Genomic DNA, 137,175 nt, shown 5'->3' with positions numbered 1-137,175 from the left:
TAATGAAACAGTGAGGACAGGGAGATTCATAGGGATACCAAGATGCTTGTTTATAAAGCTGTTGTCGTCCGAACCCTGCTATATGCCCTCGAAACATGGATCAACCACAAGCATCACTCAACTCCTGGAACTATTCAATCAGCATTGCCTCTGAAAAATCCTGAAAATCTGCAGGTTAACAAATAGCAGTGTTCTGGAAGAAGCAAAGACCACCAGCATTGAAGTGATGCTCCTCCACCATCAACTCTGCTGGACTGGCCACGTTGTCTGAATGCCTGATCACCGTCTTCCAAAACAGTTACTGTAGTCCCAACTCAAGAACGGAAAATGGAAGGTTGGCGGACAGGAGAAGAGATTTAAAGATGGGCTTAAAGCTAACCTTAAAAACTGGCATATACATTGAGAACTGGGAAGGCCTGGTCCTTGAGCATTCTAACTGAAGGTCAGTTGAGACCAGTAGTTCTGTGAAATTCAAAGAGGCACAAATGGAGGACGAAAGGGAGAAACGTACCAAGAGAAAGGCCAACCCCGACCAGGACCACTTTCCACCTGGAAACCAATGCCCTCACTGTGGAAGAACATGTGGATCAAGAATAGGGCTCTACGGTCCACCCACGTACCCAACGCCAAGACACAACACTTAAAAGACCATCATACTCAGACAACAAGGGATCACCTAAATAAGTAAATATGAAAGCTGGAACTCAAAGAAAGCCAATAGGAAGAAAATCATCCCATTTTGTAGAATGTTTCTAAAGGTAAAGTTTCTTGACCCCTTGACCGTAAGTCTACATGTGTCCGACTCTAGGGTGTGGTACTCATCTTCATTTCTAAGCCAGCGTTGGTCGTAGATACCTTCAAGGTCATGTGGCAAGCATGACTGCGTGGAGTATATACTATAAATGGGTAAAAACACCCCAAAAATGGGTCATAGATCAAATCAGGCCTGATTTTGTCTTATAATCCAACATTACTAAACTGAAATGCTTTGGCTCATATCATGAGAGGAGAAGGCAAAAATGCAGGAAAGCTTTCCTTGTTTTTGTTGTATATAAGGGGCAAAAATAAGGTTCCTATAGGTCAGGCATGGGCAAACTTTGGCCCTCCAGGTGTTTTGGACTTCCTCCCACAATTCCAAACAGCCAGTAAATATGCTAAAGTCACTCCACTGGCTGCCAATTAATTTCTGGGCAAAGTACAAGGTGATTGTTTTGACCTTTAAAGCCCTACATGGTTTAGGTCCAGGTTACCTAAAGGATCGCCTTCTCGCATACAATCTGCCGCACACACTTTGGTCTTCCGGGGGACATCTGCTCCAACCAACCAGAACCTAACTGGCAACCACCATTGAGAGGACCTTTTCATCGGCTGCTCCAAGGCTGTGGAATGACCTGCCAGTAAGAGCTCCGACAGCTAAATGAGCTGTTGGAATTTAAAATCCATGTAAAGACCTGTCTCTTATGGCAGACCTACTCAGTCAGTCATCAAACATAAACTTTAATGCATGTCTTTTGTTTAATCTCAGTTTTGTCTGTTTTAATGTGTATTTCATACAGATATGTTTTGGAATGTAACTTTTATGGAGGTACGTTTTAGTGTGTGTATTTGCAGTGTTTTGCTGTGTTTTTTTTTGTAACTTGCCTCAAGCCATGAGGAAAGGAGAGTAAAAAATAAAATTATTAATATTAATATTATTAATTATTTGAGTCACAAATGCTAGATAGTTTATTTTCTGTTATATAATTTCATGTAGAATATGAACATGTGTTCATTTAGTGTATAGCCAGTTTTGTCGCTAAAGATTCAGACTGAGTAAAAAAAGTCTAAAAAAGAGACATGACCTGTAAAAGCCTACTTTAAAATATTGCCATAATTTCAATCAATATGATTTTAGGCTACATAACTGTGTCTGCCATCTTATATACATTCAGTATCTATCTAAGGTAAAGGTAAAGGTTTTCCCCTGACATTAAGTCTAGTCATATCTGACTCTGGGGGTTGGTACACATTTCCATATCTAAGCTGAAGAGTCGACGTTCGTAGACACCTCCAAGGTCATGTGGCCAGCATGACTAGCATGGAGCACAGTTAACTTCCCACTGGAACAGTACCTATTTATCTACTCACATTTGCATGTTTTCAAACTTCTAGGTTGGCAGGACCTGGGGCTAACAGTGGGAGCTCACCCCACTTCCTGGATTTGAATCACCGACCTTCCGGTCAGGAAGTTCAGCAGCTAAGCAGTTTAGCCTGCTGCGCTACTGGTGGCTCCCAGTATCTATGTAGTAAGGTGGAAATATATTGCTGCTATTGTTAGATAGGTGAAGCTATCAGTTATTTCTGCTGACAAAAGTAATCCTTACTGAAGCCAAAACATTCCAGTGATTGCAGTGAGACTCTGCATATTGCACTGGAATTGTATTGTTGCCTTCTCCCTATGAGATTGGTACATAGCAGTGATGGGGGAATAGCATAGATATTTGCCAATATCAGGAGCCAAAACTGGAAACCAATACTTCAGGAACATTTTTCTCTTAACAGAAATTGGTTATGTTGCCACCACTTACACCATTTTATGCCTGTGGTTATTTTTCATGAACCTCTCCTATTACTATTTCTTACATTGCTGTGGAGCTAAGAATTAATTCTTAGTCTTGGGTATCTACCTATATAATAAATTGCCCTTGTCAGAGAACTGTTGTATCAAGACAGTTCTAACCTAGAAGTGCAAACTGTGCAACAATTGCCCACATGTCAGTCAGTTATCCTGGTTTCATTGCATACCTACTGCAGGAGAGACAACATGCAGTGTTGTGACCCTGTCATGTCAATCTGATTTATTCCATAGGGAGCTCAGATATTTTGGGACTTAACATTCCTTTTCTGTAGCATTGTGAACATTTTCCTGTGTTTCCTCCATAGCTCAACAGATTAAGGTAGGTAAAGCTTTTGTTGAATGCCATATAGGTAATCATTAATAACTAGGATGATTTGAGCTTGGGAAGTCTGAGTTCAGAGCTCAGTCCAACAGAAGGCTCATCCACATTGTTTCTAGACCACTGTCCATTTAATATGAATTACAGTAATTCATATAATATGGATGTGATGATAAAATAATTGGGTTGCTGTGAATTTTCCGGGCTGTAAGGCCATGTTCCAGAAGTATTCTCTCCTGACGTTTCGCCCACATCTATGGCAGGCATCCTCAGAGGTTGTGAGGTCTGTTGGAAACTAGGAAAGTGGAGTTCATTTATATATCTGTGGAAAGTCCAGGTTGGGAGAAAAAACTCCAGACATGAAACAATCAGGGACAGCTAACACCTCCCAATAAAAGATTCCTTCAGGCAGGAAGCAGCCAGGCTTTGAATCTGCAAGGCCATTAGAAGCTAATCAAGGTGATCAATTGCAACATTCACACCTGCCTCAAACAGACAAGAGTTCTTTCTCCCAACCTGGAGTTTCCACAGATATATAAACCCCACTTTCCTAGTTTCCAACAGACCTCACAACCTCTGAGGATGCCTGCCATAGATGTGGGTTAAACGTCAAGAGAGACTGTTTCTTGAACATGGCCATACAGCCCAGAAAACTCACAGCAACCCATAGATTCCAGCCATGAAAGCCTTCGACGACAGATAAACGAATTGCCATTGCATTTTTATATGTGTTTGAGAAAGCATTACTCAGAAAGACCTGTGTATGCCAATGAAAGCCTTTTCAAATTATTTGTTTGCACTTGGGAATGCGATAAGGAGTGTTAGATTAATCCTGTCTTCTTTGGCTGCATCCCACATACACACCCAAATCAACTAGACACCCACAGAACATTTAGGTTTTAATGACAGTTTCCATTGAGTCCAGTGGGATTAAGGAGGAAAGCTTTCACCTGAGGAAAGGAAGGAATGGCATTCTCCCTTTCTCGTGTTTTAACTTTCTTTAATTCTTCCTACATCACCTCCATCAAGGCATTAGGGAGTGTTAAATTCCCTGACCCCAGTGTTTATGTTAAAACAAACAAGGATTAATTTCTGCACTAGGTAGGAGTCAAAGAACTACGGCTGGTTTTTGGCCCACAAGCTGCTGATTCACCCTTGGTCCATATGGAAATTGTCAAGACTTTTACGGCTTCAGAAAAAATGAGCAAATACACTAGGCAAAGATGTCATATTAAGTTAAGACAACTCTCTCTGTACATGACAACTTACCGGGTATGTTATCTGAGGTCAGCATCAATGGTTCTCTGAATCTGAAGGGATAAGTTAACCATGACATGTTTTCAAAAATGCAAGAGGCATTCTGGATTTCAAGACCATTGTGGACATCAATCCCACATGGAGGCATCTGTGTTTGGAACGTAACCTTCACTGCACTTCTCTCTGGTATATGTTTTGACATGTGGGAGCCACTAAATTCCTCCACTGTCCTCAGATGAGATTTAGATTCTTAATGATCATCTGAACAACATGAGACAGGTTGGAATTATTTCCTCTTTCTAAAAAGCTATAGTTGGCCTTGTGACCATTGACATAGTTGTGGCATTTTGGTAGTCTTTGTTTCCCCGAGTTTTTAAACCAGTGTCCTTAAAAGCAGTTGTATGTGTGGATTTTTAACAACATCTGGGTATTTTAAAAAATATTAACTTCCTCCACAGTTTTTTAATTATTTTGTTCCTCCGTTTTTCCCTTTCAATTTGCTAAAAACCTAGAAATGTAATTAGAGAGAGGCTGGGCTGTGAGAAAGCTGCCAGCATTTCTACATCATGATTAAATATATCAGCCATTCCTTTAGCGAGAAAAGGATGAGAGAGAAAAAACACCAAACAGGATTCTCATAATTATCTCCCCGTTATCCAGGAAAGAATCAGTAACACGTACAGATAGACTTATTGAAAATGCAGCACTAATTAAAAACTCATATAAGCTCCTGACGATCAAGGCAATACAAAAACGGCAGTTATTTAATTATTTCCTCTATTTGCTAATCTTTGTTTTAGCAAAACAAACAAAAACTATTCTAAACAAAACCCCACCATTTGTTCACTGGAGGGACTTAATGGGACTTTTATCTATGCAACAGTCAAAACAGACAATGGAAGCTCAATTTGATTCACCTCTCCTTATGCCACTGGGAAATCTTCACAACTGATTTTTCTGAAGGTAATCTAAAAGGGAATGTTTTGATGTGTTGAAAGGCAGAGCTGAACTACATTCAGAAAGCTTTTTCATTTTAAAACTGTATTTCAGTATATTTCCCCCCAAGTAGTTAATTTCTAAAAAGAGGTGCAAACTGCTCGGCATGTGCCCAGAGGCACTCACATCTCCTTTATTACTTCAGAGGCTACAGAATTGATAGTTTAGTGAGCCCCTTCTCAGATCAGCACCTGTTTTGCCCTATTTCCAGACCAGATTTAACATGGGAGATGCTTGTAAAAGTCTCAACTTTTTATTTTATTTTGCAGCCAATTAGAAGGCAGACCTACTTGCCATTTTCTCTGCCTTGGGCCACCTCAAAAACTTTCAGCCCAAAGCCTTTTTGTTGTCGAAGGCTTTCATGGCCGGGATCACAGGGTTGTTGTATGTCTTTCGGGCTGTGTGGCCATGTTCCAGAAGTATTCTCTCCTGACGTTTCGCCCACATCTATGGCAGGCATCCTCAGAGGTTGTGAGGTGACACAACCTCTGAGGATGCCTGACATGGATGTGGGCGAAACGTCAGGAGAGAATACTTCTGGAACATGGCCACACAGCCCGAAAGACATACAACAACCCTGCAAAGCCTTTTTACCTACAGTTCCTTTGATCCCAGTGTTCTTCCTGGCTCCTTGTTAGTTACAACTACATCTCCATAATACTGCTCTCTGACCTGGTCTTTTCAAGGCCAAGACAGGCTTGGAATCAGGAGATTTGTGATGGACTTTCCACATTTTTCTTATGATGTGCCATGTATATTTCAGTTCTTGAGGCACAAAGAAGTGTCACATGGAAATTTAAACAAACAAAAAAAAAGATGGCATGAGATGGAAGGGAAGGTAGATGGAAGCTAACCTCCCCAGTGCTACCGCTCTGATTCACTCATTACAACTTGGCCTGTTTCTATTGGTACAAACAATGGTACAAACAACAGTTTTTACAGTTTAAAGCAAGAACCAGCAATATGTCTCTCTCAAGGTAAATTTGGACTGCACTTCTGCCTGTCACCTACAGCACTGCCCCAATCACCCCAAATTGACAAGGACAGTCCCAGCTAATCCTTCCTTGTCTCATTTTATCGGTTGCTTTCAAAATGTCTCAGTTTCCATCTCCTCTCTCCAATTTACCATTTTGCCCTTGCCCTACCTCCATTGGTACCAACTGAGTTCAAAATGCAAAAAAAAAAAAAAAACCAAAAAAACCAGTTTGTACTTAATTCATTCAGCAAAAAGTATGGGACACAATGTTGCCCTTTCTAAAAGGCTGGGGGGAAATCACACTATTACTGCCTTTCAGCTTGTGTGTTCTTCCTCATTTAATAAGTTTGGCTATGTGACCCAGGGACCTTCCACACTGCCATATAACCCAGAATATCAAGGCATAAAATCCCACAATATCTGCTATGAACTGGGTTATCTGAGTCCACATTGCTACATATTGCAGTTCAAAGCAGAAAATGTGGGATTTTATTCAGCTGTGTGGAAAGGGTCCCCGTTTTCATAGGCGAAATGTTGCAGGGCATGATGTAACCACTATAACAAAGGTAAAGGTTTTCCCCAAACATTAAGTCTAATCGTGTCCGACTCTGGAGGTTGGTGCTCATCTCCATTTCTAAGCTGAAGAGCCGGTGTTGTCCTTAGACACCTCCAAGGTCATGTGGCTGGCATGACTGCATAGAGCACTGTTACCTTCCCACTGGAGCAGTACCTATTGATCTACTTGCATTTGCATGTTTTCGAACTGCTAGGTTGGCAGAAGCTGGGACTAACAGTGGGAGCTCACCCCACTCACCGGATTCGAACCACTGACCTTTCAGTCAGCAAGTTCAGTAGCCCAGCAGTTCAACCCACTGCGCCACCAGGGGTTCCTGTAACCAGTATAGATAGTTGTAATTCATGGCAGGAGTTGTAGACCAGCAACATCTTATGAGCCACATGCCCCCGACTGCATTACACAGACAATGCTAGAGCCAATAAGAATTGAATATCTTGTTTAATTTGACCATTGCTGAAATGGTAGATGCATTTCATGGCTGTAGTACTTTAGACTGTAGAGGAGAGCACATGCCATGGAATTAATACTCTTATATAGACACAAGTATAAAGGAAGGAGCAGCCTAAACTCTAACTCTGCTCTCTGATGTCTGATTTACTTTGTGATGGGACTGTTTTTACATGGAAGAACATTCATGAGACCATGTAGGTGACAGATTATAGTCATCATCCTCGCAATGCTTTGAGCCCTATGGGCACTTCACCCATCCCTGCAATGGTTGTTAAGTAGGATTCCCCTGAATCAGCACAGCAGTTCTCAGGAGAGTCAGAAGATCATTTTTGGAAGTAACTCAAATATGAAATTGTCTGGCTCAAGAGTATTGTATTGGAGGTTGAGTTCATTGTCCAAAGTAGCTTTTTTGGCTAAAAATTCCAGAACCCTGCATTGGCCATGCTGATTGGGATTTGTGTGCCAAGAAATTTTTTAACAAAAACTCTTTCTAGGCCTTTCTCAGATAATGCCCTGTTCAGTGGGAAGGCAAGACTAGATGGTAGCAAACTAGGAATTGTTTCTCAAAAGCATAGGATTTTTAGTGGCCAGCTTCAGGGCTCCATCTGATTTGCTTCCTAGGATCAATTAGTCCCGGCTCGGTTCAGCCCTTTACTCTGTCTTGGATCAATTAAATGCCAACTAAGCCACAGGCATTGATGAAAGAGCTGTGAGATCACCAGTAAATGTTACTAAACTAACAGGCTGTGTATTTCCAGCTGTGGCATTTCTATGCAACACATTTGGGAGCATTGTAGATGCTGAGGTTCAAAAGTTTTAGCTTCATTTCTTGTGGAGCAGAGGTGGAGGAGGAGGGCTGCTCATGTTAAATCAACCACTGGGCTGTTCATTCCCCCCTCTCTTTTTAAAAATCACCTTTAAATATGATCTGGGGATTTTAATTGCATGCTGTCTCTATGAGGCTTTTATATACACCTGTTCGGGGGGAAAAAATATCAAAGGTAATGTCTTAGAGAGAAGGAAATTATACTTTAAAATGCGCCATTGTGAGGAATCGACTCCCTCATGTCTTTGAGTCCGTTCTTTGTTTCTCATTAGGAACATCATCGTCTTCTCTCTTCCCCAGCAAGCCTGTCTCTTGTTTTCAGTAGCTGGTTGCCTTGAAGATGCTTTTGATCCTGTATTCATTAAAACTTGATCCTGCTGCTTCCCAACAGCCTTAATGGTGTGTGAAATGATTTTCCCCTTCTCGTAGACACTGCTAATTTAGCAGGCATTCACAAAACTGGGGAGCAAACACATCCCACCCACCCCCAAATCAGAAAGTGCCCCCACAAAAAAGATTGTCAGAAGCCTCTCAGACCAGCTCTCCCACCATAGAAGATAAATTAAACTCCAGTGTTATCTTAGCAATCTGCTTTCCCCAAAGAAGTAGGGAATTGACTTGGAGCAGTCTAAAAGCTTTTGTTGGTGTGCTCCCCCAGCCCTGTTTTGTCCCCATCTGCCGGTAGGCAGAGAAAAGGGGGATAATTGGCCAAAAGGCATGGTGGCTGAAGAAATAAGTGATCTATCTAGTGTGAAAAGAGGCAATGTAGAGGGAACCCAAAACTAGTGCTGCAAACAAAGACAAGGAGTATGCCTTCATGGAAGGAGAGAGAATGAATGGAACCAAACATTGTGCGCTGGAGACAGCTGTTAGTTTGCTGATGCCAAGAAAAAAGGCAGAAAACAAACATGGTCATAAAACAAGCATTTTTAAAAGCTACAGCTTACATGGAATAATGTTTGCTTCCATTCATTGTCTCTCCTTCCATGAAGGCATACTTTTTCCTTGTCTTTGTTTGCAGCGCTTGAGAAACAGCAAGTCGCTTCTGGTGTGAGAGAAGTGGCCGTCTACAAGGACATTGCCCAGGGATGCCCAAATGTTTTTCATGTTTTACCATCCTTGTGGGAGGTTTCTCTCATGTTCCCACATGGAGCTGGAGCTGACAGAGGGAGCTTGTTCATGCTCTCCCCAGGTTGGATTCAAATTGTCAACCTTCAGGTCAGCAACCCAACCTGCCAGCACAAGGGTTTAACTCATTGCGCCACCAGGGACTCCTTAGTTGGTATGGCTGAATTTCACCTACATTATTCATTAAAATGGAATAAAATTCATTCTTCAACAGGGGGAGGGTTCCTTCAAACCTTCGAGAAATATTGCCTGCCACTTCCATGTCTACTGTGTATTGGAAACATTAGAAATGCAGTTCAGCAGTATTTGAAAATCTGCCCAATTGTTTGGATATAATGTCTTCTACAAATTGAGTGACTCAGTAACAGCACAGTGTTACTCTTTTGGTTTTTCTGTATGTGCATGTTATACACCCTTGCAGCATAGCAGCTGGCTGCTTGCAACTCTCCAATATTTCACAAATGAAAACCAAGACGTGGCAAAGCAACACCAGAGTGCGGTCAAGATGGCAAATATTAAAGCAGTCTTTAATGTGGGCTGCCTTAGCAGAAAAATCAACTTTTCATGCTCAGCTAAATAGAGGGGAAATTAAAAAGGACACCTTTATGAAAACGTGGTTCACATGTTTCAACTGCACTAAGGATCATCTCATCTAAAGCTATGGAATAACAGACTGAACTTTTGAGTAACTTTGCTATATAGGTGGTGACTGATTGTGTATGTTATAAATGGGGACAGAGTGGAGGTTAATTACAAAAAAAAATTAAATAAGATGGCAAATATTGACAATAAGAACACATAAACTGGAGGAGGCTGCTGCACTGTGATTTTGCAGGCCTACTGAGAAGGGCAAAAAATTCCCTCCCTCCTGATGAACGCAAATGGCTTTTGTACCTTGGACTTGGTTTGCAGACACTGAAGTAAGTTGACGAGAAAGGGAGATGGAGGAAGAAAAAATTGAGTTTATTTCATGAAAAAGACAAACCAGCAATTTATGCATCCTCGTCTGCCTCCTCCGCAGGATAAACTTGTCCCCTGCTATTGATGGGGAAAATCCATCAATAGGTGTACATTGCACCATGTTCCCATCATCTACCGTGTTTCCCCAAAAACAAGACAGTGTTTTATATTAATTTTTGCTCCCAAAGATGTGCTAGGTCTTATTTTCAGGGGATGTCTTATTTTTCTATGTTGAACAAAAATGAACATTTATTATATACTGTACAGTAGTTGTCATCACAAACCAACATAACCAGACAAACTATGAATTTCTTGTTACTACCATTATTTCCATGTACAACTGGTATGTACATTTACCAATCCTGCATGCTCTGGTGTTCTGTTGGCAGGTGCTAGGCATGCTTCCAAACAAAAACTTTACTAGGTCTTACTTTTGGGGGAGGCCTTATATTTAGCAATTCAGCAAAACTTCTAGGTCTTATTTTTCGGGGATGTCTTATTTTCGGGGAAACAGGGTACCTGGTGCAATGGTACTGTTCCGCTTCTGGGCTAGTAATGAAGGGACATCACAGGACAGGGTTCTTTCCACTATTCCGAGGCAGTAATTTTTAACTTTTCTCTTATATATGATTTTTAAAAAGATTGTATTGTAAAAAATATTTTAGAAATTATGGAGCAGTGGAAGTGAGGTTCTGAGGTTATGCAGAACAAGGATTACAGAACTATGAGTCAACATATCAGTTCACTTGTGCAAATTGCACAATAAGTGATAGCAAGGGTGCTCATAGTGGTATGTAACTGCTATTGGTGATTGTTTAACTGCATTGGAATAAAGACCTCATGCGATAAAGACATTTTTAAAGCAACTGATAAAAGTAGAATGACAGTGTTAATCAGGACTGCTCTTGCCTAATTGTGACAGTTGTAATTGTGGTCTCCCAACTACAGCCTTTGTTGGATATGGATAATTCCCACACAGTATCCTGTGCATTGATAACTTCCCAATTGAACTGCTCTAATGTGTTGTACATGCGGCTAGTCTTGAAGATGACTCTGAAACTGCAACTAATGCAACGACTAATGCAACACGCAGCAGCTAGACTAATGGCAGCATCAGACAGAAATCATGTAAAAACTAAAATTTCAAGAAATTGCACTGGCAACAAATACAATTTCAGACAATTTTCTCAGTTCAGCACAAATCTCCCCCACCAGCACTACCACACATACATAAGGCCAAGGTGTTCAACCTTATAGAACTGTAACATTGCTGCCCCAGAACCAAAGTTGCCAGAGCTTTCCCCCAAACCTCAGAGGAAAGGCCCAGCTTTCAGTATTGAGAGCTGCTATTGCAATTTGTATCACTATGTTTCTCCACTCAAAGCACACTCACTACCCTGCCCTTAGCACCCAAAATTGGAGTGTGCCTTTCGTACAGAAAATCACAAGCAGGAAAGGAGCTCATTAATGGATTTTTTTCCAACTGCAAAAAATAATAGCCTTTCTAGCCATTTCCCATGGGACAACAGCTGCAGAGTGACAACATCATGTGGAAAGTTGCCGCCAGTGGTGCTATTTCTATGATGTAGTTCTGCTTTACTTGTCTCTTGCAATAAGGCCCCAAGGAATTACAGAAACCTCCCGAAGAGTGTTTGAAAATTGGAAGTGAGTTAAGCTTCATAAAATGTAACATAGTGCAGCCGTAATAGCTGACCTGGCCCTTAGATCTGGTGACCCAGTTTGAGTGAAGCAGTGTGGGGTTTATCAACTGCTCAGCCCCACTGTCCACACATAAGTATTCTTTGTGTATCTATCTTAGTGGCACACTGAGTGCTCAGTACATTTGCAAGCTAGACACATGGAAGAAATTGCACAACCAGTCGCTGAGTCCTCCACAGAACAGAACATTGAAATGGCAGAACATGGGTGTTGTGAGGATGACACACACAAACTGCAGCACTTTTGTGGGGCTAAGTTCCTTTTGGTTCAAAGAGCGGCGAGAAGGAAGAAAGGAGGGACTTCAGATTGTGCCTGGTCTGGTTCCTCCCCTGTGACTTTGCTGCCCTGGGAGATCATCGGGAGCACATGACTCTGACGGCGTCACCCGCAAGTTCACTAGAACACACAAGCCCCCTCATCACAACAAATCGCTTCCAACTCTTCGCGATCTCATGGATCAGCCCACGCCAAAGCTTCGTGTCAGTCATCGCCACCCCTAGCCTCTTCAAGGTGAAGTCAGTCAATTCAAAGATAAAATCCATCCATTTTGCTCTTGGTCGGCCCTTTTTTCTTTTTCCTTCCATTTTTCCCAGCATCATTATCTTCTCCAAGGTATCCTGCCTTCTCATTATGTTGCCTTTAATATACTTCCCTCCAGTGAACAGTTGGACTTTCTTTCCTGGAGGATGGACTGGTTGGATGTTCTCGCAGTCCAAGGTCCTCTCAGAATTTTCCTTCAACACCACAGTTCAAAATAGTCCATCTTCCTTCACTCAGCCTTCCTTATGATCCAGCTCTCACATTCAAAGGTTACTACGGGGAATCTAAAAATGTGGTTTTGGGACCAAGCCTAAATTTGAACAGTACAATAAGAAACTGAATTAATACAATGACAAATGGAACGGCCCTCGAGTATGACTTGGATTGCATGATTTTAACTGATGTTTTTAATGTTGATATTTTAATAGCTTGGTTTTAATGTGTTGTTTATTTACTGATATGTATATGTATATGTGTGGCATCAAATCGTTGCCTTTGTAAGGCCTCTCTGAGTCCCCTTTAGAGTGAGAAGGGCAGGGTACAAGTTTGGTAAATAGTACAGTAAAGTCTCACTTATACAACATTTGCTTATCCAACGTTCTGGATTATCCAATGCAGTTTGCCTCCCGCCCCAATCTTCGGCTGTTTCTCTAGGCAGCAAAGATTGAACTTTTTATGGATTTAATTTCCAACAATGTTGCTACATTAAGTTCATTTTATACAATTTTATCTTTATTTGTAGTCAATTTATTAGTAGCCAATGTTTTTTGAGTCAATGTTTTCAATATATTGCAATATTTTGGTGCTAAATTCATAAATACAGTAATTACTACATAACATTACCATGTATTGAACTGCTTTTTCTGTCGATTTGGTGTAAAACATTATGTTTTTGGTGCTTAATTTGTAAAATCATAGCGTAATTTGACGTTTAATAGGCTTTTCCTTAATCCCTCCTTATTATCCAACATTTTTGCTTATCCAACGTTCTGCCGGCCCATTTTTGTTGGATAAGCAAAACTCTACTGTAAAAAATAAAGTAATTAAACATTTGACAGTTTTTGGGATATACTGTAAGGTTTAGACATGGTCCTCTAACCATGCAAACAAGGAAATTGTACTTTTCTCTCTCCTATGTCAGCTAGGAAAGCTCAATTTTTTTCAGGCTTCTAATATTCACTGTGAGATCATGCCAGCCCTGCTTTGCTTAGCACTCACTCTGTGTCTCTTTTTCTTCTCTGTCCAATTTTATTTATTAAGAAAACTGAGTTGCACTGGGGACCAGCCAAGATAGAAAGGGATGAAAGGGAGAAGAGATGCACTGCCAAGTTCTTCCCCCTGTGGATGGCTCATCTTGGTCAGCTAAGAGATAAAGCTTCATCTTTCTCAGCAGATGTATCAAGCAGCCCTTTCCTAGAGGGCCAGCAGATGCCGAAGCATCATAATCTGCTGTTTGGTTCTGTATCCACGTGAATAGCTCACTCCTCTCTCTGGAACAACCAAAAACTGTCAAAGATCCTCAAGAGGAATTCCAGCTGGGTTAATTTCAGAAGCAAAGTAATAATAAGAAAAAAGGAAAAGGAGCAAACAAACACACACAGAAGGCATTTGAATACAGCACTGACCCACAAAAGCAACAACTTGGATTTCAGAGGACCAAAACTATGTGTAAGGACAGGCACACATATGAGGGTGGAGGTATTTGAGTAACAATTCCATCACTGAAGTGTCTCAGGACTCTAGAGAGCTTCTAGGGTTAGTGTGGGACTGTTTATCATATTTTCCCCATTGGCTTAAACTGTGGACCAGCTCCTGGTTGCTTGCAAAGTACTACTTTTGAGTAGCTCTGTTCTAGAGAATTGGTGTGATGGGAGCAAGTGTGAAAAGCTTTTGTTGTGCCCTTCAGTACTGATATACATCTGCATCCAAAGCTTTGAACGGTTGCTCTTTGCACTACCATTTCCAGAATGTCAACTTGATGGCTGGTAACCATATGGACTGAAATATGATGGAAACTGTTGACTAAATTGATATTTCCAAGGTTGCTTGCAATCCCCAGGCATTCTGTTCTGGGAGACAGATCACGAGAAAATGTGGCCCAGTGGCAAGGCAATAACCAGCAGTGCTGCTTGGTTAATTGGAACAGGTAGTACAGGATACCATCAGGGTAGCAATTTTGTTAAATGCCATTTCCTGTCTGGGAGCTATTCAGTGGTGGAGTTAGGCAACATTAAATGCTGGACACATTGGTCATATACCATAGGGAAAGAAACTTTCATATCTCAACATGGATTATGTTACATTCACTTCAAAACGTGTAAGTCATATCTGTGCACCTTCCTGCTCATTCTGCTGAGTGGGACGTCTCTTCCATCTCTGGATCTCTCGTTGCATTTGGAATGGAAAATCTAGCCCCAATGGCACCACTGGAGCTATCAAAATTGTGCTAACTAGAGCTCATGAACTTTGATCAGGCTACTTGGGGAGTTTTGTGGTGTTGAACTCCAAGAAAGTAAGTTTTCTGACCACTGCTATTTAAAAATCATGTAAATGCAGTGCAAAAATGTTGTGAATCACAGCCCAAGGGCATTTTGACACCAGCTCAGTGGGTAAAGTATGCCTTTTAAATTACAGATGATTGTTGATATTTTGTCTCTCCCTTTCCTGTTGAATAAAATGAGTCTTCCATATCCACAGATTCTACCATCCATATTTTCAACATTAAAAAAACTGAAAAAGCAAAGAGTGATTTTGCCATTTTCTATAAGGGACTTCCATTTACTACACCACTGTATATAACGGGAGAGCATCCATAGATTTGGGTATCCAGGAAGGTCCTGGAAACAAACCCTAATGGATTCGTAGGGCCCACTGTACTGTAAACAGTTCAATACTATGCTGTAGCTTAAATGAGTGTAGATACAACATATTTTTAAAAATGGTAAATATGTTTGAAAATACCCATTTTTAATTTCTCAGTTTTAAAAGTACAAAAATATGTCATAATATATATATATTTAAAAACAGCTATTAAAATATTTAAGAAGAGCAGTCTTCAAAATTCAGAGTCTCTTGCTTTCTTGGTCAAGTCTATGGAGCATTTCATTTTAGTCTTGTTATGCTGGAGCCAAGCAGACAAGCTGAGTTCTTGTTTAGTATTGGGTCAGAAGTGCTATTTCCCAGTAGAAATTCCTATGCCTTGAGAAGCGAGAACATTATGAAAAAAATGTAAAAGAAACGACAAGAAATTCTAATAAAAAGGGCATTGGGATGTAAGCATAAATGCTCCTGAGGAGGAAAATACCTCTCTTTTGTTTATTGAATAGCAAAGGTCTTATACAGTACTGTAATAACAGCTTTTGAGTGTTATGAAATTGATCTGTTGGGACTGAAACCTCCCAACTAGACCTTGTAAAGTTATTTTTAAAAATGAATTCATTGTGTAACTTGGTAATTTATTACCATTACTTCTCATATTTGTAAATTTTTCTGTTGCCTGCTCTGCTACTCATTTCTTTTTGTCCTTTTTAGAATAAAAGGTTTTTAAAGGTCCCAAATTTGAAAATAAATCCTTTCAAAAGCACTCTCCTATAAGAAAATCAAATACATTACACATTACAGGTTGAGTACCATTATCCAAAATGTTTAAGACCAGAAGTGCTTTGGATTTTTTTCCAGATTTTAGAATACATTTGTATATATGTACATAATGTGATGGGAGCCAAGTCAAATCATAAAATTCATTAAGGTTTCATATAAATTTCAGTTTGCATACATTGGACCACTAGAAAGCAAAGTTATCTCTATCTCAGCCACCAATGTGGATCATGCCTGATTTTGAAATTCTGATCAAAGGATGATTAACCTGTATTTATAGAAAAAACATGCCGCCACCAATTTTTTTCAAAAGACGCTTATTAATAATAATAATAACTTTATTTTTATACCCCGCCTCTATCTCCCCGAAGGGGACTCAGGGCGGCTTACATGGGGCCAAGCCCGAATAAAAACAGTAGCAGTATAAAACACAGCAATAGACAACAACTTGCACAATAAAAAAAATAAAAAAATAAAAATAAAACATTAGCCAATAAAAAACAAGAACTAATAAAAACATGGATTAAAACTGAGAGATTGTAAAAGTAGACTGGGTAAAGTGCACCATATAAATATTGTAGACACAAGGTGACTGATAAAGTTCTGCAAATTCTGGAAGTGCAAATTGGGATGGGAATAGACCCTGTGTCTATATCGAGTTGACAAAGGTAAAAGGTGCAAACCAGTACAAGAATGGTCACAGATACAGATTGCTTCTGGATGAGCAATCTTTATCTAAAGGCTTGAGTAAAGAGCCAGGTTTTCAAGCTCTTTCTGAATGCTACCAGGGTGGGGGCTTGCCTGATTTCCCTGGGGAGCGAGTTCCAGAGCCGGGGGGCCACCACGGAGAAGGCCCTCTCTCTCGTCCCCACCAACCGTGCTTGTGACGGAGGTGGGAGCGAGAGGAGGCCCTCCCCCGACGAACGAAGAGATCGTGCAGGTTCGAAGGGGGAGAGGCGATCCCTAAGGTAGGAGGGTCCCAAACCGTTCAGGGCTTTGTAGGTGATCACGTGCACCTTGAATTGGGTCCGGAAGGTGAACGGCAGCCAGTGGAGCTCCTTAAGCAGGAGGGTTGACCGCTCCCTATAATTTGCTCCAGTTAGAAGCAAGGCTGCCGAACGTTGAACTAGTTGGAGTTTCCGGGCCGTCTTCAAGGGCAGCCCCACGTAGAGTGCATTGCAATAGTCCAGTCGAGAGGTAACTAAGGCATGGACCACCGTGGCCAGATCAGACTTCACGAGGTAAGGTCGCAGTTGGCGCACAAGTTTTAATTGTGCAAAGGCCCTCCCGGCCACGGCCGACACCTGAGCATCAAGCGTCAGTGCTGAGTCCAGGAGGACCCCCAAACTGCGGACCTGCGCCTTCAGGGGGAGTGCGACCCCGTCAAGCACAGGTAGCCACCCAATACCCCGATCGGACATACGACTGACCTGGAGGACCTCTGTCTTGTCGGGATTAAGCTTCAGCTTATTCGCCCTCATCCAGCCCATCACAGCTGCCAAGCACTGGTTCAGTATCTGGGGGGCTTCCTTGGAGTTCGGTGGAAAGGAGTAGTAGAGTTGAGTGTCATCTGCGTAGAGATGGCACCGAACTCCAAAACTCCGGATGACCTCTCCCAGCGGTTTCATGTAGATGTTAAAAAGCATGGGGGACAGAATGGAACCTTGCGGGACCCCACAGGTCAAAGGCCAGGGGTCTGAGCAGGTGTCCCCCAGCTTCACCAACTGGGAACGGCCCTCCAGGAAGGACTGAAGCCACGACAGAGCCATGCCCCCAAGGCCCATCCCGGAGAGCCGTCCCAGAAGGATACCATGGTCGATGGTATCGAAAGCCGCTGAGATGTCCAAGAGAACCAGCAGGGTCACACTCCCCCTGTCCAGCTCCCTGCGGAGGTCATCCACCAAGGCGACCAAAGCCGTCTCAGTACTGTGCCCAGGTCTAAAGCCAGACTGCGATGGGTCCAGAAAATCGGTGTCATCCAGGAAACCCTGGAGCTGCGAGGCAACCACCCGCTCCAGGACCTTGCCCAAGAAAGGGAGGTTCGAGATTGGTCTGTAGTTGTTTAGAATGGCCGAATCAAGGGAGGCCTTCTTCAATATAGGCCTCACTATGGCCTGTTTGAGGACAGATGGAAATTTGCCTTGATCCAAAGAGGCATTAATTATCATCACAAACCACTCTACCAACCCTCCTCTGGCCGATTTAATTAGCCACGAGGGGCAAGGGTCTGCAGAGCAAGTGGTCGCTCTCACCGCCCCAAGGATCCTGTCCACGTCATCCGGGCGAACAAGCTGAAACGAATCCCACAGGTTCGAACAGACAGGTGCCTCAGTTACCTCTTTTGGCATTGCAACAAAACTAGCATCCAAGTCGAAGCGAGTCTGAGCGACTTTGTCTGCAAAGTGGTATTATTCCCATATTTCCCCATGTAACCAACCAGCAGCTTCTAAGTATTGCTTCTGATAGCAAAATGTGTAATGCACACTGAAGCCAAGGCTCATTGATACATTCCCTCAACTATGGAGATATTTCTGAACAATATTCCCTTGAGCAATAACCCAGTTACAACTACTGAATAGATTTGTGTGGAGATGGAAACCTGGCCTGTGTTGGATATTATAATATTTAGGTATCAAATCACAAGCTAATCCAAGTAATAGCTTTCTGAGTTGCAAAGTAGTTTGGTCTTATGCTACAATTTCTTGGGTTGCAAAGCATAGCCTAGTATCCACCAATAGTTTCAAATACTCTTTATCTTGATTTACTAATTAGCAATAATAGCAAAAGAAACAACTGGAAGTTCCTCACTCCATTATTAGAAGGGCGGAGGAGAGTAAATCAGTTAGAGACTGCAGGAATAATGGTGAATAAACACCTTCCTTAAGAATTTAGTTAATTTCAATAGTGGGAACCAGATAGAATGGCCAGCATAAATGTTTGGTCTTCACCCTTTGCGCCTGACCTCTTCTCTGATGGGATTTTTATGTCTTTTCTCAAGAGAAACTAATCCAAAATCTTGTGTTTATTAAGGGGAAGAAAAGAAAAACCTTTCTTTTGTGTATTTGATTTACAGGAATCTTAGTAACAGGGAAACCTCTGTTTAACTTTTTCTGTATTATTGTCCTTTAAAAAACCAACCCCTCACTGTGGAGAGAGGGGGGGAAAGGATAGACCAGAGCCATCAGGAAAGATTACCATAAAAGTCAGTTGAAGACTGGAGCAAAATTGAAAAAGCTAGGGAGCGGAGGGGGAAGAGTGAGTTTTGAACAGCCACTGAGGGAAGGGAGATCAAGGTCCCATCTGGAAGGGCGAGAGGCCAAAGGCGCAGAGCAGATGGAGGCTGGTAGCGACAGCTGGTGGAGACGCGCTTTCATGTGTAAAGTTTGCTCCACAGAGACTTCAGCATCCTGGCTCTGAAGGCAGCTTTACATTCACAGTCCCTGTTCCTGTTCACCGCAGTAAGGAAGCAGGCCGAGTGGAAGCATCGAAGCGGGCCTAGTGCACTCTTTAGAGTTGCTATTTAATTAAAACAGGGCTCTTTTAAAAAAAAAAAAAAAGATGCTGCAACACATGTCTGTATTGGCCTCAGTTGAAGGAAGGATGGATGGCAGGCTGGAGTTTTTAAGAATTTTTAAAAAAATAGAAACTGGGTTTTTTTCCCCCAACAATGTAGTTCAGTGAAGCTGGTCTCTGGCTTGTTGATCCCATGACCCAAAAGAATAGACACTGTAAAGCCAAAGCTTGGAGGAGTTATTATTTAGGACTATTGCAGTCCTTCATCTTAACTATTCAGTCATTGTTACCACCCAAAACACTCCCAATCTTGTATATTTGTGAAACTAAACATATCAAGGCTTGATAGTACTGGAGCGGCGGGGGGGGGGGGGGGCGGTGACCATCAATGATTACCAGTGTACATCTAGGAAAAAGTCCTTCCTGAAATTCTGGAGGTCCATTGGCTAGATATAAAAATGATAGAAGACAGCTTTCAGTGTTCTAACTGTCCAAATGCTATAACAACAGTATTCAAATACACCACACAGAAGAGTGTATTTGAGTACTGTTGTTCAAAGACTACAAATATCCTCACGACACTTTCAGGGTGTCTGGTTGTTACTCCAGTTCACACAAAAAATAAAACTTGACTGGAACACAGTGTGGTACTTGCTTCTTCCAGGTGACTACCTCGGCTGCTGCTACTCCATTATCTGAATACTTAAGAAAATAATGCAGATGCTTTTACACTGAGTACAGAAACTGCACTCTCCCTTCCAGTTCTCCTTTTTAAAAATGTGGCCCTATTGTATTTGGATACCAAAGAGCTCAAGCACCACATAAGAGTTCCTGCGATCATAAAAATGGCTGCTGGCCATTCCAGGCTATCGTTAGTGCAGCCAATTCTATGATCCAGGAGGCAAGCAGACAGGAGGGGGGAAAAAAGAAGTGGCAGTTTGCAATGTCCAGGCTGATCTAAAGAGTGTTCATGGCAATAAGGATCAATATATGCAATTTGGATTCCCACTTACTTCATTATTTGTAAATCTGTGACTTGTCTTGGCACGTTTCTCGCTGGATTCATGAGAACTGGAATGATGACTATCTTGTGATAAATGGAGAATATCACGGTTCTGCCCAGCTCACTTCCTCTTGCCAAATGCATCGGCTTATTTTTGTGTATATCAGGTTGGTACAAAATTCTGATTGGTTTCAAACTGCCATATCTTTTGCCTGAAGCTTGGAGATGTTCCTGCTTTAGACTACAGCCACACAATACACCAGCCTCTCAAGACACAGACCCATCTGGCTGAGACGTTCTGGGAGTTGTAGTTGCTGAGGGGAAAGTAATTTTCTTTCTAAAATCTTGGAATCTTTCTGAATGATCTACAATTCTACACATATCTACAAAAGGTCTTAAGAAAAGAAACTAATTCACCTCCTTTTTCTCCCTCCCCACACCAGTCTTCACCATCTGAAGCTTGGTCAGGAAATGCCTGTAAAGAGGAGTCACAGAGGCACTTCAGAATAGACATATACAGGATAGTGCTGTAAACTGGCTTTTCAATAAAATCATTTAAACCCAATGGTGCACATACAAGCTCTACTACTACAGTGCAAACTCAGAATGCCTCTTGGTAGAGGAAGATTACATGGTGCTTATTAATGACTGCACCTTAAAAGAAAATGAGGTGAAAACACAGGTCTCTTTCTTTCTCGTCCTTTTATTTGAAATGGAACATTCCTCCCATAGTGTTAAGGATTTCTCCTTCAGGCCCTCTGTCAGCACCAGCTTTGAATCCTGGTGAAAAAGAGGGGCAACAGGTGGGGAAAACATTCTCCTTGATTAGAATTAAAAGAAAACTCTCCATTTAAAAAATCCAAAATTTTTGGAATAAAAACAAAACATTCCTCGGAACTCACATAAAAACCATCCCTTTTCCCCCAGCACACATCCTGAGTCCATTTTGGTAGCAGGTGCTGGGGAGCAAGACAATAAGTTAACAGTTTGTTATGCTTGAGGTTATGAAGAGAACCACCCAAAGCTCTCTCAGTGTGATGTTTTCTTGGATGCTTTCCCAAATTTGGCATCCAGTCCAAGTCCTGCAGAGAAACAAAAAGAAAGCACTGGTTTAAAAGGATATGCCCACAGGATATTCTAGGTGATAAGCAAATTACTCCATCCTTGGGAAAGTTTCTCTTCTCAGATGGGAAGCTTCTGTAAGCAGGGCAAACCATCCTAGCCTGAGAAGAAATGGCAACAATATGGCCCATGCCAAGCAGTTCAACCACTTTTCAGATTCGCCCCTGTCTCCCTTCTCTTTGTCCTGCAGCCATTTTTGGGGATGGGGTTCCTCTACCACTACCACAATTAAAAATACAAAGAATTTGTGTAAATCAGCATTGCTCTCAGGGCTGCCAAGGATGCATATACCAACTTCTTTTTGTGGGTGGAACTATTTGTCATCTGTACTATTAATCATCCCTCAAGTGTTTTAAAGAAGTCTGTGTAAATACGTCTGTGCTTGAGGTTTGTGTATTTGTGTACCTACATACATCTAAATACAACTTTTGGGTTCATTCATATCAGAGTAGCTGAGGATGCATTTTGTTTTAAGATTATTTCCGTTGTTTTTTCTCTTTCTGTATGTATGCACAGGCCTCAAAGGGGTGTAAAGGCAAAGGTTTCCCCTGACGTTAAGTCCAGTCGTGACCGACTCTGGGGGTTGGTGCTCATCTCCATTTCTAAGCCGAAGAGCCAGCGTTGTCCGTAGACACCTCCAAGGTCATGTGGCTGGCATGACTGCATGGAGCACCGTTACCTTCCCGCTGGAGCGATACCTATTGATCTACTCACATTGGCATGTTTTCGAACTGCTAGGTTGGCAGAAGCTGGAGCTAATAGCGGGCGCTCACTCCGCTCCTGGGATTTGAACTTGCGACCTTTTGGTCTGCAAATTCAGCAGCTCAGTGCTTTAACACACTTCGCCACCGGGGCTCCCTCAAAAGGGTGTACATATATTTAAATATATACACCGTTTGAGATTAGTAAACCACAGACTTAGTTTTTGCTCTCCTCTCCCTTACTGCGGTGGTCTGGGAAGCTGGGGTGATTGACAGCCCTCTATTCTCCCATTCAGATATTCATTCATTCAGCTATTTATAGCCTGCATTTCTATACTCATGTATCTTCAAAATGGCTTAGCATATCACATGTAATAATACAAAAATCCAGTACAATAAATCAAAAGCAAGCAATGACAGTTCTGTGGTCTGATCTTTAAATATGTTCCCCAAGACAGTTTTCAAAGCTCACCTATAAGAAGGGAATGAAAAGCTAAATGTATCTGTCTAAGGATGCTATTCTGAATTGAGATGCCAGAACAAAATTAATAACTGCCCTCCATTCCTTAACCACTGTCTATTTGTTGGTAGGGAGATAGTGAGAAGAACCTCAAGAGTAAAAGATACTCTCAAGAGAGTTCACGTGGAAGATAGAGGTTGCTGAGATACTGTGGCCTCCAGCCACATATGGTTTTGACAACTTTGAATGAGCCCTGATTTGTGGCAATGGATTATTCTTCATCAATTACCCAATTATATGGGTTTTAAGGACAACCTTCCATCTTCAAAAAGAGGGCGAGTGCTGCAAATCAGATTTACCAGGAAAGGCCAAAGCCAATGGTGGGGTCCCATAACCTACCACTCCCAAATACACAAACAATCAATCCCATACATACTAGTGGCTCTCCTTACTCTAACAAATTAGCTAGGCAGCTTGCCTCTCTTGCAAATGTTTGTCCATGCCTCTTGCAATCCAAAGGATAAATCCCAGAGATGGGAAAGATAACAAAGCTGGTGGTAAGCTTTGCACAACAGCTGAGCTCCAATGCGCATCCACAAGGTACAATAGAGGGAACATTAAGACAACACTTGATCTAGTATCTTCTGAGGTCAGCTGTCAAAATATAGCTGGAAATATGAAGGGAAGCTAAATCCAGTCTATTTTGGTGGGAAAGGCAGCAGTGCCATGGAATCATGTATTTGGGAGTTATCCCTCTAAGAGCAACTGAATTTTGACTGCATGTATTGTCATTTCAACTATTTATTTCAAGAGTAGAGCAGTGCTTCTCAACCTGTGGGTCCCCAGATGTTTTGGCCTTCAACTCCCAGAAATTCTAACAGCTGGTAAACTGGCTGGGATTTCTGGGAGTTGTAGGCCAAAACACTTGGGGACCCACAGGTTGAGAACCATTAGAGTAGAGGATCTAAAAATTTCACATGAAGGAATTAACTAGCCTCATTTACAACAACAGACTTCAGTCTTTGCTGGACTGCTTTCAGCTAGGAAGTGAGGCTAGCACCCCTTATTGAGTAAATGTTGGTGGGAATGGTGCTAAACTTCTAAATCTTACCAAGAAATACTAGTATGGTGCCCACCCACTGCAGGCTAGAGATAGGATTGGCAAAAAGGATGACTGAAGCCAAGATGGTGAAGAACTTGCGGGTGGTAGTGACAATTGAGCAGGTCAAGGGCCCAAAGTACACCACAGTCATGAAGATGAAACTCTGCAACAAAATAAAGAGAAAAATATGTGTTGCTAAAACAGCAGAAATAAATCCTCTCCAGCTAACCCATTTGTTATAGGGTGTACCCTTTACATTGGCCAGTTTTCACCTGACCAAACAATGTGATATGCAGTCCTTACTTACCTCCATAATACCCAAATATCTAATACAGACAGCTCTAAAGAGAAAGTATCTGTCTCTTCCTCCTGTACTCAAATAGTTAGGCAAAGCTTCCTTTTAAGAAGCAACTTTCTCCATGCCCCTTTATGGTGTGCAATAAAGAGAGTAGGGGTGGGGAAATATCTTTAGGAATTTGCATTGAAGTAGTTCAAGAAAATACACAGCTGTATTCACATCTTGATTCCCAAATCAATATGCAAGCTTTGTTTCTGTAATTTTTACCATTTGAATTTTGCTTAAAAACAACAAACTTTGGTTAAAGATGGTTTACGCACTTAACTACAAATCCAACATTTGATATCACACAAAGCTCACCTTTCCCAGCCCGTCCATCCACTCACAGAGAGAAGAAAGAAAAAAGGGGGAAGCAGTCAACATGCTCTTACATGGCTTCACTTTATCTCATTATTTAAGCCAGAATTTCTGGCTTACATAAAGAATCAAATGCAGTAAATACACAGGGGAGCTTTCAGTAAGAAATCTAAAGGAAATCACCCATATTTTATGCTATGCTAGACAGGAGCACCCTGAAAAGAGCTGAGATGCCTGCTTCTCTGGAATGGTCTCAAATCATCTGAGCATCAGGAAACTTGAAATAATATATTTATAAATTCCACACATTCTCAAAAAGAGAACAAGACTGACATACTGATATTTGCCTGAAGACAAAGCAGAAAATGTAATTCACTCACCTGGCCAAGGGCACTTGTTAGGCCAAAGAGAAGGATGTTGTAGATTATGCTGGGGTAACGCTCAGTGAAACTCAAGAATTCCCAAATCTCTCCTGTAAACAAGATACCTGTAGGGTGGAGAAAAGGATTAAGAACAAAGCAATTCCTCATTTCTCTGCATTTTGGTTCAGAAGGAAGATTCACAAATTTGGGAGCAGATGGAGAGTAGGCAATAATGTGATACTCTATGATAGAGCAATTTATGGTTACTTGGCAGACGATACCTTGTGATATGACCGCCTGCCCAGCCCCTTATATCAACAGGAGCAGTCCTTCTTTCAGTCCTACCAACTTCACAGGTACAATTGGTGGGAATACACAGTAACATGACAGCAGCCCTTTCCTGGATATGGACAATACAGAACTACTCAGTTCTAATTCCCACAGACATAACTCCAGCCGACAAGAAAAAGAAAGGCTCTACAGATGTTGTGGATCTCTATTTAATCAGTATTTTGATAATGGCTAGAGCAGGGGTCCCCAAACTTTTAAAACTGGGGTGTTCGTGATGCCTCAGACCGTTGGAGGGCTGGACTATAGTTGGCTAGGTGGCCACCGAGCAATAATAATAGTAATAGTAGTAGTTAGGCTTGCTCAAATAATTCGATTTCCCCGTTACCCGTTATTAATTCGTTACTTTCGTTACTTTTGAAGCAATATACGACCTTGATTGTCCACACGTCTGGATATCGCGGTTTCGAACTGCGACAGGCCGTTTTTTCTTATGTCGTCGTTTTTTTTCGTTGGGAAAAAAAGCTTTTGCAAATCACCCAAACTTGTTTAAGTGCACTGGGGCAACCTAGCGTGTTGTTTGCACCTTGTGGCCAATCAGAGAGCACGTTTAACCCGGGGGAGGGGCTGGTAGTACGTCCTGAATGAAAAGACGGTGCACGGGAGCCTCGTGGCTCATTTCGGGATCTGCAGAGAGAGGGTGGGTTGGGAGCGAGATTCCAGGCACAGGCAGGCAAGATTGCTGCGTCACAGCTTCCTTGGCTGAGCTAGAGCTAGGCTACAGATTAGAAGACCGGGAGAAAAGGTTGGGTGGGTGAGGTGGGGTGGGGTGGGGTTGGAAACTGTTGGGTGTTTTTTTTTTTTTCCAAAGGGCCTGTGGGCTTTTTTCCTCACAAGATTGGCGTTTGCCATTTTCCCACCCGGCCTGCAATTTTTCTGCTGCGCCATTTTGCCTGTTGCGGGCGGGGTGGGCTTTCGTTTAGATTAGGATACTTTTCTTTTTTCAACGCTAATAGCAAAGTCTGGCAAAAGGGTTTTGTGAAATAAGGGAGCCTGATTTTGCCTCCTTTCCTTCTAGGCTGCTCAAGCAGGGGTTTTTGTCTGTGCCAGGGCCGCTGTGAATCAAAAGCCAAGTTTGGCAAAAGGGTTGCACGTCCCATCGTCCTTTGTAGAACTACACCTCCTTTTTGGGAAATAAGGGAGCCTGATTTTGCCTCCTTTCCTTCTAGGCTGCTCAAGCAGGGCTTTTTGTCTGTGCCAGGGCTGCTGCCCTCTAACTCCCCCCCCCTTGGGCTGTTTTTGGGCAACTGCGCATGCGCGTCCGCCATTAACGAATTAATTTTGAAAATAACGAATTTTCGTTAATTTCGAAAAAAAATTGGGGCAAAATTCGGAAATGACTTCAGAAACGAATCGCCACCCCCCTCTACTTTTGAAACGAGTTTAGAATCAAATTTTTCGTGGATCGCTCAAGCCTAGTAGTAGTAGTAGTAATAATAGTAGTAGTAGTAGTAGTAGTAATAATAGTAGTAGTAGTAGTAATAATAATAATAATAATAATTAGCCCAACCCCTTTCTTCTTCTGTGGACCAAAAGCACAAGCAAAGCACCCCTGACAGATGGCCCCCCAGCCTCAATGTTAATAATAATAATAATAATAATAATAATAATGATAATAATACTAATAATAAGGGTTGGAAGAGACCCCTTGGGCCATTTAGCCCAACCCCCTTCTGCCTTTGTGCCGTGGGGACTGGATAAATGGCTTCGATGGGCTGGCCGCATGTGGCCTGCAGGCCGTAGTTTGGGGACCCCTGGGCTAGAGTATTATTTAACTATCGGACAGGACTTGAATGACCATTAGAAATCTAATCACAATGCTGGATAATAGGGACTGGCTGGTTTAATCGGTTTTTATATTTATAATGTTTTTAGAGGGCAAATAGCTTTTAAACTGTTATTTATTAATGTTTATAATACTTTGTCATTTTAGTTGTATGAAGTGATATTTGTTTATTGCTGTTTACTGTTTATATTATTTACTTTATTTGAAGGCTGGTGTAAGCCGCCCACAGTCCCTGCGGGGAGAGGGAGCAGAGTACAAATAAAGCTTATTATTATCATTATTATTGTTATTATTAGTACCCATCATCCTCTGTCAGTCTGGATAGTGCTGAAGAATGTCAACATTTTATCAACAGGAGGAGATCCACAGACTTCCCATTCATGAATCATGGAGTTATGAAAACATGCCATGCTGGATCAGGCCAAAATCCACTATCGTCACTGGACCTGACACTATCTGCTAGATAACAACATCCAGCAGATCTCTTTGGCACAGCAGGTCCAATCCAAATTTTAAAATACTGACTAGTAAGAATCCTAGAGTGACAGAAAATGCTGCAAAGTGTGTTAGAACACAAGAATGGGAGGTAAAGAATTCAATGGAGCTAGAACTGATGCAAAAATACTGTTAATTGATTCCCTAGAACTCCTCACCAGGATATGTGAAAACTGAAGTATAGCAGTACGGATCCTGTTAAACAACTCTATACTCTTATTTCAGAGCTTTTTGATCATTCACACTTTACCACAGCATGGACCCTTTCCCACTATTTCACTAGTGGAAAATATGTTCCTATCTATGTACAAAGGTTGGTAGCATCTCTTGACTCACAGGCACCTTTTGCTAATCATTAAGGGAAGATTCAATTTCATGGCATTTTAAGCTAGATTTTCTATCTTTTTTTCTGACAGCTGCCCACACCATGAACTCCCACATCTATAAACAGGCAAATTAAGAACTGGGTGGTCCCATATTAAATAGGGAACACACAAAGGGAGACACAGCTGGCTTTCAGTTTTTACCCATCTTGGCAGTAAGCTCCCTAAGCTGAGCTATCCAGAGCAACCTCTGACATGTTCCTTGCTCTTGCATTCTCTCATGTAAAGTTTCGAAAGAACAAGCTGATCAAGTGCACCAGCCACTTTCACTGTTTCAGACACATGTAGTCCAACACTTTCATTGTCTCTCTTTATATGGTGTACTTCTTTTTAAAATGCCATCAAGGGAACAATTGTTCGTCGAATTATTTTGGCTGCTAGGGACTTGTCCTTTTCATTCATTATCTAACCCCTTCTACCAAGAAAGCCTCTCTAAGCTTGGGGGAGAGGGAGAGCACATAAATATGAATTAAAAGAGCTTAATATTTCAAAGGTGAGTGGAATGGAAACAGCAACTGGGCTGCTGGAACAAGGGAGACACCAAATGGTGAAATACACTGTTACTGCCAAACTGGAGTCCAGGCAAAAACCCAAACCACAGACAGAAAAGGCTTTTTTTTGAAAGGGGAGTCTATTTACAGGTGACAGTACTAGCTGCAAGAGTACCCCTTCATGGCCATTTGAAGAACTGCATAGCAGGTCCAATCCAGAAGCGACAGGAGATGCTAGGAAGAAAATTATTTGGGGACTGGGGAGGCTGCCAGAGAGTAAATGAGGGAAAGTGAATAAATTAGTATTAGGCTTCCAATGAAGTGAAGATCAAGAGAAGTCTTGTTTGTGCTCAGTTTTAAAATGGTTTGCTGTCAAACAATATAGTAAAATACTATATAGATGTAAAAATCAAATTTCTGAAAAAGAAGATTCCAGACTAGTTTTCAACTATATTGTAACTGTTTTCAACTGGGTTGCAATGCTAGTCTGTGGCAGCAAAAAGAGAGTTCTACAGCACCATAATAACTAGTATTATAGACTGACTTTTCATGGACTACATGAAATGTATTGTAACAAATAAACACACACAAGTGGGACTACAAACAATGAAGTTGGGGGGAAATTAAATGCAAAAAGTTCTGACAGATACAATGGCCAAAGTTACCAGGGAAGTTGTCACAGAAAATACTTTCTGTATTTAGTTTCCTATATTTAGTTTAGGGAGTGAGTCAATGAATGCTTGTCCCAAGCTTGGTTCCTTTTTTGATTCTGCATACAAAGCAGTCTATGCATAGCCTTCTGCAGCCACTCCCATGATATACGAGGGTTATCCAGAAAATACATTACGTTTTGGAATTAAAAATGGACAAAGTATAGGAGAAAACATTTACCATATGCTGTTGAAAGCCACACCCAAATACCACATCTCATGTAGTCGCCATTCAAATCTAGGTACTTACCATAACGATGAAGGAGCTTTGCAAGTCCTTCCCCACTAAATTCTGCCACTTGCTTCCTCAACCACTAGTTTCCAAAAATGGGGGCATGGCTGACGACGCTGCGCAGCTGCGGAAAGGGGTGACCGGCTGGTTGAGGACAAGCAGCAGAACTGAGTGGGGAAGGAGTTGCAAAGCTCCTTCATCGCTATGGTAAGTGCCTAGATTTGAATGGCGACTACGTGAGATGTGGTATTTAGGTGTGGCTTTCAACTGCATATGTAAATGTTTTCTCCTATACTTTGTTCATTTTTAATTCCAAAACATAATGTACTTTCTGGATAACCCTTGTAATTTGGATTAGTGCCACTGAGTAAAACCAGGCTGTCCTGGTCCACATCATCCATGCCGCTTGAATCATTGCACCCTAAGAAGGTCCTTACCAGCTCCCAGGAACAAGGTCGACCATACATTAACATTGAGCATCATATGATTGGCTCCTGTCTGATAGTGCGCTCTCATGTGGTCTTGAGATACTCCAGTCAGCCCATCCAGAGTCAGAGATAGCAGCTGAAGCAAGGAGGAAGGGGAAGTGGATAAAAACAAGACAGGCACATGCATTGCTGAAAATGATACACTGGCTTACTGCTTAGGAAGGAGATATATAAGGCAATAGTTTACAAAACCATACAGGAACAAGCAGAAATTGCCAACATTCCACAAATCACATGAAATGTACCTTTCAGTTTACAAGGGAGGCAATATGGAGTTTTTAAGGACAGTTACTAAAAAAGATGTAATGATTTCAGTCCTACACACAACTGCTCAAACATTTCCTGTTACTTCCAGCCAGGGTAAATACACCCCCCCCAAAAACTTCTTTACAAAATTTAGATTTAATATTGTATTACGCTCCCTCTCAACTTACGGCAAGGGTTTTCTTAGGCAAGGAATGATCAGATGTGGTTTTGCCAGTTCCTTCTTCTGAAATACAGTCTGTTCTTATTTGTTTTATGTCTGCATATTCTACAAGGCAGGTTGCTGTTTTCCACAGAAGTATGAACTGAGGCAGAGAGACTAATGACTGATCTATGTTGAGGTTTCCATCAAGTGGAACAGTCTTTCCATTTACATCAATCAGGTTCTCAATGTGGAGTATTTCCACCATCACTTGAAGACCTAGCTGTCTATCAGTCATTTTGCTGGGCACTCAAAACCTATCTGTACCCTTAATTTTTACAAAATGATGTTCTGGATTTTAATGTATTTTACTGTGTGGGTATTTTAAACACTTGTCTTCATTGTGAACTGCTTTTTAAAATCTATCTATACGTACTGGGAATAAAGGCATAGATGTAACTCTATTGGATCCCAGATTATCTTTGAGAACAAATAAAAGCATGAGGGAGATTTGAATCTCTTATTTTTTTTAGTACATTTCTGTTCCACCCTTTGGAACAGGGGAAGGGGGTATTCATAGGACAGCTTAAAGCAACTGAGGTGGTGACTACATGTCAATAGGTTTACCTCACCAAAATGACTGGACAGTCACATCAACAAAGAAAAGGAATTTGGTTCTACATTTGGTTGTCAGCCTGTCATCACCATAATCCTTGCTTTATAGTCTAAACAGCTTTTTGGACCCTGTCTTCAGTTTTGTTTTTGTTTTTTAAAAACTTTGGACCCAAAATAAATGCTGTTATTCAAGATCCTTTGCCTCATGCTGTATGAAGCAGATTCAGGAATGCTGGCAGAAGGGTGGAGTGAGGTAAAGCTTTGCACCAACCCTTTCAAATGAAACTGGAAGTGGCCCTTTATTTCTTTTTACAAATATTCATTGACTATAGACAAATAATAAACTAAAAGTAGTCAGAAGAGTACTTCATTTTTTAAAAAACAGCTTCCAGTTTCTTCTCTTCCTCTTAACAGTTAATTTTTTGCAGAAGTTGTTTCAGTGGGAAAACACACTCTACGCAAGTGTAATTCCATTCTTCAGGGTGTGGAATATGTTTTCAGTTTGAGGGATCTTGAGAGCTGCAAAGATACCTTGGGGCTTGCATGATTCTTATCCCTGACACAGCTGCAGTGTGAACTTGATCTGATGTGCTTATTCAGAATTCGCTGTGGATATGACAAAACCCCTTAACATGCATACGTGTATCTTATCTCACGTAGTTTTTTGAGTAATATACTAGCATTAAAACCAAATGCTAAAAGGCTCTGATCAACCACAGGCTCTCCTGCCAAGGTAGATATCTCATGCCTTTTTTTTGCCTAACAAAATATTTTTTAGGGCAACAGGAAATGGGTGGATGGTTGAGACCATTCTTCTTTCTCCCTGTTTCCGCCATCCCCTTCTTTACACAGTCTTCCTTATCAGGCTGCAAAGAAGATATAAATCAGTCTTGCCATAGGTATGAAGGAAGGGTGTTTCAAATCAGAAATTAGCCTCAGGCTGCAGATTGCCCAACATGAGAAAGCGCCACGTTGCAGTCAGGACACCACTGTAGCAAACAAACCACCACCCTTACTCTTCCAGGAAGACCTACCTCTCCTTTCCTATATTACTAACACAACATTTGTTGCCAACAAAAGACTTCAAGGCAGTTCAAGGCTTACCAGCAGGAGCTCCCCATAGCCAAAGATATGATCATCCCCAAGATCTCCTCCTTTTTTTGGCTTGTACATGAAGAGGGCTACCCCTGTGACAATCAGTAAGACACACATGTATTTGGACAGTGGGTACTTCTTCCTCAACACCGTCACCCCCAGGAGCATGACTAGAAAAAGAACAAGAAATGGTGAGGAAAAACACGGCTCCCCAGTCACACTAAACTAATCCTAACCAATAGAGATTGATTTCATCATGCATTCTTACAATGAAACAAGGATATAATTTCCCCCAGAGGAGGATACATGAGTCAGTGTTATGAACAAGAAGAATTTGGAGAACATATGTCTGGGCATCGCATGTGTATCTGACCAGCATAATGCAATAATGATGCAAACATCAGGCAGTAGATTTGGGCTGGTTTTCAACCTCTCACCATTGCCTTCTATGTTTTAAAATCTGAATAGACTTTTAGCATTAGGGTCCTTTCCTATAACACTTTTTCTCAATCAAAACCCCATATTGAACAGAATAAGATTTTTTTTAAAAGGCCTTGGGGACATTTTTATAACGAGGTGCCCTCAAAATGTTGGTTTTCTTGTCTATTTGTAATCCAGAAGACTCCTATTGTTTATAAACATCCATATGACCTGAAGATTAATAAAACAAAAAACGACACACAAACCACAAAGGAAGACAAACCAGGTTCTTCCCATGACCTGAAGTAGGTTTTCAGTGGCTACATGATTTCACTCTTGTAGTTCTAATTCAATCCCCATTTAATTCTGTAAACCATGCAGTCAACAACACTTGGTCTCCTCAAAAATGAAAATTTTGTTTTTCTTTTGAAAAACATTATGAAGGCCTATCAAACTGTAATCCTTCATTTCAGTAAGTTATATGCAACTCACCCAAGCAGTTCCCTGAGAAAGCACACATGATTCTGGTGAAGGACTCAAGGGTTACTTACCTGGGATGGGTTTACAGGACTTTCCAAGAACCTAAAACAAAGAAAAGGAGAGATTTGGCTGAACACATATTTTCTTTTCTTTTCCAATTTCTAGTTAGGTTCTACATCCATTTTAAGCTTTTATTTCTTTTCTATTTACTACACTTCCTCCTTTGTTCACTTCCTTCCTTGTCATGCTTGTTCTTCTCTAGCACATCCCTTTCCTTTCTTCGGTCTTTACTATTCTACCACATATTTATACATTTTTTTTGCTATATCTTAGTCCAATAGTTAGTGAACTCTATCAAGCTAAATTACTGTCTTTACTAGCTTTCCCTCTGCCCACCAAGTCTTTCAGATATGTCAAAAGACACGCTTGGTTGATTTATACATCCCCACAAGTCACTCATTTATCAAATTCTTGCCTTGCATTCCTCACAGAGCTTAATTTCCTACTCTCAGCCCTCTGCCTATTACCAGCTCAGATCAAAGTTTATCTTTCCATGGGGTCACAACCCCCACTTCAGAGTCATGGCTAGAGCCAAAAGCTACCTGGGCCTGGCTCATTCTGACATATGAAGCACAGGGAAGATCCATTTGTATCACTGCACAACAAGTTCAGGAATACTGCAGGAAGTGCAGTACTCTCACCTCTGCCATTTCAAATTACATATTGCAGAAAATGGGTGAAAATAGGGAACAGTGTAGGTGCTTTCAGGGAAGTTCTAGGCAACAAGACAAGTAGATGTTAGGTAAATGTTGAAGTGGGTAGACATAAAATCTGCCAGTATCTGTTTAATGAAGGCGCACTGAGGAATCTTATCCTACGTTTCCCCCCAAAAGAAAGAGGTTTTCTTTACATTAATCCAGTGATAGTTTTAGAATTTCAGCAAAGGGAATGGAGCCTCCTAACTTGGAAGCCATGTGACATATGTCTTAGGCTGCATTTGATCATCTTGGACAATCTTTGCAAAGTGGAATTAGAAGTACTGTTGAGACTTCTCTAGCCAACTTGGGGGTCCTGATGACTATCCAGTTTTCTCCAGCAGTTTGGAGGAACTCTTACTTCTCTGTTTCCAGTCCAACAGTCAGTCATTTATGAATTATTAGGTTAAAAATGCATATCCACCTGAATCTGATACAGAAATAAAATCTCCAAATTTTGATATATTCTCTGCACTATCCTTAGTACTTAAAACACAGTCTGCAGGGAAGCATGAAGGTGCCAGAAAGGGGAAAATGTCTCTGAGACATCCCATCCTCCAAATCTCTGCTCTTATGCAACTAATCCATCATCCCATCCTGGAGATTTGTGGTTCTTCACCTGAGTTGGATAGTTGACAAACTGCAGAGCTGAGTTGCTGGAGACCATGGCTCCCAGGTAGGAGAGGGAACAAGCGCCATAAAGCCAGTTCTGGGTCCGGTCCACCTTGACAGTATCAAAAAACTGGATCACTGATTGGGAAGAAAATGTGCAAGAAACAGGTGTGTTGACAACAAAGCATTTCTTGATAGAACAGCTACATGAAGATCTTACTTCAACATGCAAAACAAAAAAGGCCAATACCAATGCTCCCTAATCAGGTGCCATTCAAATGCACTGGACTACAACTTCAGTCATCACCACCCAGCCAGCAAGCCTTGCTAGGGATGGTAAGTTTCATAGTTCAACATATCTGGAAGACTTCCAAGTTTGAAACGCCAGGGCAAAGTGACCTCTCTCCAAAACCATTTAAGTTCAAAGTGAAAGGAAACGTGGCAGGTGGATTACATGCACCTTGTTTTGTGTAGCTTGTACATTTTGTGCCACTTGTAAATCTAAAAACTGGGAGCAAAACTAAAAGCCACCCTACATCCGTAGCTGGCAAATGTTCTCAGTCAAGTGAAACTTTTCCCATGCAAATTCTCTCCCACTATTTTTCTTTAAATGAAAAGTAGCACCAATAACTTATATGTGTGTTGTTGTTAGCAACTGTGGGAATAAGTGAGTAGAAGAAAAGGCAACGCCCCCCCCCTCTCTCTGTTAGTCCTTTTTATTATCAAATTATGCATACACACATAATTGTTTATCCGTCCCTAGAACATTTGAATATAGTCCCCAATCTGACTCTTTAAAAAACAGGCTTCTGTTGGAAACGGTGTTTAAGGAGAAAAAGCTGAAGCCCCAGCCCACTTACAGGTATGGTGGTATAACTAACTTCCTCTACCATGGGTAAGGTGGATACAAAGGGAAGATGAGCTTTCTGCATTCTTCCTCACCTTTCTCAAGTTTGTGTACATGAGCTTGTCAAAGCAATATAAAACACAGGAACATGGTACTTTCCCCAGCAGCACAGTCAGGGAGGAATGAGAAGAAAAATATGCAGTATTCATCCTCTGCATGTTCTTCTGACACACACACACATACAGTATTCCCTCACTAATTCGTGGTTCACTTTTCACGGATTTGCTGTTTCGCGGTTATTTAATAAACATTAAAATAAAAGTATAAATCTTAAAATAATATTATAAATCCCTCTTTCTACTTCCTTCCTAAGGAGAAGCCTAAGGAAGGGAGAGAAAAGGAGGCTGAAACAGCTTTGTTTTCTCCTCATAAGGTAGCAGTGAGAGTGTGCATGCGTATGCTTGAGAGGTGAGGAGGGGACAGAGACACTACTTGCAAACAACACAAATATAGCATCCCTACTTCGCGGATTTTCACTTTTCATGGGTGGTCCTGGAATGTAACCCCTGCAATAAGTGAGGGAACACTGTATACACACATCTAAGAAGGCCCAAAGAAAACAGTGTTGGTGCAGAGAATGCACTAAGACAGTAGTTCTCAACCTGTGGGTCCCCAGGTGTTTTGGGCTACAACTCCCAGAAATCCCAGCTAGTTTACCCATTTTCCCCCATTTTTCTGACTATATGTAATAGATAAAGAAGGGTGACTACTTCTAAGCACTTGTTGGAGACATCTCTTTCTAAAAGCATCTTCCCTCCATGCATATGAGCTTCTCCTCTTTTCAAAGTAGTTTTGAATGGATGAGGGATGGGACAAAGCAAAGGAGAGGCGAACACAGTCCTCTTTCCCTCCGCCCCTAACTGCTCTTGACTTAAAATCTTGGGAAGCAAAAGAAAAGGCACATAAGGAACAGAATTATTGCCCTTGTTCATCCATACCCCCCTGTTCAGAGCAAGCAGTTGAGGTTTGTGTGGACTGACAAGAATAAGAGACTAAAAAAGCAAGACTTAATTTTCTCTGTGGATCCGCTATGAAAGAACATAGGATGTTTTTCAAAAACTTAAGAGAAATTTCACCATAGGTCCCAAAGGCATGGAAACAGATGGACATGAACCAAACAGTCTTCTTATTTCTTTGGAAATACTTACATATCCTAGCAAATATGGCATTGATCACACACTGAACAAAGACCAAAGATAAAGCGAATCTGAATTTCTCCTGCTTTGCTCCTTCCCCATATTTGCCTCTTGTTCTGCAGAAAAGCAAATTGAAGACGAGAGTTAGTTGGAAAGAATGATATATCCATTGATATAACTGTAACTTGTGCATATCTCCGGAATGGTTCTTTACAAGTGGCTTTCATAGATGGCCTAAAGAGAACATTTGCTTCTTTTCCTGATGAACTGATCAAAGGGTAAGCAGGATCCGCTTGATAGAGTCATACGAATACAAGAAGGATCAATTAATCAAAACTACAAAAAAAAAAAACCCAGCAGGCAACACTCCAGTGATTTCGGCCATGAAAGCCTTCAACAAATACACTGCTCTATATATTCGGTAGATCAGGCCTTTACTAACATTTCACATTAGGGGCATACATGATGCATGCATCATTTTGCATCATAGTAATTCAGTTTTACTAGCAAACCAACTTTGGTAAGAATGTACGCACCAAATCTATTTTTCATTGAATTGATTTATTAAACTATTTTTTTCCTATTTTATATCAATGTTGAATGAGTTTTATTGTTTGGAAAATGCCATCCACCGAGAGTATGCTGCGAAGCCTACTACCAGGCCAGATCAAAGAATTATTCAATGTGCTGGCTTTAGCCTATAAAGCCCTAAATGGTTCCAGCCCACCTTACCTTCTATGAACCATCTCAGAGTTTAAGATAGTCTGGGGCCCTGCTCTCGGTCCTGCCTCCTTTGCAGATACGACTGGCGGGGACGAGAAACAGGGCCTTCTCAGTGGTGGCTCCTCAGCTGTGGAACTCCCCAGTGACATTAGATCAGCCCCTCCCTCCTGACCCGTAAGAGAGTGAAACCGTGGCTTTGGGATCAAGCCTTAGGAGAACATTCGTAGTGCAATAGATGGATATGGAATTATGTGCAATGACTAATGGAATGGCCCAGATTACAACTGCGGATAGCATGGTAAATGTAATGCTTTTAAATGTCTTAATGCCTTTTAAATTCTATTTAAAATGTCTATTTTAATTGTACACTAGCTTGGGTACCTGGCAATGCCCGGGTTATTTGAAAAGGGCCTTGTTTGTTTTTGGATGTGAGGTCATATCAGTTTGGTCATATGTTACGCTATGTCTTAGAAAAATACTCAGTCTTTGCTTTTGTTTTTTATGAATGCTCCTATTAGAAAATACATAAGAATGTGAACGAACTACAATTCCCCAAAATCATGGGACAACACTCCCAAAAATCCCACAGTATTCACAGTTGGCCATGTTGGGTCTGTGTACCAAGTTTGGTCCAGATCCGTCATCTGCTGGTTTCAGTGTTATCTGTATACTGATGAACTACAACTCCCAGAATTCCAGGGCAATCACCCTCAAACCCTGCCAATATGTAAAGTTGGCCATGTTGGGTCTGTGTGCCAAGTTAGGGGAGGACCTGATCTTGGTCCCGCCAGTCTCACAGGTGCAGCTGGCAAGGACGAGAGACAGGCCCTTTTCAGTGGTGGCCCCCCGCCTATGGAATACCTTCCCAAATGAAATCAGGCAGGCTCCCTCTCTCCTTTCCTTCCGAAAAAGACTTAAGACTTGGCTGTGGGGACCAGGCTTTCAAACAATAATGGCAACACTATCTGGAACATATGCTTCAGGATATAATTGACAGACCTGGTTTGTACTTGAAATGCGCCTAAATGTATATTTATATGTGTTTTATGAATGTTTCAAATGTAAACTAATTTTTAAACTAAATGTGAATGTTACTATGATTGTTACATATGTTTTAGACTCTAAGCCGCCCTGAGTCCCCTGTTGGGTGAGAAGGGCAGGGTAGAAATACTGTAATAAATAAATAAATAGTTCCAGGTCCATCGTTGGTGCGGTTCAGAGGGCTCCTAGATTGTAGGTGAACTATACACCCAGTCCATACAACTCCTATAAAACATGTTGAATTCTCCCCAACCTCTCTCTCTAGTATGTTCAGTTGCTGGGCAATTCCCCTGTTTGCTTTGCGCCATAAGAAAGGATAGGAAAGAGTTAAGGGAGAGGCAGTAGGCAGGGACATGCAAATGAAGAGAGAAAGGAACACTGGGATGTGCTCACTGTAACCTGCAATGTTCTGGGAGGGCGTGACTTGGTGGCTCCTTTGCACTGGGAACTATAGCCTGTTTTGGAGGCTGGAGGCTGTCTGTGTGAGCGGACACCTGTGCTACATACACACATACAGATTTTCACTTTTATTGTATGTATAGAAGATAGAAGATAGATAGATAGATAGAAGATAGATGTATAGATATAGATAGATAAGATATAAATAGATATATTATTCTAAGAAATCACGTAGTTGCCTATATGTAAAGCTGCCTTGTTTCTACTTCGGGTTGAGAAAGGTGGGGTATAAATGGGGTAAATAAATAAATAAAAAGCAACCAAACTGTGGGTGGATTAGGGATACATCTACACCAGGCATGGGCAAACTTCGACCCTCCAGGTATTCTGGACTTCAACTCCCACAATTGGCTGTTAGGAATTTTGGGAGTTGGAGTCCAAAACACCTAGAGGGCTGAAGTTTGCCCATGCGGGATCAACACTGTGGAATTAACGCAGTTTGACACCACTTGAACTGCCAGGACTGAATGCTATGGCCTCACGGGAGTGGTCGTTTGACAAGGCCTTTCGCTTCCACTGCCAAGAAGCGCTGGGGCCTCACCAAACTACAAATCCTACGATTCCACAGCATGGAGCCAAGACAGCTCCAGTGGTACCAAGCTGAATGCACGAAGGAGGAAAGGCCGCGTTCGCTCTCGGGGCGACTCACATTGTCTCCTGCAGGACGCCGTACCAGAAGTAGCAGACGAAGACCCCCAGGCAGCAGACCGGCAGGCGGAGCCGCTCAGGAAGCAGAGCCCCGCCTCCACCTCCGGAGCCCCCGCTCACCCCCATCCCGGGCGCTGTCTCGGGCCCCGGAAGCCTCAGCGGAGACAGCTCCACGCAGACATCTCGCAGCGGTGCCGCCGGCGGCGGAAACGGGGGCCTCATAGAAGCGAATGCGACGACACCCACGAAGGACCCATACCTGTTGCAGCCTAAGGGGCGACTAACGTACTGCCTGATCCGTTTGTGCTCCACTGAAATCACACAACTATGTTCCAAAGCATGCATGGGCAAACTTCACCCCTCCTGGTGTTTTGGACTCCAACTCCCACAATTCCTAACAGCTAGTGGCTGTTAGGAATTGTGGGAGTTGGAGTCCAAAACACCAGGAGGGGCGGTTTGCCCATGCCTGGTCTAAAGGGTTCCCGCTTTCCCCCTCCTTTTGCCTGATATGCTTTTGTCATTGGTCTTTTTGACCAATATAGCTCACATCGAGGAATACTTTTTTTTTCCAGGCACTGCGGTAGACAGCATGTCGGGGACCTAAAAGGACTGAGGCGGCAGGCTTTTTGCGTAGGCAAATATGGATGAGGCGGGTCTTTTGTCCGTGTCAGATTATTATTGGTGGTTATCAGAAGAGGGCGGGGTTACGGATAGAGTTAGCAACCGTTGTTAGGGAAGCTGGAAGCTTCTTTAAGAAGAGGGTGAGAATATCAAGGCAGAGAATCCCACAATATCTGCTTTGCATTGGGTTACGAGTCCACACAGCCATATAATTAAGTTCAATGTGGATCTTACACAGCTGTGTGGAAGGGGTCCCAGAACATCAAGACAGAAAATCCGACAATATCTGCTTTGAACCGAGTTATCCGAGTCCACACTACCATATAATCCAGTTCAAAGCAGATGTGGAATTTTATTCAGTTGTGTGGAAGGGACCTAGGGGCTGCCATAGAACTCAGAATATCAACGCAGAAAATTCCACAATACCTGTTTTGAACTGGATTATCAGAGTCCACACTACCATATAATCCAGGTCAATGTGGATTTTATACAGCTGTGTGAAAAGGGCCTAAACTGCCTAGAAGCAGAGCACTGGGACCAGTCATCTACTTTCTTGGTTATCACTGGCCATATTAGAGACGAGGAGGATGTCCAGGGGCTGTAGTCTGAAAATTAATTTAAATTTTAAATTAAAATAAGTATTAAATTGAGTATAAAACAAAACATTAAAATGTATAAAATATAAAAATACATAAAATGTAAAAATATAAAATAATTATATATAAAATACAGAAATATATATATATATATATATATATATATATATAATAAAATATATGAACAATAATAATAATACAAAATTGAAGGAAACGCTGATAAGGAGAAGACCTGGCTATGGCTCACGAATGGGACACTGAAGGAGGAGACAGAAGGCCTGATCCTTGCAGCCCAGGAGCAAGCCATCAGAACAAATGCAATGAAGGCCAAGATCGAAAAATCAGCTGATGACCCAAAATGCAGACTGTGCAAGGAAACCAACGAAACCATTGATCATATCCTCAGCTGCTGTAAGAAAATTGCACAGACAGACTACAAACAGAGGCACAACTCTGTGGCCCAAATGATTCATTGGAACTTATGCCTCAAATACCACCTTCCAGCAGCAAAGAACTGGTGGGATCACAAACCTGCAAAAGTATTGGAAAATGAGCACGCAAAGATACTGTCGGACTTCCGAATCCAGATTGACAAAGTTCTGGAACACAACACACCATACTGGGCATACTGGGTGCCGTGCCAAAAGACCTCAGCCGGCATTTGGAAACAATAGACATTGACAAAATTGCGATCTGCCAACTGCAAAAGGCCACCCTACTGGGATCTGCACGAATCATCCGAAAATACATCACACAGTCCTAGACACTTTGGAAGTGTTCAACTTGTGATTTTATGATACGAAATCCAGCATATCTATCTTGTTTGCTGTGTCATACAACAATAATACACTTCATTTATATTCCGCCCTCTCCCCTAGGGGACTCAGAGCGGATTATAGCAATTGCATAGGCAAAAATTCAATGCCTTTACAGACAAATACAATTTTAATCATGTCAGAAACAACTTGAGAAATACTGCAAGTCACTTCTGGTGTGAGAGAATTGGCTGTCTGCAGAGACGTTGCCCAGGGGACGCCCAGATGTGATAGCTGGGAGGCTTCTCTCATGTCTCCGCATACAATGAGACATACAAAGGCAAAGGCTTCTTCTTTCATTTCCGGTTTCTGGCGGTGGTGCTCAACTCTGGCTCCGGGGAGGTGCTTTTTCTCCATTTCAGGCTGAGGAACTTGCACTGTTACCATCTGGTCATGTGGCCGGCAAGATTGCTTGGAGTCTCTTTGCCTTTTCCCACTGAATTGGTACCTATTTATCTACCCACATTTGCATGTTTTCAAACTGCTAGGTTGGCAGGAACTAGGGCTTGCCAAATGGGAGCTCACCCCATCTAGCTGAGTCAAACTGTCAGCCTTCAGGTCAGCAGTTCGGCCAATCTTCAGGTTAGCAGTTCAGTGGCACAAGGGTTTTGTATATTTTAGATATACATAAATAGAAAATAAAATATATCAATTTTAAAAATAATGTAAAATACAATAATATAAAATTAGTATATAAAAGAAATATAAATAATAAAATATATAATATACATAATATAAAATAAAAGTAAATGAATAATACTCGTGGCCAATGTCCCATCACGAAAGCACACACTGTATTGCTGTGGCAAACTACTGTGCTTTCCAAGTCCCATAAATTTCATTGTGTTTTCTTAGGTGAGGAAGACTCAAAATCTTGTTTTGCCACTTTTTTCCTCCTACAGCACATGGTATTCATGAGCCTTAGAAGTGGGTAAGAAATTTATTATTATTATTATTATTATTATTATTATTATTATTATTATTATTATTATTATTATTATTGCTGTTTTTTAATATCCCATTTTTATCTCCACAGGCCCTACACATTTGCTTGGTAGTGGCATGATTTAAGGGTCTTAAGGCTCTACCTTTAGGGCTTTCGTCCACAGTATTTCCCCAGAGTGTGTATATAAATCAAGCATGGATAAATATGAAAGAGAAGAACTTTAGTTTTAAATCAGTGTGATCACACATGGAAGATACCTAATTGTCTGTGGGATACAGTGCAGAGCCAGTATGGGGTAAGGGCTTGACCATTGACAACCTTAAAAAATTTTTTAATTCCCTGTTCAGCCACAGAAACCTACAGTGTGACTTTGGGTGAGTCATCCACTCTCACCCCAGAAAAGCTACTGACTTGATGGCACAGAAGAAAATAGTTAAAAGGGTTCTTTTAAAAACATCTCTTAGTGAGCTGTCTTGATCAAGACAAATGCTAAAATCTTTATTGGGGCATTAAGACAATATGTATTTGGCTTGTGCTCATTTGTATGCCCTTCCTGGCAGAATAATAAAGACAGTGGCCTAAATGTGTACTGTATTTTTGTCTTTGAGAAGGGTATGAAACTGAGCAACTTGCACATCAAAGGTTACCTTGCCGGAACTTCCCAGTTCTGCTTATTATTTGCTAAGTACTGCAGAACCACAAAATGAAAGCGATTTGGAAAGTCCTGAGTATTAATGTAGAATTTATATACCAAAGAAGTATATTTAAACTTTTTAATTGTCGTTATCTTTGTTTCAAACTGGGCTCTAAATGGCTTAAACAAACGCTTCATTACCCGATCCCTGAGTATGTTTTCTGCACCTCTAGATTTAACATGTTATCTGTTTAGCTCTGCAATCTTTTTTTTACCAGTCCCTGGTATCATTAGTATTGACATCAGAGAAGACAGGACTGTACTTTGTTGAAGGAGAAAGCCATAGTCTCTCAATGTCATTTTTTTACAGTTAACATATACTTTTTTGGCTGGAATGTAATGTAGGCTGAAATATACTACTGCATACCCTCAAACATTAAGATAAGCCATGGTTTGTTGCATCAATTGCACAGCAAATGCTCCCCAAAACATCTGACTTCCCTCAGCTCTGATGTTAATTAGGTAACAGGTAATGCAGGTAAGTCAAAAAACAAAGTACAGTTGCAGATCTGAACATCATGAAAAGCCATAGTTTAAATAAGGCAATTCATATGCCAATTGAAATATCATGGCTTTGGGTTGTGACTAGTTGATGTGCTATAGCTTACAAACTGAAATGACATGCACTTCACAAGCCAAATTTCATGAAAGTATACCATTGTTTATTGTGAATGTTGAGATATGATGATTAGTTCATTAAGGTAAGGTAAGGTTTTCCCCTGACGTTAAGTCCAGTTGTGACCGACTCTGGGGGTTGGTGCTCATCTCCATTTCTAAGCCAAAGAGCCGGCGTTGTCTATAGACACCTCCAGGGTCATGTGGCTGGCATGACTGCATGGAGCACTGTTATCTTCCTGCCGGAGCGGTACCTATTGATCTACTCACATTTGCATGTTTTCAAACTGCTAGGTTGGCAGGAGCTGGGGCTAACAGTGGGCGCTCATTCCGCTCCCGGGATTTGAACCTGGGACCTTTTGGTCTGCAAGTTCAGCAGCTCAGCGCTTTAACACACTGTGCTACCAGGGGCCCCTAGTTAGTTCATTACTGGACCACCAATTAATAGACCAACAATTAAGAGTAGTGAAAGCTTCAACTGGTACAATAGTTAGAATGCCAAGTGTGTCCAGCATTCCCTCCAACCCAAATAATCGCTTTGACAAACTTCTAAATAAAAAGTCTTGAATGCTCAACATTTTTATATTTTTAATTGGCTTAAACACCAAGATCTGCCAAAAATATCTCAACTCAAGAAAAAGTAATGAACCTCTGAGGCTAACATTATTCCTTTGTGATACTTACATTAAAATTTACGAAACGTCAAAAAGTAGCTGCAAAAATACTGCTTTCCAAAGAAAATAGAATTTCTATCTTGGGTTGAAGAAAACTTTCCAATACAATAAAAAGCTTAACAAGACCAAGAAAAATCATTTTTGTTTCCAATACATTTTGCAATCAAGGCAACACCAGCTTTAAGGCCTTTCAGTTGGAGAGGGAGTGAACACGAAATGTAAGTGTAAGTGTAAGCGCAAGATCTATGTTGAAGTGAAAGTGGGATCTTTGGAGTGTTTTGTGCGTTAAAAGTGGGGTTAAAGCTGAGTAGATTCCCCAAACTCAATGGCTAGAGTAGTAGTAGTGTAAGATACAGCTGAACTGGCCAAATTATAATCATCTTAAAAAGGCAACGTATACCACTTACATAAACAGTTGCACTTTAGTAGAAAAGCTCAGGCCTTACTCCAATTTGGGATTCAGTGTCCCTTTGCAGAAGACACTTACAATAAATGTCCTCTGCAAGTTCCTTGTTCCTCACTTACAAAAGTTGAGAATCTGAAGACATCTGTCACAAAAAGGCACACTGTAGTTGAATTTCTGCTTGTTCAACTATCTGTTACAACTTGATCATCTTAACTAAAAATGCTTCAAGCACTTAGGATCTAAATCTAGGTGACTGTGTTCCAGTGACAACAGTCTCGCAGACTGTAAGGGCAGCATATAAAAAGAGGGTCTTACACACAAATTGTAGACTTGGTACCCCTGGAAACTGATTGCCTTGCTCTACTCCTGCCCTGCAGTCATCTGTCAAATTAGTGTACACTAGCTCTGACTATATGTAAACTCTTTCATATCCCCTATCCTGTGGGAAGCATGAGAGGCACTCTTAAGATCTTTCTTTCTTAAAAAAATCTATAAATGAATTCTTGCCTCAGCAAGCAAGCAAAGAAACACAAAGCTTGGTGGCGAATAGTGCATGTATCCCCGTAGAGAAGCGTAAGTGCTCTTTGGACACTGCAATAGCAGAAGGACAACTGACACAAACTCATTGGGAAAAGAAGTGCTTTCAGAATGGCGAGTCCAAGGAAAAGCCGACTGTGGCTGCAAGAGAACGTAGTGGCAATCTACACTTCTAAGGCTGTCACTGAGAGCACCTGTAACCTGTGGGTGCTCAATTTCTCAGCTTCAAGGCACTCTTCTCCGCAAGTCATGGAGGGACCACATATTTGCCTTGGCTCTGCCCCATTCCTCTGAATTTCAGGCAACCAGAGAGCTGTGGAAGAGGACGGTCTCTTCGGCTTGATGCCGCTTCCAGGACTCCAAGCCCAGCGGAGGTGATGGAGGATTTTCATTGAAATTGTCTCCTCTTGAGTCTTTCTGCAAACTAAGGACCGGGACTGTGGAAGTCGGCTGGCATGTAGAGAATGTACCTGCTGGCAGGGGACTAGAAGTGGAGAAGTCTCTGAAGAGGAAGTCTACACTGGGAATAAGAGGTTTCACGAGGCTGAATTGGCAAAAGGCAGAGCCAGTTGGGTTGAAGTGGACTTTGTTTTTATCAGGACAAGAGGGCTGGAAAGGCTGGTCTGGACTTAGTGGCCTACAGGAAGAAATCACAATGAAAAAGAGTTAGGAATACAAGGATTATTACCACCGAGGGCTTCAGATCTTTGGGTTGTTGTGAGAAACATGTATGGCCATGTTCCAGAAGCATTCTCTCCTGAGATCTTTGACTATTTGATTGTGGTATGACCTGCTGCACTGGAATATTAGTAGAGCTTGTAAAAGTTTGATTTTTGGCTACGGTTCCCAGAATCTCTCAGCTATAATGGCCAGTGGTTTTTTCAAAAGCTGGAAATGAGTGGATACATAAGTCCTTTTTTAGATACTACATGTAAGGGGAGATGTGTTAATGTGGAGAGGGGCCACAAAAAGGAAGATATAAGCATTTTATGCAACAAATATTTCTAAGGTAGGAACCTTATTTTTTATTTGTGGTATTTATATTCCACCTTTCTCAACCCCAAAGGGGACTCAGGATGGTTCACAGTGTATGAAGCGTTACAACAGTTATATACAAATTCATAACCCTTTTCTGTGAAGGGTTCAATTAATGTACACTAGGTTGTCGCTGGGCTGATTTAAGTGCACAAAAATCATGCAATCATGATGTCTATGGATCTAGTAACAATCTTTTAGCCTGGATAATACCAGTATCAGTTTTTGTACATAAAATCTGCACCTGTCTGCAGGCAACAAAGTCAGGTGGCAGAAAGTGTTCATCTCAGGCCCTGTTCTGAAACAGACAGGTGATGTTCAGCAGTCTCATCTGGCTTTCACAACTAGACAAATTTGAGTTTCACAAGGGAATCAGATCTGGTCTTTCTTTACTGTGTCAAGCATATTGGTAATATTTATTATTAAGAGGAATTCTCCTTTGGTATGTCAAATTTAATGCTTGAAAGACCCAAGTTCACATTTTCATGGAACCATAAAACTGACTAGATGACCCTGGATCAGTTAAATCTCTCACTCAATCTGATTTCACAGAGTTGATAAAGGGGTTTAAATTACCATGAATTCCTTGAAGAGATGGGATAAACATGTTGCAACAAAATACTTTAGGAATAGTACCTTTTTATAATAATATCAATCTCCTTTTGTAGGAGGAAGCATTGTAAAAAATCAATTTCAGCATTTAGGCTTGCTGTAGCATGACAGAAGCTAAGTGTCCTACTTACACCACTTCCTCAAAGGCACGGACTTTTTCACAACCCTCTGGAGGTTCTCGCTTGAAGACATAGGTATGATTTGGACGAGGAGAGAGAGCAAAGGCAAGAACTGGAGAAGTACTGCTGTTCTCTAGCCCAAAGGAAAAACACAGGAAGACATATTCAATATGAGACACTAACCAAATACAGAAGTGAAGAGAAACTTATATACAATGAAGTACCAATATCAGACACTGTCAAGATTTATGGAATTTAGACAGCAGCATAATCTATAAATCAATCTAACACATCCTTTGTGGAAATGTATTAGCCAAGAAATAATCCGATGAATTCTTTACAAGTCACTGATTTGGTTACCCAAGAGCCTCATTACAGCCCAAGGGCAGATGGTTTTATCTGAAGTTCAACTTGCACAGTGATAATCTCCAATAGTGCTTCACAGCCCTCAAGCAATAAAAATCTCACAACTTTGATGAGTTTTAGATCAGAATTATAGTCAGTGAATCATTGTCTAGAGTAAAAATAGTTCACATTGCATTAGAAATTACTGATTTCTTTGCAGACTCTGATCTCTACTTCCTGTATCAGATTTACCACCTCACTACATATTCGTAATGCTTCCTTTCCTTTTCAAAGCCAGTAATGGGCGCTTACAGTGATGTCAACCTTACAAACCCTCCCTTTCTTTCCTTTCTATCCCTGGCTCCACAGGGTAGTTCAGAACACTGCAATTTTTTTCTTGCCCTAACTGCCATAAAACCTACCTTGATCCACCTAGAAGACAGATGGAGCAGCATAAATGCACAGGATTTTTACACTATATAGGCACATCAGAGCCTGGATTTTCAGAGTTATCTCCAAGTGGTCTAATATCGAGAAACTTGAATGTATACATTCATAGGACCCCGCATTTCAGAATAAATACCAGTAATTATTTAGAACAGGGGTGCAAAGTCCATGGCCCTCCAAGTATTATTGAACTGCAACACTAAACATTCCCCACTATGAACTACGTTGGGGCTAGGACTTCTGGTATTTGCAGCCCAACAATAATTGTATGGTTCAGCAATTCCAACTTCTCATTTAGGTGTGAAATCATATACAAGAGACATCAAACTCCAAAGAAGCATGATCAGATCTTGTAAACAGGCCAAGAAAGTACTTTACAACCTTAATTGAAACATAGATATAATGCACCACACCACTTTCCCATTCCTAGCCTCCATGCATGATTCTTTTCTCTTTTAATTTGTTGATGGTTATTAAATTTGAGGAAACCAAGGAAGGATAAATGATTCACGGAAAGACTAAGATAGAGTGGACTAGTTTATTTTAGTTTATATTTACAGTAATCTCTTACTTATCCAACATAAACAGGCCAGCAGAATGTTGGATAAGCGAATATGTTGGATAATAAGGAGAGATTAAGGAAAAGCCTATTAAACATCAAATTAGGTTATGATTTTACAAATTAAGCACCAAAACATAATGTTATACAACAAATTTGACAGAAAAAGTAGTTCATTACACAGTAATGCTATGTAGTAATTACTGTATTTATGAATTTAGCACCAAAATATCACAATGCATTGAAAACATTGACTACAAAAATGCATTGGATAATCCAGAACGTTGGATAAGCGAGTGTTGGATGAGTGAGACTCTACTGTACTTGATTTCATACCTCATATGAAAGTCAGTAAGATACATCAGGTGTGCTGTGTTCTGATGTTTGCTTTCAGTCACACTCTGTACTGTTTTAAGTGCAACTTAAAGAGTTTCTGAAAATACAACTTACACTGTCCAGACCCCAGACTACTACTCATGCTGCCAAAGATCAAAGGCAATCTGGAGCAACAAAGCCTTGAAAGCTAGTGGTGACCCAACAGGGTATACCTTTTGCCTTTGCCTCCAGTAATGGCTTCTCTATCACACCAGGGGAATGCTCCTCAGCTGCTGTTCGAGCAGGAGTATGTGGGGATCGCCTGTGTGTGGATGAAGGGGACGGAGAAAGAGAAAGGCTGCTGCAGCTGCTACTGCTGTGCTCCACTGGTAGCAGCAATGAGTCTCTAGTGGCTCCTTGGAGTGGGACTGGGGCTCTGTGGCCATCGGGGACGTCCAGAATCTAGAAGAAAAGAAGACATCTCTTAAGGATGAAGAGGCAAGCAGGAGTGCTCAGACCAAAGGAGAGAACGGGATAAAAATGATTACTGGTTTCTGCACTTTTGCTAGAAAGGCTTTCACAAGAGCTCACAAGACAGTCCCTATTCATAAGCCTATATCCGAAAACAGCATACGACATAACGTAAAGAAGAATTAGAACAAGCACACTTACCAGTTCTTATGCAGTCAATCAATACTGAACAGCTGGAATGGAAAACATTTAGAGAAAAGAAAACTAAATATGGATGGCATTTTAACAAAAACGAATAGTGTCATTCCACTTTCAAGCACTCTCTTTGGCAGCCGGAACAAATGGGTGAAAATTACAGCATGTAGAGAAAAAGGAAAGCACAATAAAAAGGAAAACAACAAGTTCCTCAGATAGAAATGCCCACTATATGGAGTTAGGAAAAGATGACAGCATGTTGTTTTGCCTTTTTGAGTATGCATAAACTTCTAGTTTGACAGAACAAAAGCAAATGAAATGTATTCTGAACTGAGAATGTATGATGTAGTCATATGACATGACATCAGTCAGATTTTTGTTAAGAGTCTGAACTTTTCAAGACATTGCATTTCAATGAGTGCAAAGTGAGAAGAGATCACACTATATTTATATTGGTAGTGCAAAGATGGTTTGAATAGCAAAGGTAGCATTTCAGATTAGGCACTATTTTGGCCTCCCTCAGGATGTCTTGCTCTTGTCAGCCATAACTCACTCTGAGAAGCTCCTCATCTCCCTGTTCCTTGACAAACACTTCTTCCAATTCTTGATTGATAGCATCAGAGCTGTTGTGCAAACACGGGCTGACCGATACAGTGGCCAAGGCTGGAAAGGATGCTGGTGGCAAAGCCTGCAAACAAGAACATGCAATATCTTGGTAAAGAAGTGACTGATAGCTCTGTGCAAATAAAAAAAAATCCCTCAACAGTAACCAGGACTTAGTGTGCCAGTCCCAGCCCAAGACCTGTTATCAACACGTAAGGGTACCTTGAGAAGTTTATTGGTCTGCCCAGCCTAGGACTCTCTGCCACTGGCCGTTCAACTTGGAATCTATAGAATTCAGACCCTACAAGATTTAGGGAGTCTGTCTAGTACTGTGGTCCACACAGGCAGGATAATTCCTTGCCTCCCCCTGATAACATAGACACAAATCTATATATATAAAAGGGTGATGGAATCGCGGCACCGAGCAAAACCACAAAAGTAAAGGCCCCCCAACCTCGAAATTTGACAACACAACCCATCATCCACGCCTTCTGGTTGAAACAACAAAAAATCACGTCACGCACCTCCACATGGACAGAACCCACAACGCACCATCGGGGGCCATGCCGGGAGGGAGGTAAAGAGAAATCTCATGGCAAGAGGAAAGGCAGGCAATGGGAAAAAGCTGTCCCCTGGGTCCTAGCGCTGTAATGTTTAAAGACTGTAATGTTTAAAGGAAACTGTAATTATCAAGGCTTAAATGTGGACTAAAGTCAAAACATATCAAGTAGTCTCCACTATTTAAACAATTTCTGAAGACTCCAATTGGATTTGGCAACCCTTACAGTTTCCTTTAAACATTACAGTCTGGAAGATACTACTGTGAATTACAACAGTTGACTGTACTTATTATTTTCATTATTGTTGTTAACTCTCAGGTAATAATGTTTGCACATGATGCTCTAAATAACATAGTGCATTTTATGTTTTGAATCTTCATAGTATTTGCTTATCTTTTTCACATAGAAAGAAGATAGCTCTATACTCAGAGAGGCCTGACTATTTCTGTGGCCCTTACATGTCACATCTCTTTTTATGTTTTGAACCTTTAGAGTGTTTGCTTATCTCTTCGACAAACTCCTGACAGATGGCCAGCCAATATCTCCACAATCTCCACAATAAAAATAATAATACAATCCTACAGTCACAGAGATAGGAGAGACCCCTAAAGGCCATCCAGTCCAACCCCTTCCTGCCATGGAGAACACAATCCAAACATTCCCAACAGATGGCCATACAGCCTCTTGATAATAATAATACTAATAACAATATCACGGAATCCTCATGTTTCCAGACAGCCATAAGAATCATCCAGTACAACCTCCTTCTACCATGCAAGACCACACAATCCAAACACTCCTGACAGATGGCCATACAGCCTCTTGATAATAATAATACTAATAACAATATCACGGAATCCTCATGTTTCCAGACAGCCATAAGAATCATCCAGTACAACCTCCTTCTACCATGCAAGACCACACAATCCAAACACTCCTGACAGATGGCCATCCACCCACTATAGAATAATAATGATGATGATAATAAAGATAATAATCATGATGATAACAGCAACAACAATAATAATAATAATCATAGAACTATACCATCCAGTAATTTGGAGACACCCCTAACGGCCATCCACCCCAACCCTTTCTACTATGCACCAAGACACAATCTAACCATTCACAACACTTGGACAACGTATGCATACTATACAATTCTACACAGCGACAAAGACCCCCTTCTACTCTCACCACTTTCACATTCCACAAACAACCAAATACATACTAAACATAAAGACAACCATACAACAGACATTCAATACCACCACTAACTCAAATTTCTCACCAACACCACCAAACAACGGCACAGCAACGCGTGGCCGGGCACAGCTAGTACACTATAAAAACAGTAAAAGGTCTCTTCTAAGGCCTGTTAACTAGGAGATAAACCAGTGAAAAAATCTGGAACCATCTACACAGTGATTACGTAGTTTTAAAATTGGCCTCTGAGCTGTCTCTGTAACAGCTATCAAGAATTGAAAAGGCCTGAGGGATATGATGCACATGGAACATGTACGTTTGGTTCAAAGCACAGCCCTGCCATTGTTTCTAAGAGCAGGAAGGGCACAGATGGCACTTTGAATAAGCCCCATTCTCGTGATCTCCATGTTACCACCAATATGGCAAAGTGATAGAAAAATTGTCAAATTCCTTGCGAAGTCATACAGTGGTGGAGAGAATGGTTCCGAGTTCTCTACTGCCCTAATTGGGACACCATGGTTGAATACGTTAAGCCCATATTTCCAGGGATAACATATAACCTTAGGTTATAACCACCTTTTTGGATAAGAGTAAGAGAAAAGGAAGATTTCCATTATACCTTGGCCAATGAAAGCACCGTATGATCCCCCTGCACTGGGGAGCTCTGGTCTTTCTCTTTGCTGTGGTAAGCACCCAGCTTTGTTCGCTGGAGCTGCTGCTTCAGTTTAGCAATCTAGGAAATAAGAAGTTGAAAGAGTTTAGTATTCTTAATGTAACAGCTAGCTACTCTTCATAATTTTGCCTTCCGGTTTGCAAGGGTACATATCTTTTTGACTAACTGTAAAATTATATGATTACAAAGCTGTAAAATAAAGGTATCCAGTGGCAGCTTCAACATTGCTCTGATATGGGGCAGTTGAAGCAGTCTGATTCTGACCCTGTGCATTTCCTCCTATTGCTGGAACCATAAGTGACAGTTTAGTTCAAGTATCAGTCCTCTCTCCTACCGTCAAATATCTTTGCAAGCACTATTATTTGTCTTATATCGCCTACCTGTATTTTATAATGTGTTTTATGAATACTGATGTAAGTTAATAATAATTTTAACCGATTTATATTGCACTGTATAATTTTTATATATGCGTTTTATTGTAAGCCGCCCTGAGTCCCCTGTTGGGTGAGAAGGGCGGGATATAAATGTTGTAATAAATAATAAATAAATAAATATATCATTTGCTTCCAGCAAGCTATTCTTGCTACAGACACACACACATGAAATGAAGTTGTCTGCTCTGTCTGTTCAACTGAAAAAATAATTCAACTAGTACAGCTTTTTAATGAGTTGTCCATACACTAAACTACTTCATCCATCCACTAAAATGGATTGGCAGGTGACAATGTGCAGTTCATGGGCTTCACCAGTCCACGTTTCTCCACTCCAGTATATGAACAGCAGACAAGGAGTAGTGAATCAGGCTCCTTACTAATAAAATGGTTGGCCAGTTTGTATTTTATCGTGGATCTGGCATTTCTTGGATAATCACAATGCAAGCATTATGGCAACATGTCTTTTTGGCAGTTTCATTTTATTTGCAGATTGTGCAACTGAAGACTGATTTCATTGGAGTTGCCAAGCAGATCTCTCACCTCTCTGCGATGATCTACACTACTCCATGAGGCAGAACGCTTATGGACTGTAGCTCTCCCCATCCCTGTGTCATGCCAGGATACAGGAGTCTGCAAAGAGATAAAAAAGTTCCTTGATTACTGACCATTTCATGACTCTCACAATCTTAAAAAAGGATAGTACCAACATGGCAGCTTTAACCTTCAAGAGTTATTCTGAAAACAAACAACTTTAAATATCAACACATTGTCTTTTAACAGATTCTATTTTAATAGAGGCTGTTTTGTTGTGACTGCGCCTTCGGGGATTATGGTTGATGGTGATGGAATTCGAAGAGGAAGAAAAAACCCTCGTGATGAGGGTTCACTGGAGGAGTTGCGCAGGAAGCGACTTAGAGAGCTATATGGGGGATCTTCTGAGGAAGATTCAGATGGGGAGATGGATGCTGAGGAACAGGTGGTGGCTGGGGAAGCGGGCACTGAATGGGCACAGCCACCGGAGATGTCTGGGGATTTGAGGTCTATGGATACTTCTGAACCTGGGGTTTCTGCAGGAGCTGATCCCAATTGGGATGCTTGGAGAAGGGAGGATGGTTCTTTAAATGTTCATGGGGCTAAGTGTGGGCAGGATGATTGGGACTCCGACGAATTGCTAGGTACTCCAGATCCACGAGCTCTAGCTGTGTGGAGTTCAGACTCTGAGTAGATTTGGGACACCTGGTGTTTGGGTGTGAGTGTTTGGTCACCCAGGAGGAAGGGGAATAAAATGGGAATGTTTGGCCACTGCACTTTGCGTGTGGCAAGGTGTTGCTGAGGCGCCATTGGGATCTCTGTGCTTTCGTGAAGACTGGACTTGGACTGTGATTCGGATCTGCTGATACCATCTTTGTGCCTTTTCGTGGACCTGGTTTGGATGACTGCACCCTCTTCGGACTCTGGATTGGAATTTGACCTGGCTTCTGTCTTCGCCCTCTGACTGACTACTTCTCCCGGCTTCTGACTACTGGTTTGTCTTTTGGAATTTCTGCTGCCTCCTGACCTGACCTTGGATTCTTCTGACGACGGCTATTCATCATCCCTTTGAGGCTCTCGGCTTATCTGCACCGTGGAAGCAGTTTTACTGCTTTCCTAGTTTGTTTATTTTCCAGCAATTAACTCTATTTGTTTTCCAAAGCTGAATTGAAGCGTTATTTGGTTTTTTATTGAATGCCAGCATGGGAAATTAGCGTGGCTCGTTTTTGAGTTATTATTGTCCAATCTACTCTCGAAACACTGATAAGTGAAGTGTTTCAAGGATATTTCCTGTGTTTATGTTATTTTTTGGCTTATCTTCGGAATAAACTCTGTTTTGTAACTGGCGTCTGACTCTTGACAGTTTCATCCAATTTATATACCTGGTAATTTATTTTATTTATGTAAATTTATTATTGTTTTCATGTTGATGTATTTTATTTTATGTATTATGTATTTTATGTATGGCATCTTTGTGTGCTATTTTGTACGCCGCCCCAAGTTTCTATAGGAGATGGTGGTGGGGTATAAATAAAGTATTATTATTATTATTATTATTATTATTATTATTATTATTATTATTATTATTATAATTATCCATCTGTGAATGGAAATTCCCCCAAGGGATTGTCAGGGAAGATCTGTAATGAAGATCTACTGACATGCTTACACATTTTCAATTTTGAGGGGGATGGGGAAGAAGAGATAACTGAAATCCAGATTCACACTAACTGTTCCCATGTGTGTCGTCGAAGGCTTTCATGGCCGGAATAACCAGCTGCATGGCTATGTTCCAGAAGCATTCTCTCTTGATGTGGGCAAAACATCAGGAGAGAATGCTTCTGGAACATGGCCATACCGTCCGGAAACCTCACAGCAACCTCACTGTTCACATGTGTGTTCCCTACATAAGAATAATTCTAGTTTTCTCAAAGAAGGAAAGCCTTTTCTTAGAGGTTTGCTACTGTGCAAGTAGACTTCACCCATACTTAAACTACCTAAGTCTAGATCAGGGGTCCTCAAACTACGGCTCGCCAAGGGAATTTATCCAGGCCCTGTCACCATTCCTAGGCTGCCACCATTCCTTCCTTTCACACTGCCACCATTTCTTTCCTTTCTGCTGCCCCTGCCACACACAACTATGGAAGGGAAGGAAGGCATGAGGGAAGGATGGAAGGAGGAAGGGAGGAAGGGAAAGAGAAAAGAAAGGAAGAAAGGGAATGAAAGGGAAGGGAAGATTTTAGCCAAGCCACACATTCTCAGACTCAGATAAATACAAAGGCAAATCCCATTTGAATAAATCTCGACAAAAAACCTGTGATAGTGTGAAACGTCTTGAAGGCACACAACAACAACAACTATCCTAATTAACGTGACTATCTCATCAGCTAAAAGCAGACCTATGTTTCCCATTGAAATATGGTAAGTTTAAGTTGGTTAAAATGTACTTCATTTTAAAGATTGCATTATTTCATATTTTTGCATTACAAACAAGATATGTACAATGTGCACAGGAATTCTTTCAATTTTTTTCAAATTACAGTCTGTCCCCAAACAGTCTGAGGGACTGCGAACTGACCCATGGCTTAAAAAGTTTGGCCTAGAGCTTCAACATAGTACTTTTGGAACTCCCTCACTCCCAAATTACCAAGACAACATAACCCAATCTAATCTCCGCAATCTACAACAAGCTTTTCTTTAAGATGAAACAAACCAAAGATGCCTGGTTGACAGTCTATGTGGATGAGTTCCTAAAACATAGTGTACTTCCCTCTCTCCAGGCAGCCTTCAAGATCAGCTCCAGTTGGACAAGATGTGGTATGGACAAAGCTATTAAGTGACAAAGTTTAGGCCTCCACTAGATAAACTGCCAAGGCAATGTTAAGTAGCTTTCCAAGCAGCCAGAGTGGCCTCTTTGGAGAAGCTTTAGGAAAATGGAAGTCTCGCTGCTCTTTAAAAACAGCCCTCCTGGAGAATGTTCCCATAATAAAGAGTACAGAGCCCTTGAATAATCACTTAGCAACTGGCAAAACTTTGCACGTGCTGGAAGCTGAGCTGCCTGGAGAAGCTCTTCAGACATCCTGCTCAATGAAGAATGCCAAAGGCCCTTGCCTTTCCATGCCAAAAGAAGAAAGGGTTGCTAAATGTGTTGGGTTAATTCTCGGTGAAGAATTATCACCTTAATGTTTAATAAATGCTTTGGAGGCAGGAGGAAAAACCCAGAATAGTGTCATTTGAAGGTAGCTCCTTAGAATTTGAGGGGGAAATGCCTTCCAACTATGGAGCTTTGGTCCTGGGGGTAATGAAACTTATGCCAGAATGGAAGTATCATACAGCACCAATGTTTCATGTTATTTGCAAGAGAAATCCCCTAACCACAATGCCCAAAAAACTGCCTTCAGCCTGGATTGTGAAGAGCTTGCGGTTGCATACCTCACCCCTAATAGGAAAACCCCATCACAGTGTAATGAAAAACTAAGTTAAGTTTGCAGTTCTTTCTACTGCTTGAAGGGAAAATCAGTTATTGTTATATCTCTGCAAACTCCATAGAAAACATCAGTACATGAAACTCTACTGCAGCAAATCTCTTAGATGAACTTGGCTCAATTAGAATATATATGTCTAGATTTAAAGGACACAAGATTTCAATCTTTAAGGCATATTCAAGCTATGCTTAGAATTTCTTTATAGCGTATCAGGTACTATGTCCTCAAGAACAAGCCTCCAGTAGAGTGGTGGGCAGTTTACAATAACACGTTTCTGATAGTGTTCCAACAGCTTCCTCCAAACAGGAAAGGAGAGAAACATAGCATCATAGAATCTTACATTTGGAAAGGACAGAAACATAGCATCATAGAATCTTACATTTGGAAAGGACCACAAGGGACATGCAGGAATACACAACTAAAGCAAGATGCCCATCCAGTTTCTGTTTAAGATGAACATCCAGTTTCTGTTTAAGGACCTCCAAAGAGATCTTTAACCACCCTCCAAGACAATCTATTCCACTGCCAGAAAAGTTCTTCGTAATATTTTGGTGGAACCTTAATATGAATAAAATCAGAAAAGAGAAGAAAATTATTTGAGAAACAGCTACATTTGAAATCACAAGATCAGGCAAAGTGTAGGGAAGTTGTGCCTGAAATCTCTTTCAAGGTTGTAATAAAAAATAATCTTGTGTTGTTCACACACAAGAAAGTGAATCAAGGTGTCCACAAAACAAAAGTTATTGAGATGGGTCTGCTGACATTTACCTTGCTATTGCACAAAGAGGGAAATACTTTAGCAAGTCAGGGAAATTGCTGGATTTCCAGCTATTCGTGATGCCTTCCGAATTGAGTCTATGGCCTGTGCATATTATAATCTATTTCAGACTTTTGCAATCTCAAAAGCAGTAATTCCCATGTTGACTGGGCAAAATGGGAACTGCAGTCACACATTTCCATAGGTAACTTGGTTGGGAGGACTGGTCTAAGTCAATTATTATCCTAGGGACAAAACAGCAGCATGAATGTGATGCCACTGTACAAAAACTTGACAGAGTGGCTAGAAAATGTTTTCTCAAAGTCTAGGGAAACCTGAATATGATTTAAAATATGTATTAGTAAAGCCAGCTTTGCACAGACTGGAATAGTCCTTAATATGATATCCAAAACCAATAATGCAGATTATTTCTACCTATTAAGGTAAACATTAGGCTGATGGCACTTCCAATTATGGGCCTACAGTGGCGGACCGCCTATAGTCCCCTGGACAACTTTCTCATGGCTTCGCACTGTATCAACAGGAAACCTGTCACCAATGATTGGTGAAACCTGCCACCTAGAAACTGAAGGTAGCAGTCAAGCCCCAAATACACCATCATGTTTAAGTTGATATAATGCCTTAACAAACCCCAATAATGTCAAGGTACGTAGTCACAGGATAGTTTGAGGATTATGTCAGAGCCACAAAATCTCATGATGGCTCTGACAGACAAGATACATACTCTCATTTTAGATAAATGTGTAATTATTTTAGAGAAACAGAAAAAGACACACTCATTCAGTCACATGAGTCACCACATATAGTCTGAAATAATAGAACCTAGGTGCAGATTTGGCACCACAGTGTAAGTTGACCAAAGTCTGAATGTGATGAGAAGTACTTTTGGTGATGGCACCATAGCTCTAAAATTCTATCCCCAGGGAAGCTTGCCCAGTGACTACATTATGGCTACAGACTGCCAAGTAATACATATTTGTTTTTCCAATCTTTCATGCCCTCAGCCTGGTTGTGCTGGGTGAATAACATGCTGATATTGTACATTTTAGCAGTGCTGTTAACTTTTTATGGTGGTTACAGGGATTTGGAGCATTTCAAGCTAAAACTGGTCAGGGCACTTCTCTTCATCCAAAGTCACAGAAGAAACAGTACCACTACAACTGTGAACACTGCCAACAGGACTGTCTGGTCACTGATCAAGCAGCCCTAGTTTTGTTCCATGTATGCTTCTATGTAGTGCAATTAAAAATGTTAAATTTGTCTCCTAATTGAATAGCTGAAGTCATCCTATTGTCTCAGAAGGACTGTTTGTTGCTCTCTAGAAATATGTAGAGGTTGCTAAGGGTTCCTCGATGGCTGAAAGGCTTCCCATTTCATCCGGGAGCACACATGCCTTGTGCTGAGCAAGCTCTTCCATTGCAAGAGTCATTTTTAAAGCAGCACATGGCACCCGGCCCACAAACCTTATATAAGGGGTTTGGCCCAGAGCAGCAAGTAAAGATGAAAAAAAGCTTGTAGCAGTGAGCCCATTCCAGAAGGAAAGTGCCAAAGGCCAGCTGCCTCTGTAACAAAAGCCAAGGGAAAATCAAGAATTGCCTCAAACTGACACAAACACCACATGGAAAGCCTTCCCTAGAAAGCTAGAGACAAAAGAAAAAGACATTCATGCTGTGATATATTCATGTGCAAGGCATCAGGGGAGTTACGCCGAAATATGACCAATATCTGCTCCATGCAGAAGTTACATTTACCGCTTAGAATGAAACACACTTTTTTGGCCTTAAGGTTCGATGCACATGTTTTATGAGGACTATTATAGGACTTCTCCAAGATTTTTCTCTGATTTGATTTGCTATAGTGCCAAGAATCACAGGAGTAGCAGAAGGCTGGGTAAAATATTTACCAGGCAAGGAGATACCATGATCATTAAGCTTCTTTCCATTTACTTTTTTTTTTACTGTATAGAGCATTCAATTATGCTGGAACTGTATCAAATATGATTGGCTATTGCTGTATCTTTCAACTAAGATCAATACAGTAATGATATTTTTGTTTACATACACTGATGTCATTAAATTTTAGAAATCAGGGCACTGAAAGATATTTTACATTTGTTTATTAATTGTTGTAGTCTGTTTTGAGTATCTAAAAAAGGACAAACAAGGGCAAAGATGGACTAGATGTTGGACTGCAGCTCTTAGAATTCTACACTACTGGCTATGATGCTGTGATTCAGCAATTAAGATCTAAGTAGGACTAAGGAAACAAAAAAATGGGACCAGAGTCTGACAGTCTTAAACTTCCCCTTCTCTTTTGTAATTGATTATTTGAGTATTTACATAGCAATGTATACTGGTTTCTTCTTCTCTGCCTTCTCTGGATATAACTCCACAAAAAAATTGAATCTCAATTAGCCTAAAACTCTGCTTCATCTAGCTTCAGCACTGTATCTGAGACATGTGCTACTGCCCCAGTCTTTGATCCTCTGTAAGGTAGTCATGATACCTGAGTAGATTTGTCACTCATATGTGCTATGGCGGCTCCATCAGCATCCCGAGGCCACTGACCCAAGAGGTACGATCCAAGGACATTGTCCAGGGAAGATGTCCGCCGCACTCGGGGAGGTTTACTTCGGCTGGCCTTTTCGATGGGGCCAACAGCACATGGAACACTAGCTGGATAGAAAGAAGGAGAAATACATTAAGCGGGTCAGCTTATTCAAGAAGCAGAAATACATGATGCCGGTCAGCTCGTTCAAGAGTCACTATCTAATCTCTTCTAGCAGAAGCAGCAACTTTATCTGCTTACTCTCACATGTGCCTTTGATTACTCCAAGCAATGGGGGGATGGAGGGTGTCTGACAAATGGTTGGAAATATCAACTGGCTCAAAATACAGCAGCTCAAGTATTCACTGGAGCCCACTTTTTGGATGACAGAACTTTGATGTTCTGCCATATTCACTCGTTTTGAGTTTCTTAGCCCAATTCAGTGCTGATTTCAATCTATAAACCCTTGCAGTCCAAACTCTCCACTTGCTTAGGTCTTTGAAAGAAGGCGCTCCCTCCACAAAGCATTTTAATATAGAGCAAATAGGGATACAAGATAGGACCCTTTTTCTGCAGCAGTGCCCAAAATGTGAATCCAACTTCTCCCATTGGAACTTAAACTAGAGATTTCTCTTAACTCCTGCCTGGAAAAAGGAAACACAGAGGTCTGGCTCATCAAATTGATGTTTTATTTAATTGTTTTTAGATGTCTGACCAAAACAGTTAGAAGGACACATTGATTCACACCAAAATACTTCACTTTTTTAAAAAAAATTGCCCTCAACTTCCTACCTGTTACTTGTTGATTCTAAGTTTTGTTGATATTGTTGGGTTTCTTGGTGTACCTGGCTGCTTTAAATATTTTGCTGAATTTTGTTTTTGTTTCCCCTTTCAAGGCTGAAGTTTCATGTCAAACAAACAAATAAAATGTTTAAAAAACAAACTAGACTCAAGTTTCTCTTGGAGAGGTCTGTGGTAAGATATGAGTCTAGTTTGTTAGAAGGCAGCATGGTCTCTTGCTGGAGCTGGAGATGTTTTACTAGGACCAGACAGTAAGGTTCCATGGGTTGTGGAACCTAATGGCTTAGACCACTGCTTCTTAGACTATGGGTCCCAACCTCAAACAAAGCTCTATGTTGGAGCCCCAAAAAATTTGGCAACACTAAAAGTTTTCTGAACATCACCTAGTGGCTGCTTTAGACATTTACACGAATTTGTTGTACAGTGTTTATAGTGGACTCTGCAGAAGTTTCAGCTGTACTTCACAAGAAGGAAAATCAGCCTGTTCAGCAAATCTTGCAAATGCTGATTTGTTATCAGCAAATGTTTGATTTTATACCTATTTTATATATCTATATACGAGGTCACTTGCAAACCTCTTGGACCTAAAGAGGTCCCAGGTGAAAAGGTTCAAGCTGCCCTAGTATAGACTACAATCCCATAATCCTTTCCCATTAGCCATGCTGTAAGCTTCAGAGAGTTGGCTCAAAACATCTAGATCAGGAATGGGCAAACTTTGGCTGTCCTGTTATTTTGGACTTCAACTTCCAGAAATACCAGCCAGCTTACTGGTTGTTAAGAACTGTGGAAGTTGAAGTACAAAACACCTGGAGGGCTGAAGTTTGCCCATGGCTGATCTATAGGGCCATAGGTTCCAAACATACTTTTCAACCTTGCTAAACCCACTCCACATGCAGATCAGTTGAAAGTGTGCTCTTCTGTACGGCTCCCACTTCCCACTTTAAAATACACATAAGCAACAAGTAGGAGAAAGAGTTGGGCATGGCTCCATTGGCTCCAAGAAAAGTGATCAGGCACCCCTAGCAGTTGAAGACTCAAAATACATTTTTGGCCTCCAGCACCTGAAATGCAAATACAAAACTTAAAAGTGTGAGAAGACATTCCTCCCTTCCTAGCCCCATATCACTCAGCAGCCTTGGGCGACTGTCTTCTCTCCCCAAATTCTTCCTTGCAGGGCTGGAGATGAAATACAAGATGGGATGTCACAACTTTCAACCCTTGGGATAGAAATCTCATTGCATTTTAATATATTCATTTCCCAACAACTTCTTGAAAAGAATGCATTCACCACCCTTATTTTAGGCTGTATGCCATGGATTGGTCCCAGTATTTTGTTTTGGTTTTTTTTTACCACTGCAACCTGGAGCCCCTTTACCATTGTAGAAGGTCTGGTAACATAGAAGTCTCCTCAATATTTTTTTAGAATTTCCTCAGAGTATTAGCACAAGTATTTTTTTTACATTTTATTTACAATGACGAAGGTTGTAGCCACATAATCACACATTGAAAAAACATATTTTTCCCAGTATTCTATTGGCAAATCCATTCTGGAACCCAATCTTTGGGGTTATGTTTCCATTCAAAAAACTCAAATTTAAGCTTCGCTCAGCCATGAGACAGAGATAGTGATGCAGTGTGTGCTGTGGATGCAAAAGAACTCAGATTCAATCTATTGTATCTCCAAGTAAGCCTCAGGTTGAGAAATTGTTCTCCGGAAATGTCCTGAGTTAAGACAGATCAATGCTCCATCTCACTTTAAGGCAGTCCCCTGTGTTTTCCTTAGGAAACTTGGGCAAGCTAAAATGCTTAGGCTTAGTTTACATATTTATTATGAATAAAATTGTTATAATGACATAGTATGCCTTTCTATTACACTATAACACATTATTAGTACATTTAGAAAAGTACCAAGGTCTACAAAGCTGAGAGGCCCTTCCCTACTCTTGTATTTTGTTTTTTTCTTTTCTTTTTATCCCCTTGCCTTTCAATTCTTCTTTCCCGTTGGAAATTATCTTCCTTCACCCTGATGCACATTCACCTTTTCCCTAGTTACGCTCTTATCAAGCAGAAACCCATTTCAGCACCAGAACTAATCTGAAGAGTTTAGGGCCTGGCAAAGGGAATTATTAGTGAAATATTACTTTTCCACTCTGGAGAAAGCCATATTCCAGATCTGATAAAGCCTCTTCTCCCCACTGGTTAAGGAAGGTGAATGAAATTTGTGCCACTTACTGATTAAAATAGCATGCCAGGCTAGATATACAGGTCAATTAAATAAAGAAAGTTAAAATTATTAAAATAATATAATTATATAAAGAACCTTAAAAAACAAATTAGCATTAAAATGTGCACTCTTTTCAGGGTGGAATTGTCTTGGGGCTATGCTGAGACATGATGTTATTATAGTACACAATTACTTATTAAAACCTCAAGAAGGATGCCATGATCAAGTCTGGCTTTGCTACTTGCATACTTATGCACAAGGGCTCACTCTGCAGTGAAGGAAAGGTACAGTGTATGAGCTCAAACACACTTTCTGTTTCATGGGTCATAAGCACAAGCAAATCCATCTCTATAAACTCAGGACCACCTTCCAGAAGTTACAGGCCTCCAACTCCAATTATTTCTCAGCCTTGGCCTTTAACAGCATCTGCGCAGACATAACACATATGCAACATGAAGCTCATTACAGCCAATAGCTTTAAATATCACCTCCATTGTAAAGACAACCTTAGGATCACACTGATGTCTGTACAGCTTTGGAAAGCATTAATTGCAGATTAAGCGCAAAGGTCCCGTTGGCCAAAAGCCAGACATTAAGAGGTTTGGGGTAAGAAACTTCTGTGAAAATGCAACTACAAATCATTGGTCAAAAAAAGATAAAACTTCTGTTGCAGGACAAATTTCCCCAGCTGTTTGCGAATGGGAGGAGTAGTGCAAAAATGGGGCCTTACCCTCCTACCTTACTTTGCTGTCAAGTTGTAAATCAAATGGAAATCCACAAATCTATGCTGGTAAACGCTTATGACATCTTTTTTGTATGTGTGTGTCAAGAATGACTTGAGAAACTGCAAGTTGTTTCTGGTGTGAGAGAATCAGCCGTCTGCAAGGACGCTGCCCGGGTGATGCCCGGATGTTTGATGTTTTACCATCCTTGTGGGAGGCTCTCATGTCCCTGCATGGGGAGCTGGAGCTGACATAGGGAGCTCATACGCGCTCTCCCTGGGTTGGATTTCAACCGGCAACCTTCACGTCAGCAACCCAACCCTCAAGTCAGCTTCTGCCTGCACGGGGTTTAACCCATTGCACCGCCGGGAGCTCGATTATGACATCATGAAAGATTACAATAATCTCTCCACCACACCTTCAACATATCATAGGGATGTGTTCTGAAAGTGAAAATATTGAACATAAACTTCAACAGCTATTCATCCCATGCCACTTGTCCCCCAAACCCACGGAGCAACTGCAGGATTGAGAGGAATGTCACTATAAACTCTATGAGTTATTCCCTGACATTTCTTGGGCCTTCAAGTTTTTTTCACTTTGCCTGTCATAGATGTGGACAAAATGTCAAGAGAGAATGCTTCTGGAACATGGCCATACAGCTCAGAAAACTTGCAGCAACCCATGAAAGCCTTTGACAACACATTTTCACTTAGCTCTTCAAAACTCTATAGCTCCTACTTGCCAACAGAATACAAACTTCATCCACTTCCCCATTTAATGATAACAAACCAAGAACATCGGTTCCCCTTGCAGGAAGAATATTAACCACACTTCTTATATGAGAACACGATATCATACTCATAATGATGAGTTAGCATTTTTTGTTAAGCACTTATTAGCAAAGACGGAAGGCACAAATAGCTTTTAAGAATCCTTTGGAGTTGTAACTCATTTATAGATCAGTTTAGCACTTCTCAAGCTTAGTCTTCCAATAAATCTTTCACCATTCTTTCTGCCTCGGTAACATGGATCAACATAACCCAAATACTGTGGGGCCGGGACTGATACTGATACAAGTGGGAGTCACAAAAACCACCACCAAGCAGGAAAGCTCTGAAGCAAAGATTTCTCCCCCTAGATCATGCTCAGCCACGACGCTCCAGGCCACTGCACTTAAGTAGAAAGAAAAATGCCAAATGCAGCCCAAGGCTGGGGATTGTTTGTTTTTTATTTAAATGTAAATTAATATGTGCTCATAAAGCCGGGACCTCCTGGTGTGCTGCCAAGGAGGAGATAGCTGGCAGCTCCCAAGTCTGAGCTCCTGACTCACAGCAGTTTAACAGCTATTTAAGGCTTCTCTTGACTGCTTGCTGATTGTGGATGAGGGTCTATTTGAGGAGTATGCAGCTTGCAGAGGTGCCTGGGCTTAAACCCACATGGAAAGTTCTGTTTCCAAGGTTCTGGCCTTTAACCAGAGAGATCTGACTATTCTCTGGGCAAGACCCAGAGTGGCACAAGCCACACTGACCCTCAATCCTAGCCGAGGACTGACAAAGCAAACCCTGGTCCCTATAATTCACTGCCGCTGCTGAAGGCATGTGGGAAATTACCAGCGGCTGCACAGTGTTAGCAGAGCTGAAAACACTGCAGCCCCACAGCTGGATTGAAGTGCTTTTCTGCTCATGTCAAATTGAGGCAGCTAAAAATACACCCAAGGCAGCAAAACAATGCTTGCTGCAAGACAAAGATGGCCTGTGGGAAAAGCAGAGGCAGGGTGGAGCGTCCTGTTTACAGAGCAGTTCAATTATCAGCTGAGACCATTAGGGTTGGGACCGACCCAGCTCCACCTGGCTGTGTGTCCTGGGATTGGCCCAAGCTCTGTTCGCTCACTAAGCATCTTCCATCTGGGCTGTGTGGGGAGATCAAGATGGAACTGCCCTGAGATAATAGAAACCTCGCTATCTCAGCCCACCAGTTTGGCAGCTGTCTCACATCTCCTCCTGCTGCTGTTTGGGCTGCTCCTTTTTAACTTTTAGACTTAAGAAAGCATTGACATTTTGATAGGGGAGTCATGAGGAGAGGACAGGCAATGATGTGCCCTTTCTCCCTCTAAATACTCAATATATTGTCTCTTGGTGTTTTGATCACAGAATCATAAAGCTGAAAGAGACCACAAGGTCCATCCATTCCAACGTCATTCTGTCAAGCAGGAAAAGCACAATCAAAGCACCATCAACAGATAGCCACCCAGCCTCTGCTTGAAAACCTCCAGAAGAGATTCCACCACACTTCAAGGCAGCATTTTCAATTAGTGAACATTTCTTACTGTCAGGAGGTTCTTCCTAACGTTTAGCTGGAATCTTTTTTCCTGCAATTTGAATCCATTGCTCCGTGTCCTAGTCTCCAGAGCAGCAGAAAACAAGGTTGCCCCCTTCTCAATGTGACATTCTTTCGACTATTTAAATATGGCTGTCATGTCCCCTCTCAGCCTTCTTTTCTCCAAGCTAAACATACCCGGTTCCCTCAGTCATTCCTGCTAGGGCTTGCTTTTTAAAGCTTTGATCATTTTGGTCACCCTTTTCCAACACATTCCAGCTTATCAATATTGTTCTTAAATTGTGGTGCCCAGAACTGGACACAGTATTCTAGATGAGATCTGACCAAAACAGAATAGAGTGGGACTATTACTTCCCTCAATCCAAATACTATGCTCTTATTGATGCAGCCTAGAATCATGATAGGCAATCTATGGACTTCCATGCAGTTGTGGAACAACTGCTCCCATTAGCTCTCACAATTGGCCATCCTAGCTGGAAGTGATGGAAAATGCTGTTAAGAACAGCTGGACATTCCTGGTACAGCTGGAGCACTGATGAATTCCCACATTCATTTCTTCACTGTTTACACCGTCAACACAAGCAGGTATTTAACTTGGTGCTGCTTCTTTCAACCCATGCCAAGAATGAATAGTTTCCTTGGGTTCTCATTACATTAAAGTATGGGTGTGCCAATTCTCTATTTCAAAGCAGGGAACTCTCCTACAAATAGTGACATTCAGGGTATAAGAATACAACTTTTGGACAAACTTACCCTGATCCACATTTTGTGACTGTATCATGAATATTTTTCGCATGTATGCTAAGGATGGCACCAGGAGTGGTTCACATTCAGGACACAGATATGTTCAAGCTCTTGCATGTTTATAACATGCAGCCCCACCCCAGACATGTAATATTACAATCTGGAAACATCTGTTTTTACAAATCCAGTCACCCTCTTGCACTTGGAGGTAGTTCAGAAACTATAGAGAAAACGTCTTGGTAGATATTGCAGCATTCAATGATCTGACAAGACTATTCCTGTGGGTTATGAGGGTTTTTTTCCTATTGTTTTATGCAATTGTGGGTTGGCACTTATAAAGTGTTACATTTCATAAACAGTCATCACAACAACATAAAGGTGCAAATGTTACAGAAACCACAAATTAGAAAATGGGTCACAAGAACCACTAGTTTCAGTAAACTATATTAAGACAACCAGGAGCCCTAATGCAAAGTCAGCTACAATTAGTAAGCTAAGGAAGTTGTCACCAAGTGAAGTACAGCGTATGCCAGATGGTTCTTTTATGGTAGTTTCATACTATATGCCATTAGGTCTTGTGGGTTTAAGTGCCAAACAGGTTGAGGGTCTATGTTTTTGTTGGGTAAAAATGTTAATTTATGATCATGCGGCTCAGGATTAGTAGCACTCAAAAATTGTTTCTGTACTGCATTCTGAGATCAACAGTCTGTGAAGGCTAAAAGGTCTTCTTCCTTGTTAACTTCTATGAACCTGAAGCATGATACAATGAAGTCTGCAGTCAGCAATTGAAAATCCCAAGACAGAACAAGCATTCTGATCAGCTATGAAGACACATTAACAAATACACAAGGAAACTCAACAACCTGGTGGAAGTCAAAGATCTCACAAGCATTAATGACTTGGTAATGTTTTGCCTATTTAAACTGGGGATGATAATTATCAGAAAACTGAAAGCTCTGTATCTGATACTCAGAACAAAATAAGATATAATCATGAATTTTATCCTGAAAAGGCTGAAGGGGGAAATGGCAGTGGGTTCAGATGCCACAAATTCCAGGAAGACTCTGGTTTGTCCTTAACTTTAAGCCAATCTACCCCAACCTGGAGGTATCTACTTGCATCTTTAATGTAATTCCAAATGGCTAATGATCAAGGCTTATGGGATTTGTAGCCCATAACACCTGGGGGGAAAAACCTGGGAGCCCAATGGTTGTCTGCCCATGCAACTGTAAAAAATCCAGCTCGTAGCAAAGACCAACTATTTTGACTTTTATTCCCTCTAAAGCTTCTTTGCAGGAAAAGAGCCAACATTTGTTCACAACATAAAAGCTCTGCTCCACCAGTTCCATGCAGCTATGTCCACCCACACTGATGCAGAGTGGAATTTTGTCTTTCAGCATCCAAACATTTTTCATTCTGCCAAGAATACGCCCAGTATGCTCCATTTATCAAAGATCATCCCAACCTACTCCACCCCCCAAAGAAACAGCCAACCTGCCTGGCACTTTTAAAGACAAAGGATTTTCCTTGCTGAGCACTTGGGCGGGTGTGCACAGCACCTAGGCAGCAAGGAAACTATTTGGCAGAAATGCTCCAATGAAAAGCCCTGGCTCTAGATGGATGAGTCAACTCAAAATTAACAGCAAGTTCCTGAAAAGTGAAATATCACCTCCAAGTTCTATAAACGAAAGAGTGGAAGAAATTCTTATTCGCCCTGGTGAGAAGAGGAACAGCTGCCAGTTATTGGTCAGTCCTAGTCTCAACTCTTTACTGTTTTCCATAACCTACTTTCCACCAGCTTATTACCCTGCAGGGATATGTTGACAATTTGGTTGCTCTGTAGCAGAATCACTGGAATGGAGGCAGAAACCTGAAGGCCCCAAAGGCACCGTTGGTTGATGCTAAGGGATTACGGTGATGGCTATTATACCAGAGATTCCATTTTCCACTACTAGGAAAATAAAATTCAGCAGAATGAATTGAGTAAAAAACACATAAAGGTAACCCTCTTTAGAATTGAGAAGTTCAAATGGGTAATCCTAAACTGGGCAACAAATGAAGCAAGGATGATTTATCTTTTCTCAGCAGGATCAGGTTCTGTCCCAGAACAAGCACATATGGCGGCTACCTCACTGAACAGCGAAGCTCCTTCCATTAGCCTGGCTGGGACCAGCTGCTATTTGGCTTTTTCCTCTGAAAGAACTGTCTCCATCCAAAGTCACTCCACCCGGTTAAGTCAGGAGGAAAGGCGAGACAGCTCAGCCTGCAATATCAGATCCACGGCCATTTGTTCTAAGAGAGAAGGAGCCAATCGCCTGCACTTCCATTAAGAAGTTTCATTAAGCAACACTGGGAAGGAGTTTATTTCTCAAATATATTTCTACAACGAACTCAGGTCAAGATACAATCAAGAAAAAATTAAACACACATGTGATGCCTTTATTAAGATCGATCAAAGTCCAACTAAAGCAGGCATACTTTCAAATTCTCCAGATTTTTTTTAAGGCTATGCAGTATCAAAAAAGTAGAGGAAGAGCAGAATAGCGCCCCCCCCCCCCCCCCCCAATAAAACTCAGCAAAAAGGCTAGGCCAGGTGCTGTGTAGAGCCTTCAGTTAGACTCATTCAACTTGGGAATGAACAATCCACTAATACAATGAGTAGGCAACTATGTACTTATATATCTGGCAGTGCATCCTGGGATGAAGGATAAATTGCCATTTCTAAAAGTTCAAATATTGTGAACCGTAAGCTTTGTCCCTAGCTTTGGGTGGAAAAATACTGCTTCATGAACACAAAGAAAGAGGACAGTCTTCACACAAGCAAAGCTAGATAATTTTTATTGGTGCACTGGTTAAAAAGTCAACTGAAGCCAAACTGTGGTTGGAAAGGATGCAGTGAAGAATCTCTTTTTGGCAAAAATATGGTGGTCAATTCATATTCATTATTTGGCTTCAGCTGACTCTTAAAAACCTAGTTTAAGATCAGTCTAAAATAAAAGCCACTAACCAGAAACCATAATCAAATAAACAATGTTAAGTCAGACACAAGGCATATTACTAAAACCCAAACGCTTTGGTAAATAGCTGTGTCTTAATTTGGTGTGAAAATTGGGCATAAATGTCAGCACTGATGACAAGTAGTACATTGCAGAAAAAATATTCCAGAGTCTACCAGAGCTGGGAGGCTGTTGACACCTCAAACTCATTTTAATTTTGTGTGTCTCTGAGATAATAAGACATTTTGTTAGATCACGAACAGCCTTGAGGGCTTTAGAAAAATTGTAGTATATGAAAGTAACATCACATTTAAGAATGGAAATAGACAGGGCTAAGCCTGGTAATCCATTTTGACCAATATGAGAAGTTTATCCTTAACATGTGCCAAGTACCTTCCCAAAGAAGCACACCAATTCCTAAATATCGCAGATTTTCTGAATCACACATTGGAAATCTGTGTATTAGAATCTTTGTTTCCACAGAACTGGCTATTCAACATGGTCAAAAGTTAGGGATTCTGAGAGTTGTAATCCAAAGTTTGGGTGCTAGAAACAAGATTTTCTACTTCAGTCCCCAAATGTTGAGGTCCCTGAAATAAGGCATGCAACTATACTTCCTGCAGGCTGCAACCTCCTTCGCTGAAGGGCTGAGGCAGTTGCAGCTAACTAGTCAAAGAAATTGTATATGAAACAGAAATGGTTCACCCACTAAATTTGACAGAATTATTTTCTTTATGGAACAGCTAAGCTCTCCACTCTTCTGGCATGAATTCCTGATCAAGATCTCAACTCTGTATTTAAAAACTGTCCATAAGCCAGGTTTTAAGCCATCTGTGCAATGATCATGCCAGACAAGACGACTTGGTTTTTACCCCAGTACACTGGAGGGTACTCCAGGAAGAAATAAATGACTTGGATGTAAGATGCAGGAAATAAGTTGACAGATTTTTTTCCAGCTTAGAGAACTGAGGGAAATTAATGAATGGCTCATGGAGCTGTTTTTGCCACTGAGATGAAGACAAGGCCTACATTTTCCAACTTGGTGAAAAATAAGATCATGATTGAGATTATAGCCTTCATTACAGCTATTTCAGGGTTTTTTTAACTGTGTACCAAATTTGCCTACTCACACTCAAATGTCTCGGCAAAAAGCAAAGGATTGCCTAGCATCCGCTGCTCATCTTTTTCTTCTTTAAATACGAGGACTATCCACAAAGTAGGTTATGTTTTGGAATTAAAAATGAACAAAATATAGGAGAAAACATTTACCATATGCAGTTGAAAGCCACTCCCAAATACCACTTCTCAACATAGTTGCCATTCAAATCTAGGCACTTACTATAGCAATGCATGAGCATGGCAACTCCTTCCCCGCCAAACTCTGCCACTTGTAAGCCCTGGCCAATCCTGATTGCTTCTCCTCAGGAGCCTATACCGCTCCTCCAGGCCGCTTTCCAGAGCAGGCCGAGCAGGCCTTCTTAGGTAAGCCTGCGCCTTTTCCTTGAGCTGGCAGGAAGGGAAAGGAAGCCGCAATGTTTTGATTCTCTCTTGAGATCTCCTTGCAAAAGAAGTGAGAGCGTGGTTCTTCCTTGCTTGTTTTTGCTCCTCTCTTCCTCGTGCATTCACTGTTCAGCCTGGCTGTGTTTCAGCATTGCAATAGCATGGGGATTTTGCTGTTTCATGGGGACGTCCAGCCCCACGCAGCAGGTCGCACACTGTTGAGGGCACAAGCGGCAGAATTTGGTGGGGAAGGATTTGCAAAGCTCATTCATCGCTATGATAAGTGCCAAGATTTGAATGGCAACTATGTTGAGAAGTGGTATTTGGGTGTGGCTTTCAACTGCATATGGTAAATGTTTTCTCCTATACTTTGTTCATTTTTAATTCCAAAATGTAACCTACTTTGTGGATAACCCTCATATATCTAATGATAACCTAGCTTCCTTATATAAAAATGAATGAAAGCAGAATTACACGTTCTAAAGAAAGTCAAGGTATGGAATCTTAGTATTTTGAGTTGGGGGGGGGGGGGGGTACTTTGAGAAAAGAAAGCTGTTTCCCCATTTGCTGCTCTGCAAACTATTTTCCCCCCAGGAAGTTCCATAGTGAGGGAGTAGGAGAGGCCCAGAAACATTTCACAGCAGCTGTGGAATAAGAATCCTACCACAGGGCATACCTTGCCCTCAATACTTCAACTCCCCCCACCCCCCGGGTCAATGTATCTTGCCATGGGTAGGACAAAGGGAAGAAAAATGCTGTGAGGCTTTTATCACACTTGTATGTAAGCCTGAGAATGGCCTGGACTTATATATCTATAAGTCCAAGCCAACTTATAAAAGCAAAAAGGTACAGTAGAATCTCACTTATCCAACATAAACGGGCCGGCAGAATGTTGGATAAGCGAATATGTTGGATAATAAGGAAGGGTTAAGAAAAAGCCTATTAAACATCAAATTAGGTTATGATGTTACAAATTAAGCACCCAAACATCATGTTATACAACAAATTTGACAGAAAAAGTAGTTCAATATGCAGTAATGCTATGTATTAATTACTGTATTTACAAATTTAGCACCAAAATATCATGATGTATTGAAAACATTGACTACAAAAATGCGTTGGATAATCCAGAACGTTGGATAAGCGAATGCTGGATAAGTGAGACTCTACTGTACAATTACAATGTTTGTGAGCATGGTTTAGCCCTGCTGCAGGTCAGTCTGTGGATATGTGCTCAGCAATGAGTTTTAAATAATTTTATTTATAGACAAGCAAATGTTGTATGCCTTCAAGTAATTTCTGATTTACAGTGATTGTATCACAGGGTCTGCCCTTGTCTTTCTCTGACGTTGAGAGAGTGTGACTTGCCAATGATTACCTACTGAGCTTCCACAGCTGAGGAGGGGGTAAAAACCTAGCCTTCAACTGTAAAACCACTACACCATGCTGGGCCTTCAGATACATAGATATAGATATATAATGGATAACTAGACAGAGATGACAAATGAACACATAGACTGATGTGTTTAGTCTGGATACTCCATCTCTTCTGCTCTTCAAACGAAGAAGCATGAAGACATGAACACTCAGAACTGTCCCATATACTACCATAATAGCATTTGGCTAGATTTGCTCTCTGTGGCTGTTTATGAAATGTACAGTGTTCCCTCACTTATCGCGGGGGTTACGTTCCAGGATCACCCCCAATAAGTGAAAACCCGTAGGGATACTATACTTATTTTAATATTTATACATTGTTTTAGTAGTTATATACTATTTCAAGTCTTTATCAACCAATTGTGTGTTGATAAATCGCTTCCTTCTCCTCCTGTTGCCACTTGGGCTCCTTTTCTTTCCCTTCAGCTTCTCCTTTCTCCCTTCCTTAGGCTGTAAATTATAATTTATGATTTACAATAGTCTTTTATAGATTATTGAAAAACCGCAAAACAGCGAATCCATGAAGTAGTGACAGAACACTGTATGGTGAATCCTCTCTACCTACTTGCCTAGAGTTTTCTTTTTAGAACATAGACAGCAGAGATACACATTACTGTAACTACACAGGCTGAAAATAAAAGTGTGTATGTAACTCAACTTCATCTACACTAATGCCATGTAGACACAAATATACAGGCTGCCATCTGGCTTCCTGTTTTCATATAGTGCCCTCAATTCGCAGCCATAAAAATTCCAACTGTGGAGAGAAGAGAGAAACAGCCATGGAGTTCTGAACATAACACCCCTGGAAGGTTAATTGAAGGAAAACTGCACATCTAGATATAATAGACAGAATAGCAGTTTTTGTGATGGAGTGGCAATTGGCCAGAATTGTGTCAAATATTAAGAGTACAGGTAATTCCTTTATGATCTGGCCATAACATAGCATTTCACCAATTTTATGGTAGGCTTGAAGTGGGAGTTGGCAGCTGAAAAGATGCATTTATCATCTGGTGATAGACAGCTGGTGAATGTATATCTTTCTGCTTTCAGACTATCTGAAGGGCCAGCATCACCACAGGGAAGGCAGGGCTGCTTGCTAGAAAGTGAAGCGAAAGAAGGGCACCAAAGATGGGAAAGTCTTTCATGTAAGCTTTTGAGACCATTTTTATCCTGACTGTTTTATACGGCAGGCTTTTCTACTATTTATAGATGAGAGCAGTGTGTATGTCTTTGGGGAGAAAAGTGGTGTAAGCTGTAGGCAGAGAGGGATACAGAAAGTTGTATTTTCTCATGTGATAAAAAATGCAACTAGATTCTCGGCTGCAAATCTCCAGAATTAAAACATTGGAGTTTTTTTAAAGCATACTTTCCACCTGAGTAGAAGAGAGTGAAGTGTCTGGAGCAGAACTTTCCAAACATTTATGTTGGTGAAACAGTTATTAGACCATGTATTATTTCATAACACAATAATTCAATTTTATTAGCGAAGCGGAGGTTAAACCAATCCCTTATAAGAGATACAGACACATACATAAACTGACACAACAGATTTCATGAAAACGTTTCATATATATTTTTCAGAATATATGATCTGTAAGATAGTAACACACATTACCAAGATTTTTGTCATTTTTAATCATGTTCACACGACACACCTACACACTGCAGCCAACACGCTAACATGTTGCAACACACCATTTTGAAAGCTCTGGTTTAGAGAACTAATAACTATTCCAAAGATCAGGTTAGCAAGAAATTAACAAGTTGGAAAGCAAAACTGATTTAATAAACGAAGAAAAGAATGGAAGAATTTGAGCAGTTGGACTTACATAATTTAGATCATGATCATCATCCAAATATATTTTTGGCTCTTTGACATAAACCCACTGAGTAGGGTGGGATTTAAGTTACCAACAAGTTACTCACTTTACTTCATGCATTTTACCTTTTACAATATAACTTTCCTGTGGCTAGAACCATTATCAAATTAGGGCAGGCCCTTATCTTTTGAGAGAACCAATTTGGCAGCTAGTTCTCGTCCTCTGCTTACGTAAGGGTTTTATCTCTAGTAATTGCCCTCCCAGTCACTCTATGAGAGTGAATAGCTGTTGCCAACAGCTTTTAATATTCCCAAAAACAGCAGCTGGGATTTCCTCTTTCCCATTGCCATCCTTATCCCTCCAAATGTTCATAGTCAATAATCACCAATGAGGTAAAGAAAGAAAACTCAAAGCATGAACTATAGCACCCTGAATCTCCCATTGGCATGGCCAGTCGGAGGAGATTCTGGGACCCATGATCCAAAATTAACATTTCCAGGCTCTGGGGAAACAATCACCACAACCCAAGCAGCAGTCAAAGATCTGAAGGCCATCCGAATTTGGAAAGCTAACTGCCGAATTCACCAAAGGGTCAAATGGCTCGGTTCCTCTGTGTCTACAAGGGTCAAACTGCAGAACCCAAACATATTCACTACGGAGAATCATAACTCGTCATTTCTACACATGGATCTGCTTTTTCTCTAACACCACAGGCTTTCTCAATCCAAGACAGGCACAGCAGCGGAAACTGTGGGGACTACTCACACCCCTCCCTGTTCTTGCATAGCTCCTTCAGGCCATACTGGAACAAACACACAACCTGAGCCTTTTGCATATGTCAGCACAGAAAATAATAATAATAATAATAATAATAATAATAATAATAATAATAATAATAATAATGTATTCCGCCCTATCTCCCCGAGGGGACTCAGGGCGGATTCCAGTATACACAACACAATATTCAATGCCTAGAAACAAAAAAACACACATAAAAGTAAAGGTAAAATGATGACAAATGATAAGTACAAAGTACTTGCTACCTGCTCCAGATAAGGTTGTCAAAGCTCTGCCCAGGTACAGTAATTATTTTGGGATATGATTTGGTAGCCATATACAAATTTAGCCACTGTTTCCAAATTCTCATAAGACAGTGAGAGATTGTAGGTGTTGTAGTGTAAAGGATCTTACCCAAGTTCGGCCTGCACATACACTGTGCAAGACAGACTATGACAACCTGCTCAGCGAAAGGAAGCTGTAAACCTACTTAATTTAAGAGTTTAGTTTCCAATTCCTGCTATCTCTATCTATATCCCCTCATTCCCACACACTAAGCCTGAAATTTAAATACCCTCTCACATGCCTCCAAGGCAATTCACATACTTTCCCTGGCAGGGCAACAAAAAACTTGTTGCAAATATAGTCATTTGTGGAGGCCCTTAACTAAGCAGGGTAGATCCACCCCCCCCAAGAAAGAAAACAAAATCCTAGCTCTGAACTAGTGCATTAACATAAGCAGTAGTGATGGAATTTGATAATGAAAGGGTAAAATGGGCATACAAGGCTCCGAATCCAAGGGATCTTTTCTCATTGAAAACAGATGGCTCTTACTAGCCTCTTTACCTTAACAGGCAGCCAGGCAACCTCTAGGGATCTACATTTTACAAAACAGTACTCTTTTGTCAGAGCTGCACCGATCTCTAAATCAGTACCCTTCTATCATCACCTCCATCAGTTTTATATGTAAAAGAATAAATCCTAACAAATGTTTACACTATAAAAAACAGTTTAAGGAACAGAAGGAATACAGACAAATGCTCCACTTTTTCTTTGTATAGTCCTCATTCTTCAAGCAAGACCACTTTTTCTCAAATGCAATGTTTGTTGCTTCAACTGAGGGCAAGATGTCTAGTTTGACCCTATAGCTATTTTCATCCTCTAGGTCCTCTGGATTTTCCTTGTCACAAATGACAAGCAAAATCCATATCTGCACGTCCTCTTTTAAGCAAATAAACACATGACCTTAATTCAAACTATTTATGCAAGGGAACATCAGTTCCAAGAGTCTCTCTACAAGAGAGATAGAAGCATTTTACACTAAGAATGGAAGACAGTACTGTCTCTCTAAAAAAACAGCAAGATATGTGTTTATATGCAGTCAGCAAGGGTCTGCAAGGAAATTAATGGAAAGCAGAAGAGCATTCTAGCAATCACCCACCCTACAAAACGTTATGGGACACATCCTCGCTGGAATGGACAGGGGGATGTGATCAGGGCAGTAAATGTGCGACAACTGCTAAAAGTAAAACACTAACTATTCAACATTCATCTTCCCCAAAGCATACTTACTTTTATAGAAGAATGTACACAATTCAAATGGTGCAAAGTATGATTTTTTTCAAAGACCTTATTAGAGTTTTACTGAACATCAGTATATTTAGAGAAAAAGCTTTTTTTAACAGCCATATACGAATTCTGGACATAACACTGCACTTTACTAATTACTGAAAATGATCAATTTGTCAACTAATCGGGTAGCCATCAGAGGCTATACTGGATGCTGTGCTGCCCAGAGAAGTTTCAGACAAGTTACTGTTAATGGTTATAGATCAAGAAGAACAACCAATTGCCTTTTATCAATCTGGTTTTATTAATTTTCTCCAAGTCACAAAATGAGGATAAAATAAACTTAAATGGAAAATTCAAGTATGCTAATACATCGTGTATCTTCCCACGCTTATAGATCCTAGCACTGTTCTAAAGCCAGCCTTGCATTTAACATGATTAGATCAGAGTTCACCAGGATTATAGACAATTATATGGTGAATTTTTAAAAATATGCAAATGCTGTTTCAAAGATTTGGACTTGACAGCTAATTAAAAAGCCTTGCGAAGTCTCAGCTGCTAGATCAAGATACAACTCTTCACAAGGCCTTCAAGTCTCTTTGCCAGCAAACCAAGAAGGAAGCGCCAAGACTAATATACACAGATGAACAATCAGATAGACTTCAGTGTACTATCTAGCCGACATTTAAAATGCAGCAACAGAAAGAAACTTAGCCTCTATTATTTGGTGGGTATATGCTTGAATGAATGCATACATTTCTGTAGGAGTACAATATGAGGGAACTATTCACTGTTTTCATTGTTATGCGCTGGGGAATTCAAACACAGGAGGGTATGTTTAAACTCTAGGCTCGAGGAGAAAAAAAATGTTAAGGCACAGGAGGACTTCGGTGTGATTAAACAGATGCCTTTCCCTTCTCCTCTGTAAAACAGATGCAAGTCAAGCAAAGCACAATTGCTAAAATGTGTGCATCTCCCCATAGAGGAAATAGAGCCCAACTTCCTCTGACATGACATACAATGTCTGAAACCTTGACGAATTCTGAGGCTGCAAACTGCAAACTTGAGGTTGCTGCAGCCAAAAGAAATCTTCACTTCGGTTTCTAAATTCTACCGGTCAACCAATCACGCAGCTGAAGAGATAGTTTTTCTGTTGATTGTATGAGATCATTTAAAGAAGCTAACTATTTTCTCTGCAAGGGAACACTGGCCAAGAAAGAGCTAATGTTGAATCAAATGGCCCAGATAAGGTTGGCCCTCAGAAGAGAATACAAAGTGGAAATATAGTATGATACAAGAATGAAGTGAGCCAAGATGCAACATAAGAGCAAGAGGGAGACAGAATAGGTGCAGCTTACCCCTTCAAAAACTCCATCCAGATGCTAAATTACACGGGGTACTGTAGAACCATCCAAAGGTTGGTATGAAATTCTCATCACCTCAAGAGCACAGAATGGGTGGGGGCTGCAGTCAACCACACCTGGAAGTCCACAAGTTGACCACCCCTGCTGTCGACTTACACTGGACCTCCTACATCATAGCCATATAAAAAACACTTTTATTTCCCCGCATTATCATAACATGGGCATATGTGCTGCCACCCTCCCTCATTATGTTGGACTACAACTCATACTACCACTGGCAAAGGAAGCTTTATACAGTATATCTATACACATAATAAAAGTGCATCCAGGGAGCATTCTGAACCCCACCAACGATGGATCTGGATCAAACTTGGCACAAAGAACTCCCATGACCACATGAATATACTGCAGGAGTTTAGGGAGAATTGACTTGGTTTTTGAGGATTGTAGTTCATCCTTATCCAGAAAGCACTGAACACAGCCAACAATGGATCTGGACCAGATTTAGCATACAGACCCAACCTGGGCAACCATGAATACTGGCAGGGTTTGGGGGTGATTGCCCTGGGAATCTGGGAGTTGTACTTTACCTGAATCCAGAGAGCACAAAACCCAGCCAACACTAGATCAGGACCAAACTTGACACACAGAACCCCGATGACTAACAGAACATACTGGATGGGTTTAGAGGGGACTGACCCACCCGCATGGGAGTTGTAATTCACCCTGCATCCAGAGAGCACCCTGATGCCCACCAATGACCAATCTGGACCAAACTTGGCACACAGACCCAACATGGCCAACCGTGAACACTGACAGGGTTTGGGTAGGATTGCCCCATGATTCTGGGAATTGCTAATCATCCACATCCTTATGCATGTTCTAATTGGAACATTCATAAAAAACAAAAGCAAAGACTGGCTTTCCCCTCAAAAATAGTTACAAATTACCTAAGTGATATTACCCAACATCCACACACAAACAATGCCTCCTTCTTCAAATAACCCAGTCATCGCCAAGTCCCCAAGCTAGTATTATAATACCAAAGGAAGCCTTGCCAGTGCTATATATTAATGTACACCTTTCTCTCCTCCTCCTTTCATTCCCGCTGCCTTTCAAATGTGGTGCCAGCGCTGCCAGCATCCCATGATGCTGGGCTGCAACTCTCACCAGAACTATTCAGGGCAAAAAGTGATAGGTTATGTATCTTGTCTTCCAAAAACATCTGAAGGTCTACAATTGTTCATCTGTACATTACATGTTCTCCCATTACACGTACGCCTATATGAAATAGCTGTTTTTCTCTCTCCATTTCCTAACAGTAGCCACCAAGAATCCCTACAACAGTTTTAGTGTAGTTTTTCACATTCCCTTCTTTGGTCCTGCCATTTTGCTCCTCTTGTTTTTCATACAATTGCTAAAGTTTTATCACCCCCCCCCCTTCCAGTTTCAATAAGGCCCCATTTTGATAGCCCAGGCTATCAAAATAGCACAGGCCAATCCCAAACACTCATTTCTAGCCTACAACTACAAGTATTCCCATCCTACTTGACCCATTTTCTTATAAATCAGTTACCTGGCTGCCTATCTTGGGCATATCAACTCACTTCAGCCATCTCCCTCCCTGCACTTTTGCTCAGCTAAACAAAAGCCTTTTCCAAAAAGAGGCTCCATGTTGCTATGCTTGTGTTCTAAATGGTAAGTGCATCCATACATTTTCTGCAATGGCAGCCATGCTACTCGGAGCCTCTTAATTTCCATCATGGTGTTGCTTTCTCCCTCCCTTCCTCACACTCTGGATCAGCAGGAACTGTCAGCCAAACCCCCTTTCTTTTGTGAATATAGCTGGTTCAGGCACAGTCCACATACTCTTAAGAGTTCTTATTTTCTTTCTAGCCTCCATTATATACAATCCCATTCACCTAGAAGAAAAGGGCAATGTGAGCTCTCTGCAGTGTGCCAGGAACTACATAATCCTAAATAACACAGACATGTAACAAAAAACTTCTTTAAAATACTGTAGTTGTTTTAATGTATTTCAGTTGCTGGTTTTTTTAAGCACAATAATAAAGTTCTTTCTCAAAATTCATTACTTTCATTCATTAAAATGTAAGAACATCAAATTGTTAAATAATTGCACAAGACTGAGCAAATCTGAGGTCAATTTTTGGATTTAAAATTCCTTGAAAGCTGGGACATATTTTTAAAAGGGGCTTAGTGACCCGCAAATACATTTTCTTTGGCATGCTAGGAAGACTTTGCCTTCCATATCTTTATCTTCCCTTCAGTTTCATATATGTTTGTGCCAACTCCTTTGACTCTCCTGTCAGCTTTGTGGCTTTGCTAGGGTTTTCTCTGATAAGGAATACTAAAAAGTGGTTTTGCCAGTTCTTTCCTCTGAAGCCTAGCACACATTCATTGGTAGTCTCCCATCCAAGGACAATGAACACTTGGCATCCACTGACATGGGGTTCCAGGATCCCACATGGATGCCAAAATCTGTGCATGATCAAGTCCCATTATATATACCATATATACTCAAGCCGAGTTTTCAGCCCTTTCTTAGGACTGAAAAAGCCCCCCTCGGCTTATACTCAAGTGAGCGTGCTGGCCAGCTTATATTTGGGTCGGCTTATACTCAAGTATATAGGTAATCAGAGTTGGACATTCTTATCTTATTAAAGACTTATTATTGTCTAAAATTCCAGTTTATGTAAATATTCAAAAACATTTAACCTACTGATGCCTCAATTAATGTAATTTTATTGGTATCTATTGTTATTTTCGAAATTTACCAACAACTGTTGCATTTCCCATCCACATGTTATACTTGAGTCAATAAGTTCTCCCAGTTTTTTGTGGTAAACTCAGGTGCCTCGGCTTATATTCGGGTCGGCTTATACTGGAGTACATACGGTAATAGTATAGAACAGGAATGGGCAAACTTCAGCCCTCCAGGTGTTTTGGACTTCAACTCCCACCATTCCTAACTGGGAGTATCTGGAGGGCTGAAGTATGCCTATGCCTCGTATAGTAACATTTTATTCCCTACGGAAATAATAACAAGATCAACACTTTTCTCCCAAGCCTGGGTAAAAAGGGCAAAATCAAGGTTCGCTTTCGGTTTTCCTTTCCTAACACACCACTGTACTTGGATGGGAGGCTGCCAATGAATACCAGGTGCTGCAAGCGATATTTCTGAGGAAGGAATTGGCAAAACCCCTTCTGAGTAAGAAAACTCAGAAATATATAGGATTGCAGTAAGCTGACAGGCGAATCAAAGGGATTGGCACACACAAAAAGGAGACTGAGTAAAGATCAGGATACAAAATCCATAATTAATGCAGTCCAGACACCATTTTAACTGACATGGCTCAGGGCTATAGTAGCCTGGGAGTTGTCATTCAGTGGGGCACCAGCACTCCTTGGGAGAGGAGGTTTGAGACATTGTAAAAGCATAACTCCCATGATCCCATAGTCTAGAGTAAGTATGGGCAAACTTGGGCCCTCCGGGTGTTTTGGACTTCAACTCCCACCATTCCTAACAGCCTCAGGCTCCTTCCTTTTCCCCCTCAGCCGCTTAAGCGCCTGCTCTGGGCCTAAGTTTGCCCATGCCTGCCCTAGAGTCAAGGCCATTAAAGTGTTGTGAGACTACATTCATCTGCATCTCGGGCCTGTCATGCTCTTTTGTGGGGGCAACACATGGAAACAGTAAAGGACAATGGTGTTTCTGCCTCGACAGAAGCTTTGGGGCACTCCCATTTGGCAGCAAAGCTGGGGGATTCTGGGCTTTGTGGTCTCCTTAAAATAACAACAGAAAATACCAAGTCCTGGAAACCTTCTCTTGAGGTTTGTCTATGGGTGTATCTACACTATGGATCTCATCACACTAGAGCTTGGATCCACTTTAAATCCACTCTAGGGAGGGGGCTTTAAACAGCACAGTCAGACAAGTCCTGGGCCTCACCAAACTACAAACCCCAGAATTCTGCAGGGAACAGGAATTTAAAGTGGATTCATGCTCTAGTCTAGTGTGATAAGGTACCAGCAGAGAAGGAAAACTTTTAGGTGAAGGTAAAGGTTTTCCCCTGAAGTTAAGTCCAGTCGTGACCGACTCTGGGGGGTTGGTGCTCATCTCCATTTCTAAGCCGAAGAGTCGGCGTTGTCCGTAGACACCTCCAAGGTCATGTGGCCGGCATGACTGCATGCAGCACCGTTACCTTCCAGCCGGAGCAGTACCTATTGATCTACTCACATTGGCATGTTTTCGAACTGCTAGGTTGGCAGGAGCTAGGGCTAACAGCGGGCGCTCATTCCCCTCCCGGGATTCGAACCTGGCACCTTTTGGTCCGCAAGTTCAGCAGCTCAGCGCTTTAACGCACTGTGCCACCAGGGGCCCCAGGAAAACCTTTACAAAACTATAAATCCCAGGATTCCATGAGCAGTTAAAGTGGTGTCAAACCGCATTAATTCCACAGTGTAGAGACACCCTCGGTGTTCTATCCCTATACACGGAGGCCTCCAAGCTACTCCGAAGTAAACTCTTCCATATGCGTAGATATCTCTATCTAGCTAGCTATCTTCCTGCACACGCATGCGCACACACAAACACACACTCCTCTGCCCCACTCCGGTTACCTGCCCGGCCCCCATCTCCGCTCCGTCGGTGCTGCAGCTGAAAAGGGACGGTGGCCTTGAGCGGCTGCAGACCGCCCCTGTAATAAGAAGACGTCCCTGCCGCCATCTGCCCCTTCCCTTCCCTCGCCTCCCCTCAGGCCAGGTAACCACCTCAATCCCACCACCTCCTCGCCCCTCGCCCTCCCGGCGACAACTGAGAGGCTCGCTCACGGGACGCTGGCTTCCCCTTCGTGAGGGGGCGTTCCCAAGCGCCAAAGGATTGGTCCACACAAGTTGGGAGGGGCGGGGCTTGGGAAAGGACTCTCGCGTGGCCCGCGCAGGCTCCGCCTCCCTCCTGGCATTCACGGTTTGCTCAATGTGTGCAGAGTGGGAGGAAGAGCAAGCCCATTGGAAGGCCGGGTCGTGGCTTCTCCTTCTTTTATTGTTATTCTGTGCTGTCAAAGCCCAAGGCGACCCTGTGTAACCACAGGGTTTTCTTGGGAAGATGTGTTCAGGAGGGGTTTGCACTCGCCTTCTTTTGAGGCTGAGAGAGTGTGACTTGGGCAAGGTCACCCAGGCCCTTTCTACACAACTGAATACAATTTCACATTTTCTGCTTTGATCTACAGTAGAATCTCACTTATCCAAGCCTCGGTTATCCAAGCCTCTGGATAATCCAAGCCGTTTTTGTAGTCAATGTTTTCAATATATCGTGATATTTTGGTGCTAAATTCGTAAATACAGTAATTACAACATAACATTACTGCGTATTGAACTGCTTTTTCTGTCAAATTTGTTGCAAAACATTATGTTTTGGTGCTTATTTTGTAAAATCATAACCTAATTTGATGTTTAATAGGCTTTTCCTTAATCCCTCCTTATTATCCAAGATATTCGCTTATCCAAGCATCTGCCGGCCCGTTTAGCTTGGATAAGTGAGACTCTACTGTATTTATTTACAGTATTTATATTCCACCCTTCTCACCCCGAAGGGGACTCAGGGCGGATCACATTACTCATATAAGGCAAACATTCAATGCCTTGACATAGAACAAAGACAAACTCAGGCTCCGAGCTGGCCTCGAACTCATGACCTCTTGGTCAGAGTGATTGGTCTCAGCTGGCTGCAGCTGGCTGCTCACCAGCTTGCGCCACAGCCTGGGCCCTTCCACATCCATATAACCCAGAATATTAAGGCAGATAATCCCACTATATCTGCTTTGAACTGAATTATCTGAGTCTACACCACCATATATTCCAGTTCAAAGCAAATAATGTGGGATTTTCTGCCTTGATATTCTGGGATATAGGGTTGTGTGGAAGGGCCCTAGAATATATGGCAGTGTGAGCTCAGATAACCCAGTTCAAAACAGATATTGTGGGATTTTCTGCCTTGATATTTTGGGTTATATAGTAGGCTTGATCGATCCATGAAAAATTTGATTCTAAACTCGTTTCAAAACTAGAGGGGGCAGTTTTTCGTTTTTGTTGCTAATAACGAATTTGGCCCCCAAAATTTTTCGAAATTAACGAAAATTCGTTATTTTCTAAATTAATTCGTTAATGGCGGACGCGCATGCGCGGTGGCCCAAAAACAGCCCGAGGGGGGGGGGACATTTTTTGAGTGATCTTCTTCAAACTTGGTACAGTGGTAGAACACATTTAACACTGATAGCTCACCAAAATGTGGAACGTTTCCCTTATCCTCTGATTTTTGGCAAATTTTCATAGCTTTTATAATAAACCATTTTTTAATAATTGCAGAAATCTGTTCCTGGTTTGAAAGTCTTATTTCCTGTTAAATTGGGTTGTCTTTACTGTGAAAGTCATTGTTCTACTTCAGAAACTTTGTTTTTGTGGCTGAAACTTTGTTAAATTGGTGTGTGTGTGATATATATTGTGTATATATATATATATATATAGTCCCTGCTTGTGTGTGTGTGTGTGTGTGTGTGTGTGTGTGTGTGTAGGTAAAGGTAAAGGTATCCCTTGACGTTAAGTTCAGTCATGTCTGACTCTGGGGGTTGGTGCTCATCTCCATTTCTAAGCCCAAGAGCCAGTGTTGTCCATAGACACCTCCAAGGTCATGTGGCCGGCATGACTACATGGAGTGCCATTACCTTCCCAGAAACACCCAGAAAATGGGAATTCCAGACAGGAAACAATCAGGGCCAGCTAATACCTCCCAACAAAGGATTCCCCCAGGTAGGAAGCAGCCAGGCTTTGAAGCTGCAAGGCTATTCAATGCTAATCAAGGTGACCAATTGCAACATTCACACTTGCCTCCCACAGACAAGAGTTCTTTCTCCCACCCTGGACCTTCCACAGATATATAAACCCCACTTGCCTAGCTTCGCACAGACGTCAAAACCTCTATGTCTGCCACAGATGTGGGTGAAACGTCAGGAGAGAATGCTTCTGGCACATGGCCATAGAGCCCGGAATACATACCACAACAGTGTGATCCCGGCCATGAAAGCTTTCGACAACACAACCACAGTATCCATTCAAGTTCATGTAGCGTGGTATGGACTGGAGACCTGTATTGGGGGGAGGGAGGGTGCGAATCTGGGCCCCTGGGAGCAGCCGAGGACGGGCCTGGCCCACACCCCCTCGCATCCCGGGCCTCTTCCTCCTCACCGCCGGGCCCCTCTCGGTCTCTCCAGGCCTGAGCTGAGGCGAGGCGGCGGCGGCGGCCATTTCCCCCCTCCGTCTTCCTCCTCCTCCTCGGCCTCCTTCCCCCTCGCCCCCTCCCATTGGCTGAGCCTCCCATTGGCTGAGGGGCAAAAGGAAAGGAGTTTGGGTGATTTGCAAAAGCTTTTTTTTCTTAACGAAAAAAACGAAGAAATAAGAAAAAACGGCCTCTCGCGATTCGAAACCGCGATATCCAGACGTGTGGACAACCAAGGTTCTATATTGCTTCAAAACAAACGAAAATAACGAATTAATAACGGGTAACGGGAAAATCGAATTATTTGAGCAAGCCTATTATATAGCTGTGTGGAAAGGCCCCCAGTAGATTTCCATGGCCGAACGGAATTTGAACTCGTCTCCAGAGTCCTACTGTAATGCTCAAAGCAACCTAGACCACTTTTGGTTTACACGCTGAGCACTCCTTCATCTGTTTGGGACCATGTTTAGCCTGTAAAAGAGAAGGCTGAGAGGAGACATGATAGCCATGTACAAATATGTGAGGGGAAGTCATAGGGAGGAGGGATCAAGCTTGTTTTCTGCTGCCCTGCAGACTAGGACGCGGAACAATGGCTTCGAACTACAGGAAAGGAGATTCTACCTGAACAGTAGGAGGAACTTCCTCACTGTGAGCGCTGTTTGGCAGTGGAACTCTCTGCCCCTGAGTGTGGTGGAGGCTCCTTCTTTGGAAGCTTTTAAGCAGAGGCTGGATGGCCATCTGTCGGGGGTGCTTTGAATAAGATTTTCCTGCTTCTTGCAGGGGGTTGGACTGAATGACCCATGAGGTCTCTTCCAACTCTACGATTCTATGATTCTAGAAGTGTTTCAAATCTGGGAATATTTACATACCCATCTTAAGATATCTTAGAGGTTACAGAATGCTCACAATACATTGTCAAACAACTTCAGTTTCACCTCTCAGAGCCCTTCCACACAGCCATATAACCGGAATATAAAGGCAGATAATCCACAATATGTGCTTTGAACTGGGTTATCTGAGTCCACACTGCCATATAATACAGTTCAAAGCAGATAACGTGGGATATTATACAGCTCCGTGGAAGGGGCCCTAGTTCAAAGCAGATAACGTGGATTATCTTGCTTAATTTATAGAATTATATGGACACTTAGGCAGAAGTGATATGTGGATAGATGGATAATATGAAGTTGCCTAATATATCTGTAGACTTCTGTCTACTTAAGCCACTCCTTTCAGTGCTCTTCCAAATATCAATAGCTGCCTAAAGGTCCCAGTCAAAAGTCTCTTCCCAATTTTGCTACCCCAGATATTTTAGTTGGAGATGCCAGGGATAGAAAATGTGGCCCTTTTAATGCAAAAAACATCCAAGGTTTGATCCCTGGCGTCTCTGGACAGGTCCACCTGAAATGCCAGAGAAGTGCTTCCAATCAGTATTTAATATTGAGCCAGAGAATTAAGTAAATTGGACTTGGAAAAGTCACTTTTTGACTTCTATGGGCCCTTCCACACAGCCATATAACCCAGAATATCAAGGCAGATAATCCAAATATGTGCTTTGAACTGGGTTATCTGAATCCTAAGGTCCCTTCCACACAGCTGGATAAAATCCACATTGAACTGAATTATATGGCAGTGTGAACTCAAACAACCCAGTTCAAAGCAGATATTGTGGATTATCTTCCTTAATATTCAGAGTTATATGGCTGTGTGGAAGGGCCCTAAGTAACATGGACATGCTGGTTGGTGATTCAGAGTTGTAATCCAACATAATTTTTCTAAACTCTGAATCCCTAAATTCTCCCGACAGTGATGTGCTCTATCTAATACTGTGCCAAAACCTTTCCTACTTCATTAAGCATTGGAGAAAACATTTAAATCAATGTAGATGCATGTTTTACTTTGCAAACATTACACATTGGTTTATAATATTTCAGAATCCACAAAATTTACAGTTTACAAATTCATAAACATCAGGAGAGTATTTCTAGGCCTGTGACTACTGCCAACACCTGGTTTCTCACCCATAAGAACTTGGTTGTCTTATTTCTGGATGAGAATAATAATTCACTTTCATGATGCCATTCATGACAAGATTTGGTACAATCTTCTCTGTGTCCCAGCTCTGCTCCTCAGGGCAGCCAGGAAAATTACATCTTCTAAACCAAATCCAAACCACTGGCCAGCACACGTAGAAAGTATAAAACTACTATCTGTTTGATTCATGGCTACTCAGTTCATATCATTTGCTTAGTCGCTTTGCCATAGGTGACAGGCCAAGGAATATACGACATATATGATTTAGGTTTGCTTCTGGATAATGTCAACCCAGAATCCGTTTTCAGCCACTAGGACTTTTTAGCACTATTTTAAAGCACTTTTTAAAGTACTTTACAATTCTGAGGTCAAATACTGCTGTTTTATCTACAGCAATTGCTGTATTTCATTTTTTTACCAGGGGGTACTGTGAATTTATGATGTTGTGTTGACTATTCATTGCCTATGTTTTGTTTTGCACTTGTTATATTTTGTATTTTATGTCACACCTTGAGTGTTTTTGAGCCGCCACAAGTCCCTCTGGGAGATGGTGGTGGGATATAAATAGAGTTTTCTTCTCCTACTTCTCCTTCTTCTTAGCTCTGAAATTTTGGTAGAAATGAAGACATATGTTTTCTGTTGGCTTGTTCCCTTCTCACAAACACCATGCACTAAGACTCCAGTCATGCTTATGCTTGATAAAATGAAAATTTCTGCTGATTTCCATTCTATACCATAATTTGAGTTTTATAATCAACCTGGGAGGGCTTTCTTTAGGGTGCATGTACACTGTAGCATTAAGTCAGTTTGATATCACTTTAACTGCCATGGCTCAATGCTATAGGGGTCCTAGGAGTTGTAGTTTGGCGAGGCATCAACACTCTTTGGCAAAGATGGCCAAAGACTTCATATATTCAGGAAGGCTTTTGAGCTTTAATTATGGAGCAATAGTGTGTGCAAACTAATGCTTTAGCTTAACTCTTTTAAAATTATTGTTAAGCCAATTTTAATCCCAGATATACATCCAAATCATAACAATGGAGTGATGATGATGATGCCTGAAGGCAGAAACGAGTGCTTAGAATGTTCTACTGAGTTGGGTGACAAAGAGGGAGAGATTAAAAAATTGTGGTTTGAACACTGCCTTGCCCTCTAACATCTCTCAGATGAAAATCAGGAAACACATTGTGAAGTAACATCAGAGTGTGGCCAAGGTGGCAAAAATTATGAGCAAGGAAAACCACACAAGCTAGAACATACTGTAGAAATTAACTTTTGTCTGAGCCTACTGGGAAAAGCAAGATTCCTCTCTTTCCACAGAGTTAGGCCCCTTCCACACAGCTGTATATAATCCACACTGAACTGGATTATATGGCAACGTGGACTCAGATAACCCAGTTCAAAGCAGATATTGTGAATTATCTGCCTTGACATTCTGGGTTATATGGCTGTGCGGAAGGGCCATTAATGGATGGAGCACAATCCATTTTTGCAAGTAGAGTTCTGTTTGCAACAGCTAAAGACATTTGAGGGCAATGAGGGGCATTTTGAAACCAGATGAAAAAGTGGGATGACATAGGATTACTTTATTAGTAACTAGCTGTGCCCGGCCACGCGTTGCTGTGGCGAAGTATGGTGGTATGGGAAATAAAGTTTTGAGGAATTGGTGGTAGTTAAGGGTAAAGGTTTTCCCCTGACATTAAGTCCATTATAAATGGGTTATATAGCTGTGTGGAAGGGCCTTGAGTCTACACTGCCATATAATCCAGTTAAAATCAGATAATCTGTATTTTATAGGCAGTGTGGAAGAGGCCTAAGTGAGGCCTAACTCTGCCTGTCCCCTGGGTGAAGCTTAGCCTTATAACTAGCAGTAATTGGATAAAAACAATTATTCCTCTCCCTCTAATTAGGACTTTCTTTTTCTTTTCTTTTTGTTGTATGAACGTAGAGGCATGGATGAGGGGTTGTACTGCCAAGTTTAGGGTTTCTGGGATGTGTAGTTTTGTTGTTTTGTCCTAGGCCGAAATTTCATTACCCTTTTATATATATAGATCATGGTTGCATCTTATGGGATTCTTCAGTTTAATGAACGAGACACCAGAGATTTATGACAGAATTCTAAATATCAAATGAAACTACATACCCCAGTATTTCATTGGCTGGTAACATGGTATTCAAAGTGGATTCAAAGTGCTGTAATTGGGAAATGGATAAGGTTAGCAAATCAGAATTATCATAGACCTTTAACCTTTAAGGGCAAAAACTGGGACCAAGAAAACAATTTTAGAGTATTATAGGGGCTAGACTGAAAACAGGTGAAATCAGCCTAAAATGTAACGAGGCACAACCTCATTTTGGTTTACTTCTACTTTTAAAAAGTCTAAATCAGCCATCTGAGGACCATGCTGGTGATCAATGATGGGAGTTACAGTCTAGCACAGGTAACTGGCAGCAAATTGGGAAATACTATTCTACATAGCTAACCAATGTGCCTTGAAAAGAAAAGAAAAACTCCAAACCTACAAGACAATAAAGTGTTCTGAAGGCATCTTCAAGAAAGTGAAACAGCCAAAGATCACAATATTGTGTCAAAATTGTTCAGCCCCGAATGTCTGCAAAGGAATGGGTGTTCTGGGCATATCTCCTACAGAAGTTGCAGCAGACAGACTGAAGCCCTAAGGAGATAAGAGGTTGATAAGGTGAGAAGGTTTCCGTATTTTGGCTGAACTCCAGCTTATCAGGAAAGCATGACAACCTTGTCCACCAGTAGCTTCTGAAGAGCCAGGTGTCAGATAAGAAATCTTGCAGAATGATTGATGATACAGTTGTTCCCTGTTTTCAAACCAACTTGCAGCTACTGCAAAGAGCCAACGGTTTCACACCAGAGTCCTATCTTATCTGGTTGGACAAAAGGCCTATTTCAATGCAACTATTGTAATTTTGAGAATTGATACCTTAGGCTTCTGATGCACCAAGGTGTGACTGGTTTTCTACATTGATATATGATATGTGCTATTCTGTTAGCCGCCTAAGTCCTTTTAGGAGATGGAGGTGGGATACAAATAAAAGTATTATTATTATTATTATTATTATTATCATCATCATCATCATCATCATCATATGCGTTCAAGTAGCCTGCCGATTTGCAGTGGTTCATACATTTTGTACGGTTTTCTTAGGCAAGGAATAACCAGAAATAGTTTTGCTGTTTCTTTCCACTGAAATATAATCTACCTGGTATTCACTATCAATCTCCCATTAATGTACTAACCCATCTTAGCTTCAAAAGTTAGAGAAGATCTAGTGCTTTTAGGTATACAGGATGATTTCATGCAAATCTGCACCTAATTATACTTGCATCCATGCATGACTTCAGCCTTCATGTCTTATTTATGTAATTGCCATTATTGTATTGTTATAGTTTTATGTATTATGTTGTAAGCCACCTGTGAAAGCTTCTGCTTATTACCATGTCTGCCACCAAAGGTGAACAGTCATTCCTGTCCCACCACTATAGCAATAAATATGGGAACCTTCCAGATATTTCATGGTTCTTTCGTTAGATAAAGTTTATCTAATCCCATGAACTCAAGCATTCCAACAACCCTTAGGCATATTTCTCAAATGTGTAATACAAAAGTGTATAAATACACATGTATAATACAAAATTATAATACAAAATGGAGCCCCAGTAGCGAAGTGCATTAAAGCGCTGAGCTGCTGAACTTGCAGACCGAAAGGTCCCAGATTCAAATCCCGGGAGCGGAATGAGCGCCCACTGTTAGCTCCAGCTCCTGCCAACCTAGCAGTTCGAAAACATGCCAATGTGAGTAGATTAATAGGTACCGCTTCGGCGGGAAGGTAACGGTGCTCCATGCAGTCATGCCGGTCTCATGACCTTGGAGGTGTCTATGGACAACGCCGGCTCTTCGGCTTAGAAATGGAGATAAGCACAAACCCCCAGAGTCAGACATGACTGGACTTAACGTCAGGGGAAACCTTTACCTTTACCTAATACAAAATAATAATGATGATGTACAATTAAACAGAAGAGAAATGGTGGGGGGCGGGGGAGAAAGAGATGTTTTAAAAGCGAAGTGTGAAATCAGTTTTAGTTGGGGCTGTCCTTGCAACATGGGACAGTTGTAGGGTATGCATTTGGCTTTGCTTTATTAGTGACCACTAATAAAATTAAAAAGTAATCTGAGTACTAAATGACAGTACACTTTGCAGTGTAAATAATGAACTGGCTGCTAATACAGAATGTAAAGTAGTTTAATAGGACTGTATAATATTGTACTATCCAATGTATTGCCTTATTTTACGGATATATTTATGATTTACTAAAGTCCTAAAGGACCCCTGGTGGTGGCACAGTGTGTTAAAGCTCTGAGCTGCTGAACTTGCAGACCGAAAGGTCCCAGGTTCAAATCCCGGGAGCGGAATGAGCGCTCACTGTTAGCCCCAGCTCCTGCCAACCTAGCAGTTCGAAAACATGCAAATGTGAGTAGATCAATAGGTACCGTTCCAGCAGGAAGGTAACAGCGCTCCATGCAGTCATGCCAGCCACATGACTTTGGAGGTGTCTATGGACAACGCCGGCTCTTCGGCTTAGAAATGGAGATGAGCACCAACTCCCAGAGTCGGTCACGACTCTGGACTTAACCTCAGGGGAAAACCTTTATCTTTACCTAAAGTCCTAAAAGTCACTAAAGATCAACTTACCAAAGTATTTAATCTAACAGATTCCCAGTGATTCAATGAATCCTCTGTAGTAAGGAATAATGATTGGATATAGGCTCAGGTGCCCTGAAATAGGTTTAACATTAAGATGAGGACTATGCCAACAAATTGCAGCTAGAGGACAGTAATGCTGGCAAAATCCAGATGCCCAGGATTGTAAGCAAAACTCCAAAAAAATACTGCACTCATTCAGCATCAGCTTGTTTTTTTATTGCCAAAAATGAGAATCTAAAGACCTGTGATCTAAATGATACCGTACTTGGAAATTCTGGAAGTTGCAATCTCAAAATTCAATATTTCCAAGAACTGATCTGGACTTAGGAAAAGAGATGGTAGTCTTATATTGTAGGGCAAAAATGATCCCTTTGGGTTGCTGAGGAAACTCTCTCAGAGGTTAGACAGTTGGGAAAACTCATCTTTACATCTTGCCAGGTGCTTTTTATTGTTTCAGAAGCGACTTGAGAACATACTGCAAGTTGTTTCTCGTGTGAGAGAAATGGCCGTCTACAGAGGCTTTGCCCAGGGGATGCCCGGATGTGTTACCATCATGCTGGGAGGCTTCTCTCATGTCCCCGCAAGCTAGAGCTTACTGATGGGAGCTCACCCCATCTTGCGGATTCAAACCGGCAACCTTCAGGTCAGTAACCCAACCTTCAGGTCAGCAGTTCAGTCGGCACAAGAGTTTAACCCATTGCGCCACTGTGGCTCCAGGTGATAAGGAAAAGTTTACATTTTTGCATCTCAGATAGGAAACAGAAAAAAAATTACAATCAACATTTAGAAGGCCAATAAACAGCTCTCCAAATATGCAGACTGTGGTCAATTGCCACTTGGCAAATGTTTAAATACACGTAGTTTCTAAAACATTTGAAGAACGTTTTAAGGAGCAGCACTTGCCCAAGGCCACTATTAGACTTTAAGTTATATTTATGTGGAAGTGGAAGATATAATCTCCCTGTAACTCACCTAGATGCTAGCTATAAAATAAATATTTTAAAAATGTTCCATCTCTTTCCAATTGTGTCCTCTTTGCTGAACCAGTAAGGCTTTGTAACTGGAAATCATTGCATGGTGTGGTGGTTTGTGTGTTGGATAAGGAAGCTGGGAGATCAGAGTTCAAATCTCCAAATGATCAGGGAAACCCACTAGGTGACCTTGGATGAGCCTTCACTCTCTCAGCTTCAGAGGGAAGGCAAAACCCTCTGAACTAACTTTACCAGGGAAATCATACAATAGGTCGCCTTATAGCCATCATAAGTCAGAAATGACTTGAAGGCTCACAAAAAAATCATTATATGGGAGCTTATATTTGCAGGTAAAAAATTACTTCAGAATGAATGCATGGGGATGTTTGAGATATACAAATAAGATATTTAGAGATTGAAGATAATCAGAAAGGCTTAAATGACCCAGCACTTTCTTAGTAGTTAAGAGTCTGGAACATCAAGCTAATGGAAAAACTGACAGTGTAAAATCTACTAGAGGTAACCAAGGCATTTCCAAATTCTATACAACATGGGGCAAATTTATTAGTTTACTCAAATGAAAATGCCAGGCTTTTCTATCCCCCTTCATCACATGCTGATTTTTGGAAAGATACTCTGCTATAGTTGTTGTTGTGTCAGCTGGACATTTTTAGCTGGATAGTCAGGAAACACAAACTCAATACACCTCATTGTAGTGGATTTCAGATGCATTGTTGGCTGGTTATATTTGTTTCTGTAAAATCTTTAAAATACTAATATAAAAAAGCTAGCCAGATAGGTTTGTTCTATAGGGAGTGTTCAGGGCAATGCTGGACAGGCTGAAGAGCACATGAGGAAACTGTATTTACTGTCGTTTGCAAAAGATGTTTTGTTTTTCAGCCTCTGCAAGCCACTGGCCACACTAGTAGGCGAATTGGGAAATTATAATTTAGTATTATTCCCAGATGTAACCAGGGAAATTTCTGTATTTTACATGTAGTGTATAGGCTATCTCTTAACCATCACCATGAGGCTTGAGGTCCGTTTGAAGTGTGGCCTTGCTTGGTGCCAAATTGTTATATTATGACTATAACATGTAGATAACCCTCTCCTACACAACTTTATCTCCTACCATCTGAACAGTTCATAGCATTAAAGTTCATAGCACTGATAAATGGAAAGTGGGACCTCAATGACGAGAAGCAAAGTCACACAGCGCATCTTGTTCTGGGGCAAGACCACATGATAGCATTCCACCAGGTTGGGTCAAACTTTTACAGTAAACATGAAAAGAATATGCTTTTAGCCTACATCTGAGGTTATGCCATCAAAATCTAAAGAGGCCTTTAGCTTTTAAACGTATAAAGTATACTCTAAGGGATTCCTTCTGAATATCAGAAAGAACTTTCTGATGGCAAGAGCTGTACAACAGTAGAATATGCTGCCTTAGACCTCTTCTATGTTGTCAGAAAAAAATCCAGATGATTTGCTTTGAATTGGTATAGGTCAGTAGACTCATATAATCGAGTTCAAAGCAGGTATGTTCATTTGTTTATGAATCACATGAAGTTAGACTGGATGGCTTTGGGGTCTCTTCCAGCTCTATGATTCAAGATTACTAATAAATGGTACATCATACCTAAGAATTAGGAAGTAGCCTATCAATTACCGTGAGGCCCTTTCTATACTGCCATATAAAATCCAGATTATCTGCTTTGAACTTGATTATATGACAGTGTGGACTCATATAATACTGTTGAAAGCAGCTAAAGTAGATTAGATTATCTACTTAGATAAACTGGATTATATGGCAGTTTAGAAGGGGCTTAAGTGTGTCATTAGTGAGTAGTCCTTATACGGGACTGCCAATCTGCTTGTTATATTGAGAGCTCTCATCTGTACTTTTTTATGAACTATAATGTTTGACAGAAGGTGCTTCAATTTGGCATCCCAGCACTACTTTTATTACAGTTCCAAGCGTTAGGTTTCCTTACCTGCCACTGTGAGATAACTGCACCGATAAATATATTTTAATTAATAGTTATATAGACTGGAAGGTGACAAACTTTAAACATTTGAAACCTTTTGATGCAATAATGCATGTGTATATTTTCCCAGTTCTTTTATGTTGATCCCACCATGCTGATTTAATATGTTTATTTCACTTCGTGATTTATTCGGATTCCTTCCTACACAAGAGTAAAAAGACTTTGTGAAAAGGAGCTTCTTTGACACTAGCTTCGAACTGCATTAAATGCTCAGTGTAGATGTGGCTTGTGTTTAATCGTCTTGGTTTCTAGGGAGAGCTCAGGCTTTATTTGCACCAGGACACGTTTACTTGTCATTTTAGCAGTCCGTGGCATCTGCAGATCTTCTCCAGCACATTTGAAATGAATTGATTTCATAAATTCTCTCTAATGTCCAGTTTCCACAACTATTCTTAGAAATAGGAGACATAATGTACGTACTTGAGCAGATAAAGTGATTCTTCCTGGTATTTAAGTTATGAAACACAATAGAAACTGCTTCATTGTTACAGGAGGAAAGGGGCAGTGGTTTTTCAAAGGCAATGTAAATTTGGAACCGGAAGCAGTCCGAAGATGGTTGAGGCCTCCAGGGAAGAAGGATGTCCTGCAGTAAGAGACCAACTTTTTACACATTTTCTCATATTGTCAAGGTCACTTTTAAAGTATTTTAATCAATAACCTATCCATTTACGCGGTCTCAGTTAATATCTATAGTTTCACTACCTTCCCAAGTACTACTAAAAAATAATAATCTAAACTGCCTAAAGTAGGTAGTTGTGAGACCTATATGAAAAACGCCACCCCTGGACCTCTCTATAATGGACAACTATCGGCTAGTGTCCAACCTTCCATTTCTGAGCAATCTGGTTTCAGGCCTGGCTGTGGGACAGAGACAGCTTTGGTCACCTAGGTGGATGACCTAGGAAGGAAGCCGAACAGGGAGAGTGTGTCCCTATTGGTTCTCCTGGACCTCTCGGCAGCTTTCGATACCATCGACCATGGTATCCTTCTAGGGCCACTTTCACACAGCTGAAAAAAAGTATTTTCTGCTTTGAACTGAAATATATGGCAATGTGGACTCAGATAACCCAGTTCAAAACAGATATTGTGGGATTTTCTGCCTTGATATTCTGGGTTATGTGGCTGTGTGGAAGGGCCCTGGGTCGTCTGGCTAGGATGGAACTGGGAGGCATTGTTTTACAGTGGCTCTCATTCTTCCTGGAGGACCGTGCCCAGAAGGTTATGCTGGGAGACTCCTGCTCAAATCCCTGGCCATTGTCTTGTAGGGGTTTTCAGGGTTCCATTTTGTCCCTTATGCTGTTTAACATATACATGAAACTGTTGGGAGAGGTCATCTGGAGTTTTGGAGTGTGGTGTCATATATGCAGATGGCAACTCTACTATTCCTTTCTACCTAAAGCTAAGGAAGCTGTCCTGATCCTAAACCAGTGCCTGTCATCAGTAATGGACTGGATAAGGTCAAACAAATTGCAACATATTGTCTCATCACATTACAGCTTGGATCCAGTTTCTGCCTCCTGCAGAATTCTGGGGTTTGTAGTTTAGGGAGGACCAGGACCTGTCTGGCTGAGCAGTTTAAAAGCTCCTCCCTAAACTATAAAATCCAGAATTCTACAGGAGGCAGAAACCGGATTTAAAGTGGATCAATTTTCTAGTGTGATGAGATCCTTAACCCAGACAAGACAGAGATACTCCTGGTCAACTGAAAGGCAGACCAGGGAATAGGGATCCAGCCTGTGCTGGATGGGGTTACACTCCCCCTGGAGGTTCGCATTTGGGAGGTCCTCCTGGACTCAGCATTGAACCTAGAGGCCCAGGTATCAGCGGTGGCTGTGAGGACCTTTGCCAAGTGCGCCTGTTCTTTGGGAAACCAGATCTGCCTACGGTGGTACACGTCTCAGTTTCATCCCATCTGGATTACTGTAACACGCTCTACATGGGGCTGCTTCTGAAGAGACTTTGGAAACTTCAGCTGGTCCAAAGACCTGCAGCTAGGTTGCTCACTGGAACTGGCTACAGGAATCAGACAACCCCACTGTTGGAGCAGCTCCACTTGCTGTCAGTCTGTTACTAAGCACAATTCAAAGTGCTGGTTATGACCTTTAAAGTCTAGACATTTCAGGTCCAGGCTATTTGTACGAATGCGCCCAGGCTCTGAGATCTTCGGAAGAGGCCCTTCTCTCCATCCTACCACCATCTCAAGCTCGGTTGGTGGGAACGAGAGAGTGGGCTTTCCTACTTGATTTCCCTTGATTCTGGAACTCCCTTCTTCCCAGGGAAGCTAGGATGGCCCCCTTCCTGCTGTCCTTCCCAGAGGCAGGCTTTAAAGAAGGTTTTTAAGATTGTCAGGCTGTTGTGATTTTGTATCAGGCATGGGCTGTGTTGCTGTGAGTTTTCATGGCTGTATGGCCATGTTCCAGAAGCATTTTCTCCTGATCTTTCGCCCAATCTAGACTCCAAGATGGTTCACAGGGGGAGATACGTTCGGACAGATAAGCTGGGCCAGAACTGTTTAGGACTTTATAGGCTAAAGCCAGCACTTTGAATTGTGCTCAGTAGCAGACTGGCAGCCAGTGGAGCTGATGCAACAGGGGATTGTATGCTCCCTGTACACAGCTCCGGTGAGCAGTCTGGCTGCTGCCCGTTGGACCAGTTGAAGCTTCTGAACAATCTTCAAAGGCAACCCCACGTAGAGCAGTAATCTATTCCGGATGTAACCAGAGCGTGGACTACCTGGCCAAGTCTGACTTCCCAAGGGTACGGGCAGAACTCGCACACAAGTTTTCATTGTGCAAATGCTTCCTTGGTCACCACCAAAACCTGGGGTTCCAGGCTCAGTGATGAGTCTAGGAGAAAACTCCCAAGCTGCAAACCTGAATCTTTGGGGTGTGTGTGTGTAACCCCGTCCAACACAGGCTGTAACCCTATGCGCTGTTTGGCCTTGTGACTGACCTCTGTCCTGTCTGGATTCAGTTTCAATTTGTTCGCTCCCATCCAGAACCAAAACAGCAGCCAAGCACCAGTTCAGGACCTGAACAGCCTCCTTAGTAGCAGGTGGAAAGGAGCGACAGAGCTGAACGTCATCTGTGTACAGATGACATCAAACTTCAAAACTCCAGATCTCTCCCAACAGCTTCATGGAGATGTTAAACAACATGGGAAACGGTATTGAGCCCTGTGGGACCCCACAAGACAAAGGTAGTGGGGCCGAGGAGGTATCCCCCAACGACACCTTCTGGGAGGATGGACCGGAGCCACTGCAGAACAGTACCTCCAAGGCTCATTCCCGCACGTATGAGAATTAATACTTGTTTAATACTTGTATATTTGTAGTTGTATTGCAATGCTTTCAGTTGTGACCCACTCTGACTTGTGACCTGCAGAGAAAAGGTGCCTCATCACACTAGAGCATGAATCCACATTAAATCTGGTTTCTGCCTCCTGCAGAATTCTAGGGTGTGTAGTTTGTTGAGGCCCAGGACCTGTCTGGCTGAGCTGCTTAAAGCTCCCGCCCTAAAGTGGATTAAAAGTGGATCCAAGCTCTAGTGCAGGGATCCTCAAACTTTTAAAGCAGAGGGCCGATTCACAATCCTTCAGACTGTTGAGGGGCTGAATTATCATTTGAAAAAAATAAAAACAAATTCCTATGCACACTACACATATCTTATTTGTAAGTGCAAAAAAAAACAAAAAAAACAACCCCAACAATGTAAGAACAATACAATATTTAAAAATAAGAACAATTTTAACCAACATAAACTGATCAGCATTTCAATGAGAAGTGTGGGCCTGCTTCTGGCCAATGAGATAGTCAGGTTAATTAGGATTGTTGTTGTGTGCCTTCAAGTCATTTCAGACTTTGGGCAAGCGCTGGTGGCGAAGTGAGTTAAAGCGCTGAGCTGCTGAATTTGCAGATCGAAAGGTCGCAGGTTCAAATCCCGGGAGCGGAGTGAGCGTCCGCTGTTAGCTCCAGCTTCTGCCAACCTAGCAGTTCGAAAACATGCCAATGTGAGTAGATCAATAGATACCACTCCAGCACTTCATGCAGTCATGTCAGCCACATGACCTTGGAGGTATCTACGGACAACGCCGGCTCTTCGGCTTAGAAATGGAGATGAGCACAACCCCCAGAGTCGGACACGACTGGACTTAACATCAGGTGAAACCTTTACCTTTACCTTAAGTCTAAAACTGAGGGCGGGGGCCAGGTAAAACACCTTGGAGGGCGGCATCTGGCGCACGGGCCTCAGTTTGGGCACCCCTGCTCTAGTGTGATGAGGTCCCTAGACATAACAACAATCGAGAAACGTATATTGCTACAACCACCTTTGCCCAAACCAAAGATGGGTGCTCTTATCATGAAAAAGAGGCTCGTTCCCGAAAGAAAGATGGCGGAGCAAGCACCCTTCTGAAAACAAATACCCGATGTAACTGTGGTCTGTTCAGACTTTTGGATAGGAACCAAGCTCTGCCCGGTTCAAACATGGCCGACATTGTTATTTCGAACCGGGGCACTGCCAGCCAATCAAATGGCCGCCGCACACCACGAGCCGAAGACGTCATTCCCCATTTCAAGATGGCGAGCGGCCGTCGGCGTGAGGTGAGGTTTGTCTGCGTCACGTGACGGACAGGACGGGGGTGTGTATCTCCCCGCCGAGTGTCCCGGCGGAAGAGTGAAGGGAGTCGGCTGAAAGGTCGCCGCTGGGGGAAAGGCAGACACAAGACGGCAGCGCGGCCTGGCGCTGGAGGACCGGAGGCACGCCAGTCACGACGGACAACGCCGGAACCAACGCGGCGGCCGGGGCGCAGCCACCCTCGCTGCCTCCGCCGCCGCCTCCGCCTAGGATGTCTCGCCGAAAGGTAAGCGGCGCCAGAAGAAGCCAAGCCCCTCCGCTCGCCTTCTCCTTTACCCGCTTAGACCGCCAGGCTCGAAAACCAGTTAAAAACGTAGGCCTTCAAGCCCCTGCTTCACCTCGTGGCTTGATTGGCTTCCTCTGCCTCCCGCCGCCACTTGAATGGCCGCCTTCGCCATCAGTTAACGAAAGCCCCGCCCTCGACGGTTATTTGTTTCCCTCCTCCCTTTGGGTGGTTGTTGTGTCCCGCCTCCTTCCCGTCCTGATTGGCTCCAGTGCCGTCCTCTCATTGGTTGGTCTCCCTATCACTTCCTACTGGCGCGGTTTTCTTCTCTCCGCCTACTTCCTCGCTTTCAGACTTGGCTGTGCGCATTGGAAGCGGGTGTTGAGGAAAAGCGCGGATTGGCTGGTCTGAATCTGTCTTCCCTTTCTCTCCATTGGACGACAGGCAACTGAACGCCCACCTCCTTGATGTTTTGATTGGCGGAGGAAGAAAATGCCTGAGATGGTTCAAAACAGAGCAAGCAAGATGGCCCATACTGGGGTGGGTTGTAGAACAGGAATGTAATGGGGGCTGTTTTGATTAAATATGGCTATACTCTTACATGTTTTCCTGCTGTGAGCCATTTTAACTGCAGGATAAATATGAAAAGGCATCGCTTCCTTTTATCTGCTTAATCTAATTAAGGCCTCTTACACACAGCTGTATAAACTCCACATTGAACTGGCATTGTGGATTCAGGGCTGTTCCACACAGCCATATAACCCAGAATATCAAGGCAGAAAATCTGTTTTGAACTGGGTTTTCTGAGTACTGCCATATAATCAAGTTCAAAGCAGAAAATGTGGGGTTTTATTCAGCTATGTGGAAGAGTCCTCAGGACCCTTCCAGACAGGCCCTATACGCCAGAATCTGATCCAGGCTTTTTGTTTATTCCAGATTATCTGATAGTGCAGACTTGTATAACCCAGGTTAAAGCAGAAAACCTGGAATCAGATCCTGGAATATAGGGCCTGTCTGGACGGGCCCTCAGATAACCCAGTTCAAAGCAAATATTGTGAATTATCTGCCTTGATATTCTGGGTTATATTATTATTTATTTTTATCCTGCTTTTCACCCAGCCGGGACTCAAACCGGCAAACAAACGCAACAAAAAACATTACAGATAAGCATAATAAAAAAATATAAAAATAAGCATAATAAGAATTTCCTAACTGTGGCAGCTATTCAGCAGTGGAACTCTGCCAGAGTCTGGTAGCAGCTCCTTTGCTTTTAAGCAGAGGCTGGGTGGCCATTTGTCAGGGTACTTTGAATGCAGTTTTCCTGCTTCTTGGTAAGGGATTGGACTGGATGGTCCACGAGGTCTCTTCCAACTTTATGATTGTATATCTAATAAATTATAAAACTGGCAACAACATAATAAATAGATAACGTTAAACAGTTATATGACTGTGTGGAAGGGCCCTTAGAGATGTCCATTTCATGGGAAAGATTTATACACTGGTTAGATTGAGTTTTCATTTTAGTTTCATACGGCAAAAGATCCTCCGATACATAGAAACTTGATAGGATTTTGGTAACTTGTTTTTGTGTCATTTCCACTCTAAGGTGACACCATTACAGGGGTTTCTTGGCGAGTTTTGTCCAGGAGTGGTTAGCCATTTCCTTCTCCTGAGTCTGAGAGAAATTTAAAATTGATTTAAAATTGATTTTAATATAAAACCACACAAGGCGTATTTCCCAGATGCCAGCTGAGACATTGAGTGAATGCAGGGCCCATTTGTCAATTGAAATAAAACTCACATGTCTGTGCCAGAATATGAAGATCTTATTGAAATTCATTGTTTTCGTCATAGGTGATCCATTGTGGTTGGTTATGATTGTCTTCCATGACTAGAGTCTTAGTGGTGGGTCTGTAAGTGACTGTAGAGACCTATTCTAGATCCACATTGACTTTCACATCGAGGACATATATTTCCAAATGGAATGTGGTCCCGACAAGATTTTGCTTGATGCGCCTTACCTTTGGCTCATTTCTCCCCTTTGTCCTCTATTCTTGCCTCTTTGAAATCCCCAGCGCTGCTGGTAACAGCTGACATCTTGTGAGAACACTCAAGTGCCAGGGCTTCCCAGTTTTTGATGTTTATTCTACATTTTTAAAAGATTAGCTTTAAGCCCATCTTTAAATCTCTTTTGCTGCCCATCAACATTCCTTTTCCATTCTTGAGCTGAGAGTAAAGTAACTTCTTTGGGAGACGATGATCGGGCATTTGGACAACACAACTTCTCCAGCAAAGTTGATGGCGGAGGATCACCTCTTCAGTGCTGGCGGTCTTTACTTCCAGAGTGCTGATGTTTGTCCGCCTGTCTTCCAAAGAGATCTGCAGGACTTTTTGGAAGCAATACTGATGGAATAGTTCCAGAGGTTGAGCGTGACATTTGTAGACGTTCCATGTTTCGCAGGCTTACAACAGAATTGGAAGGACAATGGCTTTATAAACAAGCATCTTGGTATTCTTATGAATGCCCCGATCCTCAAACAGTGCTTTATTTGAAAAAATGTTGCGCTCACAGAGCTCAGACAGTATTGAATTTCGACACCAATGCCGACTTTTGTGGAGAGATGGCTAAATTCAGTGTACCTTGGTTTTAAAAACTAAATTTGAATCCTTACTGCTGAATGACTTTTGGGTAGGACTGGTAGCCAGAAAGACTATCCAAGCTGTGCGCCCTTTTGTGTCTACCTGCCAATGTGAATCAGGCTTTTCAGTATATGTTTACATCAACAACAATTACAGAAGTAAGTTGGATGCCATCCCGGATCTACAAATTTAGCTGTTGGACATAAAGACCAATTTCAAAACTATTTTAAGTACAAAAATGAAACAATCTCATTCATGAAATAATCCAACATTTTCCTGTAATGAAATAAAAGTTTGTGGTTATATTTAATGTATTTCCAAACCTACTATATTATCAAGAAAACTTTGTGGGTTCCCAAGGTAAAAATCAAGGATAGAATTAGGGTACCAATGCCATCTGAAGGGTTCCATGGCAGAAGAAGTTTGGAAACTACTGCTCTAATCTACCGCTGCCAGATATTCTTTTGGAGATGATAATTTCAGAGTCCTGGTTCATATACATACCTGCTAAATAGCTCCTACTGGGATAAATAGGATAACATTGCTGCAAGGAACTGAAGACCTGGTGGTGTCGGCAGGTTTTTGAGTAATTACATTGGAATACCGCCGATCTCTTGGCTTGAATATATTGCACAAGATTTATCTAGCCTACAATGAAACATTTTAATATATTGAGTTTATGGTTCCCGTTCCCTTGATCAGGTTGTGTAAGTGTTATTTATTGCTATATAATTGTATTGTTTTACCTTGCTTAATAATGTGTTATTATGTTATGTAATGTATGTGTTGTTTTTATGATTGGAAACCGCCCTGAGTCCCACCTGGGAGATAGGGCGGTATATAAATAAAGTTTTATTATTATTATTATTATTATTATTATTATTATTATTATTATTATCATTCTTAACTAGCATGATAAGGTAGTAATATTTGTTTTTCAGTTATAAAGTGGTAAATTAGAGTTTAATTCTGTTGCTATGTAGTAAGTATACAGGCATTGTTGGCAAAATTCTTTCAGTCCTTGCAGTGCATCTTTAAAGTACAGTATGTATTTATCTTACTAATGATTCACTTTTCCATGTGATGGTGCTTGTCAAATCCATATCTGCTTAGCATTAACATTGCTGCAAGAATAAATGTTCCCAGACTGCTCCTTAAAGTCCTATAACTCTTTGGATTCCCCCTAGCTTTTTCCTTCCTTCCCTGACATCTGTTACCCAAGTTGTGTCACAGCACAAAGCACAATCATAAACATTCTCTAATTGCACAACTTAAGATGCTTATGATCACAATCGTAGTGCATGAACACTAGAATTAATGCAGTTTGGTACCATTTTTAACTGTCATGGCTCAATGCTATGGAATTGTAGGAGTTGTAGTTTTTATAAGGTCCCCAGTCTAGTCTTGTCTGCCAAAGAGTACTGGTGCTTCCCCAAACTACAAATCCAGTGATTCTGTAGCATTGAGCCATGGCAGTTAAAGTGGTGTCAAATGCATTAATTCTACAGTGTAGAAAGGATGTGTCCTATACATTGGTCTGGTTAGGAAGCTGTGACTCAAGTGGACCTTTATTCTCAGTTTGATAGTGATTATTAAATAAGCAGTGACAACTTTCCCCAAAGAAATTGTTTCAGGTTTCTGGTAAACTAGACTGTATGACATATAGGTTAAGCTGTTTGCTATGTATCTGTGAAGACAGTTTTAAATGCTAGCTTTCATTTGAACTTGAGTGGTGAAGGAACCGGGGCCGGGCTGTGGCGCAGCTGGCTAGTAACCAGCTGCTATAAATCACTACTGACCGAGAGGTCATGAGTTCGAAGCCCGGGTCGGGTTAAGCCTCCGACCATAAAAAAAAAAAATAGCCCCGGCTTGCTGTTGACCTAGCAGCCCCGAAAGACAGTTGCATCTATCAAGTAGGGAAAATTTAGGGACGCTTTATGCGGGAGGCTAATTTAACTAATCTACAACACCATAAAACTGTTCACGAGGAAAAGAAGAGGAAGAACAGCCACCAATGGACGGTGAAGCAACAGCTCCCCCTGTGGCCGGAAATCGTGAAGCTGGAAAGATGTTAAAAAATGCCTCTGTGTCTGTCTAAAACTGAATGTTGTTTGTCTATTGGCATTGAATGTTTGCCATATATGTGTTCATTGTAATCCGCCCTGAGTCCCCTTCGGGGTGAGAGAGAAGGGCGGAATATAAATACTGTAAATAAAATAAATAAATAAATGATCACATGGTTAACTGTCACTGTGTCAATCCTATCTCAAATCCCACATTTGGTGTTAGGGTATTATTGCTCCTAGTATTCCCACTGGAACAACTTCCTCTATGTTTGAAAATAAGGCTGGGTTGTTTTTGCTCGTAGGCTCTGAGATGTGACCAGTGATAAAGAGAAATGTTACAGCTTTTGCACAGAGGCATATCAAACAACACAAAGTACGAGGGTTGAATGAAAAGTAATGCTTCCACCTTCGTAACTCCTCAGCAGATGACAGTACTGGTATGCGGCAGGTACTGGCTTGTTCACTAGACTCTCCTCTACAGTTCCATTTGGTGGGAAGCCTTAGCATTGAATGGTTGTGTTGTTAAAGTGCAAAGTATGGAACCCTGCACAGACGGTTGGTCAATGCGACTTAAGCAACATGCTGTCATTGAATTCTTGACAGCAGAAGGTGTCACCCCAAAGGAGATTAATCAGAGAATGCAAGCTGTTTATGGTGATTGTGTTGATGTGAGTACTGTGCGTCATTGGGCGAATAAGTTTAAAGATGTTGAGGTGGGAACATCTGACTTGTGTGACAAACAAAGAGTTGGACATCCTGTGACAGCAACCACCGAGTTTCACAAGCAAAAGGTTGACAGATTGATTCAGGACGATCGTCGTATCACTCAGAGAGAAATTTCAAGCATAATCGGCATTTCACAAGAACGTGTGGGTCACATTATTGCTTTGCTTGGCTATCGGAAGATCTTTGCATGATGGGTACTGTGAGACACTGATTGCGGAAACAGAATGTTGACTTCTTCCGTGGCAGCTTCAGAAAACTTGTTCATCGTTGGCAGAAATGTATCCAATTGTCTGGTGATTATGTGGAAAAGTGAATAGTGGTAGTTAATGAGCACATTCTAAGGATTATTTTTGCGTTTGATTTATTAAAATATTCCCATCCAAACCCAAGTAACGAAGGTGGAGGCATTACTTTTCATTCAACCCTCGTATTACAATGCCATAAAACTCAATAAAATTTTCATAATAAAGTAAAATACTTTATATCCATTTACCCACGTAGATGACATTAAATTAGCAACAAAGACAAAACGCACTATGTTCAAACAAGTCTTTGTATAGATCTTTTTATAATCAAAATCTGTAATACTGTATCAGTAAAACAGAAAGAAGATTGGGAGTGATTCATTCACCAATAATAGATGATCTCATGGCACTTAGTTGTCCCACATGTATTCAAATAGTCATATCTTGATGTTTAATTGAGAGTTTGGCACTGGTAAGACCAAGACTTCTTATACACAATTGAAAAAAATGCATAATAGCCACTAAACAATACAAAACTTTTCCGAGAGTTGTGCAGCACCTCACTGGTACAATCAGCATATATACATATTCATACATACATATGAAAGAGAGAGGGGGGCACTTTTTACCTCCAGGGCACAAAGATTTGTGGCTGCAGTTTTCCATTATTTTAATATACAGTTAATCTGTTAACTATACAGCATTGTCTACTCTCACACACTCTTTTGCTGTCTTTTTGGAACTTGGTTCCTTTTTCTCTCTGACTTCTGAATCTTAACCCTGTTGTTCTCTTTTCCTTGCACATTATTCTAACAACACCTCCTACTCACCCTCTGTTAACTTTTCATCATCCATATACAAATGCATTCTACTGACATTCCACATTCATGATTTAGTCTTTAGGCATATACTTTGAATCATACTTATCATCTAATATCACAGTATGTATGCAGTGGAAAACTGAGAACCGTGTTATAACCTATGTAATGTTAGCAAGGTCTCAACCTTGTGTGTGTGGGTGGCTATGAAACAGGCTAATGCTTAGAAATACTATCTTCCTAAGAACAGTGTTGTGTATAGTTCCCTGCAAAGAGAGCTGATGATCATTTGGTGCAGTGTGATGAAACAACTTTCCGGATTGTTTGGATTTCAGTTCTCAGAAGTCCAGACACCATGGTCAATGCAGGAATTGTGTGGACTAAAATCTAAAACAGCTGGAAGTTCAAGAGTTTTCAGTGATTTCTGATTGACTATATGATTAAAATAAGTTTGAGAACAGTTGCCTTGAGATCTGACTTACAATTCCCATCAGACCAATGGAGGAAGATTATGGGAGTCTTAAAATACCTGCAGGCCTTAGTTATTTACCTGTGAATTGAGGCACTGAGCTGCCTTCCCTAAAAGTGTTGACTAGGGGAATATGTGAGATGAATTACAGAACAGAGAAATCAAACTTTTCATTGGCTTTAGATAATTTTGAAGTTCTAGGTGGCATTCAAGAGAATATGCTACTTTTGTGGGATTTCTAGTAGTTTTGAGATTTTAATCTTGAAAAATCGTGATGACTTAACATAATACATCAGTTCCTTGTCCATGTACTACTGCAATTCTTCAACATTCATCAATTCATTTAATTTATACCCAAGTTTTATGCTAGCATGGAAATGAGAGTTCCCATATACAAAGCCTCAACATCAAGACCTGATAGACAAATGCTGCATGCATGGATAGTCACCAAAGCTTTAGACTGAAAATCTATCTCCTCTCAAACATTGTAGAATTATAATCAGAGTTTGATGCACTGCAAGGAAATCATTATTTTAATCTAAGGTGTTTGTGTTTTTTTATGAGTGTCTAGAGTGAGCCTTTTCATTTGCCTTTTTGTTTTATGTCTTTGCTGTTTCAGAGAAATGCAGGAAGCAGTTCTGATGGGACCGAGGACTCCGATTTCTCTACGGACCCAGAGCATACAGACAGTTCAGAAAGTGATGGCACTTTACGCCAGTCAGCGCGTGTGACCCGCTCTTCTGCGAGACTCAGCCAGAGTTCTCAAGGTAGATCAGCAAGTGCCTTCAACATATTTCAACTCTGTATATTATAGTATTAATACACAGGTTACACATACTATAGTTAATAAAGCCTCTTGTTGTGCAGTTCTTTTTTACAAAAGATTTTAATACCTCCCACACAATCTGTATGCTCAAGCAGAAAATCCTGACTATATTCAAGTTTTCACTGTCAGAACCAGTGTTAATGTGGGAAAGGCTTTATGTGCTGAAGTGGTCCATTCACAAATGAAACATTGTGTTTGTCCCTCTTATAAAATTAGATTCCAGTCCAGTTCGAAATCCCCCGTCATTTGGAGGAGAGGAGCCTGTTTATTCTACCCGGAGAGTGACCCGCAGCCAGCAACAGCCCACACCTGTGACTCCCAAAAAATATCCACTTCGGCAAACTCGCTCATCTGGATCAGAAACAGAGCAAGTGGTGGACTTTTCAGATAGAGGTTGGTGAACTGGGCACAGAGAATGGGGAGCCAGAGTCAGTAGAATCATACCGTTTTTCATTAAACTTTTGATACAGAATGCTTCCTTGGGGGATAGAGACATAGCTGGGGCTGTCTTTGAAATCTCAGTAGCTCTGTTGATTGAACATGGTTGAATCGCCTGTTTGCCTCTCATTTATACTTGTTTGGTTGAATTTACCCTCAAAGTATTTGCAGATCAGTCATGTATCTTTAGTACCGTGTTACATTTTAGGTCTAGTCTTAACACCTACAAATGAATTCCTTGTAGAAGTTCCTTCTCGTGATTTCAAGTTTATCATAGCCTTTACATACTCTCCTAATGTCGCAGACACTAAAAATGCAGCCGACCATGATGAGTCTCCACCCCGCACGCCAACTGGGAATGCCCCATCCTCAGAATCTGACATCGATATCTCCAGCCCTAACATGTCTCATGATGAGAGCATTGCCAAGGATATGTCTATGAAGGATTCTGGAAGTGATTTGTCCCATCGTCCCAAGCGCCGTCGCTTCCATGAAAGCTACAATTTCAACATGAAATGTCCCACCCCTGGCTGCAATTCTTTAGGTATTGTCAAATTTCTTGTAATATGTGAAAAAGTACCAATGTTTAGAATCTCTTGTCTGGATTTGTTGCCTGACCTTTTTATTACTAAATATGATATAATATGTATTCTCTCCTTAGGACATCTGACTGGAAAACATGAAAGACATTTTTCCATATCTGGATGTCCGCTATATCATAACCTTTCAGCAGATGAATGCAAGGTAATAGCTTCTCTTTAAATGTGTGGAAAGAAGAGAAAGCAATTGGATGAAATTGAAAGAGGAAAGAGGGAAATGGAAAAGTTTCAGCATACTTTACCTGCTCAACCCTGTAGATCACACCTTTCTAAACTGTGTGTCATGACACTTTAAGGTGTTGGCTGCAGTGTGTAGGTGTGTCGCATGAACATAGCAAGAAACCTTTGAGTCTATATGACCTAAACAATAAATAATACATTTTAAAATATATAAATGCAAGGTTTTCATGAGATACACTGTGTCCCCATACATTTCATTATTACAATTTATGTTTGTCTCCATATCTCTTATACGGGGTTGGTTTAATCTAGTTTGTTAATAAAACTGTGTCACGAAACGATGTAAGTCTAAAAGCTGTGTCACCAAGATGAAATGTTCGGAAAGCTCTGCTGTAGATGTACTCCCTTTTCAATGTGACTGTAGTTTGTTTTGCCTCTAATCCAAACTGGGATTCCTGGCTGGTTGCTTTCCTATCATGAATTAACTTACACCTTGTTAGGTGTAAGGAACCCTAGCTTGCAACTAATCGTATACAAACAGCAGAGGCAAACTGGTATGTTTAACAGGTTCTGCTATGTATGCAGTAGCCCAGAAGCAAATGCTTTCTCCCCTTAATGTGACTGAGAAATTACTTTGGTACAAATTTTCTTTTGATTCAATAAGGACATAATGAGAGCAACAAGAAATCTCACCAGGAGCTGTATGTACCATTCTACTGAAAAGATAATAAAAATCAGAGATGGTACAAGAATTACAATGGCTGTGAAAATATATGTAACCTCTGCTTGGTACTTAAGCAAAATCAGTGTAGCACCAATCACACTGTTGTTATTTCCAAGGTGGGGTTATATTTTTAAAAGCTTCCCTTTAATCAGTAATTGCCAACCATCCCTGAGACACTGAGAGCTCTCAGGTGAGGAATAGATAAATGCTGTGCTCTGATTTTTCTTTCACCACCGGCTCTGTGGGCTATAATTGATGCAAGTAATAGGATAAAAACGTCTGGAGGCCACATTAAAGCCTTTGGACTAGAACCCACACTAGAAATGCCACAGAGGTGTTCCTTAACAGCTCACCTGTAGTGATAGAGAAGCATCAAATGCATTGTGAGTCATTTATTTTCTCAAGCCTCAAAATCTAGTTGTGGTTGTAAGTGCATGAGCTGAAGGAGGAGCCCAACCCAAGTTAAACATTGCTTGGATGAGCTTTTTTGGAGGCAGCAGAGACTCATTCACTGCCCCCTGGAAGACACCAGATTGTGACCCCTGTCAGCTTTACAGTCTGAGCATCTTAGTTCACTCAGTGTCTCCTAGCTTGTTGTAGGGAAGTGGATGGGATATTGACTCTGTCTATTAAACGCAGCAGCTAATGTCTATTCCTGGTGCCTTGCCTTCAACATACAATCATATGTAGTGGAAAATCTTTATCAGAATCAGTCCTAGATGCTTCTTGCAGTGGTCGTGTCACTAGCATTGCACAATACCAGCTATGCTATTTGAGAATCCATTTGATTAATTTACCAACTGGACCTATATTATATTTCACTTTGAATAGTGGGTCAGATTTCAAGGCAGTCAGCTGGGGCTCTGACCTAGAGAGCTCACCCTAATCAGACCATTGTGAATCAAGGTGTTGTAGACTCAGAACATGTTTATTCCTGCCAGCAAGGCTTAATGATGTCTATGTTTAACGTCAACAGTTCTTTTACTCTCTCACTGTATGCCTTTTAACTAGAGCTTGTTTCCTTTCTCTAAGCAAGAACTTGTATGTTGTAGGAAGGAAGGGATTTATATGTTATCTTTCTGGATTTTAAGGTAAGAGCCCAGAGCCGGGACAAACAAGTTGAGGACAGGATGCTGTCTCATCGACAAGATGACAATAATAGACATGCCACCAGACATCAGGTAGTCTATTCTAATTATTATTATTATTTTTTAAAAAACCATCTTTTTGTCACTGTGGGAAATCCAGGCTGTTTGTTTCCATCCTCAACGTGTCTTTGATTTATGTTTAGTACCATCATAACCATATTGGTATAGAAATGGGTTCATTTTTATGTATAGCTACCCCTATGGGCTGTCCCACAGATTAAGATCTTCAAGTGAGGCCCTGCTCTCGGTCCCGCTGCCATCACAGGTGAAGTTGGCGGGGACAAGAGACAGGGCTTTTTTGGTGGTGGCTCTGCGGCTGTGGAACTCCATGCCAAGGGAGATTAGGAAAGCCCCCTCACTCATGTCTTTCAGGAAGCAGCTGAAGACCTGGCTGTGGGATCAAGCATTTGACCCATCCTAAGATATGAGCCGATATGACCTGATGGATTAATATCAATTCGAACACAGACTGGCTCTGACTTTGGCTTGAAACTTCCCCATTTGTAATGGTCACATGGTTTTAATTGTTTTAATTTGATTTGGATACCGGCTTTTATTTGTGTTTTATGTTTGGTTTTTCTACATATTGTATTATATGTGGCGTTTAATTCTGCCATTATGTAAGACTGCTCTGGGTCCCCCAGGGGAGAAGAGCGGTATATAAAATAAACAAACAAATAAATAAATAAGTAGTGGTCTGAACCTCTGAGCAATTGCTTTATTTCAGTTTTAGGAAAAAAAACAAGCAATGAATATATGCACTTGCTTCCAAACTAGATCGACTAACATTCTGTATGCAAGGATTTAACCATCTACAGTTTTAAAATATTCCCTCTCCCCTAATCCAAAAAACATATTTTGATTTTCTCATTTTATATAAGTGACACCAATTTATCACACCACTGTATACAGTGGGACTTCAGCATCCATGGATCTTGGTATCCATGGGATATTGTGGACCCCAAACCCCCTGGATATCAAGAGCCCATTGTATTTCATTGTAGACTCTGGATATGATCTAGTAGTTCTAAGGGAAGGCATTTCTGTTTTCTGCCTGTCCCCTTTTGTTAGAACACATTAAACCACTCCCATTTCTCAGGTTCGGGCAAGTAAGATGGGGATTTCAGTCAGATTTGAACTGTTCGAGCTTCTCCTTTTTTATGCAACTGCTTCTGTTTCTGATCCCCTTCACAGGCACCAACCGAAAGACAATTAAGGTACAAAGAAAAAGTAGCAGAGATGAGAAAGAAGAGGAATGCAGGGCTGACAAAGGAGCAGAAGGAAAAATACATGGTATTCAAGTGTCTTTATGTTCCACGTGAAGTGGGGTGTGAAAGGCAGAATAAGCCATCACTCAATGGGGATTATGTAATGTTCAAACTATTATTGGACTGCAACTCACATGTCCTGTTGTCATAATAAGTATGGTCAAGGGTTCATGGGAATTGCAGTCCAGCAACTTTGGGAGGCCCCTATTCTTGCTGCCCTTGCCTCATTGTAGTGTTTCCACAAGGCTCATTCTATACGAGGGTCCACGTTTGTGGAACATTGGTTTAGGACTAAAGTAAGAACTGCATTGATTGAATTTGTGCTTGTAATACACATGCTAAAACTGGTTGGAACAGGTAATCCTAGCTTTACAATGTGTCTTCAGTTTTCATACATAAAACGAACACAGATCCTTCCTATATCCTGTGGGAGATTATAGAGTCGGAGGGGGCCTTGAAAGGTACCTAGTCCAAGTTCCTGCTTAGTGCAGAAAATCCAGAATTACATCATCCCCAATATATGGTTGTCTATGCTCTGTAGTGTCCCATCCTGTCTATGCTTTGCTTGAAATCAAGTATAAGAGAGGTAACTCTCTTGTATGTAATTTATTTCATTGGCATTCTTTCCATTAAGCATTTTCTCCAAGAGTATAAGCAAAATCTATCAATGTATTATTCTGTACTGCAAGTAACAGATCAAGTCTCTGATGTCTTTGATGTGATGGCTTTTCCTTTAGTTGAACAGCATTTGCTCAGTGTTTTACAAGTTAACCAAGTTAATCATTTTCATATCTTGAAGCTAAGCTGGGTCAGCCCTCAGTACTTGGATGGGAGGCCACCAATAAATACCAAGTGCTGTAGGTCCTACAGTATTTCAGAGGAAGGAACTTACACAACTACCTCTGAGTATTCCTTACCTAAGAAAGTTCATGTGGTCACTGTAAGTTGACAGGCAACTTGTAAACAAAGACAGGGACAGCCATCATAATTGCCCTTCTGTGAACCTGTGCTAATACATTTACACCCTGTGGAGACTCAAAGTGGCTCACAATTAAAAGTATTACAGTACAACTTAAAATATATAAATATTAAAGTAGTGTTAAACATCATTAATATTAAAAACTATTCTTCTAGTGGAGTATCTCTTTTTAGACTATAGCACATGTTTCTTCACCTGCTTCCTGATACCATATCTCCTGTCCATAAGCAATTTCTTTATGTAGACCATGCTTGAGGCTTCTGATGCCGTCTCCCCCAGGTTGGGAAGATAATAATAACTTGATTTTTTGTACTCCATCTCCCCGAAGGGACTCGGGGCGGCTTACATATGGTACAACTAGCTATACCCGGCCACGCATTGCTGTGGCGTTGTCTGGTTGTGTTGGTGAGAAATTGTTGAGGTAGTGGTAGTATTGAATGTCTGTTGTATGGTTGTTTTTATGTTTAGTATGCACACTGAAGTGGATTATATGGCAGTGTGGAGTCAAGATAATCCAGTTCAAAGCAGATAATATAAGATTCTAAATGGGTTATATAGCTGTGTGGAAGGGCCTTCTACACTGCCATATAATCCAGTGCAAATTAGATAATCTGTGAAAAAGGCCTAAGTGAGGCCTAACTGTGCCTGTCCCCTGGTCTGAGGAGGTTGCTAGGAGACCAAGTGGGCGGAGCTTAGCCTTCAAACTGGCAGCAATTGGATAAAAACTATTATTTCTCTCCCTGTAATTAGGACTTTATTTTTCTTTTATTTTTTGTTGTATCAACCTAGAGCCGTGAATGATGGGTTGTGTTGTCAAATTTCGAGGTTGGGGGCCTGTAGTTTTGTTGTTTTGTCCGCTGCCCTGATGCCATCACTCTTTTATATATATATATAGAAGTACCTTAAACAACTCATAAAATAAACAGACAGTACAATACAAAATAAAACCACTATATAAAGCAACAATTTGAACTCAGATTTGTTCCTCAGTATTGGAGAAAATCAATATTAAATATATGTGCTTGTTATGTTGCTTCAGGAGCACAGACAAACCTATGGAAACACAAGAGAGCCCCTTTTAGAAAACCTGACCAGCGAATATGACCTAGAACTGTTCCGGAGAGCTCAAGCAAGAGCATCAGAGGATCTGGTAAGCAAAGCTGTATGTAGCCAGAGTTGGGCATGGAGTAAGGTCTATTGTAGTGGCTTTATGAATGTGAGTGTGAATGTTCCCTTCAGTTATTGCTGCCCATGCCTAAGGCATTGAGGGCATGTGGATGAGGAATAGGTAAAACTAGCATATGTTCTTTTATCAGTATGTTATTTCATTTTTGGCTTTGTGGGTTGTGGCTGATGTGGAGAGCCACATTTTCCTGCTCCAATACAGATCATGCATTTGGGAAGCAGGACATGAGCATTTAAACCTGACCAGGGAAAGCAAAGAAGTGTCTTCATTGATCTTTCATATTCCTTATACACAAAAAGGAAAAGAGACTGGAACTACACCATAAATAGAATCTGTGAGTCAAAATACTTTGAAAATATTTTCTGTAGAGAGTTTCAAAGTCTAAGAACAGTTAAACTGAAACACTGAAGGAAAAATCACATCTCTAGAAGAAAGAAGAGTAGAGATACCTGTCCAGTAGATCCAAGACAACATTTCATGCCTTTGATTTGAGGAAATAGAAGGGTTTTTTAAATGCAAAATTGTGGCAAAATCAAAAGGCTTTGTAAATATTCTCATTTGAAAAAGGCATCAGGTTTCTCCTGCTGGTGACAAGAGAAAGAGGCATCAGGTTTCTCCAACTGGTGACAGTTCTCCTCTGTGTTTGATTCCTCCTAGCATGCTGAGATGTCAAGCTTAGTATATTCTTGGGCAGAAAAACCAGTAAGTTCTGGGGCAGGAGGAAGACTCCATGTTTGATGATTGACATTCATTTGATGCTTTATTTGTGAGCTGCCCCTCAGGCTGGTTGCAGAAAGATTAGGGGATACTTTCAAATAATGTAAGCAAAGAGTGGATAAAATTATCTTTTAAAGGAGCAAGTACTCTGCGGTAGGGAATCATCCATAGCATGACTTCAAAGTGAACTAGCACTTCTGAAATCACTTTTAAATGATGGCATGTGATATTTTTTTTTCATAATTTGATTCTTCAGTTTGGAGTAGTTATATTTTTGGAATGCAAATCTCAGAATCCTCTAGATCAGGCATAGGCAAACTTCAGACCTTCAGCTGTTTTGGACTTCAGCTCCCAGGAATCCCAGCCAGCTTGCCACCTGTTGGGAATCGTGGGAGTTGAAGCCCAAAACACCCGGAGGGCTGAAGTTTGCCCATGTCTGCTCTAGATAGTATGGTCACTGACCATGTTGGCAGAGGCATTATGGAGACTGTGATCTAAAAGATAAGATGCACAAGGTTTGAGAGGAATATTGGTGAATGCATGTGCCTCATACTGCTCTCCCTCTAGAAATCAAGAAGAAGGTATGGTTTTCTTAGAGTTTGGAGAAGTTTGTTTGTTGTGCAGCTCTCAGAATCTTCCAGGCAGCATGGCCAACTTGGCTGGGAAATTAAAACTTTTCCACACATTGGTTAATTTGAGCCAGACAGAAGAGCTTCACTTTTGCACCATTTGGTAGTTTTTTTCAGGTCTGTACTGGAAAGCAACAAAAATATACCACAGTCTGTAGGAAACCCATTTTCTTTATTTGCTTAGCTCCCAGGGAACCAGATTGTTGGCCTTCCAGATTTCCTGACTCCAGTGGCTGCTTGTGATCAGAGCTCCACATTGGGACAAGCTAACCGCTGTGGTGACCAGAGATCACAATTTATCACTAACTTCTTCCTTCGTTCCTTACTTTCAACATGACTGAGATGCAGGAGGATTTTTCTTCTTTTTCTGTATGTTTGGAAATTTCTGAGGAAGAGGCAGTTACCATTTAAACTACTCATAATGATTCAACAAAACTAGAACAGAATAAAACAAAATGGAAAACTATAATCCAATGGTTTCATGTATGCCTTTTCACCAGACAAGTACTTTTTCCCTTTCTTTCTTTTTCTGCTCAACATGAAAGTAAGAGTGGAAGTTATTTACTTCTTAATGAGAGACATCACCCATGATAGCATGGAAAACAGAACTTAGAAACATCTGTTTTTTGAAATACTGGTTCTGAATCCTCAAGATTATGGCTAAGGAAATGATATTAGGATTGATAATTCAGGAATGCTTCCAAATGAAGGTGTTTGAATAGGTACTGAAACTGATTTTTCAATTTTTGTTTTCTACCTGGAAAAAGATTCACAACAGTCTGCCCAAACCTAATGGGGATTTTTAAAAATGCATGCTTTTTAAAAATGCAGGCCACAAAGATCCCCGCCATCACAACCCCTTAGCTTGTTCCCTGGAAAAAATGTGTATCTAAAAATGATCAGTAGCCTTCTCTCTGGCCATTGAGGAATGTAGTCTATTGTCTGATCTTGGTAAATACTGGCCAAAGTTTGAAAAAGATCCACAAAGCCCTAATTTGAGTGAGTAAAGTTTTTAAAAATGAGACAATGGTGTATTGTGAGATGGCTGCTTTGGTCTAAGTGTGTTTTGGAGACTAGAGAGCCAGAGAGCTCCCATCCCCCTATAATTGACCACCCTGCTTTAATGGATTGACAATAAAGCTTTGTTTATCAGTCTTACGACATCTGTTTTTTGTGGTTGTTGGGAGAAAAAGACTGCAGTAGCGGTCATAATCTTGAATTTGCACTACATAGCCTTGATCCAGATCTATTGAGGCTTCCTTTTTTATTGACACATGAGAACATCCCTTATTTGATTCAGTTACATTGACTTTTGAGCACAGCATAGGGCTGCTCTGTAAACTGAATTTTCAAATCCAGTTGAAAGCATAGGCCATGTCATGATTGCTTCATGTGGGGTCAAAGGCAAGTAATTTGTCTTATTTTAGCCTAGAGCTGCCTGATGTCTCATTTCACAAGCTGCAGCACTTCCTGACAATTCCTCCCTTCTATTGATATGTGTGTGTGTTTTATTTTAGACACAAACTTACACAAAAAAACCTCCAAAAATCAAATTGGATATTTTCACCAAGCAACGTTAATTTATTCATACATAAGATGTTTTGTCAAATATTTTTTAGATCTTCTATCTTAAAATGTTAAAAATTCCCCAGTGAATCTAGAAACTTTTAATCTGTAAAGTATCCTTCCAGGGTCCAACAAGATGGCAGTTGGAACAGCTGTAATTCATTGATTATATATTCAGTAAATATTATACACTTTGGAAATGGTTGGAGATGACAGAAAAAGTTTTCAGTTTTCAGTTTATTTTTAAGCAAAAAGTTTCCAGATCTTCAAGCCTAAAAATAAGAGTATGAAGTAACTAATAGATATTTCCCATGATCAGCATGGTGTTATGATGCCTTTTAAAAATCATTGTGCTATTTCTCATTTCTGGTGAAGTAAGTAGGGAAAATATGCAGCTGCATTTGTTTTTGTTTTTTTACTTTGTGGATTATTGTAGTGCAATGCAAAATTACACTATTTTATATTGGATTTTGTCAGTATTCAGATTTTTTAGAGTTTGGTTCTAATTTTTTTAAAGTAACGTATAAAATATTTTTTTCTTTTGCATAGTAAGTTTCATGTTCTTTTCTGTCACAATAGGAGAAACTGAGACTTCAGGGCCAGATCACAGAAGGCAGCAACATGATCAAGACGATTGCTTTTGGCCGCTATGAGCTGGACACATGGTACCATTCTCCCTATCCAGAGGAATATGCACGGCTGGGGCGCCTCTACATGTGTGAGTTTTGCCTCAAATACATGAAGAGCCAAACGATACTACGCAGGCACATGGTGAGACAACATCTCTTGAGACATGTTAAAGCCTTTCATTAATCACTTGGTTACTTGCTTGCAAACTGTTTCACATATTTCTCCAAGGGCAAATACAAAGGGGAAAATAACACGGACAGCTATTTTTGCACATAACACTTCAAACAGCAGGTCCAAAACTCTCCCTTGTGTTTTTCAAAGCAGACAAGTCAGGCAGAGACAGGCATGTAGCCGGGGGGGGGGGGGGGGTTGAGGGGCTTCAGCCCCCCCCCCCCCCAAATTCTCACGGTGGTTCGCGAGAAGGCCTTATATTTATTATTTAAACTGTTATGTTTATTCATATCATGATCTGATCACCATGCTCAATATATCCCATATGCATGGGGGTATTGGGATAATGATACAAAAGGTTTGCTAGGGTAGATCCTACGCCCTGAGTCCCCCCGTGTGAGAAGGGCGGGGTATAAATGCTGGAAATAAAATAAATAGATCCTCTCTCACTCAGACTCAGCCCCCCCCCCCCCAATCAAAATCCTGGCTCTGACCTGGGAAGAGGGTTGGGCTTATCATCTTCATCTTAACTCATGCTTAGTGCTCATGCTATTATTAGTGTTGATATATTCATTGTTGTTGTGTCACGACCCAGGCTGCAGAGCACCAATAACCATGCACAGAGACCAGAATCTATCTAATATCTTTATTAAAGGAATATATAAAGTCAATAAAAACAAGTGAAGAATATAGTTCAGAAGTAGACCTTTCAGGAAAGGTCAAATATAGTCCAGGAAATCAATGTCCAATATGAGATATTAGAGTCCAAAGTTATAATCCAATAAACGAAACACACACTTTGCCGAGCAAAGTGTGGGGAAATGACAGGGTCCTTTAGTCCAATGGAGCTTGACAACAAGGCTGGAAAACAAACTAGATTCTTGACAAACAAGACTTGATTCGAGGCAACAAGAAGCAAGAAGCAAGAACTGGGTCCGTGGCGAGGTCCGGGGAACAAGGCTGGCTTGGAACAAGAATAAGGTCCTGGAAACAAGGAACAGGAGTAGCGTAGTCCACACACGATCTCACTCCCGAAGCTGACGAATTGACTCCGCAAGGATCTCCTTGCGGGTAAACACCTATATAGGATCTTGTTTTCCCGCCAAGGAACACTTTCCCTGGGAAACAAGAAGTGAAACACATACTGTGTCCAGATGCATGACTCCTTAAGATTTCCCAAGGGAAACAGGCTTAATCAGCTAATTGTCTGGCAGCGATTCTGGCGCTTCGGCGCTTCGCCTCCCTAGCGCCTCTATCTCGATTATAATTATCCTTACGAGAGAACGGGGGAGAATTCTGCCCAAGGCTTGTTTGGCTGACTTCTGGAGGGCAAACATCCTGCAGGTGCAAGGGCTCCAATTCTGGCTGAAACGGTGGGAAACCCAAGTTTTCCTCTTCGTCTGCCACAATAGTACTAGGAAGGGGACTACATGGCCCATGAGACATCACACTAACCCCCTCCTCAAGGCCCCTCTCCAAAATGGGCCCTCTTCCCAAGATCATAGAATCATAGAATCATAGAATAGTAGAGTTGGAAGAGACTCCCTGGCCGACAACGGCCGTTCCCCGCGCGTGCCCTGCTTGCAAGCCCCGCCCCCATAGGAACCCGAGCCACTGCTTCTCCTCCTGGCTGCCTCCTTCCCCTCACTCGCCGCCATCACTCCAAGATCCTGTCCACAACCTCTTCAGCCGTGTGCTCTTTATTCTTCTCCAAATGCCTGCTGGCATAGAAATGTCTTTACCTACTATATTGACATGTGGGGATGCATTGCCACAGATCTTCAGACATATCTTATTTGTAGTTAAAAATATGAAAGAACAGTACAGTGTTTGAAATGAAGAACAGTTTTAAGCAACATATACTAGCCAGTATTTCACTGGGAAGTGTGAGCCTGCTTTTGGTTGATGAGATAGTCAAGTTAATTAGGCTTGTTGTTGCTGTTGTTGCTGTTGTGTGCTTTCAAATCATTTTGGACAGTTCAAGTCCAGGCTATTTGGCTGACTGCATCCTCTTGGTACGAACTTGCCCGGCCCCTGAGATCTTCAGGAGAGGCCCTTCTCTCTTAGAATCATAGAATAGTAGAGTTGGAAGAGACCTCCTGGGCCATCCAGTCCAGCCCCCTGCCAAGAAGCAGGAAATTGCATTCAAAGCACCCCCGACAGATGGCCATCCAGCCTCTCAGTCCCACCTACATCTCAAGCTCGGTTGGTGGGAATCAGAGAGCGGGCCTTCTTGGTAGCTGCCCCTTGACTTTGGAACTCCCTGCCCAGGGGAGCTAGAATGGCCCCTTCCCTGCTGTCATTCCGGTGGCAGGCTAAAACCTTCTTATTCAGAAAGGCATTTAAAGATGAAGGTGTTTAAGTCAAGGAGTGCTGTGATTTTATATGCTTTTATGGTTTTAACTTGAATTGTCTTTAATACTGTTTTAATATTTGTATATTCTATATTGTAAATTGTATTGTAATATTTTTAATTTTGAGCCACTTTCAGTCTCTATATGGAGACAGAAGGCAGGATATAAATAAATAAATAAATAAATAAATAATAAAAACAAAGTATGGATTGTTGATGTAGCAGTCCCAGGTGACAGCAGGATTAAGGAGAAACAGCTGGAAAAGCTGACATGATATGAAGATTTAAAGATCGAATTGCAAAGACTCTGGAACAAGCCAGTCAAGGTGGTCCTAGTGGTGATCAGCACACTGGGTGCCTAAAGACCTTGGCCTGTACTTAAACACAATCGGCACTGACAAAATTACCATCTGCCAGCTGCAGAAGCCCACCTTACTGGGATCTGCACGCATTATTCGCCGATACATCACACAGTCCTGTCAGGCTTACTTCAAAGGACCAGTCTGAACGCAGATCAAAGACAGCTGCTCTCAAACACAATCTTTATTGAAGAATACATGACTTTGGAAAAGTCGAGAATGACCTAATGTTTACATACATCTAACTTTATCACTTCTGATGCAACGTAATATCACACGAAAATATCATCATCAAACCCCACCTTCTGGATCACATTTCCACCAAGGTTTCTATCCCCCCCACACTACAGCAATTATAATTGTTTATACTTTCACCCCTGAGTTCCCAGGCTCATTTTATCTTCTCCCGCCAGGTGCTCGCATGTTTATGTTATGAAGTCAGATTCAGGGCTTGGAAATTCAGCCCTGGGATCTGGCTGCATGACATGGCGCCCCCGTTTTCTTCGTCCTCCTCTTCAGTTCTTCTTTCACCATAGTCCTGAAACAAATCAAACAATAACTCTATGGGTCCATTTTGTCTAAAGTCCCCATATATTTTTTCAGCAAGCTGCGATGGAAGACTGGGTGTATTTTCCCTAAACTTTTTGGCAATGCCAATTGGAAAGTCACTTCATTGATAACACCCTGTATTCTGAATGGTCCAATATATTTGGGGCCCAGTTTTCTTGAAGGTAACCCCAATTTGATGTTTTGGGTACTTAACCACACTAGATCTCCTTTATCTAATTTATCGCCTTCCACCCTCTTTCTGTCTGCGAACGTTTTATACTTTTTGTGTGCTTCTTTTAACGAAGCAGTCACTTGATTCCAACATTCCATCATTTGCGTTTTCCATTTCCCTGCCTCTGTTCCTTCATTTTCTGTCCACCTCGGCAATTGGGGTAACGGTTGTATTTCATACCCGTAAACTACTTCAAAGGGGGTTTTGTTTGTTGCTGAATGTATAGTTGAATTAAAGGCTAGTTCCGCAAACGCCAACCACCTAGACCAGTCATTTTGTCTCATGTTAGAGTACATTCGAAGGAACTGCCCAAGCGTTTGCTGAGTACGTTCTACCGCCCCGTTTGTCATGGGGTGAAAAGCAGAACTTAAACTCCTTTCTGCTCCTAGCATTTCCAAGAATTTTTCCCAAAATTTTGCTGTGAATTGTACTCCTCTGTCACTGACTACTCTACTTGGACATCCATGTAATTTGTAAATATGGTTTATGTACAATTCAGCTAGTTTCTCAGCCGATGGTAGCTTCGTCAGTGCTATAAAGTGGGCCTGTTTAGAAAACAGGTCTAATACTGTCCAAATATAACGATGTCCTTTGCTGACTGGCAGTTCTCCCACAAAGTCCATAGCTACACATTCCCAAGGCCTGGTAGGTTCCGCTACTGTCTGTAACAATCCCATAGGCTTCCCTCCTCCCGATTTATTTCTGGCACAATCATCACATTGGACAACATGATTCTTTATGTCCTTCCTCATTCCTGGCCACCAACAATGTTTTGCTATTGCCTTTGTTGTTTTGGTAATTCCTGTATGACCAGCGCTCTGGTTGTTGTGAAAACGATGCAGAATCTTAATCCTTAATATTGCTGGGATATACAGTTTCTTGTTTACAAACCAAAATCCCCCCTTCTGGTCCCCCTTTTCTGCGTTGGACGCGATCCATTGATCTCCTTTATAAGACTGTTTTAGTTCATTTCCCCAGTTATCTTCCCCGCCGAGCTCGACAAAAGCCGTGTCCTCCTTTTGGGTTTGTGCTCTTGTCCTGACAGCTAAGCCCCATTGTTTGTCAGAGAATATTGTCCCCTCCTTTGCTGTGGTTAGGCCTTCGTGTTGAGGCATGCGTGAAAGAGCATCTGCCAAGACATTCTGTTTCCCTTGAAAAAACTTTAATTGGAAATCGAATCTGCTGAAGTATTGCGCCCATCTGATTTGTTTGGGGGACAATTTTCTAGGAGACTTTAAATACTGGAGATTCTTATGGTCAGACCAAATTTCGAACGGGATTCCGCTTCCTTCGAGGAAGTGTCGCCAGCATTCTAAGGCTTTTAATATGGCTAATGCCTCTTTTTCCCATATTGGCCAACTTTTTTCAGTTTCGCTGAACTTCCGTGACAAATATCCACAGGGTTTTAAGTTCCCATTTTGATCCTTTTGCAATAGCACTGCCCCGTACGCACAGTCTGAGGCATCGCAATGGATTATGAAAGGGCTCCCGATATCAGGGTGTTTTAGGATGGGTCCTTCAGTGAAGCATTCTTTTAAGGTCTCGAATGCCTTTTGGCATTCTGGCGTCCAACTCAGTTTGGCGCCGGGAGCTTTCACTTTTGCTGTCTCCCCTTTCCCTTTTGTTTTTAAAAGTTCTGTAAGGGGTGCGGTTATTTGTGCAAAGCCTTTTATGAAGGGTCTGTAAAAATTTGCAAACCCCAGAAATGATTGTAATTGCCTCCTTGTTTGAGGCACTCCCCATTCTTTCACATCTGCTACTTTAGCTGGATCCATAGCTAACCCTTCTGGAGACATCCGATATCCCAGAAAGTCAATTTGAGTTTTATTAAATTCACATTTGGACAGTTTTGCGTACAGCTTTGCTTCTCTTAGTCTCTGCAAAACTTCCCGGACCAATTTTACGTGCTTTTCCTTATCTTCAGAAATGATCAAGATATCATCAAGGAATATGAACACCCCTCTGTACAATAACGGGTGTAGTATTTCATTTATAAGCTGCATAAAGCAGCCGCTTCCATTTTTTAACCCGAAAGGCAAAATTTCGTATTCAAAATGGCCGAATGCGCAGGAAAATGCGGTTTTCCAAGTATCCTCCGGTTTGATCCTTAATTTATGATACGCTTCAATTAAATCCAGTTTAGTAAATATGCTCCCTTTCTTCAATACGGTAATTAAATCCTTGACTAAGGGCATAGGGTATTTATTGTCCTTGGTAATTGCGTTTAAATTTCGATAATCAATACACAATCTTAGGGAATTGTCTTTCTTTCTCCTAAATAACACTGGAGCCCCGAGAGGAGAATTAGATGGCTTAATGAAGCCTCGAGCCAGGTTTTTATCAATGTATTTTCTCAATTCCTCCTTCTCTTGCACAGACATGGGATACACTTTTGGTTTTGGTAAGTCTGCTCCTGGGGTTATTTCAATCCCTACTTCTATATTTCTTTTGGGAGGCAATTTACTGGCCTCTTTCTGATTGAAAACATCCGCAAAGTCTCTGTATTCAGGTGGCAATAGCTGTGGGTCTATTTCCCCTGCTTCGTCTTCCTCGTCCTCCTCTTCTGCAATTTTGCTTATCTCCCATTGCATCTGCTGTTCTTTAAATGCTAAGCTTTTTCCTCTCCAATCTACTTCAGGATTTGCTTGTTCGAGCCATGGTATCCCCAATATTACATGGTATGTGGCAATAGGGGCTATCACAAAGGATATTCTTCCTCCCCATTTGCCTATTTTGCATGGAACTCCCCGTAATTCCTTTGTAGATACTTCCCCAGCAGCGACTGATCCATCTAGCTGCGAAAATGCAATTGGGGAGTCAAGTGCCATCTGCTGGCATTTCAGCGCTCCTGCTAATTCTGGGGTTATAATGTTCCTAGAACACCCGCAGTCTACAAACGCCTTGCAGGTGGCCCGATTTTCTAGCCCCGAGAGGCAAATTGGTACTACTATCATGCGTTTGTCCCGACTCACCAATCTTTCCGAAGATTCTGGGGCCTGCACCTCCTCCTCCGCACGCCTCCCGGTTGCTGGCTTGGGCTTTGGGGCTTTTGGCGGCTCCCCCTTCCGGGCCCAGCATTCCGCTGCTCGGTGGCCCGTCTTCCCACATACAAAGCATCCCGGTTTAGGTTTGTTGTCGTCTCCTCTGGTGGGAATCCCCGGCCTCCCTCCGGGTCTTTCTTGCTTCCTCGTTTCTCCTCGACCTCTCGCCACCGGTCTTTGCTGGCCGCTGCTGCTCCTGAAGCGCTTTACTTGTGCCAGGGTAGATTCGACGCGCCCCGCTAGTTGAATCCATCCCTGGAGCGTCTCGGGGTCGTCTCTGTGCGCTGCCCAGCTGAAAATCTCGGGGCGTAGTCCCTCTTTAAATAGTTCCACTTTGGTTACTTCAGACCACTCCGGTACCCTTTCCGCGAGGTGGAGGAATTCCTCTGCGTACTCGGGCACCGTTTTGTCCCTCTGTTTTATTCCTTTCAGCTGGTCTCGAGCCCTCAATTGCTCTAGCCGGTCTCTGAACCGGTTCTCCAGTGCGGCGAGGAAGCGGGGCACTGACCTCAGGCATGGGTCGCGTCTGGCATGCAATTGCACATACCAGCTGGCTGCTCCTCGCTTTAGTGTGTTGCCGATGGCTCGAACCCTGCTTGCTTCGGAGGGAAATGTGTGTGCGTTGTCTTCCATGTATCCTCTAATGCTAATTAGAAAAAAGTTCAGTTCCTCTGATTCCCCTCCGTATTCCAGCTTGAGATCTTCCCTTCTAGGCACCCATTCTGCAGCCCTTTGATATTGTCTGGGCGGCATGGGGAAGGGTTGCATCAGGTTTCCTCGGGTGGCTCCTTGGAACACGCCGCGCCCCACTCCGGTGGTCATTCTGCGCGGCTCCTGGAAGTCTGCCGCCGCTGTTGGCTCTTCCGCCCATCCGCATACTGGCCTAGCTGTAGCCCCCTCATCTCGCCTTTCCTCGTCGTACGGCACATCCTCCTCCTCTTCCTGGACCCCCCGCTCCTCTCCGCCTTCGTCTGCGAATCCACTGGACCCGATCCCTGGCCCCAGTGGCCTTTCCACCCCGACGCCCATTCGGGGGGTTGGGAGCTCTGTTGGAGACGGCGGCCTCAGGGTCCCCAGGGCTCGCTGACGCTCCACTTCTCGCGCCATGCTGTCCCGGAACTGCAGCTCCTGCCAGTATTCCTCATCTCCCTCGTCCCTTGCCGCCACGGGGCTCTGCGTTGACGCCCGCTGGCCCCTCTGGCTCCAATCTCCTTCTTTGCTTGGTTCTCTCTCGGCGCCATATCGGCTGGCCTCCTTCTGGAGATTCTCTTCCAATAATGGCACCAATCTCCCCACGGTTTCCGACAGCCTGGATAAATTAGTTTCCAGGATGGATAACCGCAGGGCCACGGTCTCCGGCATACTTCCTCCAGATCCCCAACTGGTTTCTGCAGCTGCAGAGACGCCTCTTCCGAGCCTGGGAATTCTCTGGGTCACGCCGTTCGGCTTGGGGTACCCCGTAGAGGAAGCTATGGCTTGCAGCGTCTCTTCTCTCTTCGGCCGGGCCCCTTGCAAAGGCCTCTCTGCCTCATTTGGGCTTTGATCTTCTTCCTCGCTCATTATCACTTCACTGCGAATTCCGCAGGAGGGTGAGAAATGGGATTCTCGACTTTAATGTCAGGCTTACTTCAAAGGACCAGTCTGAACGCAGATCAAAGACAGCTGCTCTCAAACACAATCTTTATTGAAGAATACATGACTTTGGAAAAGTCGAGAATGACCTAATGTTTACATACATCTAACTTTATCACTTCTGATGCAACGTAATATCACACGAAAATATCATCATCAAACCCCACCTTCTGGATCACATTTCCACCAAGGTTTCTATCCCCCCCACACTACAGCAATTATAATTGTTTATACTTTCACCCCTGAGTTCCCAGGCTCATTTTATCTTCTCCCGCCAGGTGCTCGCATGTTTATGTTATGAAGTCAGATTCAGGGCTTGGAAATTCAGCCCTGGGATCTGGCTGCATGACACAGTCCTAGACACTTGAGAAGTGTCTGACATGTGATCCAATACAACAGCCAGCGGAGTATATTATTATTATTATTAATAATAATAATAATAATAATAATAATAATAATAATAATAATAATTTTATGCAGGCAGCAGGTAAATTACCTTGAAGGGCTGCATCCGACCTGTGGGACTTAGTTTAGGGACCCCTGGTGTAGAGAGTTGTGTATTAGTTGTTACCTGCTAATGGTAATAGTGTCATTCAATCTAGCTCCATGATTGACTTGAATGGATCATTTTCATTTGATCATATTAGTCAGTAGTGCAGGCTGATTAGATGTTCTGTTTTTTTGATTGTTGGGAAAAAAGACATTGATTCTTCTCTAAAATGACTGTGTCCATTGGCAACTAACCATTTGCTCCCTTAGTGAAGTTCCTGCTACTAGGAGCTTTCAAAATCATTTGTTACCCTTTGTAAGTGGTTGTCAGTCTTAACACTTGTCGGTTGCTTTTTGTAGGCAAAGTGTGTCTGGAAGCACCCTCCAGGTGATGAAATTTATCGTAAAGGCTCTATTTCGGTATTTGAAGTCGATGGGAAAAAGAACAAGGTAAATATATGTATGCAGAGCTGAGTTCTGATAGGAAGATAATTTATGTAATGCTTTGGCTTTTGTGGACTGTGAGCAGACTTCCCAGGTGCTTTTTCTTGGAAGTCCTTCACTGCCCTCTTCTGCCTAGCCCTGGGAATCTTAAGCCTGACATGGGAGTTTCTGGAGTTATGGAGCTTCTTACTTAATCCCCCCTGATTGGAAGTATAGCTTGGTAGCCTTCATATATTTTATTCAGAGGCTTTTTGTAACTCAATTGGATTCTAGTTCTCAAAATTTTCTTCATTCTGGCCCTCCTGGTTTCTGTCTCCTTCTCTAGCAATGTAGTCCTTTGTCCTTTCCTTGGATTTGGATTCTGTTAGAGCAGTCGTTTTCAACCTGTGGATCCCCAGATGTTTTAGCCTTCAACTCCCAGAAATCCTAACAGCTGGTAAACTGGCTAGGATTTCTGGAAGTTGTAGGCCAAAACACCTGGGGACCCACAGATTGAGAACCACTGTGTTAGAGCCATTCTAGCTCATATCATTCATATTCAGACAATGAGCAATTAAAAAACTGAAAATATTGTCCAAGGTAGAGTCTTCTCCCCACTTTCCCAAGTATAACTTCTGTTTAACTGTTAATTGCATTTCTGATGGTTGGGGCTGGAATGAGAGGACGTGAACTTGGAGTCTCATGCACATAAACTATGTTCTGTACTGTTCAGCTGGACCATCCGGTGCATTATACCAATGTTAGCCACTAAATTAGTCTCTGTGAATTAGATTTGTATGATTTGAATGGGGTACGGTGTGAGTGTTTTGTTTCCTTTTATTGTCTGACCCTTTTATGAACTTTATTTTCACTTCTCTGTGTCTTCTGAAGCAAAAAGCCCGTGATCATTAAAGAATTGTCTGGGTGTGTTGCTCTTTAATTGATGTGGTCACAATTTTATCTTTAATCCTTTCTCTTAACAATCCATATATTTTATGGAATACTTCGCAATGGTTCTGCCTTGTGACAAATGATTGGACATTTGACCATCTGCTGCCTCCTGATCATTTGGTATGTGAGTGTCTCTTCTGTTCCTTCCAGATCTATTGCCAGAACCTGTGCCTTTTGGCAAAGCTATTCTTAGACCACAAGACTCTATACTATGATGTTGAGCCTTTTCTCTTCTATGTCATGACAGAAGCTGACAACACTGGCTGCCATCTGATAGGCTATTTCTCCAAGGTTAGTGATAACCATCTGAGATTTGTTCCATAGGCAAGATAATGACTATAATGCATCTTTTATGTCAGATCAGCAGTGGGCTGTTTTTGTGCATCAAGTCAGGAGGATTCATTTCTGCTCCTGAAAGTGGCAGGTTGATTTTTTTTCAGACCCTGCAACATTCTGGGAAGTTGAAAAGCAAAGCACTAACTAAATCAAAGAGTGGTTTCAGGCAATTCAATATGAGATCAGACATGTTTGGAACCCAGAGACAGTCAGCCTGACTATAGGAGATTTAATTCAAGAAATTAAACTTTGTTGTAAATGTCACAGTCAGAAATTTTTGAGGTGCATGATGCTCTCTATCCCACATAATAGAACACATACGAAAACAATGTTAGTGAAATCATGATGGATATGCTGAAAATCTTATGAATAATTACTTTATATTTAAGGTAGATTAATGTTTGCCATGTTGATCAAAATAAGGTAGAGGGACCAACATGAATTTGGCCTGGTTTGGTTCTGGGTGACTATTCCTCAAAGTGGTCATTCAGGTGGTAGGTGGATATTGGAAAGCATTGGCATTTACCCTTTTTCTCAACACGTGTGTTATGTCTTTTTGGAGTACTATAATAAAAGTGAGAATTCACTGCTGGAATGTCAATGTATTTATCTTTTGCAGAATGCATTTTACTTGAATCATTGAAAATCAAAACATGAATCTAACACCAAATCATGACTGGATTTTTTTTTACAAAAAAGAAGTTCTGACTGTTTTGTGCTTTTAAGTCTAGGATTGTTCAGGTTTTGGCAACTAAGTGCCAGGAGCCATTTGGAATTGCTGTCCTCCCTCACTCCTTCCTAAAACCTTAAGTTTACTTACCTATGTTGCCCCCCTTCCCATGTATTGAACAGCTTTTGAAGAAAAGTGAACAGCCATTCCTTGCTTCATGAGGAGAAGGCAGAATTACAGAAGTGTCAGTCTGTATCCTCACAGCCAGATGAAAAATGAATATGTGGTACTGAGGCCTCCAGAGAACCCTGGTGAACCTCTGTGCTGGTGACATCATGGGGAGATGCTTCCTGACTCTTGGCTTCTTCCCACAAAGCAGAGTATGGTGTGAATGTGAGTGTGTTTGTGTGTAGGATATTCAGAGACTGTTTAGTAGGTTGAGAGGGTGGCATTAGTCGCCTTAAAGGGAGGATTGCAATTCCAGTCCCTTCCGTGCCAAAGAACATGCACATGTAAGGGAAACTTAGTGTATGTCTCTTAAGAGGATGCCAGCCAAAAGCCTTGAAATCATGCAGTACTGTACAGGCAGAGTTCAGGAAGTACTGAAATGCCAGGCCTCTTGATCAGAAGGAAGTCATTAGTATGATCTCATCTCTTTCTGCTTCCAAATTGACAGAGCAAAGTGCCACTGTGATTTTTTTCTCAAGATTGTTCCTCACCTAAGCATCATGACTCGGATTGTGACAACTTTTTCAGATGAAAAACCATCCCTTTTCTGGGCAAATATCCCTCAGTTTCTGAAGAAACAGGGATGGAGAGCATCATTAACACTTTGCTGTTAAAAGCAGTAGTTGGTGGTTTTGTTTGGCAAATGTACTTGGTATTATTACTGCTCAAACGTTTTCAGAGGATGCTGCCTTTGTTACAGATACTGAGCCAGGCTCCAGAAATTTAAATCAATAGATGAGAGACAGGTATAACAAAAATAAGTGTCTGAACAGAAAAGTATGAAGAGTAAGAGCACAGGTGTGAAATGCATAGTGGTTCTCTGAACTCTCCTTTCCCCATGTTGGTCAAACCATAAGTTGATGATGCCAAGACATTATTTTGTTTTGTTTCATTTGACTTATAGAAACAGTTTCAAAATATTTGTTGTTTTATTTTAGCAATTTTACTCTTTTTTATTATGAAGGAGAAGGCATGAAAATAATGCTCTGAATCTCATGGGTCATCCCAGCCATTGAGGAATTGCTCAGGAATACTAATCTCAGTTCTTGACCTAGCTCTTGTCATTTCATTCTTCCGGTCAGTTGTCACCAAACAACTTTTTTTTCGTGTCAGGAGCAACCGGAGTTGCTTCTGGAGTGAGAGAATTGGCCGTCTGCAAGGACGTTGCCCAGGGGACGCCCGGATGTTTTGATGTTTTACCATCCTTGTGGGAGGCTTCTCTCATGTCCCCGCATGGAGCTGGAACTGATAGAGGTAGTTCATCCACACTCTCCCCGGGTGGGATTCGAACCTGGCAGCTTTCAGGTCAGCAACCCAACCTTCAAGTCACGAGGCTTTTATCTCCTAGGCCAACTGTGGATAAGCTTTTGTTGTAGGAAAAGCTGAGGACAGGGTTGCTGCTCATGGCATTAGAGTGAATGTGTGTGGAGAACACAAGACATCACAGTTCTTTCAGGCCCTTGCAGATGGTGGCAATGCCTCATTGGCCAGAACTCACAATATGTGATGCACAGTTAATTCTTCCAGCTTCAGAGACACACTTGGTTTGCTTATGATATCAGAGTAGGAAGCTTGAGCAATGTGTAGGCAGTACTGAGTTGTGTGCTGTATTGATGAGCGATGACAATAGTGAATTCAAGCCAGTAAGCAGAGTGGGGGAGCTGCTCTTTTTCACATGGTAATCATCACAAATGTTCTAACGTAACTGATGCAAAAGCGAAGAAAGGGATTCAGACATGATTCATTGTATGCCTGAGGCCACTGTTCCTATCAGAAGAATTAATTGTGGCATGCATTTGAGTATCTACAAACATGTCAGTGTTGCTTATGAAATTGTGGTATGCAAAGTATTTGGGAAAAGTAGCTATTCCCAGTTTTGTCTGGACATCTTATTAGGGATGAGACAGATGTTAACATTTTATTTCATACTTTGGACATCTCCAATACAAAGCACTTGAAATTCACGCACCACACTGGTAGGCATTTTGGAAAATGACCACCCACAACCAACTAAAGTCTAATTCTTTCTCCAATGTAGCCAGGACCTACTGATTGCTGATATTTATTTATTTACTGCATTTATATCCCTCCCTTCTCACCCCAAAGGTGACTCAGAGCGGCTTAGAATAATATTTACATACAGTGTATTATATCACTAGCACAGCACAACACTAGCGCTATATATCAGCATATTGCACCACACCACTATACTGTAATATTACCAGTAATATTACATGTAATAAATAATATATAATTAATATTATTATATTGTATTAATTATTATTTGAAAAGGGTAGGGCTAGAGGCTTCTTAGTATGCAGAATTATTGTGCTTCTTTAGATTGTTGCTATCATGTTTTGTTCAGCATAAAAATCATTCCCTTGAGCTAGATGGCATGCTTTTGCTATGAAGTGGTAAATTCTCATAACATGACATACTATCTGCTTTCAGGAAAAGAACTCATTCCTTAACTACAATGTTTCTTGTATCCTGACGATGCCTCAATACATGAGACAGGGTTATGGCAAAATGCTTATTGACTTCAGTAAGTATGAACCCTGGGAGGGGTTGGCAGGCTGTGGGAGGGGACATATAATCACCTTGGGGATGGGTCTTTATGTGGCCTATGAACTACAGTTTGCCCTCATTGTTAACAGACATGTGAATTTCTTCTTGAAAGATTGCACATAAGCCTCTTGTAAGGACATGCTAAAATAATGAATGCTGTCAGAAACAGAATACTCATTCTCTCAGTGGTGAATTAGAGCACTTTTTAAAAAAGTGTGCAGCACTGGCATATTTCCAAATTCTCAGAGTTACCATATGCAAGTAGTTATAGCAACACATTTCTGATATCAAAATCAGGTGGCTGAGTGCTGATTGGTGTAGAAGAGCTTCCCAAAAATAAGTTAATGTTTCTACATTCCCAGATGACTTTCTGGGTATTTAGAAGGAACAGGTATGCAAGTTTGTAAATTGAAAAGAAATCTGCAAAACAGGAAGGCAGGCAGGCAAGCAAGCAAGCAAGCAAGCAACTGCTTTGACAGGACCCTGTGAGCTTACACAATATTAATGGTCTTAGAAAAAAGGGAGAAAGAAAGGAGAAAGGTGTAGGAACCAGAAAGAAGAAAGACAAAACGTGTGAAGCTACCAGCTATGTCTTTAAGTAAGAGCCATTTAAGATATGGCTTATATATCACATAAAACAGACAACATATAGAGGAAAATGTAGGGCAAGTATTGTGCAGCCAAGACATTTGGAGTGGAAGGACATGTCTTTCCTGTGTCTATCACTGTAAATCCCTGCATCCCACATTTTAGTTATAAAATTCTCATACTTAGGGCAGGTAGTATCTAGTATGATATAACATAGCAAGATAAATTACCTCTGTTTCATATCTGCCACTGCTGTAGTCCAATAAATTCCTGTTTCCTGTTCTTGTTCAGAATATATGAACAAGAGCCCTTTTCCTACATAGTGTGAATACACTGTCTCATTTTGTAATGCTGTGTGTATCTGTGCATATATTTGTGCATGGGAATATACATGTTTATGTGTTTTATACATATTTACTTGCTTGGGCTTTTTCGTGTAGCAAGCTGCAGTTTTAAGTGTTTACCAAATTCAACAGCAAACGTTTCTGTGTTTGCCTAATCTTAGTGAACACAGGATGTGTTTTGTCTTCACTATTATTTCAATATTTTTATTTAAAAATTTAACAGAAAAAACACAAATAAACAACAACAATACTTGCATATAGAATAGGCAATGTATCTTGAGATCCATAGTGATGATGCAGTAAGACATTCATTCATTCTGATTTTGAGAGGTAGGTTCTAATTCCAATTCAATCTCAGAGAATTTGTTTTGTTCTCTTCAATAGGCTACCTACTTTCAAAAGTGGAAGAGAAGGTTGGCTCCCCAGAGCGACCGCTCTCAGATCTGGGTCTTATTAGCTACCGTAGTTACTGGAAGGAGGTTCTTCTCCGTTATCTGCATAACTTTCAAGGCAAAGAAATCTCCATCAAAGGTTGGTTCTTATTTTTTTTCTTGCAGTGTATTAGAAGCAAATTGCATCTGTCTTTTTAAAATTCCACACACTTTCCTCCAAATTGTGGCTAAGTTTAATATTCCTAGTTGTAGCTTTTCTGTTTATTGTTAATTACGTTTAGACAGAAAACTCAGACTTTGGTTCACTCTAAATCTTAATCCAGTATAGTACATGCATATAGTGAACTACCTCTCTGTAAAGAACAGCCTGCTTTACTATGGTTTATTTTATACTAGTGGCATGAAATACGGTCTTGCATACCTCTCTATTACAACAAGATTAAACATCTTTTTTTAGTCCAAGAAAGTAGAGGAGAGCTGAGCAGGATTTCCAGTGATTAAAAGTATGAATATTTCTGGAGACACCATGCATATAGGCATGAAAATATGGGAGACAGTCCCTGACCACAGGAAATTCCGTTTAGCCTTTTCCTCTTCTTTCTAGATTTTGCTTGCTTCCTCTATTTGCTTTTAGCCTCCTTTTGCAGTCATAATTATAAGGTCATACTTTTCTGCCTGTGTGGAATCATCACGTGACATATTTGATCCTGATGTTCTTGCGTTAGTTATTAAAGCCAGAGCTAACAGGAGATAATGAAATAACTCCAGTAATTCATGCCAGGTATATGGTGGATTCTTTGCTGACTGAAAGACTAAAAGATTCCTGTATTTCTCTTTCAGAAATCAGTCAGGAGACAGCTGTCAATCCTGTTGACATTGTTAGCACTCTGCAGGCACTTCAGATGCTCAAGTATTGGAAGGGAAAACATCTGGTTTTGAAGAGACAGGTAAGGTTGTGCCTAATTGCTATGATTCAGTATCCTTGCTTGGGCTGGCATTGTGCATGAATTGTATGCTTCATTTTTCTTTGAGAAAATTCTCCTTATTGCTGAGAACTTGAGTTTTCTGTCCTAGATAGGCCGAAGGCGAAATGCCAGAGTATGTTTTTTTTTTTTTTCCTTTCGGCAAGGGGCTGGCAACCCCAGGTTTTCCAAACATTGAGCTGAAGCTTCCAGCAACCCCCAGTCAGCAGCCAAGTGCCAGGGGTGATGAGTATTGATAGCCCAACAGCTGGAGAATCCTTGGCCCCCAAACTAGCTGCAACACTTCATTAAGAGAGAAGTTAATGATACTTTGAGTTTGTAGATACCACAGATGGCTGCGTGAAACAACATTCAAATACTATATTTTATAGTATTTCTCCCCTGGGGAGAAGAGCGGTATATAAATTAAATACATAAATAATTGCATTTTTATCCCCTTTTGGGGGGGGGGGGGGAGGGCAGCGTGACTATTATGCAAGGTTGTTTTTTTTTTGTGCAAATGGTCTTCCCTTGACTGCCAGCCGAGGGGAGCCTTGTAACTGCAAAGTCACCCGCATGTCTGCTGGTGAGAGCTAAGGAGAGAAGCCCTGCAGCCCTCGTCGGCAGGCACAGGTGGATGAAGGCTCACCCACCCACACGCCTCTCCCCCCAAGATTGCTTTTCCCTCCGAGCTCCTAGATCAGGCATTCTCCAACTACAGCCCTCTAACTGTTTGGGCCTCCAACTCCCAGAATTCCTGGCCATTGAATATTGAATCTCTCAACTAGCATACTTGATCATAGTCCTAAAAGGTATGTTCATCAAGCTAGGAAACATCCGCCTGACTGCCTCTTCCCTTCAAGCTATGACGTGTTGCCTTGGTCAACCATATAGGAGAGGCATCCTCAAACTGTGACCCTCCAGCTGTTTGGGCCTAAAACTCCCAGAGGTTCTAACCAGCTTGTTCAGTGGTCAGGAATTCTGGGAGTTGGAGGCCCAAACAGCTAGAGGGCTGCAGTTTAAGGTTGCCAAATCTAGGAGCTCAGAGGAAAAAGCGATTTGTACGCCTTTTCCCTCCATGCTCTGGAGGGTTGCAATAAAACATAGAAATGATGCATGGAAGCCAGGATAGTTATACATAATATAGATAGACCTAAATATGCACATGCTTGATGATTTATCAAGGGAAACCCATCTTTTACTTGGCAAGGGCCTACTTAGCAACTGGTCAAACAGAACTGTGTTCTCTTTGAACCATCTGGCAAATAGTAAGATGCAAATTTTATTAGAATGTTGCCAGTGGTGCTTTTGTATGGATACCAAAGATGCATGATTATGAGTTCACAATATTATGCTTTGTGGTGAATACATCTGTTCTCATTATTCCTGACCATTTGGCCGTGGTGATGGAGCTAGAGTCTCACAACATCTTTTGGGGATTACACCATTTTTATTTGGTAATGAAACTATAGCTGTTAATTTTGTTGCATAATTATCTATCTGGTTTTCCAAACATGGGAATCTCCCCATAAGATCTCTCTAATAGGGCAGATCTGTCTTTTGTTGGAAACTATATCCAAGCTTTTAACCTGCACCATTTTCTCTTCTTATATTTCCCCCTGTTCAGGATCTTATTGATGAATGGATAGCCAAAGAGGCCAAACGATCCAACAGCAATAAAAGCATGGATCCCAGCTGTTTGAAATGGACCCCTCCCAAGGGCACTTAAATTGATCTATCACTCCAAGGAGTTTGGACACCCCTCCATGTGCCGCCACCTACTTCATGATCCTCTTTCCTTTCCCAGCGTTACCAACTGCCTTTGGGATTGTGGACGTGCCATTGATGTTCATCCCAGCCCCCTTCCTTTCACATATTTCCAGAAAATCCCCTTCTTCTTGGGAATGTTTTGGCCCACATTCTTTGTACACAGGGCAATGCTGAAATGATCTGGATATCCTGTTAGTGTGACCCCAGGAGTGGTGGGTGAGCAGTAATACCTTGTCCTGGCCCTTTCCATTTGCTGCTTCATTAGCCACATGGGCATAGTCCAAAAGATTGTGTTGTATCCTACACTTGTTTTTGTTCTTTCAAGTTGCTGCTTCCACTGCAGCATCATATAGCTCTAGTGCACATATGGAGCAGAAGAAAGTGATAAAGTCATGGTTGGTAGGTATGACTATACGCAAGATAGCAGAGATCAGGGGCATGGGCATTTTAAAATATTTTCCATGAAAAAAGGTCAATGCTAGAATAAAGTTAACTGTCAGAGTCAAAAATTCAAGGCAGCCTTCTGTCTCTTCTGCTGTCTTTCTGCTCACAAGTTTATTGTACATGGGAGATAATTCAAAAACATTTGCAAAATAGCACTCATTTGTGGCCTCTTACTATGTTCTGTATTTGTATAAGGCAGGGATGGGTTATTTGGGGCACTCGGACAATGTCAGACTGCAGTTTCTATAATGCCTAATAAGACTTGCAATTCAACAGCATTTGGAGGGCCGCAAGAAACATATGTATAACCTACACAAAAGGTTCATGAGACCATTGTTACAGGAAGGCTTTGAACTCTTTTCCACTCACATGTCTAAGCATTCCTGGATCTTCTCATTATGTTTATGTCAATATAATTCCCTTAGAACTCTCTTCCCTGCTCAGCAAACACCAGGAAAATACAGGCGTGGGAATGTTGGAAGGACTTTCTGATTCCTTGCCTTCAAAACTTGCAGTGATAAGCCTTTATGAATTTGGTTGATGAATTTTGTAGCTAGCACAATCAACTCCTGATGGGAGAAGATACCTAGCAGAAAAGGTACAAATATCAACTCTGTCCCAGTTGTATACTCCCAAACTTCACTAGGAGCGTGGAATG

The 137,175-nt window shown here is 41.5% G+C and overlaps 3 protein-coding genes across 6 annotated transcripts; 1 reads left to right on the top strand and 2 right to left on the bottom strand.

Annotated features, from left to right (window-relative positions):
* Positions 1–21,161: 21,161 nt before the first annotated feature.
* Positions 21,162–39,470, bottom strand: slc35b1 (solute carrier family 35 member B1). Its single transcript, XM_003222660.4, has 9 exons — positions 39,112–39,470; positions 36,252–36,355; positions 34,204–34,334; positions 32,901–32,931; positions 31,939–32,099; positions 29,763–29,889; positions 24,899–25,005; positions 23,873–24,026; positions 21,162–21,560 (listed from the first exon to the last, which is right to left on the bottom strand). The coding sequence occupies exons 1-9, from the start codon at positions 39,453–39,455 to the stop codon at positions 21,508–21,510; spliced, it is 1,212 nt and encodes a 403-aa protein (XP_003222708.2). The 5' UTR covers positions 39,456–39,470; the 3' UTR covers positions 21,162–21,507.
* A 4,495-nt stretch (positions 39,471–43,965) lies between these two features.
* Positions 43,966–83,081, bottom strand: fam117a (family with sequence similarity 117 member A). The gene is made up of 8 exons (XM_003222661.3): positions 82,865–83,081; positions 59,888–60,057; positions 53,129–53,218; positions 52,101–52,214; positions 49,666–49,800; positions 48,680–48,908; positions 46,793–46,913; positions 43,966–45,651 (listed from the first exon to the last, which is right to left on the bottom strand). The coding sequence occupies exons 1-8, from the start codon at positions 82,968–82,970 to the stop codon at positions 45,312–45,314; spliced, it is 1,305 nt and encodes a 434-aa protein (XP_003222709.1). The 5' UTR covers positions 82,971–83,081; the 3' UTR covers positions 43,966–45,311.
* Positions 83,082–99,860: 16,779 nt separating this feature from the next.
* On the top strand, positions 99,861–136,669 carry kat7 (lysine acetyltransferase 7). 4 transcript variants are annotated; one of them, XM_062983952.1, is made up of 16 exons: positions 99,863–100,164; positions 100,606–100,701; positions 107,745–107,892; positions 108,168–108,344; positions 108,694–108,933; positions 109,051–109,133; positions 110,984–111,073; positions 112,235–112,333; positions 114,327–114,437; positions 117,965–118,156; positions 127,202–127,291; positions 128,366–128,506; positions 131,901–131,994; positions 133,334–133,480; positions 134,182–134,288; positions 135,931–136,669. In XM_062983952.1, the coding sequence occupies exons 2-16, from the start codon at positions 100,654–100,656 to the stop codon at positions 136,030–136,032; spliced, it is 1,869 nt and encodes a 622-aa protein (XP_062840022.1). In that variant the 5' UTR covers positions 99,863–100,164; positions 100,606–100,653; the 3' UTR covers positions 136,033–136,669. The 4 variants fall into 4 exon arrangements, with proteins under 4 accessions (XP_062840025.1, XP_062840022.1, XP_062840024.1 ...); XM_062983955.1 differs by lacking the exon at positions 114,327–114,437 and having other exon boundaries at positions 99,861–100,164; XM_062983954.1 differs by lacking the exon at positions 100,606–100,701.
* Positions 136,670–137,175: the final 506 nt, after the last annotated feature.

This window comes from Anolis carolinensis, chromosome 6, assembly GCF_035594765.1.
Source record: "Anolis carolinensis isolate JA03-04 chromosome 6, rAnoCar3.1.pri, whole genome shotgun sequence".
Classification (NCBI taxonomy): domain Eukaryota; kingdom Metazoa; phylum Chordata; class Lepidosauria; order Squamata; family Dactyloidae; genus Anolis; species Anolis carolinensis.
This window is presented reverse-complemented; position numbering and strand designations above follow the sequence as displayed.

What these genes read in the sequence shown, in the direction of transcription:
- slc35b1 (XM_003222660.4), bottom strand. Translation starts at nt 39,455, where the DNA reads ATGCATGCTTTGGAACATAGTTGTGTGATTTCAGTGGAGCACAAACGG. An exon ending in GGCGTCCTGCAGGAGACAAT is followed by an intron (nt 36,356 to 39,111) that starts GTGAGTCGCCCC and finishes GCTTTTCTGCAG; the next exon opens with AACAAGAGGCAAATATGGGG. An exon ending in GACCTTGTTCCTGGGAGCTG is followed by an intron (nt 25,006 to 29,762) that starts GTAAGGACCTTC and finishes TCCACCCTACAG; the next exon opens with GTATCTTGTTTACAGGAGAG.
- fam117a (XM_003222661.3), bottom strand. Translation starts at nt 82,970, where the DNA reads ATGGCGGCAGGGACGTCTTCTTATTACAGGGGCGGTCTGCAGCCGCTC. An exon ending in CGGAGATGGGGGCCGGGCAG is followed by an intron (nt 60,058 to 82,864) that starts GTAACCGGAGTG and finishes CTTTCTATCCAG; the next exon opens with CTAGTGTTCCATGTGCTGTT. An exon ending in CGGTGCTTTCATTGGCCAAG is followed by an intron (nt 49,801 to 52,100) that starts GTATAATGGAAA and finishes TCTTGTTTGCAG; the next exon opens with GCTTTGCCACCAGCATCCTT.
- kat7 (XM_062983952.1), top strand. Translation starts at nt 100,654, where the DNA reads ATGCCTGAGATGGTTCAAAACAGAGCAAGCAAGATGGCCCATACTGGG. An exon ending in CGATACTACGCAGGCACATG is followed by an intron (nt 118,157 to 127,201) that starts GTGAGACAACAT and finishes TGCTTTTTGTAG; the next exon opens with GCAAAGTGTGTCTGGAAGCA. An exon ending in TCGATGGGAAAAAGAACAAG is followed by an intron (nt 127,292 to 128,365) that starts GTAAATATATGT and finishes TGTTCCTTCCAG; the next exon opens with ATCTATTGCCAGAACCTGTG.